Source organism: Vulpes lagopus, chromosome 1, assembly GCF_018345385.1.
Source record: "Vulpes lagopus strain Blue_001 chromosome 1, ASM1834538v1, whole genome shotgun sequence".
NCBI classification, from domain to species: domain Eukaryota; kingdom Metazoa; phylum Chordata; class Mammalia; order Carnivora; family Canidae; genus Vulpes; species Vulpes lagopus.
Genome location: NC_054824.1, coordinates 60,548,375 through 60,690,353, shown reverse-complemented (window position 1 = coordinate 60,690,353; position 141,979 = coordinate 60,548,375). Strand labels below are relative to the sequence as shown.

General features: G+C 51.0%; 2 protein-coding genes across 5 annotated transcripts; one reads left to right on the top strand and one right to left on the bottom strand.

Moving 5' to 3' along the window:
* Positions 1-93,714: 93,714 nt before the first annotated feature.
* MRPL14 (mitochondrial ribosomal protein L14) lies at positions 93,715-106,582 on the bottom strand. 2 transcript variants are annotated; one of them, XM_041746199.1, is made up of 3 exons: positions 106,453-106,582; positions 96,146-96,224; positions 93,715-94,183 (listed from the first exon to the last, which is right to left on the bottom strand). In XM_041746199.1, the coding sequence occupies exons 2-3, from the start codon at positions 96,214-96,216 to the stop codon at positions 93,817-93,819; spliced, it is 438 nt and encodes a 145-aa protein (XP_041602133.1). In that variant the 5' UTR covers positions 96,217-96,224; positions 106,453-106,582; the 3' UTR covers positions 93,715-93,816. The 2 variants fall into 2 exon arrangements, with proteins under 2 accessions (XP_041602133.1, XP_041602143.1); XM_041746209.1 differs by lacking the exon at positions 106,453-106,582 and adding an exon at positions 106,341-106,415.
* Positions 105,438-131,395, top strand: TMEM63B (transmembrane protein 63B). Of its 3 annotated transcripts, XM_041746178.1 has the most exons (25): positions 105,438-105,595; positions 105,902-106,033; positions 113,286-113,468; positions 113,753-113,832; positions 114,084-114,125; positions 115,081-115,171; positions 116,606-116,643; positions 117,562-117,704; positions 117,814-117,865; positions 118,318-118,426; positions 119,311-119,381; positions 122,696-122,776; positions 123,234-123,357; positions 123,920-124,053; positions 124,200-124,337; positions 124,445-124,598; positions 125,764-125,870; positions 126,117-126,203; positions 126,404-126,469; positions 127,684-127,846; positions 128,418-128,523; positions 129,509-129,676; positions 129,961-130,076; positions 130,258-130,338; positions 130,597-131,395. In XM_041746178.1, exons 3-25 carry the CDS (start codon positions 113,310-113,312, stop codon positions 130,786-130,788), a joined length of 2,502 nt encoding a protein of 833 aa, XP_041602112.1. In that variant the 5' UTR covers positions 105,438-105,595; positions 105,902-106,033; positions 113,286-113,309; the 3' UTR covers positions 130,789-131,395. The 3 variants fall into 3 exon arrangements, with proteins under 3 accessions (XP_041602112.1, XP_041602105.1, XP_041602119.1); XM_041746171.1 differs by lacking the exons at positions 105,438-105,595; positions 105,902-106,033 and adding an exon at positions 106,655-106,794; XM_041746185.1 differs by lacking the exons at positions 105,438-105,595; positions 105,902-106,033; positions 114,084-114,125 and adding an exon at positions 106,655-106,794.
* The last annotated feature ends 10,584 nt before the right edge of the window (positions 131,396-141,979 follow it).

The following is a 141,979-nucleotide window of genomic DNA, read 5'->3' as shown; positions in this document are numbered from 1 at the left end:
ATTCAGTTTTGTCTAACATGCTGCTAAACCTATCTTTTGAATTCTTAGTGTCAAGTATTTTAATTTTTCAATTCTAGAGTTTCCACTTAGAAAAAAAATAGTTTTAATCCTCTACCAAAATTCTGAATCATGTCTTTTATCTCCTGGGTCATGTGAAGCATTGTAATTTTTTAAAGAATTTAAATCTGTATTCATAACTTCAACATCTAGAGAGGATATTATATGTTTTTTTTTTCAAATATACTTACTCATGTGTCCTATCTCATCATATGTCTGATTTTTCTATTTTAGTTCTGTTTTTAAGGGTTTTGGGTTTTGTGGGGTTTTGTTTTTTTATGGATATGCCCAGGACACTGGAGTTGCAAAATCGTTTGAAGAAATGATCTAACACCAGGATGATATCTTCTTCCGGAGAGGATTTACAATAGCCTGAAGGCACTAGCAACACTGGATCACCTTAATCCAATTTCAGGAATTGAGATGAGTCAAAGCAGAGCTTACAGCCCCTGTGAGAACCTGCCTACTTCTGGTTCATCCTAACTCCTCAGGTGCGGTCCTTTGGGGTCCCAGCCCAAAGCAAAAGAGTTCAGCAAACACTCCTCTTGATAGGCCTTGTCTCTTATCCCCAGGAGACCCTCAGAAGTCCTGATCATTCTTTGCACTTCTCAATTGCTTTCCCTATTCCCAAAGGAAAGGTACTTCCAAAGCCAGGCTCACCTCCCTAGTCTCAGTCCCCTCCATATCCTAGCCCAACGATTCCCCACTACCTTATTTATATTATCAGCACTCAGATGTTTCAAACAGTTTGTTATTTTGTTTTCATTTTTGTTTTTTAATACATATCTCTTCTAGCTGCTATCAGAAGGAAAGTTAATCCATATTACCTGGTCAGCTGTTTCTGAAAGCAAGCATAATGATGTGTGGGGAGTTTCTAAGACATTTGCAACAGTGTTAAAAAGGTGGGGTTTTTTATAAGCCAACAGTTTATTCAAACAGACTAACATGTTATGGATTGTCATAACAGAGCTTATTTTTCTGAGTAAAAAAAAAAATCCAAGATTTATATAATTTATTGGCTTTAATACCAAAAAGGGTTGCTCAAGAACAAAGTTAAATGATGAGCTGGTTTCATGTTTTGGAAATAAAATTAGATTCTGTGTTCATTTTTAAAGAGCCATGACCAGGGAAACGGCAGGGCTGGTAGATGGGTGGAAATTTATACAAAGGGACAAAGAGTCAAAAGCTAGATCTGGGGTGTTAGGCTGGGGAGGCAGCAGCTAGATTTGGGAAGAGCATAATGAGTTCAGCACTGAAGGGCCTTCCTTCAGCGTGCTGAAAAGAGCCTAGTAGAAAAGGCTAGTCAGTCAGTGGCAAGAAGTGGGATTGTAGCTGGGTGATCCGATAGATCGGAGAAATGGACTTGGGAGCTGCTTGTGTGCGACTGGACCTGGAATCAGGGGAGCTAAATGACCCTGGAGAGTGAGTGTACAGATAGAGGCAGATGCCAGCACAGCACTGACCTTTGTGGACAGGGGGAGGCAGAATGAGTTCCGGGTGGTGGGGAAGTAACCCTGTGGGTCCCAAAGGCCCTGGGAAGAGACTCTCTTGAAGCCTGGGGGTTTAGAGGGCTAATTTTCCCTGAAAAGATGAGGCTGAGATGTGGGGGAGGCCTCTGCTGACTTTGAGAGCAGTTTGCATAGAGTGTCAGGAACCCAGAGGCTACTGGGAAGGGGTTAGGGAGCGAGTGGGAGGCCAGGAAGCAGAGGCAGTGTGTATAAACTTCTTTTTTAGAATGTGTGCAGCTTTGAAGGAAGGAATTGTGATAGCGATTGAGGGAAGAGCCAGTGGAAACTACTGGAGGAAGTCTGTGGGCAGAAGGGAAGGAGCGAGGGCAGATGGAGGATCAAAGAATCCCCAGAGCAGAATTGGGGGAGTCCACACCCCCCAGCAAGCCCTGAACTCCACCAATAGGTCTCATTCTTCCCATTTTTCAGATGCGGAAAGTGAGCCAGAGAAGTTGACTTGCCCACATGACTGCTAGAGAGGGAGATAGGCCTGAGGCGGGCCCAGTGTGCCAGGTTCCTAAGCCCACCCCTCAGCCCACCTCACCCCACCCCATCATGATTTCAGAGCACCCATGACCATGACCACCCCCGTCACCACCATACTGCCACCGTCATCACGCCCACCACAGCCTCCACCAACATGACCACCACCGTCACTGTCCACCCCACCACAATAATTATGCTCACCCAACAAGATTTCCTGTGCCGGACACATACAGTTTCTGTCTTTGGGGTCTCTAATTCTGAGAACATGCAAACAACAAAATAAACTAGCCAAGAAAGTCAGTCAAAGCCTTTTGATCGTATGGCCAGTCAGGGCTATACCAGTCCTATAATCAGACAGCCTGCATTCATAGCTTCTTCCTGGGGGTGACGGCATGTCAAAAACTGGTTTTCCATTTGTTCATCGTTTCCCAGGGCAAGCTCCACAAGCCTCCCCCATCACCCATACTCACCCTACCCCCAAATCCTCCATTCGTTGTCTCTGAGCTGGGAAAATTAAACAGATTTTTCTAAGGAAAAATCCTTAGAGAAGGGAGTATGTGGAGAGGGATTAGGGCTGGGCTGAGGCCCAGTTATTCTTGGTCCTCCTCCGAGACTCTTGGCTTCCTGCAGGGACATGCTCCCCACTTAGCAGGGCTCCCTTCCTTCCCCTAACTCACCCTACCCATCTTTGGTACAACCAGGGATGGGAAGTCCAGGGCTTCCATGGACCACGTGTCCATGGGTCCCAGACCCTCCCAGGCCTGCCCACAGTCTCTCTTCTCCAGGCCCCTGGGCCCCAGGCCTGGAAAAATGGAGGCTGGGGATATGAAGGGAGACAAGGTGGGGAGGAGGCAGGCCTGGGGATGCTCAGAGAAAGTTTCCATGCTGAATAGCTTGTTCTGAGCTTTTCTGCCAATTCCCCCTCCTCTCTAATCCCAGGATTAGAGCAAGTAGAGTCCGGGAATACAGAAGCCAGAGTCTGGGAATGGGGTGCAGTGTGGTGAAGGGAAGCAGGCAGGCTTGCGTTGGAATTCTTGCTCAGCTTCTCATATGCACACACTGTGTGGTCTGGGCAGGCCATTGACCTCCCTAAGCTCCACTTCTCTATTTGTCAAATGAGGATCATCAAACCTGACCATGATTAGAGAGGATGTGTGTAACATGTGGTGTTCGGTAAGCAGTGGCTAACTGCCTACCGCCATTGCTATTATGGGCTCTGAGTGCCAGCAAGAGTGAGGAAGATTGGGTGTTTCTTGCCCCTGACTCTTGAGCCCTGGAAGGGCGAAAGTTTCAGTGGAGAGAACATGGCATTAGAATGAGTTAAGCTCCACTGTGTGAGCAGCAATGACTCATCCTCACAGGGCTGCCACTTCCACATTGATACACAAGACACCTTTCAGTCCTGCTTCAAGGACTGAGTGAGATTTAACACAGGTGTGGGTCTAGCACAGGTCTGTTGTGTCTGCCCTGTTTCCCTTTTGCCTCTGTCTGAATCCAGTGAGTCCAGGCCCCTGGTTCCATCGTCTGCCCTCCTCAGAGGGACAGATAAAGGGTCCCAACCATCCCAGTCTCACCTGATTCTTCCTCTTCTTCTCCAAAACCACATTCACTTGTCACTTCCCTTGCTCAAGAGCCTACCATAGCTCCCTATTACAAACCACATGTGAACCTCTCAGCCTGGCATTTGAGGCCCCTACACCCTATCTTCTCTCCCCTATGTCACCAGACACCCCTGGCCCTGTGCTTACTTGGCCCTGGCTGATCTCCAATTCCCCAACCTGTCCCCACAGCACTCATCTCCTGCTGTCTCCCTCTCCTCTCCCCCCTAGACTTCTGAGCCAGACCCTGCCTCATCCATCTCTGAACTTCAGCGGATATAACAAGTCACAGAAAAACCAAATTTCAAGCAGCAGCCAAGAAGAAGCCTACCAATAATGGGCCATAACACAGTTATAGGGCTGATCAGCTTTGGAAAGAAGCAGGTAATCGAATCTTCCTCTGTTTGCCATCTGTCTCCATCACCCCTGCCTCGCCCACGTGATGCCTGCCCCAGACAAGTGGGTCCTGAGCCGTAATACAATTCCATTAAAGAGAGCTCAGATTCTTTAGGGACAAGGAGAAGCTTTTCAGATGGACAAGAAGACAAAGCCAGAGTCGGAGGGGACAAGTATGAGAACAGCGCCCATCCCAAGACTGATCTGGAAAAGGCAGTATGGGAAAAGCCTGTCATCTTAAATATTCTTGTCTCTTTTCTATTTTTATCCATATTTTTTTCCTTTCAAATTCCTGGAACAGCAGCTTTCCACATAGAGGTGCTTGGATACATTACTCCCACACAATAGGGCAGAGGGCCTCAGCCCCAGATGACATTTTCACACTGTCCCTGTCCAGGTGTGTGACCTGGGGGTGGCTATTTAACCTCTTTGTGTCTAGCTTGGCCCCTCTGTGAAATGCAGGTGGTCGTAATAGTACTCAGCTCACAGTTGACTCTGAGGACTAAGTGAATCGATACAGGTAAACCCTTAGAGCAGCGCCTGCCCTGTGAGATACCTCCTGTCACGTTAACTCTTATGGTTACTAAGCCACACAAAGTGAAATGGCTGATCCTCGGGGTTGCCTCCAGCGGCCACCCAAACCCTGCCTGTTTGTAGAACATTTAGGTCATTGTAGTGGTTAGGATTGTATTAGGCTGCAAGTATCAGAAACCTGACTTCACACGTTTAACCAAGGAGGGCTTATTTTCTTCTCATGATGAGAAGCGCTGCAGTAGCAGCAGCCAAGACTGATGTTGCGCATCCATGCTGCCCTCCATACCCCAGGCTCCCTTCCTTTCCCACAGTCTGAGCATGTGACTTTCCTCTCACGGTCAGAAGATGGCTGCTGGACCTCTAGGCATCACATCCACATTCCAGACAGGAAAAGGGGAAAGGGAAGGGTAGCAAATTGCTAAAATCTCCCTCCCTTTAATCAGGAAAACCACCCAATCTCCACTTATATCTCATCTATCACAACCATGTCACAGGCCTACCCACACTAGTTGTGAAGAAGCCTGGAGAGCCTAGCTTTTGCTGGACACACTGATGCCCTGAAGAGAACCAGAATTGTACAGGAAGGGGGGAGGACAGATGTTTGGTAGGCACCTAGCACTGTCTGCCATCTGGCTTACTAACCTAACAAACTGCATAGGTGTCTGAATGCCTCTCTCAGGAAGCAGCAAGGGCCTTAGCCCTGTAGATATTCCAACAGAGGTTAAATGTGTACTTGGCTAAAACATCACAGAGGGAATTCAAACAACAGACAGAAATCGAGAGATCCCTAGCTCTCTCTAGCCTTAGGGCTTAGGGGGTGAGTCCCATATCCTTAATTAGGTTATTGTGTAAATTTGATTTAATGCAAAAAATATTGTGAATCAAAAGTCCTAGATTCAGGGGCACCTGGGTGGCTCAGTGGCTGAGCATCTGCCTTTGGTTCAGGGCATGATCCCAGGGTCCTGGGATCGAATCCTGAATCAGGCTCCCTGCAAGGAGTCTGCTTCTCCCTCTGTCTATGTCTCTGCCTCTTTCTGTGTGTCTCTCATGAATAAATAAGTGAAATCTTAAAAAAAAAAAAAAAAAAGGCCTTAATTCAAACCTCACTCTTCCCCTTACCATGTAACCTTAAGCAAAAAGAAAAAGAAAAATGCCGAATTCAGGTATTCATCCAACAAACATTTATCTAATGCCTACTGTTCTCAGGACTTCCTTAGGGGATACATCTGTGAACCACACAAAGTTTCCCACCCTCAAAGAGTTTGAATTTTAACAGGAGACAATAAACAAAATGAGTTTTTATCTTTCTATATATTTGATAGATGGTAATGGGAGCTATGGGGAAAAGTAAAGTGGAAATGGAGAGTGTCAAAGTGGCTAGGGGTTGTCATTTTACATGGCGGGTGCAGGGAGTGATCAGAAGCCTTCACTGAGAATTTGACTTAAGACCTGGAGGCAATGAAGCTCGCCATGTGGAAAGCTGCGGGAGGTCTTCCAGGCAAAGGGTCAGCGGGAGCCATGGCTCACGATGGGGGCTTGCCTACAATGTTTGAGAAACAGCCAGAAGGCTCAAGTGGCCAGAACAGACTGAGGAGGCAAAGTGGGGAGGGGAGATCAGAGAAGCAATGGCGGGGGTCAGTTAAGGTTTGGCGAGCCACTATAAGGATGTTGGCTTTTGCTGAGGGAGAGGGGACCCACCAGAGGGTTCTGAGCAGAGTGGTGATGTGGTCTGGTCTATGTTTTAACAGGATCACCGTGGCTGCTGTTGAGAACAGAATAAGCTATGGGGGAGGCAGAGAGACTGGTTAGAAGACAAAGACCCAGCTGAGACAAGATGGCAGCTTGGAAGCAGTGGTGAAGGTGGAGCTGGTGAGGAGTGATGGGATTATGGCTGTATTCTGAAGTTAGAGCTCATAGGATTTCTCAAGGACTGCACAAAGTTTCAATAGAAAGAGAGACATCAAGGATGACTACCAGGTTCTTCAGTCTGAAGACCTTGGGAGAGGAAGGAGTTGTCACTGACTAGAATGGGGCAGACTGGGGAAGGCAGGTTTGAGAGCCAAAATCAGGGGGGCCCAGTTTAGGACACACCGATTTTGTTATTCCCATTGGACTTCCAGATGGAGATATTGGGCAGGAAATTTGACCCCACAAGTCCAGAGTGCAGGGGAAGGCATGGGCCTAAAGTATAGATGAAAGAGTCATCATCAGCATACATGTAGTATTTACCAAGAGAATAAGCACAGGTTAAAAAGAGAATATGAGCCAAGACTGGGTCTGGGGGCTCTCCTCTGATTAGAAATCAGGGAGGTAAGAAAGAACCAGCCAACAAGACAGAAGGCATAGCCAGAGAGGTGGGGGGAGAACCAGTGGAGTGAGGTGTCCTGAGAGCCAAGGGAATAAAACATGGATGACTTATCTGGAAATATGCATAAAAGCTTCCAAAAAGTGAATGCCCTTTAACTAAAAATTGCACTTCAAGAATATTTACTTGTAAGCAAATACTCTTGATTCTGTACAAGATGCATAGCCAAGGATATACTTGACAGTGTGGGTTTACAAAAGTAAAAAACAGGAAACAACCTAAATGTTGAACAACAGAGAGCTGGCTAAATAAATTATGACATATCTGTATGATGAGCTAGCATGCACACAGCCATGGAAACCCAGGTTTTTAAAAAATATTTTAAAAATATTGAGTGACCTATAGACATATTTATCTTCATGATCTATTATTAGGTTAAAAAAAAAAGCAGGTTATAAATTGTTAGGATCAGCAAGCTCGCTATATCAGTCAGCTAGAAAACATGGAAACCACTCTAAGTATTTCAAGCAGAAAGAGACTTAGTGCAGAGAATTTGGTGTTTACAAAGCTGTGGAAGCGCTGGCTATTAAGTTCATTGCTAGCTTTTAGGACATCAGGAAGTTGCTGAAACTACAGGACACCTGAACTTCCAGCACCAAAGTGGAGAAAATGCCTGAAGATTATTCCAAAATCTATCTGGTGAGGCCCACACACCTGCCCACGGCTGCCAGAAGAACAATGCTGTGATTTATGCTTCCCTTCCACCTGCCAGATCTCATGGAAGTGCGTCTCCCTGACTGGCAGGGATTCTAGTTTCCTGGCTCCCAGCCCCTCCTGGGCAGAGGAAAGCCTAGATGGAGAGGAAGGAAATGATATTGAGTTGCCAGCAACTTCTGGTCTCTCTAAGCTGCTAACACCAGGTGGTGTCTGCCCAAACTAGAAGGCTTTTCTGAGGAAATTGCATTGTTACTCCAAAAAGCAGTCCTGTCACTACCTCGGCTCTACCTCACACAACACATCTGTGACGGGTTTACTAGCAGCTCCCACCCCCACCCCAGCCCAGGGTCTGGGCCTGGTGCAGAAATTGAGAAGACTGCAAATGAGTAAGACTCATGCCCGGGGAACTTACCAGGACCTTCCAGTGGTACCTACTTTTCCACAGGAAGCCACAACAGTCAAGAATCTATCATGATTTTGCAAGATGATCCTAAGAAAAGCCCTTTTGTATTGTGGCTGGTAGTGGCCAATTTAAATGCCGTAAACGCCCTCCATTTTGCCTGCACTCCGCCTTGTTCTGGAAGCCCACATCCAAATTCCAAGGTCCATCTTGCCTCTCTCTCTGTCCAAGCCCACTGCTTCAAGTGCCCACAGGGGTCCTGACTCCCCTCAAGCCTAGGGTCTGACTTACTCTTGCCATCTTGCCAGAAGCTGGATTTCCATCCTGAGCTCCAATCTGATGGCAGGAGCCGTTTTCTGCTGACCAGCCTCCCTTGGCTGAGAAATGGGGTTAGCTGTAGTGGGATGCACCAAATAGAACCCTTTAATCCTCACAGTTATCATCAGCCTCCAGTCATTGCACTCAATCCGCTGCTTCTGGGCTGGGTGCCCACCATTCACTCTTGCAGGCCTCCTGTCAATGGCTAGCCATGCTCTTCCTCACTTTGCTTGCAACTCAATTGACTCCCACACCTGTCTGTTTGCTCTTGATCTTCTCTCATGAGAAAAGAGTGGGGATGTGTCTATACCCACCCAGGTAATACAAGCTCAGCTTCCTTGCCTCTTAAATGACTGGGCTAATTAAGGGCCAGAGGAAGTTCATGGGTCTGGAAGATGTGGAGATTCTGGATCAAAGATTCCTTTTTGTGCCCCTAAAGCTGACCGTCATAGTAGGGAGAAGGAGGCCAGCTCAGAGAAGACATTGGCAGGGCCCTTTTGTCTCTTTCAGGCTACCTGACTTCAGCCCACCATCCACCTAAGTGCCTTCAGTCATCCTAATGGCCCACACTGGAAAGTCCCCTTTCTCTCTACTGCCCCAACCCTGGGCATCGTCACCCAATGGTGACGATGAAGTCAGCCAGGTTCCTGATAAAGGTTCATGGCCAGAGGACCTCACAACTGCATCAGGAAATGGAGGGACAGCAGAAGAAGGTTATATGTTTAGGACAAAAGAACAGCCCTTGGGACCATGCCGGAGATGTGTGGAGGGGATAAGTGGTTATTGCTCTCAGAAGCAGCAGAGTTAAGTCCAAATGTTGAGAAGTGGCCAAACTAACTGGACATTTTCCTTTATCTCTTAACAGCTTCAGAGGACTCATCCAGCCTGCCTCACCTCCCCTAGCACGGAAATGTCCACCCATACCTATATTCCATGAACCTGAGAAGCCCAACATTCAGAACCATGTCTCCCCCCAAAGACGAGGGCTTAAGATAGCCCTGAGGGTAACAGAGGGGCAAGAAATCTTTGGGGAGAAGCAGAAGGGTATCTGGTTTTCTTCCAAAGCCCCCTGCTCCCTGCTCCTTAGTCCTCAGTAGCCTTCCTCCCTTCCCCGGCCCTCCTCACCCTCTTGCTCAGCTGTTTCCTCTCTCAGTCAGGGGTTTGCAGTACCTCTTGTGGATCCTCATTCCCTTGAGGACAGGAGGCTGAGAGCTCACATCCCGAGCTTCAGCTCTTTCCTGTAGCCACACTCCCATCTCACCTTCACCCTGTTTTTGTGCCTCTACTTCCAAGGGGGGGAATGATCTCCAAGGGAGGAAGTTCCGAGCTAAGGAGGGATGTCTGGATTAAAATTATGTTGGGTGCCTGGCTGGATCAATTGGAAGGGTGTGTACCTCTTGATCTCAGGGTCATAAGCCCTACTTTGGGTGTAAAAATTACTTAAAGAAATAAAACTTTAAAAAAGAGAGAGAAAGTTGAGTAAATAAAAGCAGAATACATTAAGACTAAGTGTAGTTCCTTCCAGAAAAGCAAGATGTCCGAGTCATGGGAAACTCAACATAACCCACCATCTTAATATGTAAAATAGAGAGATTCAGTTTTCTCCAACATGTTGAATGGAGAGATTCTAGAAATAGTTCCCTATTAAAGACAGATGTCAGCTGTCACCATAAACTATTACCACTACTGTTTGACACTGTTCTGGAATCACTTGACAATGCAATTAGATAAAAGAATAAAATAAGAGATATAAATATTACAAGAAGAAACTATAATTATTATCACTGGTTGATATTATTCTATACATGGATATTCTAAGAAAATCAGCTAAATAATTTTTAGTAATAATCAGAAAATTTAGCAAGATGGCTAGTTTAAAAACAAGATCTACAAGAAATAACAGATGTTGGCAAGGATGTAGAGAAAGGGGAACACTCTTGCACTGTTGGTGGGAATCCAAACTGGTGCAGCCACTGTGGAAAACAATATGGAGTTTCCTCAAAAAATTAAAAATGAAAATAAAATAAAATAAAATAAAATTAAAATGGAGCTACCCTATGATCCAGCAGTTGCACTATTAGGTATTTACCCAAAGAATACAAAAATGTTAATTCAAAGGTATACATGCACTCCTATGTTTATGGCAGCATTATTTACCAAGATATGGAAGCATCCCAAGTGTCCACTGACTGGTGAATGGATAAAGATGTGGTGTATACAGTGGAATATTACTCAGCCATAAAAAAGAATGAAATCTTGCCATTTGCAACAACACCGATGGAGCTAGAGAGTATAATGCTAAGCAAAATAAGTCAGTCAGAAAAAGACAAATACCATATGATTTCACTCATGTGTGGAATTTAACAAAACAAATGAGCAAAGGGGGAAAACATGAGAGGAAGACAAACCAAGAAACAGAGTCTTGACTATAGAGAGCAAACTTATGGTTACCAGAGGGGAGGTTGGGGGGGCGGGTAGGGGATGGGAGTAGCAGGTGATGGGCACTTGGCTGATATATAGAAGAGTTTAATCACTATATTGTATACCAGAAAATAATATAATACTATATGTTGACCAACTGGGATTAAAATAAAAACCTAAAAAACTAAATAATAATAATAATAAAGTCATTAAAAGTAAAATAAAAAATAAACAAGTTCTAAACAGAAGAAATAGGGTCCCATCCATGAAAGCTACAAAATCATAACATGAAACATAAGAAAAATTGTGCGGGTGTCCATGAAAAGAATTACAAAACCCAAATAAATATAGACTTGAACAAATGGAGAAAGAGATACCCTGCTTTTGAATAAAAAGTTAATAATACTGTAAGCACATCAGTATCACCATAGGGAATCTATGCATTCAGTGGAATTTTTTTTTTTAAATAACTTGACAAAATGGTTATAAATTCATCTGGAAAAATAATAGGGAAGAATATCCAGAAATTTCCTAGCGGAAGTAACAAGGGAGTGGTAGCCCTATAAAACACTTCTTAAAATATTATACAACTACAAGGGCCCCTGGGTGGCAGTCAGTTGAGTGCCCGGCTCTTTGTTTTGGCTCAAGTCATGATCTCAGGTCCTGAGATGGAGCCCTACACTGGGCTCCTTGTTCAGTGCAGAATCTGCTTGAGTTTCTTTCTCTCTCCCTTTCCCCCAAGCTCGTTTTCTCTCTCATTCTAAAATAAACAAGTAAATCTTTTTTAAAAAATATATTATACAGCTGCAATAATTAAAATAGTATGGGACTGGTGAAGACAGATCAGTAGTAAAGAATGCAGAAATTTGAAATTGACCCAAATAAACATGAGAATTCAATTCAATAAGTTGAAACACTAGCCACACATTCAAGACAAAAATAAATACATCTGCATTCCCTACCTCACTCCTAACACTGAAATAAATTGTGACTGGATCAAAGATTTAACAACAACAACAACAACAAAAAGAAACATTTGAAAAATAAAGCCTTAGAGTGCCAGAAGAAAATACATCTAAATGTTTTTATGACCCCGGGGTAGCAAAGGCTTTTCTAATCATGGAATAAAACAGAAGTCATAACAGAGATTAACAGATGTATCCACATAGAAAGAAAATAAAAAAACAGTTTTAAAAGGAAAAACTTTATAAATGAAATCAAAGGACAAAAGAAGAGAACAAGGCTTGCTAGATGTGTGATAAAAATGCTCTGTTCCCTAATTTTGAAAAAAGACATATTTTACAAAACAACAAGAAAAAGACAACAACCCAGTGGGAAATATAGGCAAAGAACATAAACAGGCTATTCACAAAATTGCAACTGGCTAATAAAATATAAATGTTCCATCTCACAATTTCAAGTGCAAATGAAAACAAGATATAATTTTTTACTTATCAGATTGGCAGTGCTAAGAAGAGTCATAACAGTGTTGTGGAAGGTACGATTACACAGGCCGCCTCATACAATGCCAATGGAAGGAAAATTAGTACATTCTGGAGAGCAATTAGGCATATCTACCAAATTTTAAATGTTCATACTCTTTGATCTGGCAGTTTAACTTCCAGGATTTTATCCTGCAAAAGTATTTATGCAAGAGCCCAAAGGAAAATGGACAAAGATGTTCCTCACAACACTATTTATATGTATTTTTTTAGGTTGGGGGCAATAACCCAGCGGTTCATTTACAGGGGGCTGCTTAAATAAATTATAGTATGTCCATAGAGCGAAATACTATGCAGCTATTAAAAAGAATAAGGAAGGGGCACCTGGGTGGCTTAGTTGGTTAAGCATCTGCTTTCAGCTCAGGTCGTGGTCCCCGGGGTCCTAGGATCGAGCTCATCAGGGAATCTGCTTCTCCCTCTGCCCCTCCCCTGCTCATGCTCTCACTCTCTCTCAAATAAATAAGTAAATAAAATCTTATTAAAAATATATATATACTTTTTTAAAATAAGAATAAGGAAACTTTCAGGGGCTCCTGGCTGGCTCAGCTGGTAGAGCATGTGACTCTTGATCTCAGGGTTGTGAGTTCGAGCTCTATGCTTTTTTACTAAAAAAAAAAAAAAATAGTTTTTACTAAAAAAAAAACATATATGGAAGCTTTCTGTACATACTATTACACAAAGATATCTAAGATGATAAGTGAAAAAACTAGTTGCTAAACTTACATACCATATAACCTACATTTGTAAAATGACATTTAAAATAATCTGCTTTAATCATGCCTTGGCCTAGTCACTCTTCCTCCTTCAGAGGTCCCTAAGGAAGCTAAATGCCTAAGAACAGTGGTAAAGGAAAGAAAATATTTTATTACCAGCTGGGGCCCTGGCATCAAGCCTGAACTCCAGTAAGTGGGACAGAGGCCCCCCCGTTCCTTGCACATAACAAAGGACCCAGAGGTTCACAAGGCTGTGTTTCTCTACTTTTGCACCTGTCACTTGACCTGAGGCTACAGTTCTGATCCTGAGTACCTCTCAGTTGTACCTGCACACATAGAAGCATCCACTTTGCTCCGAAGACTTCACCCTCTAGTGGCCCTGGCATCTCTCCCCTGTGGGGATGAGGGCAGAGGGAGATGATCAGAGGAGAGACAGGGAAAGGGGTTGACCCACCTTCTGGGGTCAGAGGTGATAAGCCCTCCCGGATGCAGGGGGTGGACCAGGGCCAGGAATTGCGACAGCTGGTGGCTGGGGCTGTGGGTGAGTGGGCAGGCGGCCTGCTGTGGTAAGGAGGGGAAGGGTTTGTGGGAAACGTGGTTGGCAGAAATAGCCAGGATGGTGTGCACCAGCAGCCTCGGGGAGGGGACCCTCGCCCTCAGTCAACTCCCCCAGGGTTTGTCCTGGGGCACCACAAGCCACCTGTCTGCCCTATAGGCCTTGAGTCACTTCCTGTGTTTTCCCTTTGCCCCAGGTAGGCTCCTGACTCACAGCACGCCCTTTCCTTCCTGTCCCTGTGTGACATGAGGGCAAGGACAAGACTCACCCAAAAGCCAGGAGAAAGAGGACCACAGGTCCGTATAATTGCCCCTCTGACCTCCATACCTCTTGCACCCTGGCCTCCCCATTCCTGACAGAGTTGACCCCAGCACCACAGGAAGCCCAGTTCAAAGGCACCTCAGTCAGTCCCCTGTGTGCAACCCAGCATGAACAGGTCCTCATAAACCCCATCTCTCAGAAAGAAGGGTTAGAGTAGCTCTGATCTCCAGTTTCAGCATACTCAGCCTTCTTTTCTCAGCCTGGCTAGGCCCTCTCTCTCCTCTCCTGAATTACAACAGAACCCCTCAAGGGTGAAACTGTATCTCATTCCCTCAACAAATGTTTTCTAATTTAATCAGAATCAAGCTAAGTCTCCCGGACAGGAGCCACAGGCCCATCTGGTTGAGAAACACAGAGGAACTGTGAAGTCAGTGGAGGAACTTTCTCCGCCTGCATGATAGACACTGTGGGTTGTGCACTCAACTTCTGTCCCCAGACCCCTTTGCTCCTTTAAAACCCAACCCACCCCGCCACAGGGTCCTATGCCTTGCCACCCAGCAAAGCCTCATTCTCCCACCGGAAGTTAACAAAAGAATCAGCATGTGCTCTAACCTTGGCCCATGAGAGCTGAGGGTAAGTTTGCTAGGGTCACTTCAGGGAAAAGTGTTCTGGATCTTAAAAGGAGACCTACAGAAAGAGATAGCTTCTCTTCAACCTCCAGACATACCATGTCTGGATGTGATGTCTGGAACTTCAACAGCCATCTTGCAATCACGAGGGAAGCAAGCCAACACTGGAGGAGGGCAAAGCAGAAAGAATCTGAGCGCTTGATGATGTGGTAAAGCCCCTCACTTAACCACCCTGGGGCCACCCTCCCTCGGGAATTTCTTTTTCTTATGAAACAAAAACTTCCCGTATTGTCTAAACCCTTTTGGTGGGGTGTTCTGTTACTTGCAAGTCAAAGGGTCCCTATGATACAGCTGGGTGTTTGGGAAGCCTGCTTAAAGAAACCAAATGAGTCGTTGTGAGAAAGATGGGTGTGTGGCCTGAGGAGGAAGGAGATCACATTTTCCAAACTTCTGGCTCATGTTTAGCCCCATGACATGGGACCCAGCCAGCTGGGGGCTGAGAAACAGGAGGAATGCAGACCATGTGTGGATAAAGACGTGAGAAATGGGAGGTGGAGTGAGGGGCCTCCGGGAATCAGCAGCTCGGATGTGGTGAAAGAGAGGTATGGAGATGCTCCTTGCCACATTAATGCTAATTCTAAAAAAAAGTGGAAACACCCCAGGGGTTCATTTATGGAGAATTGGTTAAGTAAATCATAGCTATCCCTAGAGGGGGAGCAGTGTTTCAACAGAGCCCCAAAAGGGGCCCCTGGATGGGGCCATGCGATTCCCCCATCGTGGATCACTGAGGGAAACCAGGTCCTTCCCCAGCCCTACCTGAAAGGAGGAGCCTGAGATTGGTTCCTGGTCAGCTCCTATGACATATTCCTTTATATTATGCATTCCACCCCCGACCCCCAGCATCACTCTCCCTTCTTGAGGGCAGAACCCTACTGTTCTGTGTCTAGGGGCTGCCCCGGGCCCAGCACAGCATTTGGGGACTGACTACCTAGGGCCCAGGAGGAAGGGAGCATTTGGGGAAGGTGAGGGGAGAGGACGGATGTCCAGGAAAAAAGAAACAGGGAAGTAGAAGGGTCAATGTCTCTCGAGCAGTATCACTGCCCTGAAAACAGGAGAGGCCAGTGGGGGAGACAAAGAAATAGAGTCCAGAGGGAGGAAACAAGGATGTCCGGTGGTAGTAGTAGCAGCAGAGAGCAGATTTTGTCCATTCAGCACTGTGGGGAGGGGCAGTGGCCACAGCCCAGTCACACCTCCCACTTCCCAAACCGGTACCAGCACACATATGAGCGCATACACCTGAAATAAATGTTCACAGAATCATGCTTCCTCTACCACACTCTATTCTCCATTCTGTTCTAGTTCGTGTTTTTAAAACACCGGTCCCAACCTACTGAATTAATTTCCAACCCAACTAACAGGTCATGACCTGCAGCTTGAAAATTCTGCTCTAGAGCAGGTGACACTCAAGGAGGGATCCACCCACCAGGCCCCTCCACAGCTGGCTGCTTACCACCAGCCTGGGGCAGGATTGGTAGGGAGGCCAAGGGCAAGCATTTAGATTCCTTAACAGCAACAGGACAGCAATTTTTTTTTAAAGATTTTATTTATTTATTCATGACAGACACACACACACACACACACACACACACACACACACACAGAGGCAGAGACACAGGCAGAGGGAGAAGCAGGCTCCATGGAGGGAGCCCGACACGGGACTCCATCCCGGGCCTCCAGGATCACGCCCTGGGCTGAAGGCAGCGCTAAACCGCTGGGCCACCAGGGCTGCCCTAGGACAGCAATTTTATGTCTATTGAGTCCAACAATAAAATATTAGGACTTGTATTTTGAATGTCTTATTTTATTTTTCTAATAATTTCTTTGTATTTTATCTTATAATATTACTGATCTATGAGAAATCAGAATTTAAAAAATAACCACCAGGACGCCTAGGTGGCTCAGCGGTTGGGCATCTGCTTTTGGCTCAGGGCGTGATCCTGGAATCCCGGGATCGAGTCCCACATTAGGCTTCCTGCAGGGAGCCTGCTTCTCCCTCTGTCTGTGTCCCTGCCCCTGTGTGTGTGTGTGTGTGTGTCTCAAATAAATAAATAAATAGATAGATATAGATAGATAGATAGATCTTTAAATAAATAACCACCACCAAAAAAAAAAAAAAAAAAACCTTGGTCCTTCGCCCAGGCTGTCTTGAGAAGCACTGCTTCAGAGGATACAGGTCCTCCCCAGAGGCCCACAGTCCAGGACAGAAAGTTCCTCTGACCCTCCACACTGCAGAGTGGTCTCGAAGCCCTCCCCTCCACCGGAGCAGTACATACATGCCCCCTTCTCTGCCCACCACAGCCCTTGGAAGCTCAGTCCCATGCATCCCTGCAGGACCAATACCAAGATGGCACCCACCGGCATTCACTGTTTCTTCTCAAGCTCCCACAATGTTTTGCCCAGGCTCCTGTTTCATTGGTTCATGGTTTTGTCTAGTTGGCTGTTGATGGACCCACTTACCATGGAATCAGGCCCTGGGTCCGACAGGAGCACAGTGCTTTGCATACAGTGTGTGCCCTGGAGGTAAGAGAGTGTGAAGAGAGAAAGAGAAACAGAGACACGGTAGGAAAAGGAGGGCTGGGCTTCGGGTATAGTTACAGTGATGAAGAATTTGAATTCAGGCCCTTCTCAGAGCCAGAGAAGGGACCTAGATGGAGACCCCAAGTGAATCGTAGCCAAGGTAGTCTGGGATGGGAGCAGGACTAGAGGAGCAGGCGAGGGGACCCGCTGGAGCAGAGAGCAAACAGGCTGCTTCGAGCCAGGAACCTCAGGGCCAGCCCTGAGGGAGGGAGCCAGAGGTGGGATCCAGGGTGAACTGGGAAGGGCCTGGAAGCTGCCAAGTGTTTGCCCTCATGGGAGGGCAGGGAGAGAGAGCTGAGCCCTCTGGGGGTGGTGCTGGGAGGTTTCACAGGAAGAGCAAAGAGAGCAGACTGTACCCAGGTAAGCACTCAAGGGATCATTTAATCCATCCTCTTGCCTCCATCCCAAACTCTGGTAGCAACACCTAAACTTTCCAGTAGCTGAGATGCACTGACTCCTGGGGTGGAGGGGAGCTGCTTCCCTCTACACTGGAAGCCCCTGCCATTCCTGTCATTTTGAGAGTGTCTTATTTTGGGGGGTGTTGCTGTGTGACCTCGGGTAAATTGGTTAATCTCTCAGAGCCTCAGTTTTCTCATCTGTCAAATGGGAATACTGAACTCTACCTGAAAGAGCTGCTGTGTGAGGGAAGGGAACCAATGCACAGGAAGTGCCTGGCAGATGCTGAGTGGTGGTCAGCACCTTTCTCCCATGCCCCCTTTTCCCAGGCTGTTCCCTGGACCAGCACTCAGCCTGGAAACTTGGATCTCAATCATGCAGTGTGCCTGCTGTGGGTCCACTAATCTGGCAGGGCCTGGGAGGAATCGGCTGAGATGCAAAGGGGACAATCAAAGAAGGCCTCCCAGAAGAGGTGAGTGGCAGCCAGGAACTGAAGGAAGACTGAGCTGCCCATACAGGAGACCCAACCTCTGCAAAGACTTGTGGAAAAGAACAACCAGGAGAAGGGGATATAGGTCTGACCAGCCTAGCCAGCATCCAGAATGCACAAAGGTGTGCAGGGTAAAGGAGAGGTATGGTCGCCATTCCCGAGGGTCAGCAAACCCAGCATGCATGCCCCTTTCCCAGAGTGGCCCTTGTCCCTGCCTCCCACTGGTGACAAGAGATCATCAAGGAAGGAACCCCCACCAAACCAGATGGGCAGTCCTGGCCTCAGAGAGTGAGGCTGCCAGCTAGCCACCAGGAACTGGCAGCAAGCCAGCAGGCACAGGGGCAAAGGCCCGGAGGGTGGGCTCTTGGCTCTTGTCATTTCTCTAGAATGAGTAGGGACCCAGATGCCTAAAAAGCCTGACTCTTCCCAGGGGGACAGCAGCCCAGCCCCAGCCCCCAGCCCCTCTACCTTTAGCCAGACCCTCTAGAGCCTGCCCCACCTTGACTCACCCAGCAGCCCCCTTTCTCTCTCTCTCTCTCTCTCTCTCTCTCTCACACACACACACACACACACACAGGCAGACAGGGGTCCCCCAGTGCCCTGTGGGAGGAACTGCTTCTAGAGAAAGGGGGGTTCTCCTTGTACCAGATAACACAAAGAGGCCAAAGGATAGGGGGCTGGAGAGATACATAGAAAGACAGGAGAACCTTAAAGAAGAGTCAGTGACTCAAAGACAAGAGGATAAGAGAAAGGAGAAAGAGGGACTCCTGGATTGCTCAGTGGTTGAATGTCTGCTTTCCACTCAGGGCATGATCCTGGGATCAAGTCCCACATTGGGCTCCCCACAAGGGGCTGCCTATGTCTCTGCCTCTCGATGTGTGTCTCTCATGAATAAATAAATAAAGTCTGAAGAAGAAGAAGAAGAAGAAGAAGAAGAAGAAGAAGAAGAAGAAGAAGAAGAAGCAGGAGGAGGAGGAGAAAGGGACAGAGACAGAGAGGGTGGGTGGGGAGACAGAGACAGTGAGGCATGACCCTCAGACATGGAACAGGACACTGCCCCGTGGAGCTCCAGTGGCGGGCAGGAGGTGTCTTCCATCACCCACTGCACAGGAGGGGTCCCACCTTCTCTACCCCAGTGCCTTCAGTCACCCATGCTGGCCCATCACAAGGAACATTCCTAACGCTCCTCCTGCTAGGTGCAGAACGCAAGGCCCCCCCACATCTGTCCACCGCTCATTCTGAACAGGCCTCCTGTGAGGCCCGGGTGCATCAGACCCCAGCAGCACCAAGCAGCAGGCCCTAAATGCATTACCACCCATTTGCAGAAAACACCCCCCACTCCCACCCTCTGGGTGTGTATCTGAAACTCAGGCCATCTTAGAGCTGAAGATAGACGTGTAGCCTGAGGCCAAGGAAGAAGCTACCTCCCAGCAACCAACAGGAGCCCCCGGGGGGCCTAGGACCACACCTAGGGCAGGTCAGGGACCTAGGGAAGGCCCCTGCCAGGGCCCAGCATGGCCCATCTCCACCACACACACACACACACACACCAGGACGCAGCAGGAAAGACCATGATTAGACAACAGGAAGAACTCAGGGCAGGCCAATGGGAGGAGTCCATGAAGAGGGAGCTTGTGGTCCTCCTCCTGGAAGGCCCTGCAGCCCAGCCTTTTCCCACCTCTCTCCACCCCCAGCGATGAGTCAGGGATTCCACAAATTTTAAATTCCTGTCTTCCTTTGGGCAAGATACTTGACACTCTCCTGGGCTGTCTCTCCTGCCACAGCAGTGAAATCAACCATTTCCAGGGCCCCCTTTCTCCATGGCTCTGGGGCAGACCCTGCTTTCCCCGTGAGTCACAGCAACTGCAATGGCCCTCGCTGCCCTGGCCCAGGGCTCACTCCTGGTCACACAGGGGCTCCTGGCTTTTCAGGAACTGCCCCTTCTGCCCAGAAGCTCCTTCCCCAAAGCAGCTTCTTCTCCTCTACACATAGCAGGCTCCCCCTGAGCGACTGTGCATCAATGAATGGCAGAAGATCCTGTAAGGGAGAGACCTTGCGAGCTACTCTCAGGGGCCCCCAGTAAGCAGAGCTGTGGAACTTCGAAAAAGGAAGCTCTGTGTGGGTCCTGCGGTCAGGTTCCCTCTGAGCCTCAGAGCAGGGCCTAGTACACGCTTGCTATGATGGAGGGACTCAGTAAATATTTGTAAGAGGGAGGGAAGATGGGAGAAAGGGGGAAGGAAGGAATCTCTAGGCCCTTGGCTTCCCTTTGAGGGATGCTCTCTGGTTGAGGAGCTTCCTGGTGACTAGGACTACCTGGGCCTTGTCCATCCTTTGCCCCCCAGCACCAGGCACAGGAAAGTACAGAGTAGCTCCTCCTGACAAAGTTGAAAAGTCTGAATTGAACCTGAGGACCCTGAGTACCAAGAAGCCAGATCCCAGGCTCAGGGAAAAAGTGGCCTCAGACTCCAGACCCACAGTGAGTGTAACAAGAGTGGGGTGGGGTCAAAGGCTGCCATGGGGCCAGGCGGAGGCCGAGGGCAGTGTGGGACACCAGCCCGGGGCTCATGGCTGGCCGAGGCTCCATGTGCCCCTTGAGGGAGAGAGGTGCAGGGCAGACCAGGCAAGGCTGAGGTCTGTCCCTCCAGTGGGATCAAAGCCTGGGGAGGAAGGAGAAGCTCAGGGAAGGGAGGCCCAGAGGACAGAGAGGCTCCCCACCACCCCTGCAAGGTGGAGCACAGCCACCCAATATTGCCCCAGCTCAGCAGGAGCAGCTGGGAATGGATGAGGATCCCTGTCTCAGGAAGGCAGGTGAGTTGCCATGAGTAAATCTTTTCTAGCGTCAAACCAAAACTTGTATCTCGAGCCCAGCAAGCAAAGCTGCCCACTTTCTCCCTCCAGAACAGCAAAAACCTAAAAGGCACTGTGGACAGACCCACCACATGACATCCTTTTCTCCTTCAGTCAGCCTTCAGGGGCTGGTTGCTGTGGCCGAAGAGCAGTGGTGAGGCAGGTCGGGGTGAGAGAGACTTTCTTCTGAGCCCCCATTGAACTCCGTGTTCGACTGTGACATTCTTGCCCAAGAAGATGAAGTGCCAGGGTCAGGGCTCAAAGGTGGGGTGGGATTCAACCCTGAAGAAGGAGACAGAAGTCAGAGAGACCCCCACACGTCCATGCAGGGTAATAGTTAATTGCCAGGGCTTGAGTAAATGCTGTGGCAGGAAGCCCCAACCAATCCCCGCTGCTCCCATGGTTTCAAAGCCTAGCGGGGTCAGGGACAGTCAGAAGTCACAAGGCCAGTTCAGGGAGGACATTTTCCCTTCAGGATGAGAAGGTTCTCTCGGGAATGGGTCCCAGGCCTAGAGCTGGAGAGAGCTGCTGATGTAATTGCTCCCTCTTGTGGGGCAGGGGGTGGAGCTGGCCGGGGCCCAGGGGGTGTGCCTGCCATGACAGGGGACTGGCCAATGGCAGGGCCAGGGAGGAAAGGAACCTCTCCCGGATATTTCTATTATCTTGAGGAGAAAGGGAGGCGGGAAGAAAATTTGGCCGAAAAGCAAACTGAACTTGCAACTTGGTTTAATAACCAAATCCCAGTTCTCTGTGGGCCAGAGCTCCCTCTCTCCGTCCCCTCCCGGGAAATTCAGGTCAGGCTTGGGGCTGGGAACTGGAAAGCCGAGCCTCTCAAGGCCCGCCCCCAAACAGCCTAGAGCCCCAGAAGTGAGATCCCTCTGCCCTGGAATTCTGGCCAGGTGGGGAAAATGCAGGGTCCCTCCCCAGTCCTAGAGAAGACAGGGGCTCCCAGAGATGGGGGCTGCATTTTCCACCCCCTGACTGGTGGGGCGGGGGGTGAATGGTTTAAAGAAAGGCTGCCCTGACTGAAGGCTTCCCCACCACTTACCCATGCGCTCACACACATTCATATACACATTCACACGCCCATGGACACACATGCTCGCCAACACACACATAACATACTCACTCATCTGCCATCACACACACTCACATGCTCATATACGTACGCCCACACATACACACACACTGAGACACCTACACACACACTCGCCCCTGGGGGTTAGGACCAGGCTGGGTAGGAGAGGGCCCTTCTGGGAGAATGGCATGGCTAGTAGCTGCCAAGGGGAGGGTGGGCAGAAGCCTGGGACTGGGCAGGGAGCCCAAGAGTCCGGGGGTGGTGCTGAGAGCCACCATGCTGTGACAGGGGCAGGGACGTGAATGGAGTGGACATTGCTCCTGCCCCCTTCCAGGGCCTGCCTCTGGCCAGGCCAGCCTCCATTCCCGGCATTGTCTCGGGTGCCTTGGGCAGGGTTCCCAGGCCTGGCTGCACTGAGGGATTGGCCAAACAGCCGTCCTGTGCCCTCCAATTCCCCTCTCCCCTTGGAAGGGAGGGTTGTATGGGGAAGTAGAGAAGAAGGAAGGTTCCTGAATCACTGTATCCCATCCCCCAGCCCACACAGGTGGCCTGCAAAGGAGCTCAGCGGGGGAGGATAGCCCCAGAGGCCCAGACTCCTCAAACCCCCATCCTTCCCAGGCCAGAAAGCCTTAGAAGTCCAGCTCACCTCTACCCATCCCCTTGACCATGACATTCACTCTTGCCCTCATCCCTGGGGTTCCATTGGCTGTTTTCACAAGCTGGGCTTAGTCTGGGGTTCTCCTTCCCCACATCCTGTCTCCCAAGCAATGGGATCTTAGCTCTGATCCACGGGAACCACATGGTTTTACTCTTAAAGACCAAATTAATCACCTAGGGGGAGGGGGATGCAAGTACTAATGGATTAATGCAAAGCAGCTCCTTCTCTGACACCTGGCTCTTCCCTGCCTCATCCAAGAGGTTTCCCCGCCTGCTTCTGGCAGCCTTTGCCCAGAATGGGGCTCCTCATCTCTCCCTGATGGTGCCAGATAGTTCAGCCGCCATCACAAGTGGGTGCACCTCAGCCAGAGGAAGGGACCCCATGAACAAGAAGACCAGCTATTGCCTGGGAACCCACGAGGCCTCCCTTATGGGCCTCAGGCAACACTCCCCAGTGGGCCCTATAGAATAACAAGAAGGCCACCATCCTGCCTTCGCTTGTGTCCAGGAGGCACTCCTCCCTGCCCTGGAGCTGAACCTGGTACAGGAATTCCCTCTGACACCCTCCAATGTGATCACCACCTGAGCCAAAGCAATTTTTCCAAAACACAAACCAAATTCCATCCAGCCTGTCCAGCCTGTCAAAAATTTCCCAGTGCCCTCCACACAAGTCCTTAATGTAGCACAACATATGGGACCTGGCCCCTGCTGCCACTATACGTCACCTCCACTGCCTACCAGATGCCACCATCTTCCCCCACTGAGATGACACCCCCTGCCATTCCAGGACACCTCCTCTCCTTCCAGGCTTTTCCTCCCAGCTCACTCATCAGCCTGGAGGTCTCTGCCCCCCACCCCCACCCCCACCCCACTGGGGTCTAAAGCAGAAGCCCTCCTCTCTGTTTTCATGGGGCCCCAACTCTTCCCTCCTGACACTAATCAGCGTGTTGGGGTGGCCTGTTTGCTCATCAGCCTTCCCATATAAACCAGGAGCTCCAGGAGGGAAGAGATACATCTGTCCTGCTCAGCATTAAGCCCTCAGCCCCAAGCATAGCTCCTGGCACAGAAGAGGTACTAGGTAAACGCAAATGAACAATAAATGAGTGAGAGAGTAAACAGCCCCTAACTGCCCAGCCTTTAGGGTCGAGATGCACAGGTCTTCCAGGGCTGGAGGGGGCAAGTATGCCCACACCCCTCCGCTCTTCCGCCTCAACCCACTGCTGCATGCAACTCAGGAAAGTCAGTTCCCCGCCCTCTGGGAGGAATCATCTAGATAGTCCCTTCCCTCTCCAAGCTCCACACCTTTTAAGGCTCAGCTCCAATCAGGGATCCCACTTCAGGGAGCCACCCAACTACCTCCACTCTTGCTCCAAGACCTCACCTGCTCCAAACAGATGCTACCTAGGCTGTGCCAAGAGGTGCACCCTGGGCTGGATCCCCCGGAAGGGTGGATAAGCCTGGTCTAGTCTTGGGGGTGGGGGGGCGCGGGGAGGCAGGGTTCAGAAAGCCAGGGCTCTATCATTTCCCTCCTCACTCCCTAGGCTCTGCTGGGGAACTCCAGAACCTGGAAAATGACTTCAGAGGAGAAAGGCCTCAGTGTGGAAGGAGAGGAGGTGTCAGCCAAGCAGGTGGGATCCTAAGAGAGGAAAGATCTAAGATCAGACATCAGAAGCCAGACTCACAGCCCTGTGGCAGGAACCCAGAGAAGACGGGGAAGAGCCCGGCAGGAGAAGAAAGCAATGGAGGCTTCTACTCATCTTCTTCCGCTGCTGCTTAGCTGGGGCTTCTAGGGCAGTGAGGGGCTTATTGTAAGGGCAGAGCTATGTGTGCACCCATCCTACCCCCTGGAGCCCTGCCTGCCCTCATCCCACATCTCCTGGCAGTGGCTTGGTGGCCCTACACTCAGTCACCAATGTTCTCAGTACCTAGCTGCAGGGTTGGTTTTATTTTATTTATTTATTCATGAGAGACACAGAGAGAGGCAGAGACATAGACAAGGGAGAAGCAGGCTCCCCGTGGGGAGCCCGATCCCAAGACCCCGGGATCACGACCTGAGCCAAAGGCAGATGCTCAACCACTGAGCCAGCCAGGTGCTCCTCTTATTACAATTCTTTTTGCAGATACTATTCATCTAAGGAAATGAAGCCTGCTGTCTCAATTAAATATAGTAGCTTCATCTCCCCTGCAAGATCCCCTCGCCCAACAACTCTCTGAGGCCCCCTTTGCCTATAGGATAAATATCCACATTCTCCACTTTCCAATTTTATCTCCCTTATGCTGGTCTTCTCAGAGTTCCCCCAACACAGTGTTTGTCTACCTGCCTCCATGCTCCTTGGCTTCTGCTCTTCTCTCCCTATGGAGTGCCCTCCCCCTAGTGCTACCTTTGTAGTTAGTTCTATCCTTCCAGACCAAACCATGGTACTAACTCCCGCGTGAGGCCTCCCTCCTCGGCCAAGCCAGAACTGATCTCTCTCCTTCCCTGTAAGGGATTTGGTTTACACCAAATGCCATGACAATTCCTGGCACGGAGTTGGAGTTCGTGAAATAAAAGTTGTAATAACCACACCCTGAGCTCTAAGCGCTCTGTATTCCCTGACTCATTGAATACTGACTTGTTGTTGTGCTACTTTACTATTCCCATCTTCCAGATGGATAAACCAAGGCATATGCCAAGTATCTTGCCCAAGTCAGCATCAGACCAGGGTCTGAACCAGGAACCTGATGTAGGAGCCCACATCCATGCCTCTAAACACCACGAGGAATGGAGCCACATCCACCTATTCACCTATGTCAACCCCACCCCACTCCCTGCCCAGCCCAGGACCTAGTTTAGGAAATATTTGATGGTCATGACACTCACACACCTCCAGCCTCCTGAACACACTCAGCTCACTGTGCTGGGAGTTCCTCTAGAGTGAACCCCACAGGCTGGCTCAGGGTCCCAGGAAACATGGCCCAACAGCCTCACGGGGCTGGATCCACACACACCATCCTCAGGCAACAGAGTGCCAAACGAGGGCTGGGAAAAAAATGGGGCAGCAGCCCTTTGGCCACAGCACAAGGCTGCCTGGTGGTATGCTTGCTGATTGCATTGGCTGCTGGCCGAGGTTGTGATTAATGCATCCATTGTTGGTATGACAGAGTGTGGGGAGAGCCCAGGGTGGAGTATGAAAGGAAGCAGGCAGGAGCATCAAAGTCCAGGCACAAGGGACTCTAGGGACCATGTAACACAATTGTTCAGTTCCATTTAACAGATGAGAAAATTGAGGCCCCAGAGCTGGAACGACTTGCCTGAAGCTGAAGAGCACAGCAAAGCCTTGCAAAAAAGCACCAGCACTTCTGAGCCTTTTCTCCTCAGCCTGCCTCCGGGCCTGGGCCCCATCTCTCCCCCTGAAGAGGTTTATAATTAGCCCTGCGCAGCCCAGTAACCAAGAGGCCCAAACTCTTCCGTGATCCCAGCAGAGGAAGGGGTGCCCTCAGACAGCTCCACCAGGCTGCCATGCCCAGCCAGCAGCAGGCCCTACAACCAGAACCAGGAGAGAAGTTGGGAGAAGGCCAGCCGCTAATTGTGGAAAATAAATCAAGGACATCTAAACCACGCAGTTGAAGAAAGGCCAGTTGCACGTAGACATGTTTCCTTTTGTGCCCTTGCTCACCCAGTTTAATTGTTAATTGAAAGCCATGAGTTATATAAGTTATGTGGATACCAAAGAAGGAGTTGAATGAGCTCTTGAGAATAAACTGAGTGGTTTTCAGGATGAGGAGAGGTCTTAGAAAAGTAGGTGGTTGAGGAAGGCAACTGACCCTAAGAGGGCAACCAAGACAAAACTGTCCCCTAGTGACAGCAGTCTGGATCTGCAGATACATCGCTCAGATTTTTAGAGCCCAAGGATATGTATTCAAGTTGCTGATTCTTCACAAAATCTCAAAGAAAGTCAAGAGTTGTGCCACCATATTGATTTCTTAGTTTAATAAGGAGACAAAACCTCTCTCATCTCTGACCCTGAACTAACTGAGGACAGGGCTGTGTTGTCTCCCTGTCAGACTGGGGTCTCTGAAGTTAGGACTGGGGCTCCCCTCAGACTGGGGCTCCCCGAGGACAGGGCTGTGCCTCCCCTCAGACTGGGGCTCCCTGAGGGCAGGGCTGTGTCTCCCCCCTCAGACTGGGGCTCCCTGAGGGCAGGGCTGTGTCTCCCCTCAGACTGGGGCCCACTGAGGGGCAGGGCTGTGCCTCCCCTCAGACTGGGGGTCCCTGAAGGCAGGGCTGTGTCTCCCCCTCAAACTAGGTCTGATCTGCATTTTCCCTAAAAGACTAAGGACTCTCTGAAAACAGGAGCTATGTTGTTTCATTCCCTTCCCTGAGGCAGGGGCAGGGTCTCTCCACTAAATCAAGCCCACCTTACTCCAACCAACCTGAGTTGAGGAACCAGGAACCTAGAGCCACCTGTCACTGCAGGAAAATCTCAGGACACACCCTGGTGAGGGGAATGGGAAGGGTTAAAAAGTTACAGCTACAGGGACACCTTTCTCATTAGCTGCCCTCCCCCTGCTGTCTGCTGCCAGGGCTCGGTTGGGCCTCTGATGGGTTCCAGCTGACAGCTGGGCCTCCTCCATTCTGACCCTCGGGTGGCGGTGTCCTGTAATGACCCCACCACCGGTACCCTTCGTCACCCAAGCCAGGGAGGGCTGGCATCAAGATGCAGTGGGATGCAGGGAGGAAGGGGCAGCCCTGCCTTCGGAGAGGGGGAGTGCAGAGTACAAGTGTTCTGGGGGCTTGGGGTTCTATTAACTCTCTCGGAGGCCCAGAGTGGAGTGACAGGAGCCACCCTGCCCACAAGGGATAGTTTCTTCCACTGCCACCACCTCTGGGGGAGAGGCCCTCACATAGCCTCCAGCCTGGGCAGAGGCCCATGGCTCCCCCAGCTCCTCCTTGACCGTGAGTCATTCCCAGCAGCCTTTGAGAGCAGAAGCAGCAAATGCCATCCCACTGTCTGAGGAGAGCAGGGACAAACTATAGTACTGGCCAGACATAGGTGCCCAACACAGGAACACTGACCTGGTCTGGATGCGGAGGCTCAGACTTGCCCCTAAGAAATCTCCGGTTTGGTTTCCCAAACATGGTCCCCTGCCCCACATCCCTTCATGCCCAGCTCTCTAACATTCTAGTGTCTTTCTCATTTACGCCCTTGTCCCTTACCCACGCCTCCTCTTAGCATCCTCGGGCCTTTCAGGACTCATCTCAAATGTCACCTCTCCTGGGAAGCTCCCCTGCTTTCCTGGATCTCTCCCCCTTTGCACAGCCTCAGTGCCACGGGCATCCTTTTATCTGCTCTCCATGTCTGTTCTCTGACTAGAAAAGGGCAGCAGGGACTGTATTCCATTCCTCTCTGTATTCCCAACACCCAGCACAGTGCCTAGCACATACTAGGAGCTCATGGTAGCATTTCCAAACACAGATCCAGCCAGAAGTTAAATAAAATCACTCAGACCCTAATAACCAATATTTACTGGTCCCAGCTGCTTCCAAAATCCCACCAACTATTCCTGGACAGGCCTAGGAGTTTTCTCATCTGATGTAATGACCTTGTGCCAAGACTCCCCCAGGACCACCCACAAAGGGCATGGTGGATGTGCCTGAGCCCTCGAGGTGCCAAAGCTGCTAGTGGTCTGTGGTAAGAGGGGGGGAATGCATCACCCTCTCCATTCTCCTGCGAAAGAATCCAAAAACAGAGCTTCCTGTGCTTGGCTTCAGAAGTTTAGGAGACAGTGTACAGTGGATATGACGGACTAGATCTCAATCCATTCCATCCTCTGCTAGGTGCTCTCCTAGACTGCAGAAACAAGAAAAGTAAAAACAAAACAAAACAAAATAAAATAAAACACTACATTTGTCAGTATCTCTTGCTGTCAGGATTCAGAATGTAATTCAGAGTTAGCTAATCAGATGTACTTGCATAAGATTTAAAAGGCTGAGCTTCTACAGCTCCTGCTGCTTTCTGGGAAAGGTGCAGGGGTGTTTTTTTTTCTTCTTGTTCTTGTTGTTTTGCTGCAGTGCTGGCAGAAAGGGTCAAGAAGGCGAGGTCCATACCTTAAGAAGGCAGAAAAAATCTCAAATAAACAACCTAACTTTGCATATAAAGGAGCTAGAGAAAGAAGAACAAACAAAATCCAAAATCAGAAGAAAGGAGGAACTAATAAAGATTAGAGTAGAAATAAATGAGATAGAAACAACAGCAAAAACACTAGAACAGATCAATGAAACCAGGAACTGGTTCTTGGAAAAGATCAACAAAATTAATAAACCTCGAGCCAGACCCACAAAACAAAAACAGAGAGAGAGACAGAGGACTCAAATAAACAAAATCAGAAATGAAAGAGGAGAAATAACAACCGACACCACGGAAATACAAAAGATTGTAGGAGAATATTATGAAAAATGATATGCCAACAAACTGGACAACCTGGAAGAAATGGATAAATTCCTAGAAACATAAAACCTCCCAAACTGAAGCAGGAAGAAATAGAAAATTTGACCAGACTGATTACCAGCAATGAAACTGAATCAGTAATCAAAACACTCCCAACAAAAATAGTTTAGAACCAGACAGCATCACAGGTGAATTCTGTGAAACACTTAAAGAAGAGTTAATACCCATTCCCAAACTTTTTCATCCTATGATTACCTTGATACCTAAACCACATAAAGATATCACAAAAAAAGAGAATTACAGGTCAATATCTCTGATGAACATGGATGCAAAAATACTCAACAAAATATTAGCAAACCAAATCCAACAATACATTAAAAAAAACCATTCACCATGATTTATTGTGGGATTTATTCCTGGGATGCTAGAGTGGTTTGATGTTTGCAAATCAATCAATGTGATACATCACATCAATAAGATAAAGGATAAAAAATAATTTCAATAGATGAAAAGAAAAGCATTTGACAACATCTATTCATGATTAAAGTAAAACATCCATTCATGATAAAAAGCCCTCAACAAAGTAGGTCAGGAACGAGACAAGGATGCCAACTCTCATCACTTTTACTCAACATAGTATTGGAAGTTCTAGCCACAGCAATCAGACAAGAAGAAGGGAAAAAAAGCATCCAAATTAGTAAGGAAGGAAGAAATAAAACTTTCACTATTTTCAGATGACACAATAACATATATCAACAAAGTAGGTATAGAGGGAACATACCTAAACATACTGAGGGCCATCTACAAAAATCCCACAGCTAACATCATCCTTAATGGGGAAAAACTGAGAGCTTTTCTCCTTAGGTCAGGAACCAAGACAAGAATGTTAAATCTTGTCACTTTTATCCAACACAGTACTGGAAGTCCTAGCCACAGCAATCAGACAAGAAAAAGAAAAAAAAAAAAAAAGGCATCCAAATTGGTAAGGAAGAAATAAAACTCTCACTATTTGCAGATGACATAATAATATATATAGAAACCCCTAGAGGCCCCTGAGTGGCCTTCAGCTCAGGTCATGATCCCAGAATCCTGGAATGAAGCCCCAGATTGGGCTCCCTGCTAGTCAGGGAGTCTGCTTCTCTCTCTGCCCCTCACCCCACTCATGCTCTCTCTCACTCGCTTGTTCTATCTCTCAAATAAACAAAATCTTTCAAAAAAGAAAACCCTAACAACTCTGCAAAAAAAAACTCCTAGAACTGATAAATGAATTCAGTAAGGTCACAGGATACAAAATCAATATACAAAAATCCACTGCATTTCTATATACTAATAATGAAGCAGCAGAAAGAGAAATTAAGAAAACAATCCCATTTACAATTGCACCAAAAATAATAAAATACCTAGGAACAAATTTAAACAAGGCGTGGAAGGCCTATACTTGGGTACCTATAAAACATTGATGAAAGAAATTGAAGATGAGCACTTGGGTAGCTTAGCCAGTTAAGCATCTGACTCTTTGATTATGGCTCAGGTAATAATCTCAGGGTTGTGAGACTGAGCCTTGAGCTATGTACAGAGCCTGCCTGAGATTCTCTTTCTCTCCCTCTGCACACACCCCCAACTCTCCAAAGAAAGAAAAGAAAGAGAAATTGAAGACAACACAAACAAATGGAAAGACATTCCATGCTTATGGAGTAGAAGAACAAATATTGTTAAAATGTCCATACTACGGTGCCTGGATGGCTCAGTGGTTGAACATCTGCCTTTGGCTCAGGTCATGATCCCACGGTCCTGGGATCAAGTCCCACATCAGTCTCCCTGGAGGGAGCCTGCTTCTCACCCTACCTGTGTCTCTACCTCTCTCTGTGTCTCTCATGAATAAATAAATAAAGTCTTTAAAAAATAAATAAATAAAATAAAATGCCCATACCACCCAAAGCAATCTAAAGGCTTAACGCAATCCCTATCAAAATACCAGCTTCATTGTTCACAGAACTAGCATAAACAATCCTAAAATTTGTATGGAACCACGAAAGACCCCAAAGAGCCAAAGCAATCTTTTTTTTTTTTTAAGATTTTATTTATTGGGACACCTGAGTGGTTCAGTGGTTGAGCATCTGCCTTCAGCTCAGGGCATGGATCCCGGGGTCCTGGGATCAAATCCCATACCGGGCTCCTCACAGGGAGCCTGCTTCTCCCTCTGTCTGTGTCTCTGCCTCTCTCTCTCTGTGTCTCTCATGAGTAAAAAAATAAAATATTTTTTAAAAGATTTTATTTATTTATTTATTTATTTATTTATTTATTTATTTGAGAGAGAGGGATAGAGCTCTCATGCATGAGTAGGAGGAGGGGCAGAGGGAGAGGGATAAGCATACTCCCCACTGAGCAGGGAGTCCAAGGGGGGGCTCAATCCCAGGACCCCAGGATATTGACCTGAGCCAAAGGTAGAGATCTAACCAACTGAGCCACCTAAGTGCCCCTAGCCAAAGCAATCTTGAAAAAGAAAAACAAAGCTGAAGGATTCACAATTCAAAATTTCAAGTTATATTACAAAGCTATAGTGATCAAAGCTGTGTGGTACTGGCACAAAAATAGGCACATAGATCAGTGCAACAGAATATAAAGCTAGAAATAAACCCACAATTCTATAGTTAGTTAGTATTCAACAAAACAGAAAAGAATATCCAATGGGAAAACGTCTCTTCAACAAATGGTGCTGGGAAAATTGGACATGCAAAAGAATGAAACTGGACCACTTTCTTGCACCATACACAATAATAAACTCAAAATGGATTAAGGACATAAATGTGAGACCTGAAACCATAAAAATCCTAGAAGAGAGCACAGGCAATAATTTCTCTGACGTTGGCTATAACAACATCTTTTTATTTGTGTCTCCTGAGGCAAGGGAAGCAAAAGCAAAAAACAAACTATTGGGACTATATCAAAACAAAAAACTGGGATCCCTGGATGGCGCAGTGGTTTAGCACCTGCCTTTGGCCCAGGGCGCGATCCTCGAGACCCGGGATCGAGTCCCATGTTGGGATCCCGGTGCATGGAGCCTGCTTCTCCCTCTGCCTGTGTCTCTCCTCTCTCTCTGTGTGTGACTATCATAAATTAAAAAAAAAAAACTTCTGCACAACAAAGGAAACAAACAACAAACTAAAAGACAACATACAGAATAAGTGAAGAAATTTGCCAATGACATATCCAACAAAGAGTTAGTATCCAAAATATTTAAAGAACTTCTACAACTCAACACCAAAAAAATCAAATAATCCAACTAAAAATGGGTAGAAGACATGAAGAGATTCTTCTCCAAAGAAGACATCCAGATGGCCAAAGGATGAAAGATGTGCAACATCATTCATCATCAGGAAAATACAAATCAAAACTACAATGAATGACATATCACCTCACACCTGTCAGAATTGCTAAAACCAACAACACTGGAAACAACAGGTGTTGGTGAGGATGTGGAGGAAGGGGAACCCTCTTGTACTGCTGGTGGGAATACAAACTTGTGCAGCCACTGTGGAAAACAGTATGGAGGTCTTTCAAAACATTAAAAATAGAATCACCGTATGATCTAGAAATCACACGACAGAGTATTTACCCAAAGAATAGAAAGACACTAATTTGAAGAGATATATGCACCGCTATGTTTATTGCAGCATTATTTACAATAGCCAAATTATGGAAGTAACCCAAGTGTCCATCAACTGATGAATGGATAAATAAGATGTGGTGTAGATACACAATGGAATGCTATTGAGCCATTAAAAAAGAATGAAATCCTGCCATTTGCAATGACCTGGATGGAGCTAGAGGATATAATGCTAAGCGAAACAAGCCAGTCAGAGAAAGACAAATGACATATTATTTCACTCATATGTGGAACTTAAGAAATAAAGCAAACAGACAAAGGGAAAAGAAAGAGAGACAAACTGAAAAAAAAAAAAGACAACTATAGAGAACAAACAGATGGTTGTCAGTGGGGAGATAGGTGGCGGAATGGGTGAAATAGGTGAAGGATATAAGAGTACACTATGTTGGGATGCCTGGGTGGCTCAGTGGTTGAGTGCCTGCCTTTGTGGAGTGCCAGGATCGAGTCCCGCATTGGACTACCTGAATGGAGCCTGCTTCTCTCTCTGCCTATGTCTCTGCCTCTCTCTCTCTCTCTCTCTCTGTGTGTGTGTGTGTGTGTGTGTGTGTATGTGTGTCTCATGAATAAATAAAATATTTTTTTTAAAAAAGAGTGCACTTATCTTGATTGAGTACTGAGTAGAATATGGAAATGCTGAATCACTATATTATACACCTGAAACTAATATAACATTGTATGTTAACTACACTGGGATTAAAATAAAATTTTAAAAAAGAAGGAGGAGGAGGAAAAGGAGAAGAAGGATCCTAGCAGGTACAGCGTGGAGTTGGCAATGGGAGCAGCTTCCTGATCATGGCATTCCATGTGGTTCTGGAGTTGGTGACCTCACGATCACTAAAGACACAGCAGCCCCTTTGGTGGCCCAGTGCAGTGTGGCATTAAGAACTGTTCTTGAGGGATCCCTGGGTGGCGCAGCGGTTTAGCGCCTGCCTTTGGCCCAGGGCGCGATCCTGGAGACCCGGGATCGAATCCCACGACGGGCTCCCGGTGCATGGAGCCTGCTTCTCCCTCTGCCTGGGTCTCTGTCTCTCATTCTCTCTGTGTGTGACTATCATAAATAAAAAAAAAAATTAAAAAAAAAAAAGAACTGTTCTTGAAAACTCAGTCTTGAGTCCCTGTCTTTGGCTTTCTAGTAGTTCTGCAGAGTTTCATACTCTGTAATAAATCCCTTCCATTTAAACCCATTAGAGTGGTCTCTGTTCCCTGCAGAGTCCTGGTGCACCGGGCTTTGTATTCTACTCCCAGCTCCCTCTCCTGCTGTTTCTCAGACTCAGATTCAGGTCTACTAGAGAGCCAGACCAGGGCAAATCCTGTGACAACTGCCTGCCCTGCTTAGAGCTGCCCTTACTTGCCTTTTGACCATGAAGCACAGTCACTCAGCCAAGATTGCTCCCAGCTGTCTCTTCTCTTTGGAGGGTTTTCTTCTAGGAGTTTCCGTAGAACCCTTGTGCATGTCTGAATCCCAGTCTAGAATGGTAGGTAGATATTCATTTCATATCAGTTCTGAGCCATTGGTGAAGTGATGATCTGAACCGGTAAGTGGTAAAGTGTGAGACTGCTTCTGGACTTGGAAGGAGAGACAGCTCTGACCGGCTAGTATGCCTGCCATGGTGCAGAAGTGGAAACCAACAGTATACAGGCTGTGTGACTGCTACCATGTTTGAAGAAGTGGATTGAAGGTCCTTCCTGCTTAGGACATTCAGCCATATGCTCCCCAGGCAGCTACCCAGCTCGAATGCCACCCCGCAGCTTTCTGATACTACCTGCCCATTTTCCCACCTAAACATTTGTTCATTGACCTACTGCACCAACTATTCTCGATGCTTCCTGATTCCTGGCTCCAACTTACATCCCCAACCCATTGCTCCAATATTCCCATTAGCTCATGTTCACCAGGGTGCTGACCTGGAGCTGAAATGGGCTAATCCCTAAGTCCACACCTCCTCCAGGAAGAGCATTGACCTCTAGGCTCCCCAAAGGCCCTTCTTCACACGTCTCCGTGCCCAGTCAGCACTGAGCACTTGGGAAGTGCTCGATAAACCCATGGATCAATGAAAGGATACACAGATTGCTGGGGAATGATCTCACCAACCTCTGGTTTCCTTTTCCCATTCTTGCCTCCTGCCCATTCCTGCACTCAAATACCTTTGTTGACACTGGTGTCTGACCTCCCAAATCTCCAGGAAGCTTGCACACAGTGGGGCCCTCTGCATCCCATCTGAGTCACCGTTGACCCCAAATATAGCCTGCTGCGGGAAGCCAGCTGTGGTGGGACAGAGATGGGGTCTTTTGGGGGCCCCCAGGATCTCTTTTGAGGGAGAAGGGCCAACCTCTGGGAATAGTAGAGTTGGGGGCAGGAGGAGTTGTAAGTCATTTTCCCGGGATGAAAACAATCCCTGAGCCCACCCCACAGCATCCTCACTCTGGGCTCTTGCTCACCAGCCACACTGTTTCCACTTAAAGGGAAACAGATGGTGTGGTCAACTGGGGTGTCCTAGTGGGCTCTGGCCCTCATTAAGGCCAATGGTGGGGACAATGAGTGATTTACTGGGTTGTAAACAGCAGCTCAAGGGGGGCCAGTGCCCTCTCGCCCACAGCCCCTGAGGACTGACGGAGCAGTGGACAGTGGCCACTGGTCTTAGGCCATGGGGTCAGGTTGGAGTTCAGATGGGAGTCTCCTCACCTCTCCCAATCACTGGATCTGAGCCAAGGCAGTCTGGAGCAGCCCGAGTCCAGCGACAGCTCCTGGGGGGTCCAGATGCTAACAGCTGGAGAAAGTGAATACTGACCTAGGAGTAGGGGAGAGGAAGAGTGGGGTGGAGGCAGCAATCACAGAGCAGCAGGGACACCAGGGTAGGATGGGCAGGAGTTGCTGGAGCCTGGGAGACCTCAGAGGTATAACTGGAGCCTGCATCTTTGCACCACAGCACACAGAGCTCTGTGCAGACAGCCCAGCCCCAGAACCTTCCACAGAGGCACATGAAGGAAAGGCAAATTCATCCCTCTCCCCAAGGAGCCCTGTGCCAGAGAGAAGAAGTAGTTAAGAGCCAAGCTGCATGGGTTCAAGCTCCAGACCTGCCCATCACTGGCCTGTGTAACCCCTCTGTGCCTTGACTTCCCCATCTGTAAAATGGAACATTTCCTCATGAGAATTGCCTCCTTAGTGGACTCCGAACAGTCCCTGGCACATAGTGCTATGTGTTTGGTTTAGGTGATTATTTTTAAGGTTAGAGTCCCTGTGTTGGTAAACTGAGGGGGGGAATTTTCACCCTTCCCTATTGCCAGCAGCAGCAGCAGCCTCTGAGGGGCTTCTCCTTGCACATTCATTATTCCCAACCTCTGAGTCTCCTCTCTCACCCCACCATGATCCCCAAATGGTGAAAGGGACAAGGGGCCCCAACTCTAACCAGAAAGTGAATGAGCCAGCCAAATCCCAAAGACAGCCTGGCTGAACACAGAGAGTGAACACTGTTTACAGGGCACCTGCTATGCGCCAGACTTGAACCTGGTGCTTATCTGCACTCCGCCACTTAGTTCAAGGTAGGTATTGCTGTCCCATTCCACAGACATGAAGCCACGTCCTTGAGAATAAATGTCTGAGGGACACCTGGGTGGCTCAGTGGTTGAGTGTCTGCCTTTGGCTCAGGGTGTGATCCCTGGTCTGGGGATTGAGTCCCACATTGGGCTTCCCACAGGGAGCCTGCTTCTCCCTCTCCTTCTGTCTCTGCCTCTCTGTGTGTGTCTCTCATGAATAAATAAATAAAATCTTAAAAAAAGAAAAAAAAAGAATAAATGTCTGAAATCACCCAGAGAGCAAGAGGAGGAGCTACGGTCAGAACTCAAGACTTCCTGCCTCCAGAATCTCTTTCCTCAAAAGCAGAGTGTGATCCCCAGCCATCAGTCACAAGCACTGAGGGACTTTTTTATTGTGTTTTTTTTTTTTTTTTTTTTTTTTTTTTGAGAGAGAGAGAGAGAGAAAGGGAGAGTGCTTGTGTGAGGGGGCAGAGGGAGAGGGAGAAAGAGAATCTTAACCAGGTTCCACACCCAACACAGAGCCCAATTCCATGACCCTGAGATCATGACCTGAGCCGAAATCAAGAATCAGAGGCTTGATTGACTAAGGCACCCATTGGAGAACTAAGATTCTTCTAGACCCAAAAAATTCCAGTATCTGTAAATAGGACCAAGAGCCTATATTTAAATATAATACCTGTCCCCAGGTTTGGACTCCTGCCCACCCAGTGCAGCCCCCATCTCAGATGACAGGCCCACAAGCTGCAGAAGGAAAAGGGAGACAGAGCCCAATTGACCTGCACTGGTTATTTCTGGGGGATGGAAGCACCCCTGCCTCTGTGCCCCCTTTCATCCTCAGGATTCCTCACTCTCTCTCCTAGAACCAGGGCCTGAACAGGCAGAAAAGAGGCAAGAAAAAAGGGCAAGAAACATGTCTCCAACATGTTTTAAATTCTTTTTTTTTTTTTAAGATTTTATTTATTCGGGGATCCCTGGGTGGCTCAGCGTTTTGGCACCTGCCTTTGGCCTGGGGCGTGGTCCTGGAGTCCCGAGATCGAATGCCACATCGGGGTCCCTGCGTGGAACCTGCTTCTCCCTCTGCCTGTGTCTCTGTCCACCCCCATCTTTTTTTAAAAGATTTTATTTATTTATTCATGAGAGACACAGAGAGGGAGAGGCAGAGACACAGGCAGAGGGAGAAGCAGGCTCCATGCAGGGAGCCCAATGTGGGACTCAATGCCGGGACCCCAGGGTCACGCCCTAAGCCGAAGGCAGATGCTCAACTGCTGAGCCACCCAGGCGTCCCTCCAACATGTTTTAGAGGTGGGAGTTCCAGAGCACAGGGATGAGAGGAGCAACAGGGTCAGTGGGGCCACCTCCTCCATCCATTACGAGGGTTCAAGTAGAACACAGAAAGGACTCACACGCCCGACAGCACCAGGGCCCCATCAGCTGGGGTGGAAGCCCAGCTCTGCCGTGGGGAGCTCCTTTTAGACTGGCCCCCCTTCTCATGGCACAAGGGGATCCCTCTGCCCACTGTGACATCTCCCCCAAACACTCCCGGACACGATGGGAGAGCCGCCCCAGGCTCCTTGTGCTGCGGGGCAGCAGACGCTGGTCTTCAGTAAGGAGTGGAAAAGGATCAGCACACATCACATCACGCTTGGCACGGCCCCCATTGGCGGGCAGTGTGCCATTGTGTCAGCCAGCCATCTCCCTGCAGAACCTTTGTCAGAGGAGGAGGGGCTGCCAGGGGAATCAGCCCCCACTAGGAGCAGCCCAGACTCAAGAAGCCCCCCTGACTGCCACTCCTGCCCCCAGGCCCTGTCTTCTCTGGGTCCACTTGGTGATTCCTGTTTGTTTGTGTGACTATTTGCTTTCAGTTTCTCCTTCTCCAGGCTCTGTGAGAGCAGGGCTGAGTCTATGGGGGTCACCAGCACATCCTGAGCACCTGGCACATTTGTGGAATGATGGATGACTTGAATGAAAGTGCCACATCCCAGTCCACACCCCTGCCCTTAGCACAGAACTTACAGGTGTTCAGGGTTCTGATTCAGCAGGATGGTCAAGTTTAAAGAAGCCCATCTTGGCAGAGCTGGTAACTCAAGGTCAAACCCCAGAGCAATGGCAAAGCAGTTAATCAAGGAAGACTTCCTGGTGGAGATGGGTAGGGAGTAGAGGCGGCTAGTCTCACATCTGTTTTTCCTGGTCGGCACCTGTTTCCGGCGGGAACTCCCAGAGGGCAGAGGTCATGTCTGGGTCTCAGGGCCATCCCCAGCATAACCCCACTGCGCATGCCTGCCTCACTGTCAACTGCCAGCTGTGACTCATGGCTCATGAGCTTTTCCTCTTGACTAGAGATCAGGGAGCAGTTATTACAGTAACATTACTAACCACATGTCGTGGCTGTGGCCACGCTTACGCTCAGTGCTCCTCCCCCAACCCCGGGCCAGAGCAATTGTCTCACCCTTGGGGTCAGCAAGCAAGGACAAGACTATCCCCTAGAGGGAGGGGAATGGGGTTGATGGCTCTGGTCTGCCTGAGAAGCCCAGAATCTGAACCTTTCCCTCCGAGCTGCTGGCACACCCTCTCCCATCACCCCAAAGCAGCCTCCTGGGGTAGGAGTTAGACCTCTGCTGCCTTCTCTTCCAGGATGGGCAGGAGGAAGAAAGGGAAAATGGTAGGGGCTTCCCTATCTCTGCCCTTCCTCGCCACTGGGTCTAGGATGCTCACAGTCTGGGGAAAGCTGCATCCAGCGATGTGGCCGTAGTGGCCAACTCCTGGCATCAGCAGAAATCCCCACACCTGTCAACAGACCCTGTTCAGACACGTTCCCTGACCATGCCATTGAGTAAGTGTTGAGGAGACACCTGTGGATGGAGGTCACACCCCTGCCTGTCCTCTCCTCCCAGACAGGCCCCTCCTGGGGCCCAGACCATTCCAGTTCCTCCTGTCAGACCATGAAAGGGCACAGGGCATTCACTCCTACAGGGGACACTCAACGGGAAAGAAAGGAACACACAGGAACTAGCCTGGGCACTCTTAGGGAAGTTACCCAACTTCTCTGGGCCTCAATTTCTTCAACTGTAAAATGGTACTTAAGGCCTGCTCCTGTCATGAAAATAAATGAGCACACTGGCCTGGATCTGCCATGGAGACAGACTGTGTGTGAACAACAGCCAGTGGCAACCTGTCTTGGCACTGCATGCTGCCATTAACAGTTTGGGGTGGTTAATACAGCAGTCCCCCCTTAGGTGGGGGATACTTCAAAGACCCTCAGTAGATGCCTGCAACCACAGACAGAACCAAACTCTATGTATATATACCATGTTGTTCCTAGACACACATACCATCAGAGTTTGTCAGTTAAGCACAGTAAGAGATTGACAATAATAACTAATAATAAAATAAAACAATTATAACAATACAATGCAATAAAAGTTATGTGAGTGTGGTCTCTCTCTCTCAAAATATCTTACTGTACCACACTCTTCCTTCTGTGATGATGAGAGATGATAACATGCCCACGTGATGACATGCAGTGAGGAAAATAATGAAGGCATCAGAATGCAGAGTAAGGCTACCATTGACCTTCTGACCCTATATCAGAAGGAAAATCATCTGTTTCCAAATTGCAGTTGACCGCACATAACTCAAACCTCAAAAAGTGAAATCGCAGAGGGGCGCCTGGGTGGCTCGGTCAGTTAAGCATCTGCCTTGGGCTCAGGTCATGATCCCAGCCTGGGATAGAGCCTCATCTTTGCTCAACAGGGAGCCTGCTTCTCCCTCTCCCTCTGCTGCTCCCCCTGCTTGTGGTCTCTCTCTCTGTCAAATAAAAAAAATTAAAAAAATTAAAAAACAGTGGATAAGGCATGGGACTGCTATACTAAGTATCAAGAAGAACTGAGGCTTCAGAGTTGCTTGAAGAAGGGATTTGGGAAGGCCCTACCTCCTCTCTGCCAACTGCAGACTAAAGAGAACAAGGGCCTGTGACAGACACTCCCCCAACATCCATTGTTCCCTGCTCTCCCCTAGTTTTCAGCCAGAACCCCATGACGGAGAGGCTCTACTGCTCAGCCTCCCTTGCAGCTAGATGTGGCTGGGTGACCATGTCTGGCCAGTGGGATGCAAGCAGCGTGTGTACAATGTCCAGGAAGTGTCCAGGGAAGGGGTATGTGCTGTTTCAAGCCTTTCTTCCTCCCTTCTACTGGCTAGAGGTCCAGCAACCATCTTGAGCAATGAAGTGACCTTGGAAATGAAAACTATACCCAGCAGATCAGTAAGAGAGAAGGAGCTGAGTCCCTGACAGTCTGTAATCTTCTAATCAGCCCAGGGATGTTTACCTACAGACTTAAGTACAGGAGCAAAAAATTCATCTCTATCTTATATAGATGGAACTTAACTCTGATACAGGCCCCTCCTCTGGTAGAATCACCTCCAGCCCCATGTGAGGGTAGGTGGTGTAAAGAAGAGTTGTCCAGGATGGGACATCCCCACAAGGAGCGTTCCCTCCTGCATGCCCTGCAAGGTCAGGAGCAGTTTTGTTGGGAGGATCTGAGCTCCAGGAGGAACTAGGGATGGATGAATGGTGAAGGTAGAAAAGAAAGGAAGGGAGGAAGAGAAGGAGGGAGGAGTCAGGCAAGCGGGTGAAATGAGGAAAGATACCCAGAAGGAAGGAAATATCCCCAAGGCAAATGCTTCAGGTGACCGCCAGTCAGGCTTCATGGTATGGGAAGAGCAGCATGGTCAACCTGACCCACTGCCCATGTCCAATTGTTTTCCCATCTGTACTTTGGGAACAGGCCTTACTTACTATCTCACTATTCAAGGCAAGGGTGAAGCAATTTTTTTTTTAAACCCCCACCAAATCAGTGTGGCATCATGTCAATACAGCCCCCAGCCGGGCCCCTCACTCTGGTGCTCCTGGGATTCCTCACCTGTATAGTAGGGATGACAGTAGAATTCCCTGCAGCTAATTGCCGTGAGGATTTGGAGGGGCAGGCAATTCCTGCAGTGTGCTTCCCATTGCATCTGCTCCCGGGCAAGTGCACAGGGAACTGACAGCTCTCATTCTTGCTGCTGTTGAAATCCTGCCCAGGTGTAAGGAACAAAGAATTGCCGTGAGGTGAGCCTAGGGAAAGAGACCGAGGCTCCTCACTCCAGAACAACAGCCAGCCCTGAGGGACTCTAAATATCAGGGAACGTGAATGCTGTGGGAAAGCCATATCTTACCCACCCCTCCCCCACCCCCCCCAGTAGGATCCTGCCTTGTCCTGCCTAGAAAAGCACAAGGCTGCCTTCAATGCTTTGGTGGTTAGACAAGACAATGCACAAGGGATGCCCTTCCCCAAACTCCCCAGTAAAAAAACAGGGGTTACTCTAGGAGCACAACCGCTATTAAGGAAAAGAAGGGACTTTACAGGGGGAACTAAGTGCTGTCATGTCTCCTTGGAGCAGCAACCGAGAAAAAAAAAGAACCTTACATGAAAGTCACTGTGATTCTGGGTGGCCTAAGGAGAATTCTGACTGCCCACAAGATGAACTCTGAAGTGCAGGGAGCTGCAGAAAGAGTCAGGAATGAAAGCGTTTTGCAATTCTAAGAGCAACCTCCAACCAGCAGCTGAACCTCTGAGCCTGGGCTCCCACCTCCACAGAGCCGGACAAGGTCATGATTTGGGACGTGTGTTTAGGAATCATACAGCAATGAGTTTGAAGCTGCATTGGAGGACGTTACTAAATTGCGCACCTCTGTTTCTTCTTGTTTAAAACAAAACCAAGCCAAAAACAAAATTGAGCTGGGCTCAGAGAGCCACCAGCATTAATTCAGTGAATGCCAGCTGAGAGCCTGGCACCCAGGACAAGCTCCGTAAATATTCTCTAGTAGGTTGCTATTTTTCTCCTGTCTGGGCAGGAATCAGACTGAAAAGATCTCTTCGAGTTCTTTTCAAGTCTAGAATTCCTTGATTCCACAATCCTGTGGTCTTCTGATTCTGATTCTGGGATCTGAGGATTGGATATGATATGACTAGATGGTTCTGCAGTGCGCAGCCCTGGCCCAGCACCCGGCGGTCCAGCCTGCAGCCCACATCATTTTGCTTTTGTGAGTGGGTTTCACCCTGCCCATCATGTGCCCCGCAGCCCTGTGGCAGCCCCATGGCCACAGGTGGCCCTGCCAGCTAGCTCTGACCCCTGCAGCATACCTTCACCTACAGTCAGGGCAGCACAAGCCCCTCTGGCTGACTTCCTCACACCTACAGTCCCCTGACAATGTCACATGCTGTGGAAGTTGGCAGGCCCAGAGGGGCCACAGAATGCCAACACAAACATCATTCCTGCAGAGAGAGAAGAGCTCATGGGGGTTATTTTTAACCTGTTGATCAGAGGGCATATCTCCAGGAGGCCTTGGGCTGGAGGCTCTGAGGGGAAAGTGGATCGTCAGGCCTCACCTCAATGATTCCCAAGGGCACTGGGCTGCAGGCAGGTACCCTCAGCCTCACCCCACTTTGACAGAGAAGGGAAAAGGAAGACAGATCAGGACATGCCCCATATTGTCTCCACTAGTCTCAACTGGGGTTGAGCTCAACCAAGAAGAAACAAGGATGCCATGAATCACAGAACATCGAACCCTTCATTGTACAGCTTAGGAAACTGAGATGTGAGAGAGGAGGCCCAGTCATGCCGCCAGTTAGCACCAGCACCCTTTTCCCTTGTCCATCCACAAAACTGACACTTCAATGACTCTCCAAGGCTACATCCAGGGAGTCACCTTGCCCTACCACCTGCCCAGTAAACCACCTTTCCTCTGCCCTCTTCCTAGTCTGTCCCATCCTGGTGGACCCAGCCCCCAACAACCCCAAGACCAGGTCTCCTAACCCTGCCTCACCCTGCAAGGTCTTCCCAGGTGCCCAAGCAGTGCCCCCTGGAGGCCAGCAGGGGCAGGAGCCAGCGCAGCGGACAGTACCATGGTGGCTGGAGGCCCAGGCGAGGACGTGCAGGCCAGGGCGTGCCTGCGTGGGGGGAGCAGGACGGAGCTTCTGCCAAGAGCCCGCTGCCGGCTGCTGCTGAGCCTGTGCTCGCCAGAGGAGGGGAGGCCAGACAATGGACCCCACAGCCCAGCTTCCCGGCCTTGGCCCCTTGAGCTGGGCAGGCAGCTGCCGCCTCCACTGGGCCCTCACGTAGCCCACGTCCTGCCTGCTGGGTGGCCCTTATCACCGGGTACGTGCCAGAAGCCCACATGCCTACACTCTGCAGTGGGGAGGGGACCAGAGGCCAGGGATGGAGGGTACCAGTGGGAAGTAAGGCTTCCTGAGCCCCAACACCTCCTGCTATCCCCAGGAAGGGCCTGAGCAGGCCCTGAGTACTCCTTGGGGTTTATGCCAACCCGAGAGAGACTTAGCCCCATCTTGCCAAGTCCTGACTCTTACCTGCTCTTCTCCTCTTGGACTGTGAGGGTTGGGGTAGGGAACAAAAAATGGGCCAAAAGCTTCAGATGGGTACTCTGGGTCACCAGCTCACAAATACCAAGTATACCTGAATATAATAAATACCAAAGGACACCCGGGTGGCTCAGCAGTTGAGCATCTGACTTTGGCTCTGGGCATGATGCTGGAGTCCCCGGATCAAGTCCCACATTGGGCTCCCTGCATGGAGCCTGCTTCTCCCTCTGCCTGTGTCTCTGCCTCTCTCTGTGTCTCTCATGAATAAATAAGTAAAATCTTTTAAAAAAAAGATACATACATACATACCATTACATTATACCCATTTCATACATGGGGAAACAGAGGCACAGAGAAGTTGAGTAACCTACCATAACCACACAGCAAGTAGAGACAGAGTCAGAATTCCAACCCAGGTAGGTTGAGTCAAAAGCCAAACCATCCTTCAACAGAATGCAGCAGGAGGAGAGATGGGACTGAGCAATGTTCAGCCTCCTACCCCCATGGGAGTGATGGCTTTGGGGACTGACAGACATGGACTCAAGCTGGGAACTGTGTGCTCTAGGCCAAGAGAAGCTCCTCTCCGGGCCCATGTTTCTTCAGCTATATAATGCTCACAGTGATGGAGTGAGGGTGCACTGTTACAGCGTGCGCCTCACACATGGCAGGTGCCACTCCCCTCCCCTTCACCTAGCAGAGCTCAGTGTCCTTCCATAGAGTGATTAGAACATCTCCTGGCTGGTTGAAGGCCACCATACCAGCCTGCACTCCCTCAGGCAAACCCACAGAGCAGCTCCATTCCCCGGCACTCAGGCTCTGCTGCAAGCCACCAGCATGCTCAGCCACATAGCCCCTGTCACAGCCCAAGCACTGTCATTTAACCATGGGCACCAGGGTCTCTCCCTAGGGAGACTGTGAGCACCTGCAGTAGAGCTGAGGGGGACGGGCTGAGGACAGGTGATGTGTCTCCCCCATCAGATTAGCAGGTCTAAAGGAAGACAAGAAAGGTGCTCCCTTAGACACAGACTCTCCAAGCTGCGGCTCCCTGAGAGCAGAGGCTAAGTAAGCCATGTTATCCAAGCTACCTGGCTGAGCACACATGCAGAGTCAGGCTTTCCTCCCATTTCCGGTCAGCCACCCAGGAGCTGTGTGCCCTTGAGTGGGTCCCTCAGCCTTTCTGAGCCCATTTCCTCATTTGTCAAATAGAGATCGCATCCCTACTGACATCCCAGGCTTGTGAAGACAAAATGAAGCTTCATGTGTGACACACTCCCTCCTCATGATCTCTGCTAGTAGACTGGGATGATGGGGGTGGTAGGGAGGGAGCTGTCCTGACTGAGAGGAGGGAGACAGGCATAGACGTCAGAGAAGGAGGGAAATGGAGGGGTTTCCCCACCGTGATGTGAGGCCTAAGGCTGGTCAGGCAGAGGAAGAAGGTCTGAGGGGGCTGAGTCACCAGCCATGCTGAAGATGCTGGGAATCTGCTGGGAGATTCCTAGCCACTGGGAGTGAAGTGACCACAGGAGGGACCACAGGAGACATAGGGAAGCCTCAGGAAATGAGGGGATGACTGAACAACACAAAGAAGGGAACTGTGACAAACCATAGTTCCAGGGACTCTGGAGAAAGTTGCTTTGGGGCAAGACTTAGCCCTGCCCTCACAGGGATCTCAGACTAATGGGGAGACCTAACCCTGTCCTCAGGGAGCCCCAGTCTGAGGGGAGACATAGCCCTGCCCCCAGGGAGCCCCTAGCCTGACTGGCAAAGAAAGGAGGTGTACCTTCAGAGAATTTCAGTCTGATGAGGAAGTTGTACTGACATCTGCCTAAGGGAAATGACAGTATGATCGGGGAGCCAGCCTCTGCTCTCAGGCAGCCCGAGCTTGGGTATCCACATCTGCAGGAACGCCTGCTAGAGGGAGTGCTTTGCATTTGTGTGCTAGTACATTCCCTGTCTTCCTTCAGCCCCTCTAATCCGACGGAGAAGACTTGGCCTCTGCCCTTGGAAGAGCTCTGAGGCATTTGTGCCAGTGAGCACTCAAGCTTACGTGAAGGGGGATGGGGTACCTGTGACTGTGTGGAGGCCCTGTTCTTACCCACTTGGGGATGCCTTCCTGAGCGGGAAGAACAACTCCTCACAGTAGGGAGGGAATCTTTGCTTGGGCCCAGGGTGGAGGATCTTCCCCAGAAACACTCTGAGAGCCTGGAAGATAGAGGGTGGAGAGAGACAGAAGTGCTGCCACATCTGGTCTGGGGGTGGCTAGGCTCGCTGCCCCAAACAGCTGGGCCACATCTGGCTCCCAGACATCCACTTCTTACTCCGTGATTCACTCCAGCCTCACATGTCTGCCGAGATGCAAAGGACACGGGGCTGCAAGCTGCACATGCTCTCCAGCACGCATGCGCGGCCCCAGCACTGACAGGAGAGAGAAGAAGGGGCTAGGAGTCAGCAGGCGCCCTTTCTTTTCCTACCCCTGGCTCTCATGCCACCTTTCATACGACTGCTGCTGTCATGGGGATGGGGGTTCAATTCACCCTTGAGTCACCATGACTCAGTCTCCCGCCTGGAACCCTCACACTCAGGTTTCACAGGGGTGGTGAGCAGGCTTGGAGTCAGCAGGAAGGAGGGGGCCGAGCCAGACAGGAGCTTCTGATGCCCCCCACCCAATCTTTCCTAGGGAAGGAAACCTCCATGAGAGTAGAGGATGGGGCTAGGGAGAGAAAATAATGTCAAGGAGGGAAGAAGTAAGGAGAACACTGCATTTCCCCATCAAGCAAGGGCTCCCTGAGGACAGGGCTATGTCTCCCCTCAGACTGGGACTCCCTGAGGGCAGGGGCAGGGCTGTGTCTCCCCCTCAGACTGGGGCTACCTGGGGGCAGGGCTGTGTCTCCCCTCAGACTGGGGCTCCCTGGGGGCAGGGCTGTGTCTCCCCTCAGACTGGGCTCCCTGGGAACAGGCTGTCTCCCCTCAGACTGGGGGTCCTTGAGGGCAGGGCTGTGTCTCCCCTCACACTGGGGCTCCCTGAGGGCAGGGCTGTGTCTCCCCTCAGACTGGGGCTCCCTGAGGTCAGGGCTGTGTCTCCTCTCAGACTGGGGGTCCTTGAGGGCAGGGCTGTGTCTCCCCTCAGACTGGGGCTCCCTGAGGTCAGGGCTGTGTCTCCTCTCAGACTGGGGGTCCTTGAGGGCAGGGCTGTGTCTCCCCCCTCAGACTGGGGCTCCCTGGGGGCAGGGCTGTGTCTCCCCTCAGACTGGGGCTCCCTGAGGGCAGGGCTGTGTCTCCCCTCAGACTGGGGCTCCCTGAGGGCAGGGGCAGGGCTGTGTCTCCCCCTCAGACTGGGGCTACCTGGGGGCAGGGCTGTGTCTCCCCTCAGACTGGGCTCCCTGGGAACAGGCTGTCTCCCCTCAGACTGGGGGTCCTTGAGGGCAGGGCTGTGTCTCCCCTCAGACTGGGGCTCCCTGAGGGCAGGGCTGTGTCTCCTCTCAGACTGGGGGTCCCTTGAGGGCAGGGCTGTGTCTCCCTCAGACTGGGGGCTCCTGAGGTCAGGGCTGTGTCTCCTCTCAGACTGGGGCTCCCTGAGGTCAGGGCTGTGTCTCCTCTCAGACTGGGGGTCCTTGAGGGCAGGGCTGTGTCTCCCCCCCTCAGACTGGGGCTCCCTGGGGGCAGGGCTGTGTCTCCCTTCAGACTGGGGCTCCCTGAGGGCAGGGCTGTGTCTCCCCTCAGACTGGGCTCCCTGGGAACAGGCTGTCTCCCCTCAGACTGGGGGTCCTTGAGGGCAGGGCTGCGTCTCCCCTCAGACTGGGGCTCCCTGAGGCAGGGCTGTGTCTCCCCTCAGACTGGGGCTCCCTGAGTGCAGGGCTCTGTCTCCCCCTCAGACTGGGGCTCCCTGAGGGCAGGGCTGTGTCTCCCCTCAGACTGGGGCTCCCTGAGGCAGGGCTGTGTCTCCCCTCAGACTGGGGCTCCCTGGGGACAGGGCTGTGTCTCCCCTCAGACTGGGGCTCCCTGGGGGCAGGGCTGTGTCTCCCCTCAGACTGGACTCCCTGGGGGCAGGACTGTGTCTCCCCTCAGACTGGGGCTCCCTGAGGACAGGGCTGCGTCTCCCCTCAGACTGGGGTTCCCTGAGGACAGGGCTGTGTCTCCCCTCAGACTGGGGCTCCCTGAGGACAGGGCTGTGTCTCCCCTCACACTGGGGCTCCTAAGGCAGGGCTGTATCTACCCTCAGCTGTGGTTTCCATGAAGGCAGAGGCTTGTCTTTCCCATCAAACTAGACCTGAACTGGATCTCCTTTAGCTTTAGGGCAGGTGACTCATCCACCATCTAAATCATTTGGGCTTTTCAGACTGGTTGGGGGTAGAGGGGATCAACTCTGGAAGTACAAGTATACTCACTGACAAGGATTCCCTCAGTGAGTAACCTGCTCCCAGTTTAGCCACTCACCCCCCTGGGTGGTCCCTCCGGCAGTCTAGCCCTAGTATCTCATGCTAAATCGTCTGCTGGGTAGGACGGCCCCACAGGACGTGGTGCAGGACCCAATGGAAAGTGGGAGTCTAGCTGAAAGAGCTGGCATTCCTGGCATCATCATCTCAGATCTGGCTGTCCTCAGCTGCAGCGGTGCAGTCCAGTTCCCCCTAGATCCAAAGCTAAGCGTGAGGAGGCGCAGACAAGCCTGGGCATCTGCGGCCTGGAAGGTCAGGCTAGGCAGGCTCCAACTTCTATGAGTCCAAATCAGCACAGGAAGTGGGTTCCAACCCTCTTGGTTAGTCCTTTTCCAGCATGCTGCCCCTGGATGAGACAAGAGGAGAGGCCTCCTACCCCAGTGGGTCACTGCAAGAGGGCAGCCCCATCTTAGACTGGATACACCTGGTAGTGAAGGAAGCTGGAAACAGGATGGACAGGCATGGAATCCCTCCGCATATCCTTAGTCTCCCATACAAGTAGCAAGGCTCTCCCCAGTCTTTGACCCCACTCCTTCCTGTCTCCTCCTCACCTTCCGCACCTCTTTCAGGGAAATGAACCACAAGGCCATGCAGTGGTAGGATTGGCATGGTCCAGAGCAAGCAATGACTTCTGGCCTTCCTTGTTGCACTGACAACCTCCCTCCAAGCTGGTGGGATCAGAGAGTCTCCTAGCATTGAGGATTGGGCATGGCCATGACGGAGAGTGCCCTGAGGTACCAACCCCACTGTACAGACCCCCTGTGACCTTCACAGACCCAGGTAGATCCAGCCCTGGAGTGAGTTGGACAGGCTTATGGTGGGTACCCACTCTGCTTGAGTTAGGTCAGACTGTAAGCATCTTGAGGTCAGGGTCTACTCTCCAGCTCCCTGAAAGGAGCTGGCTAAATGTGGGCTGGCCCTGGGATAGGGGTGGGAGACTCAGGCAGGAAGTCTCCTGACACATTGGTGTCTCTTGCCCTAATCCTAGAGAATGCACAGAAGCTCATAAGATTCTCCAAATCCTCTCCCCTTTCCTTTCACTTTGCACTGCCCCCCCTCAATCTGACCAGGCTGGCCAGAAGGCCTCCTTATCTCTGGGCCCCTCTCTGTCCACAAGCTCCCATTCTCAGTCTCTGGCAGCCCCAGATTCCTGGTGCTTGGGGAGGGAGGGTCGAGGGTATATAGGCAGACTGCCAGAATGGGCCATCTCTGAAGTTCCAGAGCCTGATGCAGGAGCCCTGCCCCTCAAGCTGGCAAGAGGGCCAGAATAAGCCTACATGCCATCCTCTGCCTCTGGGCCCCAGCCAGTTGGCTGTGCTAGACCCAGCTTGGCCAGTGCCCCCTCCTCTCCCACCCTCTCCCCTAGCAATATCCCTCTTTCAAGTCCAGGCCTTGCTCCAGCCAGATGTCTGAGCACAGACTTGTCCCCAAGAAACCCATGCCCTGCTCTGCCAGTTGCTGCACATCCTGCCCTCCTTCCCTCCTCTCCTGCTACAAGCCATCTCCTTCTGGACCACTGGGCTCACCACACTCTTTGCAGAGCACTGACCCATGTGGAGAGCCAGCCATGGGCCCCACCCTGGAGACAACAGAAGGGTCTCAGCAGAGACAGAAGGAAAGGAGCGATGCCCACTACCTAGCATGCCGCTCTGTCTTCCACCCAACCCACTCTCCTATCTGTACTTATCGGCAGCCCATGCCTTTTCGCGAGGCAGCAAGTTCGTTAGGTCTACTTCCTATTGTGTGGGCGAGGATATGGTCTCTCTCTTATCGAATGCCAAGACTTGCTGCAACCCAGGCTTTGCAGCAGAAAGATTTGTCATCAAGCCCAATCCTCAAATTCACACTGTAATCAAGAGGGAGGCTCTCACTGAACCTTCTGGCTTCAATCACTATCCCTACTTTATACATCTTTTTTGGATTGGGTAGCTTTTTTTTTTTTTTTTACATTTTTTAAATTGTGGTAAAATACACAGAATTTAAAATTCACCACCTTAACCGTTTTTAAGTGCACAGCTCAGTGGCATTAAGTGATTCACAATGTTGTGCAACCATTACCGCCATTCTTCCCTAGAGGTCTTTTTATCTTCCCCAACCGAAACTCTACCCATTAAAACTTCGCATTCTCTCCCCATAGCCCCTGCAACCACCATTCTACTTTCTGTTTCTGTGATTTTAGTACCTCATTAAAGTGGAGTCATACGGTATTTGTCCTCTTGTGGTTGGCTGATTTCACTTAGCATAACGTCCTCAACGTTTGTTCACAATGAAGCAGGGGTCAGAATTTCCTTCCTTTTAAAGGCTGAATAATATTCTGTTGTGTGTATAGACTACATTTTGTGCCTCCATTTGGGAGCAATAGCTTGCTTCTTAACTACTTTTTTAAAGAAAATCAAGGCAATATATTCTCAGGAGAAAATGTCTGAGAGTCTTAAGAGCAGAAAAAATGAAAAGTGAGAGTTCACCTCAAACTGCTCAGAGTGAATCCCTGAAATTTTTGAAGCAGAGGGTAGATAGATTTATATCCATTTTTTACACAAATAATGACATACTCCTCTCTAATACTTCTCAAACATGAGCACGCATCAGAATCACCTGGAGGGCACGCTAAAAGACTCCGGGGTCTCAGCCTCAGGGTTCCTGACCCAGTTGTTCTGAGGTCACCCAACATTTGGGGTCTGTAATGGGCTTTGCGGGATGCCGACAGGCCTAAAGGGGTACCCTTTGCTGACTACCATCTAAGCGATGTCCTGCCACTTGCTTTTACATCTAGTGAATATCAACACTTAAAGCTTGACCTCATTCTTTATTTTTTTTAGAGACTTTATTTTGGGGAGTGGCTGGGTGGTTCAGTGGTTGAGCGTCTGCCTTCAGCTCAGGTCATGATCCCAGGGTCCTGGGATCGAATCCCCACATCAGGGTCCCCTGAGGGGGAGCCTGCTTCTCCCTCTGCCCATGTCTCTGCCTCTCTCTGTATGTCTCTCATGAATAAATAGAAAGTTTTTTAAAGAGACTTTAGTTTTAAGTTATCTTTACACCCAACATATGAGCTTGCATTTATGAGCCTGAGATCAAAAGTCACATGCTCTACCAACTGAGCCTGTCAGGCACCCCTTGCACCTCATTTTAACCACTGTGTATTACTCTCATGTTTGAATGCCCCATAACATAGCTAATTAGTGCCTTTCTGATGGGCTTGGCATTGCCTCCAGTTTTTTAGATCTGGAAATAATATTGCAATGAATATTGCACTGTATACAGTTACACGTATACTTTGAACACTAGTGACTTTTGTGACAGTGTATCTGATAAATTCTTAGCTATGGAACCTTGAGCCAATTGGTTTTTAATTAATCCTTCTATGTATTGCAATTCCCTTCACAGATGCTATTATTGCCTTCCCACTGACTTGGAGAATGTTTGTGTCAACAGTAACATTGGGAAAAAGAGAATCTTACTGCTTCTTAGTGATCTCTTGTATTTTTGTACCGAGGGTGGGCATTTTCATCTATTGATTGGCCATTAGTCTTCCCTTTTCTTTCCATGTGCTTTGTCAATTTTTCTATTTGCTTTTCTTTTCCTTAATGATTGTATGAACTCATCTGTCATATATATTGAAAATATTTTTTCTGGTTTACCTTCCTTTAGACTTGAAGATATTACATTTTTATGGAGCCATTTTTTAAAGTCTTCCCCTTTGTGACTCCTATATTTTGTGTTATACTTCCCTCAATCCAAAAATATATATTTTTTAATTGTGTCAAATATTTTCTTCTATGATTTTATGATTTGCTTTTTTGCATTTAAATATTTGGTCCATCTGGGACTTATTTCAGAATAATGAAAAAAGTAGAGAACTGGATTTTTTTCCTAAACAGCTAGCCAGTTGTCCAATTTGATTATAATTCATCTTTTTTTCCTCTGATCTAAAATGTTCCTTTATCATATATTCAATTTCCACTTGTTCACGGGTGTGTGTCTGGACTCTATTCTGTTCCTTTGATCAGCCTGTCTGTTCTCATGCCAGTACCCAACTGTTTTATTACTGGAGCTTTATACAACACTTTAGTAATACTACTCGCCCCTTATAATGTCTCTTTTTCAGAATTTTCCAAGCTCCTTTTGCATGTTTACTTTTCCAGATGAATTTTAATATAATTTGTCAAGTTCAAAAGATTGTGTTGTTTTTCTCATCTCCTAACAGATGTGCTTTCTGATTTCTCAGCCGAGAGCAGAAAAGAAACAAGTTAAGAATGAGGTGGGGTGATGGTCTGCAGGCAAAGTAATGGTAGTAGAAGTAGTGGACAGCTAATAGGAAGAGAGCTGATGAAGTGACAAATAATTCTAAAAAGTAGACACAAGAACTATGAAAAGTAGCCATTATGGAAAGGGCCTTTCGTGTGAGGCCTTGGATTTTCACTGTATTACAACCAGCATAGTGATGGACACTTATAACCACAACTCTGAGTCATAAAGACTCACATGTTCTGTAACCTCTGATTAAGAAGGCAGGAAAGTGTGTAATACCCACTAGTGATTTCCATCCAAAATATCTTTTTAAGGTCTCAGATACTAGTGTTTGGAAAACTAATGTGAAATGGTTCATTCTTGGATGATGACAGAAGCATGACATATTACTGGCTCCATTATAGTTTTCTGAAAATCTACCTCTAAATTCCAAGGAGCTGCCAGCTCTGGGATTTGAATTCACTCCATCCATGGAAATGCAGCTGAGGGAAATGTCCCCAGCCTTTTAGCCAATTTACACACAATTAAAAAAAAGAAAGAAAGAAAGATTTAGCTCTTACTGAACATCTGTCTCCAAGACGTGAGGAATGTTAGATGCAGACTAGATTTTAATCCTCAACAGCCCCACTAGATGAATGCTGTATTCCCATTAGACAGGAAATGGTGTGGCCCAGAGAGATCAAACTGGGCAAGTTCAAGTTAACATGTGTAACAAAGAACCCTCAGCCACCTTCACCCCTACATGCCACTAACCAGTCCCCTTCTACTCATTCCCACTACCTCTATAGGAGGTCCAAAAGGGAACCAATCCTATTCAGACACCCCTTCAAAAGATCTTGCACCTGCCTTGCCCAAAGCTTGCACAGCCTAGAGAGGCCTCACCCTATGCCTCACAGTGGCAGGGAGGGTGGGGTGAGGATACTAAGCAAGGGAAGGGCAGCCTCCAGGCCACCCACTTACCAGCCCCTTAAGATCAGGTGCCCCTGGGACTCAGCAGATACTTCCAAGATGAGTACTGCCTGCCACAGCCTGGCATGGCCTCCCTGCACTCACAGGTAATGTCAGGACACAGACTGTGTTCACCATACCACACCTTTGCCAAGCAGTGTGGGCTGCACACAGTCCCATCCTGGACACCCCAGAGAGTGGGAGTTGTGCAGGTGACATACAGTGGGAGGAGGTGACAGAGAAAGGCACACCCTTGGGAGTTCCCCATCTCAGAAAAATAGAGGTCAAAGCATTCACTTGTTTTTCCTTGACAGCCGTTTCTGAAGGCCCTCTAGAGGCCTTCCGGACCTGCCCTGGATTCAGGTACGGAGAAGTGGGAGGGTGAGGGCCTCCAGGCCGAAAGCTACTGGGGCAAAGGTGGGGCTGTAGGCTCCTGAATCTAGTCCCCCAAGGACCCAGAGTTCTCAGCCCTCTAAGATGCGCCCCCGCCCCCCACCCCCACCCCCACCCCCGGCCCAGGACCCAGCTGACTGTAGAGCAATGACCCAGAGGATGAGGAGGGGGAACAATTCAATTCATTGCAGCACCCGGTCATCATGAAGCGCCTACTACGCGCAAAGGACCGTGCTATTGGGGTGGAAGATAAAAAGGGGCCTGGGTAGAGGTGGGGTTCGCTGCACGGCGGACACAGTGCCCCGAGAGGGCCGGGAGCCGCGGGGCCCCACCCTCGAGCATCTCTAACCTCGGCGGCGGAGGAGCCGCGCGCTCCGGGGCTCCGCGCGCGCGCTCAGGACGGCGCCGCACGCGCACGCGCGCTCGCAGCCGCTCCCCCGCCCGCGCGGCTCCGGCGCCCGCGCGCGCGCACTTGAGGCCTCCCTTATGCTGCTCCACCATTCGGTACGTGCAGAAAGGATCGTCAGCAGCAGCTGCAGCGCCGGGTGGGAGGGGGAGGAGGAGGAGGGGAGGGGGAGGCGGCGCCCAGGTCTGGAGGAGGGGCCGCGGCGGGCCGGGCTGGGGAGAGCCTGGGGAGAGGGGCTTGGGGGGATCCCGGGTGGGCGCCACGCTCCCCCCTCCACCTCCCCACTTCGCCGTCGCTCGTTCCTGCCAGACCATTATGGCCATCCCCCGTTCCCTGCCCGGGCTGGGACCTAGCCGGTCTGTTGTCCTCCTCCCTGAACCCCAAACCCAAGAACCACTCCTGGTGTCCTGTTTCCCTTTCTCCCTTTCCAGCCACATTCCCAGGCTTTTGTGTGTAGTGACTCGACAGCAAGCCTTTCCCCGCTCCACCTTCCGTGGTGTGAGGTCCCTAAAAGACACTGTAGCCCCACTCCCCTTCTCCTATTATGTCCCTGAAGGAAACGGAATGGTCAGCATGGACACAGAGCCCATTTCCCAGCATTCGCAAAAGGGAAGGCCAGCATCTCACCATGCACTCCCCGACGGGATGGCCGAAAGGTCTGCCGGCCTGGGAGAGCAGGCTGCTGCCCAGGACCCTCGGGCCACATCCACAGGAATGAGTGCCAGGAGGGCCCCCTCCGAGACTGGCATGAATTCACCCGTATTACCAGTTTGTGCCCTGTACACCTGTTTGTAAAGAACTCCCCAGGGATGGAATGGTGAGAGGACAGCAAGGGGTGGATCCCATGTCCCCGGAGGATCCCAAAATGACCAGCTCCCCATCCTGCCTGGAATCCAAAAGTGGCCCAGATATCCACAGCAGCCCTTCCCACAAGGTGGGACAACTGCTATTTTCTGCAGCTCCTCCCAACCCTTCTCCCATGGTGAGAAGAGGAAAGCTGGCCATCCCCAATGCCCCTTCCCCATTAGGGCTGCTGGGAAGGGGCAGCTCCCTCATCCTCTCCTTCCTGCCTGAGGCCACCTGGGTTCATCTCCAAGGCGGCCACTGGGTTCTACCTGTAGTCTAACCTCTAGCACTGTGCTGACAGGTGAAGTCTAGGTCCCAGGAAGGAAGGCATCCTAGGTCAGTTTCATTTTACACAAACCTACCTATGAGCCTGGACTTTGCACAGTGTCTGGATCCAGGAAAGCTGATTGTTCCTTCGCTGGTGCCTCCCTCTTTTGGGGGCGCCCTCTGCTGGCCACTGGGAAGTGCAGGAAAGAACAGAGTCCAGATGCACTCCTGGAGGCTCTGGAGAAGGGCAAGAGTCACAGAAACAAGTGAAAACCAGGAGCCAGTTGAGAGTGGCATACTGGCCACAAATAAGGGAGGCATGATGAAGCCTTTATGGATTTGGGGAGTTTTGAGCCAGCTTTCAGGAGACAGAGGAGAGGAAGTCAAACTGGCAGATGGGAGCTCAGGACACACCAGAAGCAGCCTTTTCTGTGTATGGAGCCCTGCCTCTGCCCTGAATGGCTCACACATCCACCGACTCTGATGGCTGCAGGGCCCTGCCAGGGCTGGCAGAGGTGACTCCAGAAAGAAGTCTGCAATTGACAAATCTCTGCCTCCATTCCCCCCACCCCACCCCTACACAAGGATGGCCCAAGCCCAGATCCGTGGCATGGTGGGGCTCAAGGTGGGGTAGGGGCCTGAGTCACAGCCTGGTGTGGTACTGCCTGTCTCAGGGAAGGCCAGCTCCATGAGAGGTGAGACTCAGGTCAACAACCCATCTCTCTCTTCTGTCTGCCAGGCATCCTCCCCATCACGTCTCACACGTGGGGCAAGGGGGTTGTCAGGGCAGTGTCAGGGTGGTGCAAGCCATGCTAGTGCTGGGGCCTGTGCTTCTGGGCCACAAATGGGCCTGAGGAAAAGAATGAAGTTGTAGTCACAGCTGTAAGCCAGAGAAGACGGGGCTGGAGAGAGAAGAGACTAGATGGACCCCTGGGCATTTGGAGTCTCTCCAGGTGTGTTGGGTGAGGAAGGCAACAGGTGCCACCAAGAACTGGCAGCCCCTAGAACCTGCCCCTGAGGTTGCTTTTCTCTGAGGAGTGTTACCCTCAGGGCCTGAGCATCTGCACAGGCCCTTCGCTCAGGTCTTCCCTCCAAAGATGGCCCTTGCTCCCCATCTTCCCAGGCCCCACACGGGCCTCCATCCCCTGACCCCAAGGAAAGCAGAGGACCTGGCTGCCTGGACCACTCCCAAAAAGTAAATGGTTCTGTGGGCTTCCTCTCCTCCCCTCCCTTCCCCTGCTCCACTGCTTCCACCTTAATGGCCAGGCCCCCTTCCAGACCCAGCCAGGGTGAAGAGGACTCCCAGGGGCGGGGATTGAGGCCCAGGAGGGAACAGAGAGCATGGTGCTTTAATTGGAGGTAATTAGTTAATTTACTCTGAAAGCAGTGGGGGAGAGGATGGGTCTGTGGCCTAATAGGGCTCAAACTCTCAAACTCTGCTGAATCTCTTTCTGAATAGAGCTGACCACCCACCCAGGAGACCCGCTCTCCTGCCCCGGGTCAGAGCAGGGCCCAGAGCAGACTTGAGGCGGCATTGCAGGAAAAAAAAACAAAAAACCAAAAAAAGCAGGTGCCCTGGAGTGGTGGCAACAGGCCCTTTGAGGCTAGGCAGGTGGGAACTGACAGGAGGACTTCTGGAACTGGGAGGTGCCTCTTCTCCCACCCACACTTCTCGCCCTCCCCAGTGAGGGGCGTCCCCCCCTCCCGGGGTCAGTGGCCTCCCGGGGCTGCCCATCTTAAGGGAAGCAGGGCCTGCAAGCTAACTTCGCCGGCTCCTGCTTCAGGAAACCATTCCAAGAGCGGGGAAAGGGGCGCCAGGGGAGAGAGCCCCTGCCGGGCCCCAGGGGGCGTGTCGCCGGCCCGACGCGTCGCCGGCGGCCGGCGTGGCGGGGACTCTGGCCCACAGCCTCCCGCGCCGGCCTGAAGCAGCTGACCCGCTGGTGGCGGGCCAGGTCGCGGCGGGGCCGGAGGCAGCAACGTGCGGCGCGGCATGTCGCGGCCCAGCGGCAGGGAACGTGGGGGCGGGCCGGCGCGCCGCCACCCCCACCCCACGCAGGCCCATTCATAAAACCCGCAGGCGCTGCCCGGGCCTGGCAGCCTCCTCTCCTAATTGCAAACTCATTAAGGCGTTTGCATCTCATTTGCATGGAAATAATTTCCTGGCCCTAAACAGAGAAACTCCCCCTTCTTTCAGCCCCCTCTGCCCTGCTCTACCCATCCAGTAAGAGGAGAGGGGGCCCATCTCTGCCCCCAGCCCCCTCCCTCGCCTCCCTCCCTCCCTCCCCACCCCGTCCTCCGTCCTCCAGGCGAGGAGCCGGGGAGGGGTGTTGGCAGAGCACCCACCTAGCCGGGAGTCCTGCCTGTGCCCTAGGTGAGCCCGCCCTGCACCAGTGGGTCCAAGCGAGGGGAGGTACCCGCCAAGTCATTTGCCCCCCGGCTTGGCCGTGCCCAGGGAAGGGAGGAGGCGGACGGCGGGCAGCCGCAGTAGCTGGTTGTACCTGGCAGGAGTACGGTTGGTAGGTGAGGCTGTTCGTGCCCAGCCTCACGTACGTGCCCCCACCCCCACACCCCTCACCCCGCAGAACAAGCGCCCAGTGACTGCAGAAGCAGACACCCAGCCACTGCTCACAGAGGCACCCACACCAGGCCAGGCGTAATGGCTGCCCTCCTGGCAGCCACCCTTGGGGGCAGACGGATGCCTTCACAGGTCTTTTGGTCCTTCTCCTGCACCAGGCTTGGGGGGAAGGGGCTTCTCTTAAGACCTCTCTGAGTAAGGACCCCTGGGTGGTGCAGCGGTTTGGCGCCTGCCTTTGGCCCAGGGCGCGATCCTAGAGACCTGGGATCGAATCCCACATCAGGCTCTCGGTGCATGGAGCCTGCTTCTCCCTCTGCCTGTGTCTCTGCCTCTCTCTCTCTCTCTCTCTCTCTCTCTCTCATCATAAATAAATAAAAATTTTAAAAAAAGACTTCTCTGAGTAAGGGGGCCTCATCCACAGGTTCCCTTCTGTACCCCCAAATGCAGCCTCTTGTCTCTCTTCTGCAACAGATTAATGGAGGTCCCCAAGTTGTTGGGCCCTGCATGAGGATCTGTCTCCCCAGGCAAGGGGGACACATGGGCCTTGCACCCCAGGCAGGGGCAATGGAGGATGAAGCCCCAGAGAAAGCAGCCCCTAAGTGCCTCCCTAGATGGGCTCTCTCCTCCCCGGTCCCAAGTGTGTGCAGTAGGTGAAATGCTCCCCAATCTCCGGGAAGCGGGGGTGGCCTGGTTCTGGCTGTTGGAAATGGAACAGAACTACCTAAAGTACGCAAAATCAGACACTACCTGGGACACTGTGTCCTGGCTCCGTATGTCCTGGGGACAGTGTAAAAAGCAATACAAAATTTTCAGTATCAGGATTTAAAATAAAAACCTGCCCCTTGCCTGGATTATCTGGATCCCTCCCCAGATGTGGCTTCCTGTCTGCCCACACTCCCACCTGCCATCCCTAAAGTTTCTCCCGGCCATTGCTAGGGCATGAAGGGGTGGGCAAGGATGTTCTGGAACACTGACCACACACTCATATTGAGCGGGCTTGGGCTAACTCTACCCTCTCATCTCCTGGAACAGTTGCGTTTTCTATAGTGCTGTGTGTGTACGGAGGTACTGGAGGAAAATAATAGGACATCTATTTCTTAAAATCTCATCTTTTCATTTAGTGTGAGGGTGGTTTATTAGGTAAACAATATAAAACTGTGCTTATATTACCAGTGCATACTCAATATATATATTTTTTTTTATTGTGAGGGAGCATGATCAAAAACTCTTTAGAGACCATTGGTATAAGCTTAGGCTAATTTTTTAAACTTTATTTTTATTAAGAAACTTTTAATTGAATAAATCTGACGTGTAACATTGTGTAGGTTTAAGATATGCAGCGTGTTACTCCAGTACACATAAGTTCTGTGAGCTTGCTGGGGCCGCCATACCTTACAGCAAGGCATAAGATTAGTGCATTATTACACTCTGTGTGTTGTGCTGTGCATTAGATCTCTCTGGCTTATTTACTACTTATTGTAAGTTTGTGCCCTTAAATATTTTTTACTTTTAATGTTATTAATAAATTAGTACAAATTAAAAAAAAAAAAGATAGCTAATCTTGTCCCTCTTAGTATCTACCCTGAAAAGTGATCAGTACGGAGCCCAGCAGGGGGCAGGAGGAAGGGACAGGGTGTTGAATGAACGAAGTGTGCCCCTAGAATTTACAGGTAAGAAAACTGAAATAGGGGCACCTGGGTGGCTCAGTCAGTTAAGTGTCCAACTCTTGGTTTCCACTCAGGTCATGATTTTGTGTTTGTGGGCTGGAGCCCCTTGTGGGGTTCCAAGCTCAGTAGGGGGTCAGCTTCAGATTCTTTCTCCTTCTCCCTCCCTGCCCCTCCCCCCAGCTAAGGCTTGCACAGTCTCTCTCCCTCGCTCTCCCTTAAATAAATAAATAAATAAATAAATAAATAAATAAATAAATAACATCTTTTAAAAAGAAAACTGAAATAACTCTGGGGTGGGGGTTTGCTCTGAGAAGCACTTGGGCAGATAGAGTATGTCTCATTGCTGTTATGTCTGCAGCCTGCCCATGCCCAACACCCAGAACAAATCAGGACCCCACTTTCAGCCAGCATGGCTCCTTCCTCTGCCTGCTGGCAGCATGGCCTGTCTGAGCTCCTCACCAGCTCCTGATTAGCAGAGCCAGACAGCAGGGCCACCTACCACATCCTCTCCCAACCCTATAGGAGGCCTGCTGCAAGTTTCCTATCCTAGAACTCTCTGGAAGTTAACCTGGTATAAGAGAAAGAATTTCAGCTCCAGATAGACCTCAATCCTTGTCCAACTGTGTGATCTTGGGCCCAACACATAACCAGTATGTGCCTCAGTTTCCTCATCTGTAACATAGGACTAATGATCATACTAACTATAAGGGTTGTTGTGAATACTGAATGGCCAACTGTATGTACAGAGGTAGCACATAGTAGGTGCTCAGTAAAATTCTGATTCTGTGTTGCAGCAGGTCGCCCATTAAGAACCTGTTGAATTAAGATTTGCTGTCAGCATGGGAAGGAGAATTCTGAGGGCAGACTAATGAGCCTTTACACAACACCCTTCTGCAGAAATTAACAGCCATCCCACCATCCCAGGCCCTCTCCAAGCTCACCCACTCCCTGAGGTGTGTGTGGAGGGGTGTCCTCCTTCCATTCTCCACCCAGTTCCTTTTCCTCTTTCTGTGCTGCCTTCACTTCAAGCATGAGCGGAGGGTGACACCTGGCGGCCATTCCTATAGCTGCAGGCCCCTAACCAGTGACCCCTCCAATAGGAAAAGCAGAGGTCTGGTGGCTGAGGGAGCCCTCTTTCCAGCACTTCCCTCCACCCCACACCTCCTTTTCAGGGCCCAGGGAACCTCTAGACAGTCACTACCCCCTCCACCTGAGAGAGCTCTGACACCTGTACCTGCCTGAGGGGCAGGATGATCAAGGAGGCTTCTGCCCAGGCCCTGCCCTGGCTGCGGGCAGAAGGCAGGAGGCTGACGGTTACTCTTCCCTCAAGTGCTGCTGGGGCCTTATAGGCAGCATCTCAATTCTTATCGCTAGGGCCTATTATCACAGCAGAGAAAGCAGGCACAGCAAAGTTAAGCAACTTGCTCAGGGTCACACAGCTCCTAAGGACCTAAATGATGAAATAAATGAATGGCACATCCGTAAGCCTCCAGGTGACAGAGGAGGCCAAGAGGAAGTGGCCTCCCAGAAGGTTAGAAATGCCAAGTTCCAGCCCAGCCTTGCCCAACTAGTGGAGTGACCTCCCTCAAGGGCCTTCTGCTCACTCCAGGGCAGTGGCATGTTGGATAGAGCAGTGATTCTCAAACTGGCTCCACAAGAGAATCACCTGATGAGAATTTTTTTTTTTTAAAGTTTTTTTTTTTTAATTTATTTATGATAGTCACAGAGAGAGAGAGAGGCAGAGACACAGGCGGAGGGAGAAGCAGGCTCCATGCACCGGGAGCCCGATGTGGGATTCGATCCCGGGTCTCCAGGATCGCGCCCTGGGCCAAAGGCAGGCGCCAAACCGCTGCGCCACCCAGGGATCCCTGATGAGAATTTTTTAAATATCAATGCTTGCTCCAGCCCTAGCTGATGAAGCAAATATCACTGGAGTGGGGCTGAGGTATAGGTATTTAAAAAAAAAAAATCTTTCTCAGTGACTCTAAACAAAGCCAGGGTTCAGAATGGGGCCTCTGAGAGTTTCCCATCTTCAGACTTCCCTGCCCTCCAGAGGTTAGCCCTACCCCCCTCCCTGTCCTGAGGGCTCTCCAGAGAAGCCACGCCTTCGTTCCCTAGCATTCTCTGAACGTCTTAACTTACCCACCCAGACCCCCAGGACCAGCCCCACACTCACCCTCTGTGGCCCCCAAGGAGCATACTGGCCATCAGCTCTTCCCAGAGGGGGCCCAGCAGGCTTGAGCCTCCTGAATCTCTGACCCCAGGCCTGGCCTCTTCGGTGGGGGCAGTGAAGGCCACTGGGAGCTTAACCCCAACAGGATGAAGGCGCCATAATTAGGGTCAGGCGGTTGGCTCAGCCTGCGGAAATCCCCAGCTTAGTAGGGATAGGGGGGCTTCAGGCTGGGAGGGGTGGGTCAGGGCAGAAGTGAGGGGGCAGGGGAGCCCAGGCACATGGAGACCCCAGGATCTAGCCCCTAGCCACCTCCTGGGAAGGCCCACTAGAAACTCAACCTGGTTCACTCCCAACCTGGGTTGCTGACCCCCAGGGAGGGAGGAAAAGACTGACCAGCCCTCTAACCCCAGATGGCCCACTACTCCTCAGGCCGCCATGTGCCAGGATCAACCCCCAACCCCAGCCTTTGGTGGGGGGAGGAGGGTACCGGTGGGAAAAGGCTACGTGAGTGTTCCCAGGGCAACACAGGCTTCTCTCTGGCCCATAATCCTCAGGCCTTGAGTGAAGGATCACTTTTCTCTGTGGAATGTAACACTGAGGGGACAGAATGAGGCAGAATGATAGGGGGGTGGAGGGGGCAGATACCAGGGAATGAACTCTGCTGGGGGTACTTCCCAGCCCCCAAAGGGCCCTCCAGGAGGTGGCAGTTACAAAGAGAAGTCTCCCCCACCCCAGCTCACTCCAGGGCACACGGTCTTGTGTGCTACCTCCAGGTAGCTCCCCACAGACCCCCACCGAGTCCCAGGGGGACTGGGTGATCACCTTTGCTAACCACGCATTTGCAGGGGAGGAAATGGGGTCTAAGAGATTAGAATGGGCCAAGTCACGTAGCGTCAGAACCACACCTAGAAGCTCCAGCTTCCCAAGAGACTACCCAAGTGAGCCAGCCAGAACTGAAACCTGCTCCCACGCTCACCTGGGCCAGAGTCCCTCTGCCCCCACAGCTGGGCACTCCTCCCTCCTGCCCTCCAGGGCCATGGGCTGGGCATGGCTGGGCAAGCAGGGGGCAGGTGCATACCAGTCTACAAGCCAGTCTACAAGCCAGTGATGGCTGGGACCAGGGGCCAGCCTATTGGCTCCCACACTGAGATTTGAAACTGACTCCTCCAAGAAGCCTTCCAGGCTGCTCCACAAAGGGCTTATAGTGCCAACACACACACCCAGCCATGACCTCCAAAAGGATATTCTCTCTTCTGTCTCTCTGCTGACCCATTACAGAGGACCTACACCTCTGTTCTGCTAGCTATAGGCTCTCCCAAGAGCTCCTGAGAGCAGGAGTACATGGACACAAGGTACTGTGCCCAGCCCAGTACCAGCCACTGGGAGGCTTGGGGGCAAGTCTCTTAGAAAGGGTACAAACTCAGTTCCGTGTCACAGTACCTGAAAAGTCGCTTCAAAAGTCATCTGGTCCAGGCAGCCTAGGTGGCTCAGTGGTTTAGCACTGCCTTCAGCCCAGGGCGTGATCCTGGAGTCCCAGGATCGAGTCCCATACGGGGCTCCCTGCGTGGAAGCTGCTTCTCTCTGCCTGTGTCTCTGCCTTTCTCTCTCTCTCCCTGTCTCTCATGAATAAATAAATAAAATCTTTAAAAAAAAAGAATTCATCTGGTCCAGTCCCCCATGACCTTGCAGTTGTGGGGTAGTCTCGTCTCAACACCTGTAGAGAAGGATGTGCTTTCATGTATTCATTCACTCATTCATTCACCCACTGCTCCTCACCCAACTATCTTCCGCAGCTCAGGGGCTAAGAGGCAACCCAAACTATTTTCAAGGAAATGGGCTAAATCCTTGAAAAATAGAGTTGTGTGGGGACAAAGAGGGGTTGTCTGTCAATCACCCTTCCCGGGCCTACCACAGTGCTAAGTGGAAGTGAAAGATCCCCACCAGCGACACCACCCCACATTTATGTTGCGCTGCGGCACTTAGAGTTTACACACCCCAGTATTCATCTCAGATGCCGAGCAACCATCCCAGGTGGTGTTGGCCCTGCTCATTGGTGGCGGCTGAAGCTCAGAGGGGGAATGCCTTTGCATCTAGGAGAGAGGTGGCTTTGGGACACAGCCTGGGTAGTGGTGCTTCCAGCACAGCACCCACTTCACGCACCCACTCCCAGCTTTCCACCAGCTGGGGTTCAAATGTGGGAGACAGGCTTTGCCCAGGGGAGAAGAAAATGTGATTTAGGCTCCTAGCTATAAAAATAATAGTGCAGATGAGTCAGAGGCCTGCTGGGTTCCAGACACTATGCTGAATTTGTTAGATGCAGAGGAGTCAAGTGTTGAACCCAGAACTCCCACCACCCCTCCTCAGGGGCCAGGCCTGGCAATGGGGACTACCACAGCCAGTACGTGCGTGTGCACACTCACACACACTCCCAGGTGGCATGAGTCCCTGCACGTCCTAGGAGACGGGGTGTCCCAGCTCATTCACTCCCCTCTGATAACCCAGCAGCTTCCAGCAGGACAAGCACGTACCTTCAGGCTGGCCACCTCGGGCACATGCCAGGCCAGCTGCCAGGATCCAGATCTCCACCCCTGCTAGGCCCTAGAGCGTGACCTCCTCCATGGCTCACCCTGTTCAACCTCAGGAAAGTGAGTGACCCTAAGTGACATGAGGCCTAGAGGCCCACCTTAGCCCCTCTTCAGGGCTAGCATATGCTGCAGGGCTGGGGCCTAATGAGGAGCCTCAGGGATCCCTCTGGCACCAGTGCAGGCACCCATTCCTGGGTGCACTCCAGGGAGATATAGAGTAACAACAAGAGGCCTGGAAGTGCTAACAAGGCTCTAGCAGGAAAGGGGGCAAAGGGGGAGGGATAGCATAGGGGAAAGGAGGAGTGGATCTGGGGAAGGTAGAAGTGTCTGTGTGAGGTCAAGGTTTGGAATCAAGGAGAAGTATAGAGAGGGCTAGGTCAGGGAATGTTAACAGAGCAGCTGGAATTTAGGAAAGGGAGGAACCGTAGGGGCATAGGCAGAGGAAATGGACCCTGGAACAAGCAGAGCTGGGTTGGAATCCTTGTCCTGCCACTTATAAGCTAGGTGACCTTGAGAAGGTGGGTTACTCTCTCTGAGCCCCTTGCTATAACAGTACCCCCCACACAGACTTGTGAAAAGTAAATGAAGTAAAACAGCAAGCCTACAGCCTAACACATGGGACTTGCTCAACTCATGGGAGCTGTTGCAAGGAAAATCCAAGAGGGTCTGAGAGCAAACCCTGAAAAAGAAGTCAAGCCTGCCCTGGGTCTGGTAGAAAGGGGGCTTCCAAAGGAGAGAAGGACCCATGGCCATGGACCCAGGGCAGCCTCCCCTCAATGCCTTGTCCCCTGAAGGCTATAGGGGGTGAAGAAGAAGGTAAGACAGACACTGCTGCCATGCTGGCATTATTCCAGGGATTCTGAAGGGTCCTGGGAGAGTTTCTCTCTACCCCAGGTCCTCATCATCCACATGAGGAGGCCTAGGTCCAGAGAGGAAAAGGAACTTACCCAAGGTCAGTCCAAGAAGACAGATCTGCTAATCCCCAAGGCAGCCTCCTTTCCCTTGTGAGTCATCCTGGCCGCTGTTCAGAAGAAGCTAGGGACAAAGATCCCCTCAACTCTATGAAAGGGAAAGACCTAGAAATCATATTCCCTGGAAATAAAGGTGAAAAGCTCCACTCCCATTCCCACTAAGGGCTTTAACTAAGACCTTAATGAGCCCTGGAGAATGCCCATGCTCCTCTGAAGCTCAGACCAAAGGTACCTCCTATAGGAAGCCCTCCCTGACCAGCTATGGCAGCAGTCCAAGTTGGGTTCTGGAGTGTTCTCTCTCAGGCTTCCACGAGCCACCTCCATGGCCAATAGGTGTGTTTTTTCCCCTCTACTAAACTGAAGTTTTTGAGGCCAGGGAGGGGGCAGGGTCTTAATCAAGTTGGAGGACCCAGAACCCATATCATGCTCCAGCCTAGCCTAGTGCTGATGTGTGTGAATGAAGGAACTGGTTGGACCCAGACTTGCCAGGGGCAAGGGCATCCGAGAAGCAGGGACAGGGAGCTGAGGCAGCTGCTGTCCCGCCCTGGCCAGTTCCTCCCTCCCCCGGGCCTGAGCCCTGTGCTAAGAGCAAGCTCCTGGTGCAGGATGTACCCTGTCCCGGATGCCTGGCATTTACCAAAAGGGCAGAGACAGTGAGAAGGGCCTCACCTGTGCCATCCACTCAGAAAGGAGCCGGGCGGCCGGCAGGAGGGAGAGGAGTTAGGTTTCAAAGTGCCCGAAGATGACAGAGTGATGGCGGATGCTGGCCATGTCAGAACCCGCAAAGGATTAGACAAGACGACACGGGGAGCATCTGCAGAGCAACAAGAGGACAGCAACCCTACCCCCAAAATGGGCAAGAGGCATGAACGGGCAGTGAAAGGAGACAAGACCCCAAAAGCAAACACACATGAAAAGAGGTACTGAAAATCACCAGACATCGTTTACCTCCAATGGATAGGCAAAAATGAGAAAGCTGGATAAAGCCCAGCACTGGTGGGGATGTGGGGACACGGGAGCCCTTTGCACAGTGCGTGCAGGCTAGGCGGCACCCGATGGACTCTGGTTGGCCGAACTTAGTCAAATGAAATACAAGGTGCCCTGTGACCCGGTCATGCCACTCATGACTTCATCCCAGGCATCTCAGCCAGGTCCCCACAAGCCAGGCAGGGAGAGCCCCACAGCTCGTCCCCATGAGGAGGGTGGGCAGAAAATTGCCGGGCTGTACATCATGAAACATAAAACAGCAGTTTGGAGCCACAAGGTTAGATCTTTAAAACGGTGCTAGGTTGGGGCGCCTGGGCCGCTTAGCTGGTTAAGCATCTGTCTTCAGCTTAGGTCATGATCTCGGAGTCCTGGGATGGAGCCCCGCATTGGGTTCCCTGCTCAGTGGGGAGGCCCCTCCCCACCACTCATGTGCACGCACTCTCTCAAATAAATATAAATAAATAAATAAATAAATAAATAAATAAATAAATAAATAAAATCTTTAAAAGAAATATAGTCCTGAGTGAAGATTATAACACAATGAACACAATGACAGTCACCAAAGTTAAAAATAATTTATTTTTCTTTCCTTTTTTTTTTAATTTTTTTTTTCAAAGTAGCAGTGCCCACTTGCAGGAAACTTACAAATGGAAAGATCCACATCCAACACTATGAGGGGTTGTAAGGTATAAACACACAAAACAAGACAAGCCAGTGATGCCCACTAAGTGCCCTTGGGGGCCACAAAGAGGGCGGTCCCAAAGTCCTCAACTCAGGCCGCAGGTGGAGCCAGGACTCCATCCATGCAGGTGCGTCAGAGCCTGGCTGCCCACAGAGGTGGCCCCTGCCCTCTGCTGGCAGAAAATCAACCCACTGCACACTCAGAGCCCACCTGCATCTTCTGTTCCCTGGAAATGGAAGCAGAAGGAACCTCAAATCTAAAGCAATGCCTCCCCCCCCCCCCCCAGCTGGATACAAGGAGGAAATGAGAAGCGAGTCCTTTCCTTCACAAAAGTCTCCATAATTAAGGGGGTTTTGTCCTTTTCTTGAAAAAGAGTCTTTCTCTTTGGATGAACATGCAGAAAAAAATCTGTGAAATGGTATGCATGCAGCCTGAGGTGTGCTTCCAAATCACCTAAGAGAGGGGCAGGAGAGAGTGGAGTTGATGAAACCAGACAGGTTATGAACCGATAGCTGCTGAGTCTGGGGATGGGTGTTAGGGGAGTTGATCATGCTCTATTCTCTACTTTTTTGTAGGTTTGCGAGCTTCTCTAACAGCAACTTTAAAAAAGATAACATTCCCAGTAAGAGAGTTTATCATTTGAGGAGACCAGCCCCTGACCTCAGGGAGTCCCCCCAGTCTGATAGGTGAGACACAGCCCCCTCCCTACCCTCTGAGTGGTCAAGGCCTTCCTATATCTTCTCAGCCTATCTAGCCAGGGGCCACATGTGGACAGAGGCACGGTCCTGGCACCAAGGGCTGAGCCCTGGAACCTAGACCTCATCACTGAGGCCCAGCGGTCAGGGACTGGTACCACATCTAAGCAGACTTGGCTCTGGTTCTGGCTGTATCTGCTTGTGGCCTAGGTGCCTCACCTTAACAGCGTCTGCCTGGAACAGAGGAAATGCCCCGTGAGTCCAGTTATCATTGGGGGCGGGGGGAGAAGCCTCTGCTAGCCCAGTGCCTCCCTGATCAAGTCCCTTTGTTCAAATTGTGGTTACTCACCTCTTGCTGCCTCTGCCTCCACACCTGTATGATAAGGATCAGAATCACCAGTGAGTTTGAGGATTAAATGAGGCAATGTTTCTTAAACAGACATAATGGGCAGCCCTGGTGGCTCAGTGGTTTAGCGCTGCCTTTGGCCCAGGGCGTGATCCTGGAGACCGGGGATCGAGTCCCATGTCGGGCTCCCTGCATGGAGCCTGCTTCTCCTTCTGCCTGTGTCTCTGCCTCTCTCTCTCTCTCTCTCATGAATAAATAAATAAAATCTTTAAAAAAATAGTCATACTGTCACCAGGACCAGGGGAAGGAGCTGGCCGGCTGCGCACTCACTGACTATGAGGCCTGTAGGCTAATAAGAGTGCCCTTGTCCAGAGTTAGGGTGGTGTCCCTGGGACCATCTCTTTCAGACCCCAGCCCCACTGCTAGGGCCTCTGACTCAGAGAATCACCAGGAACCCGCATGGGTAAGATGCAAGCCAGAGAGGAGAGGGCTGGAGACAGAAGGAGGTAGGAGGCTTTCTCCTCCTGCCCCCCACCCTCAGGAACACAGAGGGGACGAGGGAAGGCTGCTTAGGAGAGCATGTCCAGATTCAGGGGCTTTATCAGGGGCTGCCGGGTGATCAGGAATCTTAGCCAGGCCTGGACACTCCTCTTGTGACAGTAGCAATAGCAGCCAACACTTGTATAGTTCCTGCTGCGTACAGGCAGAGTTCTACCTGCCTTATGATATATTATCTCAATTAATTCTCACAACAATCCTAAGGGGCCAGTGCAATCATTGTCCCCACTTTACAGATGGGAAAACTGAGCTATCAAGTGATTAAGTAACTCTCCCAAAGTCACTCAGCTTGTAAACAGCAGAGCTAGGATTTGATCCCACACAATTTGCCTTGAGCCTATGCTCACCCCAGGACACTCTCCAAAGCAGCAGCCTGGCTTCTCCTGAGACAGTACTTCTGATTTCCCAAGGGTCTGGTGGTTATTGACAGCAGTGGAGAGGGGAGCCCTCTATCACAAAGGGGCCTGGGCCAAGGGCCATACCTCCTTCCTCCATGAAAGCCTGAGGCACTGCTCCTGGGGGCTTAGATGGTACAGAGACAGGCACAGCAGCAGCTGGCACCCTGTTTATACCACCACCCATGGGATGGGGTCTTCACCCAGGGCAGCCTGCGCTGCCACAGGGTGGGGCCTCCACTCATCTCTTGCTCTGGAAAGCAGAGTGGAAGGTAAATGAGCAGGGAGCGACTGTATCAGAGAGGTGGGCTTGAATTTACTTTTTTTTCTTCTTTTCTTTTTTTTTTTAAAGATTTTTAAAATGTATTTATTCGTGAGAGACACACACACACACATAGAGGCAGAGACACAGGCAGAGGGAGAAGCAAGCTCCATGCAGGGAGTCCGATGTGGGATTTGATCCCAGGTCTCCAGGATCACACCTTGGGCTGAAGGTGGCACTAAACCGCTGAGCCACCGGGCTACCCTTTTTTTTTTCTTCTTAATTAAAATCAGTCACAAGGGACACCTGGGCGGCTCAGTGGTTGAGCACGCCCTTTGGCTAAGGGCGTGATCCCAGGGTCCAGGGATCGAGTCCCAGAGTCCCACGTAGAGCTCTTCACAGGGAGCCTGGTTCTCCCTCTGCCTGTGTCTGTGTCTTCCATGAATAAATAAATAAAATCTTTTTAAAAGTAAAATAAAATAAAATAAGTCACAGAAAGTTAACCAAGATCAGTAACAAATTACTTGTGAAGGATCCTGATGACCAGTCACAGCGCAGCCCTGCAGAAGCTCTGTCCTCTGCTGAATGGGAGCAGCTGGCACATCCCCTCCCCCTGAAGCTTGGCCCTCTACAAAGAAAGGACACATAGTGCAGTGGTCAGTCAGGAGCATGGGCTTTTAGGGGCCAACACGCTGGGGCTCTGGGTGAGCACTGCCACTTCTAAGCTGTGCGATGCCAGACCATATTAGTTACATGAGAAACTCTGGGCCTGGGTTTTCTCATCTGTAAGGTGGTGCTGACAATACCATCCCCTGACAGAGGGTTACAGGGTTTGGTTCTTTGGGGTTTTTTTTAAGATTTTATTTATTTAAAGAGAGACAATGTGTGTGTACAAGGAAGAGGAGGGGAAGAGAGAGAAGAGAGAGAATCCCAAGCAGACTCTCTGCTAAATGCAGAGCCTGGTGCAGGGCTTGAACTCACAACCCTGAGATCAAGACCTGAGCTGAAACCAAGAGTGGGACACTTAATGGACAGAGCCACACAGGTGCCCCAACAGGGTTTTAATGAAGTAAGGTACATAAAGCAGGGGCTGCCTGGGTGGCTCAGTCAGTTAAGCATCTGCCTTTGGCTCAGGTTTTGATTCCGGGGTCCTGGGATTGAGTCCTGCATTGGGTTCTCTGCTCAGTGGGGTGTCTGCTTCTCCCTTTGCCCTTCCCCCTGCTCAGGCTCTCTCTCGCTCTCTCTCAAATAAATAAATAAAATCTTAAAAACAAAACAAAAAAAAGTACATAAAGCAGTCAGCCTGATGCCTGGCACACAGTAGGTGTGCAACTTGGGCCATTAACTTTACTACTGCTATCAGGACTAGCCCTGTGAGCTCCTTGGGGGAAGGAACCACACTTAGTTTATCACCGTCTATCTCAGCATTTTGCAGGGGCTTGGTACACAGGTGCTCCAGGTTTTGGGTCAAGATAGGTCAAGATGGGAAGTCCTAGCTCAGTGATTTCTTAAGGCAATGCTCCTGGGGGACACTGAAGAGGGACTGACTGGGGGGAGCAGAAGGGCCAACGAGGGTGCAGAGTCTGGCTTCAGCCTGTCCTGTGGGGTACTCTGGAGTGCACCTTACACCTCAGGGTTCTCCCCATGCCAGGCAAGGGAGTTGAGCCCTCTCTCACCTGTACCCCAGTGGTTGGCTAAGGGCCACTTTTTTTTTTCATTTAAAATTTATTATCTATGCTTTTTGGTCTGTATTAAGGGCCACTTTTGGGGGGAGGGTGCAAACTTCCAGGCATTTCCACTACACTGCAGTAGCTGAGTGTAGTCTGGAGAGAGAGAGCCCACAGAAGAGAAAGCACACAGAGGGCAGGGAGCATACACAGAAATGGAAAAGGGGCCTCAGGGAATCTGCTACATTCCAGAAATATCTTCTTGGTTGATGGGAAACCAGTCCCAGCCCAGCCTCTGAAGGGTCACGCATCCGTGTGGAGAACAGGGTGGTGGAGGCAGAGAGGTGCAGACTGCCGAGCAGAGGGCAACAGCTCTAACCTACCCTGCAGAGTCACAGCTGGTCAGAGCCAGGAGGGTCCCTCAAGCAGCAGCCTCTCCCCTAGCTGAGCACAGCTGGGTCTGGAGCTGCCTGACATGATCTGGACCTGGCACAGGTTCTAAGTTCTTTGCAGAAGTCATTCATTTCACCCTCACACCAACCCTTGATGATATCCCAACATGGACACATGGAAACTGAGGCACGCAGGGGGCACGGGACCTGCAGGAGGGCGCCCCCAAAGAGGTAAAGGCAAAGATGATTAATGTCATTAGTCATTAGGAAAACACGATCCAAAACCACAATGAGATACCATTTCACACCCACTAGGATGGCTATAAAAAGGAAAATAAAGCAATGTTGGCAAGGAGGTGGGGAAATTGGAATCCTCACACCCTGCTGCCGAGAGCAGAGAACGATGCAGCTGCTGTGGAAACAGTCTGGCGGTCCCTCAGTAAGTTAAACATAGAATCGCCATATGATCCCAACAATTCCACTCCTCGTATGTACCAAAAGAATCAAGAACAGGTGTCCAGAAGAAACTTGCACAGGAATGTCGTAGCAGCACAATTCACAATAGCTAAAAGGTACAAACACCCTAAATGTCCATCGAGTGACAGAGGAGGAAACAAAATATGGTATATCCATACGATGGAGTACTATTCAGCCATAATCAGGAACAATGTGATGCTGCGTGCTACAATGTGGACGAACCCTGCAAACATTATGCTGAGTCCAAGAAGTCAGTCTCAGGAGGCCACGTGTTGCAAGATGCCATTTGTATGAAATGTCCACGATGAGCAAATTCATAGAGACGAAGAGTAAATGGGCAGTTGCCAGGGGTTGGGGGAGGAGGAATGGGGAGGGGCCATCCAATGGGTACAGAAACTACATAGCAGTGGTGTTGCAGAACCTTGTGAACATACCAAATGCAACTGAATTCGGCACACTTCGGTGTACGGAAATTAAAAAAAAAAATCTTTAAAAAATGTTACTTAAGGGTAGGGCCTGGCCAGATTACTAGTTGACCCTTCCCTCCACAGGCCTGGGGCTGGCCCACACTGGGTTAGCTCCAGTGTTTTGAGACAGAAAGAACAGATAAAACACATGTATTTTTATTTTATTTTATTTTATTTTATTTTATTTTATTTTATTTTATTTTATTTTATTTATTCACGAGAGACACAGAGAGAGGCAGAGACACAGGCAGAGGGAGAAGCAGACTCCATGCAGGGAGCCTGAGGTGAGACTTGATCCCAGGATCCCAAGATCACACCCTGAGCCGAAGGCAGACACTCAACCACTGAGCCACTCAGGCGTCCCTAAAACACATATCTGTCAGATACTATGCTGACAAATTTGGGACCCAAATTGTTTTTAAACATTTCTGTGCCTCAGTCCACTGGAGAGGTAAAAGCTTGGGCCTTGAGTTCAGAGAGACCTGGATATAAATGCTGACTCCACCATTGGCTATGTGACCTTGGATATCCACTGTGCCTTTCTGGGCCTCAGTTTTCTCATCTGGAAAATGGGGATAAGAAGGAGCAGCTCTCAGGGTGCCTGGGTGGCTCAGTCGGTTGAGCATCCAACTCTTGGTTTCAGCTCAGGTCATGATCTCGGGGTTGTGGGATTGAATCCTGCATCAGGCTCTGTGCTGGGGTGTGGAGCCTGCTGGGGATTCCCTCTCCCTCTGTTCCTCCCCCACCTTTCTATAAAATAAATAAGTCTTTTAAAAATAGTAATAATAGATTTTACCTGTCCACAGCCCAAAATGTCAGTGTAAGAATGCCTACAAACCTTTCTAGGGAAAGAGTATACTTTCTCTCTTTTTTTTTGTATTAAAATACTCATTTTTTTAAAGATTTTTTTTATTTGAAAAACTGGAGGGATGCCTGGGTGGCTCAGCAGTTGAGTGTCTGCCTTTGGCTCAGGGCATGATCCCAGGGTCCAGGGATCGAGTCCCACATCGGGCTTTTTGCATGGGGCCTGCTTCTCCCCCTACCTGTGTCTCAGACTCTCTCTCTCTCTCTGTCATGAATAAATGAAGAAAATCTTTTTTTTTTAAAGTCTGAAGGAGTGGTAGGAGCAAAGGGAGAAAGACAAGCATATTCCATGCCCAGTTCAGAGCCTGACACAGGGCTCAATCCCCCAACTCTGAGGTCACGACCTGGGCAGAAGCCAAGAGTCAGACACTTAATGGACTAAGCTACCCACATGCCCCAATGTTCATTTTTTAGGATACAATAATAAGAAATTAATATTTAAAATTATCCTATCTCCTTATTTGACAAAATGAGATGCCAGCAACTCTTATGTCAGCTCTCAAAATGACTTTTTAAAATTTATTGGTACATCCTCAAATCTGAGGAGCATAGTCCTACCTCACCTGTCCCCTCAAGTCCCCCTCTTTTGGAAGAAGGTGAATCCTGACTCACTTGCTCAGGGGGTGGGAGGACACTGGGGCCCCTGGGGTCCATCTCTACCCAGGTGGCTCTCTCCAGCACCTTGTCCCCACAACAGCAGACTGATTCCAGACTGTCACAGAGGCCAGGGCTCTGAGACCGCTTCCTGCATCCTGGCACCAGGGGCCTGTCTTCCGGCAGTGAAGAGGGTGACATGGAGCCATGGCACTCCCCCATTTACCAGAACTCTAGTTTGGCTTAAGAAGGGACAAGCCGGGGGTAGCTGGGTGGCTCAGTGAGAGCGTCTGCCTTTGGCTCAGGGTGTGATCTCGGGGTCCTGGGATCGAGTCCCACATCAGCCTCCCTGCTGGGAGCCTGCTTCTCCCTCTGCTTGTGTCTCTGCCTCTCTCTCTCTCTCCCTGTGTCTCTCATGAATAAATAAATAAAATCTTTAAAAAAAAAAAAAGGAAGGAAGGAAGGAAGGAAGAAAGAAAGAACAAGTATAGGCGGACAGATAGCAAACACGGACTAAGGGCCTACTCTGGGCCAGGCCTGGTGCTCTGTGCTAAGAATGCAATCATCAAAGAGCCAGACTCCCTGCCCTGCATGGCTCCCCCGACGACGAGCAGATGAAGAGCAAAGCCAGGGCTAACACTTACAGAGTCTGGTCATCTCCCACAATCCCACAATCCCAGAGACAAAAGCTTCATCCTCAGAAGCTCGAGAGCTGATAACCAAGCCAAAAAAGTAGGAAAATTCTAAACTGGGGTAAGCCCTGGAAGAAAATAAACAGAAGGAGGGACAAAGCAGAGTGGAGCCGGCGACTCAGGGGGTGGTTGCAGAGGGCCTCTCTGAGGAGGCAACATTGGAAATGAGGCGGAGGAGAAGGAAAAGCATTCCAGGCAGAGAACAGCAGGTACGGAGGCCTGGAGGTAAGAAAGGACTTAGGGTGTTCAAGAATGAAGAGTGTGTGGGGCTGCTGTGGCTGGAGCGTGGTGAGCTACCGGGACGGGGGCCAGAGATGGGTCAGGCAGGGCCTTGCACACCGGGATGAGGAACTTGGGTTGTGTAATAAGAGCTTCACCTGCATTTAGCAGATAAGAAAACTAAGTCTCAGAGAGGTAAGCTACCTTGCCCACCGTCACACAGCTAGTGAGTGGCCAAGCGAGATGTCACACGGTCTGTTGTCAGAACCCATATTTCTTTTCTCTACCTACTGAACAGACACTGGGCTGGCTATTCCTAAATGCAGCAACTAGGGGGATGCCTGGGTGGTTCAGCGGTTTAGAGCTGCCTTCAGCCCAGGGAGTCATCCTGGAGCCCCGGGGTCGAGTCCCACATCGGGCTCCCCACATGGAGCCTGCTTCTCCCTCTGCCTGTGTCTCTGTCTCTCTTTCTCTCTGTGTGTCTCATGAATAAATAAATAAAATCTTTTTTACAAATGCAGTAACTAGAAAGGGATTAATGATAACTGATTGAATGACAAGAACATGAGAGTGGCCACTTCACCAGGAAGTCTTTGTGGAGGTGGTAACAACCACCTTTAAGGGGCCTTTAAGGATGAAGAGGACTTTACCAGGCAGAGGAGTGGGAAGGAAGAGTATTCAAAACAGCCTGAGCTTGAGCAGAGGCTGGGGACTGGGAACACATGGTCTATTTGGGGGATGAAAAGCAATGGAGGAGGCAGGTTGGGCCAGATTATAAGGGACTGGAGTGCCTATCAAGGATGGCTGAACTGGGGGCAACTGGGTAGTTCAGTGGTTGACCATTTGCTTTTGGTTCAGGTCATGATCCCAGGATCCTGGGATCGAATCCTGCATCAGGCTGCCCATGGAGGACCTGCTTCTTCCTCTGCCTATGTCTCTGCCTCTCTCTGTGTGTCTCTCACAAATCAATCAATCCCTCAATCTTTAAAAAAAAAAAAAAAAAAAAAGGATGTCTGAATTGACTCACAAGCAATGAGAAGCCATGGAAGGCTCTTGAATAGGTTAAGCTGTTCTGTGCTTTAGGAAGATAACTCTGGTACAGAGGCAGGAGAGGCTGAGATCGGGGGAAGGGACAGCTAACATAAATGAGGGGACAGAGACTGATGGAGAAGAGAGGAAGCACAAGGAAGGGAGGGTGAGTCGTGAACTGCAGGGGGAGGTGGAGCAGGGTAGGGCCTCTCAAACCCCCGAGAGCACTGCCATTGCTGGTAACCACCCCTCCCCGCTGCTTCCCAGCCAGGGGCATAATTATCCTGATCACACATGACCTCCACAGCCTGGCTGGTGGGTATTTGGGAGAGCAGAGGAGCTCAGGCGGTGGATAAGGAGGGATTTTTGCGGGCCCTCACATTAGGATGCACCCTGCTTCACTCCACCCACCTCAGGCCTGGCCAGAGTCCATGGTCCATTCCGAGCCAATGGCCCCAGGCCCTGCTGCCAGGGGTGCCATCAACCCAAAACTCTGTACTCACACTCACAGACCCTAGGCCAATGGGCACATCTTCCCTCTGCTTTCATGATGACCCCACCTGATGATTCTGCCAGGATTGAGGTATGCATGCCAAGATTTGGCATCTGGGCCTCAGCCTCTGCCCCTGCCTGCCACAGTGGGTGGTGAGGAGCTCAGCCTGTCTGAAGCTGCCCCCACCCCTACATCAGTGCAGAGCCCCCCACCTCCGACCTGCCCACAGCAAACCTCAGCCAGCCTGTCTGCTGAGGGGCCCACCAGGCAACCTCTGGCTTCCTGGATCCTCTGGGACCAGGGAGCTGGGAGCCTGGTGCCCACTAGATGTCGTGATGCGCACAGAAATGTAGGTTCGACCAGCCGGCCTCCCTCCTCACCCGCCCAGGGGACTGAATTTTCACTGCACACCCTTTGTCTTTATCTAGCTTTTCTTCCCACTCCTCACCCCCACCCGCAGCCAACCATTTGTATGTGTTCTTGCAGAACACGTGTATGTATTTTTTAAATTTGGTGCTTAGTACGTCATATATGTCTTACTTTGTTCTCTCAGCACCATATTTTTAAAACCCGACCATGTTGCTAGTCCCACTGTCACCCCTGGGCCTGCTCTGCCCACCTTTACTGAGCGCTCACCAAGGCCATGCTGGTGAGCATGCCTTCCAGAATCTTCCTGGTAACAAGGCCTATTTTCTCCCTCTTCCCCTCCCAGAGATCTGCCTTCCAGAATCTTCCTGGTAACAAGGCCTATTTTCTCCCTCTTCCCCTCTCAGAGATCTGCCTCAGTTTCCTGCATTTTTCCAAGCTCTTTCTCTTCCTCAGCTCATCCCTTCTGTGTGATCTGCTCTGCGCTTCATGGCTGTGTCTATAGGCAACTTATTTAGGCTCTCCAAGTATCCTGGTCTGCAGCGTGACATTAGGGATATCATTACTAATAATGGGCACACAGGCATGATCCCTCCTCACCTCTGCACACAGCCCTCTCTGACTCACTGCTGTCTTCCTTCCCACACTTAGTCGGGTAGCTTGATCTCCTCCTTCAGGAAGTCATCTCTGATTGAATCAGATATGGTCCCAAAGCCATGTCGCCTGTCCCCGAGTAAGAGCTCAAATATTTTGAGGGCTGGGATTTGAAGTAATAATAATGACTATGATTTATTGAGCACTTACTAGTGCTGGGAGTGCTGTGTTCCACTTCACTCTCACAAGAGCCCTGGAAGGCAGATATTATTATCCACATTTCACAGACGAGAAAGCTGAGGCTCAGAAAGTGCCCAAGGTCACTGATAGGTAACTGTCCAGGTCAGGACTGGAACACAAGATTGTCTAACATGAAAGCTTTCTGTGACCCCATACCACCTCCTTCAGAACCCCTCTTCCTTCCTGTTTTCCCCCATATACCCAGTATGTGTGCTGAATTTTATTTTATTTTTTTAATTTATTTATTCATAGAGAGAGAGAGAGAGAGGCAGAGACACAGACAGAGGGAGAAGCAGGCTCCATGCAGGGAGCCCAACGTGGACCTCGATCCAGCATCTCCAGGATCACACCCCGGGCTGCAGGCGGCGCTGAACCACTATGCCACTGGGGCTACCCGTGTGCTGCATTTTAAAATTAGTTTTAAGGGGCACCTGTGTGGCTCAGTGGTTGAGCGTCTGTCTGCCTTTGGCTCAGGTCATGATCCCAGGGTCCCAGAATTGAGTGTTACATCAGGCTCCCTGCATGGAGACTGCTTCTCCCAATACCTATGTCTCTGCCTCTCTCTCTGGGCTCTCATGAATAAATGAATAAAATCTTTTAAAAATATATAAATAAATAAAATAAAATTAGTTTAAAGTATACAAATAATACAGGGGTATATTCTCAAAAAAATTAAAGCACTATAGGTAGGGCTGTGTCATATTTGACCAGGACTTCCTACCTTCCCCAAAGTACCCCTACTACCCACTACTAACACTATACTGGAGGGACACCTGAGTAGCTCAAGGGTTGAGCGTTTGCCTTCAGCTCAGGGTGTGATCCCGGGGACCCACCAAGTCCCGTGCCTGTGTCTCTGCCTCTCTCTCTCTGTGTCTCTCATGAATAAATAAATAAAATCTTTTTTTAAAAAATACAATATACTGGATATCCTGGATATGATCTCAATCCTTTTTCTGTGCATTCAACACACATTTTTCCACATGTGCAGAAATAAATAATATTGTTGAGTGCTTTTATTTTACATAAATGATGCGTGTGTGTATGTCATTCTTCAACATGCTTTCCCCTACTCAACAGTATGTCTTGGAGAGCCACGTCTATTTATACTTATGCCATCCTTTCTTGGGATCATTGTGTCTGGATAGGCTTTACTGACCAAATCAGCCCCTCCTAATGACTGTTCAAATTATTCCCAATTTTCATTACTAAAAACAGGGCTGAGATGAACATCTTTGTACAGACCCCCTTGAGCACAGTGGCCTGTACAGGGCAGGGACACCACCTCTTCTTGTCTGTCACACCACTTACAAACACATCTAAGGGGAGGTCTCAACCTGGGAGCCACTGGAGGTCTTGGGGGGCCTTGAACCCCTGAAATCATACCCCAGTTTATCCATGCATGCCTCTGTGTGTATGGACTATTCTGGGGAGAGGGGCCAATAACCCTCACAGGTTTTCTGGTTTTCAGAGGGCCTCAAAAGCTAAGAAGCAGTGACTTGTGTGAATGTTTGTGCCTTTGCAAAATACCATGCTACATGCTCAAAAAAGACAAGGTGGGTGCCATGAAGCCTCTTCCTTCCCAGCAGTTTTTACTGCTGAGATGACCTCTGGAGGCAGACCTAGCCAAAATCCTGGCTCTACCCCTCTCTGCAAGCACTTAATTAGCTGAGCCTCAGTTTCCACTTTACAAAGTGAAGTCATCCCTGCCTCAAAAGATTGCTGTGAAAAGAATGAAATCACCGGTGCCAAGTGGTAGGCGCTGCTCTGTGTCCCTGCCCTTGGCCTCCTTCCTTCCGGCCAAGATCCTTAGGCAACTGGGACCCTCTCAAGGGCAGAGACCAAGGCTCACCCAAAGCCTGCAAAACCCCCTGGGCTTGGAGCCTAAATCTGCCGTGGACAAATGAGAACACCGTGAGCAGAGTCCCTGCCTTGCCTCTGTGGGCCACACTGGAGCAATGCCATAGCACAGGCCCTGGGCCTGAAGGGGTTCTGCTCGAGAGACGGGGCAGGGGCCAGCTCTAAGTAGTGAATACATGTGTGTGATTCATGGGAGAGTGAGTTCTTGCATACGAACATGGATGTGTGTATGTTAGTGTGCCCACATGTGTTGGAGAGGCAGAGACAGCAGCAGGGGGCCAGGGTTTCCTGAGAGACAGAAGCCTCGGCCTCTGCCCTTGAGGAGTTTCCCGGCTGATTGAACAAAAATATGCAATCACCCTGTGTGCCAAACTCTGCTCCTGTCTTTGAGGAGCTCCCGGGGGGACAAAAGCAAAACAGCTGGGCTCAGGCAGTATTTCCAGGAGACAGCACTGTCCCCAACCCCTGGAGTCAGACTCGTAATTCCACAGGCACAACTCCATGTGTGGCACCCAGGAACAGAAGCGTGTTCAAGACCTAGAGTAGAAGAGGGTGGAGTCAGCTGTGTCCTGAGGCCACGGACCCACAGGGAGAGGGGGCGCCCTGCAGACCCTGACCCAGGATGTCTCCTGCCACATTCTCTCCTCCCTTCCCTCCCTCCCCAATGTGGCCACTGAGCCCTCCTGGGCAACCCCCTCTACTGCACAGGCAGGGGCCTAGGGCCCTAGTACACTGACAACCCTTTCTCCATCCTCAGCCCTTTCCCTCCTTCTGGGCAGCTGATTCCCACCTTTCCCACCCCGGTCCCACTCTCAGGGGACAGCCTCCCACTCCCAAGGCCTTCAGGAGTGAACCCTTCAAAGTCCTTACTGAGTACACCTATATGCAAACTGGGTCCTCATCCCTGAGGACCCAGAACACTCCTTTGCGTGTTCCGGCTCCCCTGCTTCCCCCTCTGTTGGGGCCTCCACCTCCAGCAGCCACTGCAGAGGCTCAGCACCCCCAAGCCCTAGGACCCATGACAATTACTCTACCAATCAGAGCTTCAGTCCCCACCTCTTCAGAATGGGGAAGCCGAACAGAACCTTTGCCTCCTAAGGCTTTGGGAAGACAAGAAGTATCAGCACACCAGATGCTTGGAAGAGGTCTGGCAAGCAGGAGGGGTTCACCAAATGTGATCACAATTGCCTTAACCCCTAAGTAACACCCACATGTCTGGAAGGCCGAAAAGGCACCATCCAGAGATTATTAGGTGCTCAGGAATGCAGCATCCCTGCATGGGATGGCACCAACAGCTGTTCACTTGTCCCATTACACTGTCTTCCGGTCTAAGCCAGAGGGATGGACCCCCAAATCCATCCCTCCTGGGGCCTCAACCCACCTCTGTTGAGGACTCCGGCTCTCCATCAGGCAACTTTGTTCTGCTTTGCTCCAGGGGGTCACCTTCCTCGGGTCCGGGTGTCACCAGGGGGGGCCTTCAGATTGAAATCTAGACTGTGCTAATGGGTCTTCTCCTCAAAAGCTATCAAAGTTCCAAAAGAACAGAAGCAAAAGCAGTGCATCACCCAAGGAGTCATTAATAAAAGTTTATTGTGCACACACCAAAAAGACAGTTTGCAAACCCGCACTTAGCACTCAAACCAAAACATGGAATGAGGCTCAGGTATATTGTTTTAAAGGAATTTATGTAATGAGAAAGCAGTGACTGGTTATAATATTAGTTTTCTTAAATGACAGGGAATTAATCAATATTACCTCCTATCAACTTCAGGAAACAGTTCCAGTTTTGCTTGTAATTTCCAGAGGCATAAGCAAGAAATGACCCGGGTCAGGTTAGTTGTGCAAAATAAGCTAAAGTAAGCATGGCTCGTACAACTAACCCGGTTTTGTCCGCTCAGGGACTTTTCAAGTCTGGCCTCTGTTTCCTTGTGATTTTTACCTATGCTAGCATCTTCTTACGAAAGACCCCCTCAAAGAAAGGAGGACCCACCGGTCTACAAACTGCTCAAATCTCTCCCAGCCTAGAGCATTCCTCACGCTGCCCTCTCCTGGTCCTCTCTTGTCAGACAAGCTTCTTGAAGAAAGTCCTCCATGATAGTCCGCTTTTCCCCATTCTTCCTCGCCCCACTGCAGGCTGCCTCTGACCTACCTCTCCGCCAGTGACAGTCATGTGGACACTTGACCCATCCTTCTGCGGACCTCACTTCTAAGGGTCTCTGCTCCATGAACTGGGGTGACCATTTCCTCCTCACACCTCACCTCTGCGCCTCTGGGACTCCACTTCCCAGCTCTCCTCCCTCCCTTCCTCCTATTTCTTCTTGATCTGCCCAGCTTCCTCCTCCAGGCAGCTGTCTCTTAAGCACCAGAGTTCTCCAGGGCTGTGCCCTGACTGCGTGCTCCTCTCTGCCCCTCCTCGCTCTCTGGGTGACCACATGTGTCCTGATGCCTCTGAAAACTTCCACTCTGTTCTCTCCCCAACCTTGTGTTTTGTCTCCCCCAAACACTTGCAACTCAGCAACCAGAACAGAGCTCCTCCTCCTTCTCTCCTTTCCTCTCTCAAGGTCCCACCAGCCCCCCACCAAGCTGCAGATCTAGAAGGCACCCTTACTTCCTTCTACTTCCAAACATTCACCAGATCCTGCCCATTCCACCTTTGGGGCAGTTCAATAGTTGGGTGACCTAGCAGGTTGAAGACTCAAGGATACATAGATGTACTTTACTTCAAGAAAGTGGTTCAGGGACACCTGGGTGGCTCAGCCTTAGGCTCAAGGAGTGGTCCTAGGATCCAGGATTGAGCCCCACATCGGGCTCCCTGCAGCCTGCAGGGAGCCTGCTTCTCCCTCTGCCTATGTCTCTGCCTCTCTCTGTCTTTCATGAATAAATAAATCTAAAAAAAAAGAAAGAAGAAAGAAAGAAAGAAAGAAAGAAAGAAAGAAAGAAAGAAAGAAAGAAAGAAAGAAAGAAGAAAGAAAGAAAGAAGAAAGAAAGAAAGAAGAAAGAAAGAAAGAAGAAAGAAAGAAAGAAAGAAAGAAAGAAAGAAAGAAAGAAAGGAAGGAAGGAAGGAAGGAAGGAAGGAAGGGGAAGGGGAAGGGGAAGGGGAAGGGGAAGGGGAAGGGAAGGAAGGAAGGAAGGAAGGAAGGAAGGAAGGAAGGAAGGAAGGAAGGAAAAGAAAGAAAGTGGCTCAGAGGGCAACTAGCAAGCCCCATGTCCCCAGTCACAGGCTGTCAAACCTGGTCTCCAGCAGGCCCCAGCCCCCCAGCCATATCAGGGATGCTGCGGGCATCTTCCCCTCCCTGCCTTGGCCCTGCCAGTCACCCCCTGAACAGGCCACACTCCCCTTCACTCCCCCTCCTTAGGCACAGCCTGCAGCTTGCCCCACGCTAGGCTCCTCCCCTCCCCACCCACTCTCCTTCACTGTTTCCCACCCCACAGTTCCTCTTAAGGCAAAGCTCTGCCCTCAAATAACCTATCCCCATATAACCTGGTTGTGCTATCTTGAATTTCTGGACCCCTGCCCTATCTCCCAACATGACTCCTCTATGCCAAACTGTCTCAAACTGCTAAATACCAATTTTCCCCCAAATATGTCCTAACTCTCAACCTTCATCCCTGCCTGCCCTACCCAAGTGCTCTTACCTGCCTGCTTGCCCTCACGCCGCCAAGTAGAGGGGTCCTCCGCACAACAGCCCTGTCAATCCTGACAGATGCAATTTGGGATGAGGAGCCTCTGGGCATTTAAAGCCAGGTTGTGAGGTCTGGGTCTCAGGCCTGGTGCAGCCTCACTGGCCTCTAGGGCCCCCAAACTGTTAGTGGGTCGCAGTCCATCCCACTCAATGTAATCTCTGGCTTTGGCTAGGATGAAAGGCACTCCCACTTTAGGATGTCGCTTGGCCAGCTAATTTTCTGGCTTCCAGGAATCTCCTTGGGGAGTCTTTCTAGGTCTCCCAGGCTAATGGCTGCTGAGGGAGACACTTCCTGACACTTCCTGTAGAATGAACTGGACCCATAACCTCTCAGGAGCTTCTCCAGGGCAGGGATCATCGTTTGCCATCTGGGTTCACATGGCCCATGCTTGAATCTGGCAGGGTCTCAGCAGGTCACAGGTGGGCCACTCCACCAGCATCACTGAAGAGGGTGTAACAAAGGTGTGGGCAGCACAGTGGGCTCCGGAGTGCCCCATGGGCACAGCTCTGAGAGAAGTGTAGCAGATATACTATAAGAGGGGACTGAGGCCACCCCTGCAGGGGTAGAGGACAGCAACAAGTACCCCATGCCCTCTCTTTCGGCCTGCCCTATGAGCTCCTGCTGGGACCTCCTGCTGGCCAAACCCAGTTAGAGACCATGGGAGCCCCTGGTTGCAGTCCAGAAAAGGGCAAGAGGAACACTGATGGAAAACTTAAGATGTCCAGCCCTGGGCTTAATGAATGTCAGCTGATGAGAATTCAATTGATGAGCCATCTGAGAAGGGGTCCATAGGATGACAGACTGTGTCTCCAGGAGAAAAGGACACTCCAAGCCAAACAGGTGCAAAGGCATAGCTGTGGGTTCACAAGGCTCCCCTGCCCATAAAGGCAGCAGGCAAGTGGGAGCGCTTGGAGAAACAGAGCTGTTTAACCAGCTTATACGGGACTTCCTTGGCCTGGTTTCTCCAGATGGAGAGGCAGAGACAACCTTTTGGGGGAGCAGGCAAAGATCCGCACTCTTCATTTTGTTTTGTTTTTAAAGATTTTATTTATTTATTCATGAGAGACACAGAGAGAGAGAGAGGCAGAGACACAGGCAGAGTCGGAGAAGCAGGCTCCATGCAGGGATCCCGACATGGGACTCGATCCCAGGTCTCCAGATCACACCTTGAGCCAAAGGTGGCATTAAACCGCTGAGCCACTCGGGCTGCCCCTGCACTCTTCATTTTGATCAATCACTCAACAAACACTGAGCACCCACTTGGTCCTGGGTGCTGAGAGCTGGGTGCAGGGAGCCCAGTCAGCTGGGCACAGAGTGCACAGGGTGGCCCACTTCCTTGGCCAAAGTCAAAGCTCAAGTTTCAAGGGACAGGAAACAGTACTGATAAATAAGGCAGGGAGCAGGCCTCCAGAGGGAAGCGCTGCCCTTGGCTGGCTGGAAGGAACTGACCTCAGAGAAAACTGGAAGCAACTTGTGGGTATCTGCAGTGGCCATCCAACTGATGCTTCCAGGAGACTTTAACAGCTGAGGGAGGGCACATTACCAAGAAAGATTTCCACCACAGACCAGTGTAGCAGAAGGAGCAGAAGCTATGAAGTCAGACAGACATGACTTCAAATCCTGGCCTGCCACCAGCCTGGTTTGCTCACTCAGATATTAGGCCCAACGGTCACACAGTGTCATCACAAGGACTACTTGGAACAGAATGTGTAAAGTGCCTGGCACAAACCTGGCCCAGAACCAGCTTTCATATCCCAAGCTGAAAGAGATGTGATGTCTACACTGAAAGCTGTCTCTGGTGGGCAGCTGGATTGTCACAGTGACCCCGCAGCAGAGAGCAATGGGCTGGCAGCATGTTGGGCCCCAGGTTGGAGGAAGGGTGCTACTCTACCGTAAGAAAATGGGCAGCACTCTATGAAAACTAATAATGGGACAGGAAAAGCAGGGTAAACCCAATGGGACTCCAAAGTTGTAAGATTTATAAGGTAAGAAGGCTGCTAGTGACACCACAAAGACAGTTGTGGAGAATGGGGGCAGGGGCAGAAGCCAAAGCTCTGAGAAAAGTGACTAGCCTCAGTGACCCAAGCCATGAGCAATAGCTGTGCCCAACCTACAGCTCTTATGTGGTCTGAGACCCTCCATCCACAGTCTGTGAGCCCAGTGCCTAGTCTTCTGATGGCCTTGACTCTGCTGGTATATTTCTCAACCTTTTGGGAAGCTGCAGCCCTTCTAAATTCCCCCATTACCTGCTGCTCTACCTTTATGGCTCAAGCAAGGGCAATGGCAGCTAAACAGTGGCCAAGTACAGTGTTTCATGGATTTCAGTGTTAGAGGGTTTCACTCCTCTAATTCAACACCATTATTTAGGGACCAATGGTGGACTGTGACTCTCAGATGTCCTCTGTCCCCTTACACACTAGCCTTACTCCAGTATTTTTCTTTTTTTCTTTTTTTAATTTATTCATGAGAGACAGAAAGAGAGAGAGAGGTAGAGACATAGGCAGAGGGAGAGGCAGGCTCCATGCAGGGAGCCCGATGTGGGACTCGGTCCCAGGTCCCGGGGATCATACCCTGGGCTGAAGGCACCGCTAAACCGCTGAGCCACTGGGCTGCCCCAGGGTTTCTCTCTTATCTTTGGCATTATCAACATTTGGGGCCGGATGGTTCTTTGTTACGGAGGCTGTCCTGTTCATCGTGGCATGTCAGCACTGACCCTGGTCCCTATCTGCTAGATGCTACCCACAGGTGTGACAACCACCAACGCCTCCAGATATTGACAAATGTCCCTAGTTGAGCATGACTGCCTTATCCCTTGCATAGTTTTATTTTCTCCTAATCATGGTAAAGATTTAAAAATTCAACTTTAGTAAGATGCTTGTTATTCCAATATCTTTCTGGGTGGGGTCGGTGGAGGAAACAAGATGGCAGAGGTGGAAAAGCTTTGTCAACAAGAAGCGACTGACAGCCTGGCACTCAGGGCTGAAGCCAACTTGTGGTGGCACAATGATACTCTTCACATGGATCTCTTCCTCTTTCTTTTCCACTCTTTCTGTCCCCAGCCGGAGCCTGAGGACTGCTGACTGCTTCCAAAGACATCATTTAAACCCACTGAACTTGCACCAAGGGTTGAGCCATTTATCTTCATCTCACTCCATCTATCCTACAGATATTCACCCAGCCTGAAGGGATTGCTGCCCTCTGAATCCCTGTACAAACAACTGCCTCATAAGCCACCTTGTAACTCTTTTTTATTGTTGCCTAAACATTTGAAGGTACTAAAATTTTCATATGAATGAAGCCAAGTTTAGGAAGGGGAATAGTATTTTATTGTTTGGAAAAGAAAGTTCCAGTAAAGGGCTCCTTTCTCATCCTGGCTAGTCCTGGCAGAGATATCAAAGGTATGGCCAAAAGCCTCACTCATCATGGGTTCTCTCCCAGAAACCACATATTGACACTTTGGACATGAATATGAACTCTGGTTTCACAAGATTAACAGTCTAGACTCTGCAGGGGCAGGAATCCTATGAGCAGGGAACACTGGGCATTTGACCTGTATGGGTGAAGTCCACAGGTAAGGATTTGCACAGAGATATGCAACCCTGTCCAGCACCAGTCCTTGGAAATACTCTGTAATGTCTTAATTTTTGCCCACTCCTATACTAAACATCTAAACACAGGCTCCTAAATTAACAATCCAAATTTGGGGGCACCTGGGTGGCTCAGTCAGCTAAGCGTCTGAGTCGTGATTGTGGCTTGGGTCATGATCTCAGGGCCCTGGGATCGAGCCCCATGTCAGGCTTCACAGAGCTAAGTCTGATGGAGATTCTCTCTACCTTTGCCCCTTCCTCTCCACTTGCTGTCTTTCCCTCTGAACAAACAAAATCGTAAAATGAAAAAAAAAAAAAAAAAAGAATCCGAATTTTAACCTTTGAGCTGTCGATATGTTTTGTGTACCTACCAAGCCAGGGAGACAGCAGAGGACAGACACTCCTGAATGCATGGGCCCTGCCCAATTACAATGTGGTATAAAAAGTACCATGCTAAGGATGGGTACAAAGCACAGCAGAGGCGCCAAAGAGCATAAAAAGAACACTGGGCCCAACTCCACTGCATACTCACTCATTTTTACTATCTATGAAATAAAGACATTAACCACCCAGAGTTGTCAAAAGGGCTGCAGTCACAGAATTCAAGACTGGAAGACACCTTAGTAGTAGGCATGAGGTAAGACCACAAACATGAGAACACTCTGCAAAGTGAAAGTCTGAAGAGGCAGAGGTTTACTAGTGGTCGTGTGCACAACTCAGGCAGACCCCCAGGAGGAAGCGCCCTGCTACTCAGATGAAGGAAGAGACAGCAGTGAAGTGGGCTCTGAAGCCCTGGGACTCAGTGGCAGAAGCAGGATCCAGAGGAGGCTTCAGCCCACCACAGCACAAGCTTCCTTCCTCCTTCCCAACCAGCCCCACAGCACCCCTACCCGCCCCAGCCCAGGCACACAGAATTCACTCAGCTCTTCACACCAATGTTTCTTTCTGCCTCGACAGGCTGAGTAGGTGTGACACCTTCCAAAAGTGGTTTTCAGAAAATTCAAGATATTTCTAAGCTCAGTAGCAAAAGGAAATGCTCAGTGATGCTGAGGTGCAGTGAAAAGAACTGGACTGGGAACCAGAAAATCCGAGTTCTCATCTTGAATCTGCTTCTTTCATCTGTGAAATTTGGGGAGCTCCTCAGCCCCCAAGTCTACATGGTCATAGTGAAAGGTGCAATCCGTACCAGTTCTGTTTTAAAATAAACTCAAGCCAAAAAAAAAATAAAAATAAAAATAAAATAAAATAAACTCAAGCCACAGGTGGGTTACATCTGACATGCCCCGTGAGAAAAGCACCCTACATTCCCAGCCATGTGTCACAAAAAGGAAAACTCAAAGTACGTACCAAAGAACAGCAATTATTTAGGAAGCACAAAGTTCTTTCCTTTAAACACTCACCATGAACTTAAATAGAAGTAGTTTATTAATTCAACACTTACTGCATTTCTACTCTGTGCCAGATGTTAGAACAGAGTTAGAAACACTATTGCCACATTCCTGGAAGAAGAAAAGGAGACAAACCAAGCCCAGGCCACGAGGACAGGGGAGGGGCAGTGCGAAAGGCCCAGCCAGAAGCTGGAGCGTGGGCAGCAGCAAGTGGACTACACAGCTCCAGCTCTTGCCATCTGAACTGTCCGGTCCCCATCAGCCAGTACCAAGCCACAGGCTCAGAGGCCCAGGCTAGGCACCGACCACTGAGAACACATTTCGAATACAGGCTTGGTTTTATCCTCCAAATTAAAAAAAAAAAAAAAAAAAAAAGATATGCGACAATTCCTTTTTATTTCTTTTATCCCTATCATTATTTTGGAAATGTCAAACCGAAAATAAATGAAAAGAGGGGCCCCTAAGTGGCTTAGTCGGTTAAGGATCTGCCTTCAGCTCAGGTCATGATCCCAGAGTACTGGGATCAAGTCCCACATCAGGCTCCCTGCTCAGCAAGGAGCCTACTTCTCCCTCTCCCTTTCCATCTATGCTCTCTTGCTCTCTCTCAAATAGATAATTTTTTTAAAAAATAAAATAATAGTACAATTGCCATATACTCATTTAGATTCATCAACTGATCATTTTTTGCAGGTATCAAGACACTTCACTAAGTACTTTGGCATCAAGCTTTTTAAACATAAATACATGCTCTTATAAAGAGAGTAGTCAGACTAAAATTAACTTTTATATGGACAAAAGAGAAAAAAAGACACATACATACACCATCTCTGCAGGAAGTTGCCTACTGAAAAGCAATTTAGTTAAGTACAAAGGGAAGACTGTAGGACAGGAGATTTGTGGCAAAGTCTGATGACTGTGTAACTAATTCTCAACCGTTCACATATTTGGGGGACAAGCCTAGAAACACAAAATCCACAGGTAACCCTAAAACCTCATTTCAGGCAAGGGTTTCATTCTCCTTTACCAGCAAACCTTTAACCAGCGCTGGCAGCAAATCAGTGCGTCTCTGTAATTATGGATGGGGCCAATGAGGAACTGGAAGGGTACTGGGTCAGCCCGTAGGTATGGGTGGGCAGAGACCACTGCCAGCCCGGGAAATCCCCCACAGACCCAGGCCTGGAGCAGCATCTGAAAAGGACTGGCATGCAGGAGAGGTCTCTGTTGCCCTCTTCCTGTACTCAGTGCTGGGCCCTCCTGCCTTTAGAATCCCAGAGCAGGAACCAGGAGCAAGGAGGATGGCTGTGATTCCACGCTGGATCATCAGTCCTGGCTGACCAAGAGTTGCCTCTATTTGGCAAGCAAACATTTGCCCTAAGATCAATTGCCAATCAAGGTTTCATAATATCCAAGGGTATCTCAATTATTCAAGAACTCTTGTGAAATTCCCAAAATGTTTAAGGTCACTCACACTTAAAAAAAAATCTTGTGCTGTATCTTATGAGATAGCCTGTCACAATACCAAACAAATGACAACAGGCATCACTGTTCCTGAATCTGGCTGGAAACTACTGGCTTTAAAAAATCATAAAGACATTGGCTTGATACCAAAAACTGAGAAGCAAACTCATGACCACTGTGAACCTGGGAAGTCCAATAATTTGGCACATGACTAACATTTGGGAAAACAATTCAGCAAATGTCCAAAATGCTGAGAGGAACTGAACTGTGATCTGTACCCATCCTCCAGGTGAAAGAGAATAAAACAGAGTCCCAAAACTTTTTGTTAAAGATTGAATTACAAAATCAGAGGGAAGAAAGAAATGCAGCTGCCCAGACAGATATGAATTTCAGTTAATCATTTGATTCCAGTATCACGCAATTTTCATCAAAAACAAGAATTCTCAGCAGCTGAGAAAGAACATGAGAGAGCATGAAAAGAGGCCAAGGAAGGCAAGGAGGGGATGAAGGAGGGAAGCCAAAGAGGATGTACCCAAGAGAGGACAGAGCCTGTGGGCCCCAGAGGAGGTGCACCCTGGGGCTAGATCCCCTGCTGAGGAAGGAGCTCCTCCCCTCAGACGCAGGAGGCAGGCCTCAGATGAATTCAGCCTCATGATGGACTCTCTTCCACTGCCCATTTGCGCTATAGCAAGGCTGGGCTCAAGTCTCAGGAGGGAACTATCTATCACCCAGGAAAAGGCCACCCTGCCACAAGTGCTTGGCTTCTGTTTCCCAGGAGCACTGGTGGTGACAAGACGATCTCTGCACATTATTTGGCCGGGTCCCCACCTGCAGCCAAGGGCACGCCCTTCAAAGTGGCTGGGGCAGGGGTGGCAGCCAGAAGCATGTCCAACTACTCCAGAAGCACCCCCATCAGCTGGGTCCCCTGAGCACTCATCTCTTGTGCAACTGCCCTGAGGCTTGGCTTGCCCAACACAACTAGGTAGCAGCACAAGCCCAACAGGAGCCCAGATCTCCCAACCACAACAACAGGCCTACAGCCCCTTCCACATTTCTTCGCAGTGCTATAGCAAGCAAAGGGAGTAAAACTGTGGGGAGAACCAGACCCCTCAGGAGACACAGCAATGAAGCCTATAAACCAAGAGACATGAGGCTCTTTGTCCTGTCAGGGGTAGCTTCTTAAGGGTGCAGAAGGGAAAAAAACAAAAGCCAGCCTAGACTCATAGGGAAACATAATCTGTGATTATAAATATTTCATGAGCAAAGAAAGTGGTATTGGTTGAGACACTGGGGTGGGGAGGGTGGACAGCAAATTAGATCCCAGTTTGCAAAGTGATAGGGCAGCTGGAAAAACTGCAAAGCTGAGGCTATTCTGGGCTGGGCTCTGGAAAGGCCTGCGTCACAGACAGAGAGCAGGCTCCGGCCACTCGGCTTTGTAGAAACCACAGCCTTCCAGTGGTCAGCACAGATCACCTTGGGAGGAGTGTTTAAACCCATGGAAGACCAGAGGAGGGGACAGCAAGGACAATCATTTGAATGACCTGGGTAGCCTCAGTGGCAGCAGGTAACTAACTGAAAGAATGCGGCAGAGCTGCAGAACCCTGCACACTCGTGAAAGGATCCATGCACTCTCCACTGACCAAGGGCACAGGAAGGAGTGAGTCTGACTCCAGAAAGCAGGGAACCTGTGAAGCAAGAGGGCAGCTCAGGAAAGAGCAAAGGCCCAGCCTCTGAGCTGGTGGTGCCTGCCTGAGAATCACAATTCTGTCTTCCTTTCCAGGAGGGTTCTCCCCACCACTACCCCTCTCCTGCGAACCTTCAGGAACAGCCTGGAGAACACAGAAGTGACAAGCTAACTGAGTACTAGCCACTGCAGCTGCAGAGACACTCACCACTGACAAAGCAGGTCCTGGTCTGTGTGTGAGTCCTCCTCCTCCGCCACGGCCATCCACTGCAGCAAAGCATGCCAGCCACAGACTCTAGCGGCCCTTTCAGAGGGCCAGATGGAAAGGAACCTTGGGTACCCATGGGTACCTTGAATCAGAGTCAGTCAGAGGAACCCTGGGGAGGGGGGGCGGTGCCCATCTCAACTAGGAAGACAGAAAACTACTAGCCCTCCCTTCCTTGCAGTCGGGCCTTAGCAGGCAACAGGATCCAGGGTATACCCAGTGACTTCAGAAAACTCAAATTCTCCTCTAGGATCATAGCTAGAGATCAACTCAAGGTGGAAAGGTCTCATCAAACACAAAAGTCAGACCCCATAATGTGAGAAGACCCCTCAGGTAAAGTCCCAGGATCTAAGCTCAAGACCAGTTTTTCCCACCTATTAGTTTTAAGACCCTGTGAAATTATCTAGGAAACTCAGCGTCCTCATCTAAAACATCATTAAAAACATCTAAAGGACCAGTGCCTGCCAAACCTAGGGACTGGGAGGGACCCAAGAATAGACATATACGTAAATACTTTCAAAACAGATACTAAGTGCCATTCCAATTTAAGAGATCATTTGCATCCAGCTACCTACTTGATTCCTCTTGGATGTCTCAAAGGCACCCTTATCCAGATGCCCCCAACAGCTCCCACCCACCCCCCCAGACCTCTTCTAAGGCCCTCCCCCCTCACTGCTGATAGGACTAACCATCCAGGCATGGCAGCCAGAAACCTGGAACCCATTCCTCTTCTCCACCGTCTTAATGTACCACCAAGCCCAGTCAACTGCACCTCCTAAAGACTTCTACTTCCCTCTCTCATCACCATCCCTCTCCAACTCATGGTCATCTTCATAGGGTCTGCTGCAAAGCCTATGCTAGCCATTCTGGCCTCCCTCAGCCTGTCCATAGAGCAAATCTAGGCCAGTATCTCCCACCACCCCTACTCCACATGCTAAATTTCCCACAACAGTACACCAATGCCCTCAGGACAAGGAAAGCTGCCTAGGGCTTATGAAGCCCTGCACAGCCTGGCCCTGGCCCTCCCTTCATCCTACACCACACCCTGACTCACTCTCCAGCCACACTGGCTTTTTCACTGCTGCCACAGGGGTTTTGCACATGCTCTTCCCTTTGCCTGGAACATTTCCCCCTCCTTTCTTGACTACCTAATGCCTAACCATTCATTTTTGCTAAGGTATAAAGTACACAGAGTACACTACTATGTACAGGTCAATAATTATTTACAGATGTATACATTCCCATAACTCTCATCTAGATCTAGATTGAGAACACTTCCAATATCCTTAAGTTCCCCTCATCCCCAGCCCCTAGGTAACCATTATTCTGACTTCTATCATTTCTATTCATTCCTCAGAAAGCTGCTGATGCAACCCTTTCTCAGAGAAGCTGCCTCTAATCCCTCAGAAAAAGTCTAACCCTGCTAGCACAGGCACTTTCACACTTGAGGATTTGCATTTGAGTAATTATGTGACCTGTGTGGATTTTCCCCAGGAACACTGTAAGCTCCATGAGGGCAAGGACCTCATCTACTTGTACTCACCGCTGTTTCTCAAGGCAGGCATGCAGAGTAATAACAACAGAAATTAGCTAATACCTCTCAAGTACTTATTATTGCCAGGCACTTATAGGCATTATCTCACTGAATTCTCCCATCAATCCTACCAAATAGGTGCCATTATTATATCCCCGTTTTACAGGTGAGGATACTGAGAGACAGAGAAATTAAATAACTTGCCCAAAATCATTAAGTGGTAAGTAGTGGAGTCAGGATTCAAACCCAGGTAGTCTGGCTACAGAGCCTGTGTTATTAATCATTATGTTACTCTGACCCTCAGAGGCCACTGGAATATATAATGAATGTGTGCCGAGAATATTTTGAGTGAATAAATGAATGTTATAAATGAGTTGATGAGATTTCATTAAAGGAACCAAGGGAGCCACCAAATCTCCCCCAGATGAACAAATAAATGGACTCACCTACACAAACCCAAGATTAGGTCATCTGCAAAACAAAAGGTCTAGTCCATTTCCCTAGCCGTTAAGGGAAGCAGCTTTCTACTACAGAACACAGAGGAGTGTCTTGGCCCCTAGCACAGGGTATTCCATAGTAAAGAAAGGATCACTGTCTGGGCTCTAGTGAAGCCTGAAGGCAATGTTCCACTAGATGAATCAAGTGCCTCTGTTGTTATTCATGCTAACCTATAATCTTCAGGGGGCAGCCTGGGTGGCTCAGCGGTTTAGCACCGCTTTCAGCCCAGGGCATGATCCTGGAGACCTGGGATCGAGTCCCGTGTCAGGCTCCCTGCGTGGAGCCTGCTTCTCCCTCGGTGTCTCTGCCTCTCTTTCTCTCTCTCTCTCTCCCTCTCTGTGTGTGTCTCTCATGAATAAATAAAATCTTTTTTAAAAAAAACTATAATCTTCATAACCATCTAGTATCTTGAGCCCTCTGACACAGAAAGAGGATACTCTGAGTGGCAAAAAAATTAAAATAAAAAATTAAAAAGCCTGCCTGATTAGAAAATGAGAGAGTCCAACTGTACATTTATGAACTGGAATTTGGTCTGTACCTCCGTTTTCCAGAGCTTGATAATCCTGGATGAGCTCAAACCTCATGCCATCTGTGTGGCCAGACAAGGGTTGGCCACCTTTTAACTGCTTCGGTGCCATTCACCTCATGACTACATCCCAGAAAGCTCAGGAAGAAACATACATGAAAAGGTTTATTTTTTCATAGGACACTGTTCCCCAGCCAAGGGGGCCCAGAGTGCCCTCCCCTGAATTCCCCTGCAGTCAGCGGCCTGAGCCCCACTCACACAAAGTTCTGAGCAATGGCCAGCACCTTGGAAAATTCGCCTTCCCTCTGGCGAAGACTGGTAGGGATGGGTGTCTTAATTCGAGTGCCCACAGGGTTACCATTGTCCTCAATGAGGACCACATTGTTGGAGTCGAACCTGGGGGTCATCTGGGGGCCAGGCATGCGATGCCCCACAATGAGCGCCTTTTTCTTCTGTCCCTTGATGGCCAGCAGTATCCGGTCACCCACCTTGCCCACCCCACTCTTGTTATAAACATGGATGCAACGAGGAGGGCGATGGTATGGAGTATTCCCCAGGGCGCTGTTGTCCACCACACGGACCCGCGTCATCTTCTGAATTGCACTGAAGCTCCCAGTGGTGCTGGGGAAAGAGAAAAAAAGTCTTAGGTCTGTGTCTCTCCCGGTCAGTGTGCAGAGGCCCCTGAGGCCAAGGCCTAGGAGAGATCCACGTTAGCAATGACATGCTGAACAGAGCAAAACCCAAGGCCCTGACAGAAAATCAGGTGCTTGTGAAGACTTTTCTGTGCCCAAGACAGCTTCCTCACAATCAAAAGCTTCTGCTGCTGGGTCAACATTCCAATTTGGAAGGATTTTAAAGACAGCCCAACTTTCTGTTACAACGAACTTCATGGCAGCCTAACTGAAAGCCTTTGGTATCCAAAAAAACTCTGAGGATTAAGGGAATATTTTATGGGCCAGGCCACACCTATTGCCTAGCCTGTAAAACCTGCTCCCCCAGAATAAACTGATTCCCAAACTTCCCATCTATGTGTTGCTGGGAACCAGGTGATAGGAGTAAGTAGGTTGGCTAAGGGAGTCCCCTGACATGATAGAAGAAACCAGAAATAAGTCAAGGTTTCAATGCATTTTCCCCCATTAGAATGGAACTTTTTTTTTTAAGCAGTACCTATTAAAGGCAGAGACACTATTGTTAAGCAATCTGATAACAGTGGGATTTCAATTTTCCCAAAGCCAGCACTTCAAATGCTAGCATTCTCCAGGATAATCCTAGGCTCTCCCCTCATATCCCACATGCCTACTCTGGGGAAGTTTTATTTATTCGCTTTGCTTCCAACTAGTAAATCCCATCTCCAGCCTTACTCCTCGCCTATATTCTGGCCCTACATTTCCACTCTCAGCTCCCAACATGTCCCAGTGATACTGTAGACTCACTAGGTCCCACGCTGACCTCAACATCTCCCCTTGCAAACCTCCCCATGCTGCTACATTTCTGATCTACATAATGGTTTCTCTAGCCTCCAAGCCATAAATCTCTCTCTCCATCAACACTCTGGCTGCCAAGTCCTAATGATACTACCTGTGAAGCTCTTCTGTCCTTTCCCTCCACCTCCACCAATACTTCTCAGTTTGGCAGCTTTCTCTCTTACACCAAGACTGTTACATTAGTGTCTTGTGTTGCCAGCCAAGAGCTCTTTTAGGACATAAAACTGAGACCACTCCCCCTTAGAACTGCTGAATGGTCCACCATTGTCTACACTATTGACCTGGCCCCACTTACCTGCCCTCTGAGGACCATAGAGTACCTTGTGCCCTCCAGGCACGCCAAACCTCTCAGCCCTCCCTGGAGGCCTGGAGCCCTTCCTGGAGGACTGGACAGGGCCTGCTCCCACTTCCCTTCTGGGAAGGCTGCCTCTGCTCTCCTTTCCTCCTCCTTCATTAGCAGCTCGGGTCTCAAGCTATCCAAAGTACCGTACAAACCTCTATTATTATACTGGTCACATTTCCTCAGACTTGTTTCCAAGTTTGCTCCTGTGGCCAACTGTGAAGACTCTTTCAGCACAGGAAGCAATTCTTATTCATCTATGACCAACCCTAGGCACAGTGCTCAGTAAATGCCAGGGAGTAAGTGCACAAATGGGGCCAGGAGGCATGTTTGCCAACAAGAACGAACCCCATGCTCTGTGTCCTAGCTTAGCATCTAAAAGGAGGGGAGGCTGTCACACTTCTATCATGCCAGAGTCTTGGTAATAAGCATATAACATTTTAAAAAGAGCTTCTGTTTTTAAAAGAGGGTTTTCAAGCATGGGGGGAATGACAGGGTTGAGATATGTTGGGGTCACTATAAATCTGGCAAGGACTGAAGTTTCATCTACTGTAGGCCATTCCCTCTCCAATAGCAAAGCCACCTCCTTACCAATCCTCTTACCCAACTTGACCAAACCCCAGCTGCTCTGGCCCCTTTAGTTTTCCCAGATGCCAAGCCTACCTCTCTTCATTCCCACTCCCTTTCTAGTCACATAATACCCATCCCTGATGGGAGGTTTACCAAGACACAGCTCTAAGAACTGAATGGGAAAGTTACCTGAAACTGCGCTGGCTGAATGCTCTGCTTGCATGAGTGAAGGGGCCCCAGAGCCCAGCAAAAAAAGCCATGGCAAATCCTGCAGGAAAAGAGGGGGAAAGGATTTATTTCTAAATCAGTGTCCTTCCTTATTCAGAGCCAGCCTGCCAAGGACTCATGTGGGAGATGGTACTTCTAGCGTAAGATCATTAGTCACTAAATATAAATCTTAGTGGTTAAAAGATACGCAGATGATTAGATCGAACTCCAGCTACAGTTTTGCTGATTCATATTCTAACTGGGGTCAGAGAGTTGGAACGGCCCACAGCAGTTCTTGCTATAATACAATAGCACAGAGGATGCCTTCCTGGTTACATCACTTCCACAGACAGGAAGAAAGCAGGAATCCTCTGGTATACACCCAACTAGTGACCCCTCCCCAAGTCCTCCAGAGGCCTGCATACTAGTGCCACCATTGACACTCAGGTGCCTCCTGAAGTCTGAACTTTACTCCCTAAAGGTAAACTGCCCGAGTAGCGGCTGTATTGTCTTGTCACCACATTACCTTTCCCCAAATATAAAAGCCAGAACACCTGGGTAGCTCAGGGCTAGCCAAGTAGAGCCAAAGGATGTCCTTGCCAAGTCAATCACCAAAGCCGCTATCTGGGTCAGTATCCCAAACAACAATATAACACGGAAAAACTACTTGCCCCACACTACAGCTGAAAGTAGAGTTTGGGAGAACAAGTCTGAGATAAAAGGACAAACCCCAACCCAACACCAATGCCTCCAACTTGGAGAACCCCAACCCTGTGGCTCCCTAGCACCAACAAATAGGGCAACCCCAGCTGCCCGCCAACACTTGGGCATCAGTTAGGGTCATGTGTAAGAAAATCCTACAGCCAGCTGCAAAACATGCCTGTTCTATCCAAACGTTTGGCTGAGATGGCCTCATTGAGAACTCTGCTGAGAAAGACCTCTACCACACACAGCCTTCCCTCACCTAAGTTCAAAGCACCTCAGATAAGATTTTATTTAATAAGGGTGGGAGAGGGAGCCACTATTTACTTCCAAAGAAATATCCAGACACTCCAGAAATGTTCATTAACTACAATTTAGCCTCAAATCACAAGCTTAGTCACCAGTGTTTTCCATAAGGTAACTCAGGAAGCACTGGCCAAAATGTAACTATGATCAGAAAAGTAATTGCAAAAGGCAGCAGTGACCTTATAGAACTATCAACATCTGACACATTGAATCAAAGACTAGCAGACGAGGCCAGCTTTACCTTTAAAGCTAGGTGACCTGGGACAGGAACTCTTGAGCTTTGACTTCCCCATCTGCAATAACTACTCACAGCTGGTCATGGGATAAGCTGTATGAAGCACGGAGCACAGTCCCTGACACTCAGCACCTACTGGCGGTCTCTGTTGCATCGTCATGGCCCATCCAACTACATCTCGTCTTATAGATGAGGAAACAGAGATACAGAGAGACTACAGAGTGATGAAGTGACTTGTGTGAAGACTCACAGCTAGCCACAGGCAAACCCAGAACCAGGCCTAGCCTCAGTCCAAGGGTCTTCCCCAACACCTTATAGCTTCACCCAGCCATATAATGCTCACTTCTTGCAGGCGAGTTCAGGGTGAGCAGCAGATTTAAGGGTCATCTGGTCTGCTTATGTTTTCTTCTTTCTTTCTTTCTTTTTTTTTTTTTTAAGATTTTATTTATTTATTCATGAGAGAGAGAAAGGCAGAGACACAGGTAGAGGGAGAAGCAGACTCCTCACAGGAGCCCAATGTGGGACTCGATCCTGGAACTCCAGGATCACGCCCTGAGTCAAAAGCAGACACTCAACCACTGAGCCACCCAGGCATCCGTTTTCTTTCTTTTTGAAAATTTAGCCAATAGTTATAACACACCAGGCACTAGACTGAGGGCTTTACGTTATCCTCTCATTTAAGCTTCACAAAAACTCTATGGAACAGGCATTAGTATTAGCCTCATTTCACACATGAGGAAATAAGGCACGTTGAGGTTAGAGAATTTGCCCAAGGTCACACAGCCAGGAGTGACAAAGGTGAAATCTGAACCCCAGTAGTTGGGCTTCCCAAACCCAAGCTCTTACTCAACAGCTAACATGCATGGTTTAACTTTAAATATTAATATTTTTCCAACTGTGAATTCATCTTTGTTCCATCACTGGTATCACAGGCACATTTTTCTCTTGCCCAACTCAACGCTTGCTGAATCAACTGAAATGTATAAACACCAGGTGAAAATTACTCACTTTAATCCGATTTAAGTTTTGAAGACAATGTGTAGTGTAGGTGGCAAGAATAGCTCCAGACTGAACAATAACTAAAAACCAGCCTTAAAAAAAATTTTTTTAAAGGCTCTGAAAAGCAGTCCGTCTGGTCCAGGCTACAGGGACCTCTGATGTCAGCCAAGCTTTCCCATCTGACTCTAGCAGGCCCTTGTTCTCACTCCCAGGAAGAGGCTCCTCAGCTCCTCCACAGAACCCTCAAGATTAGCCCAGCACCACCCACCCACATTCCCTCTCCTGAGAACTGCAACACCCTCCCTCTCCACACTGCACCTCTTCCTCAATAACACTTATGTTAATCCAAGGACTGCCAAAGTGCTGGGGGCTTCCCAGAACTTTCCCAACTTGGGTCCAACAAACCCACGATTCAAGGCACCTCTCTCCAATCTGTTGGGCAGCCTGGGCACAGACCCAAACCCAGACCTCTTCTCCATGCCTTGCTCATAAGCCACCCCCACAACCTATGCCCATCTCTGCCCAGCTAAATCTGACCCAGCGCCAAATGCATCTCCTCCAGGAAGCTTCGTGTAAAATTGCAGCATCACTTGCTACCCCTCTTGCACATTGAGGACACTGGGGGATCCCGTGCCAGAGGAACTCTCATAGCTCCAATGTTCGCTATCCAAACTCAGTCACTGCATAAATTTAGATACTTTTTTTGAGATAAGGCTGATAACTCTTAACATTCTAGTTCTTGCTACTCATTTTCCAAAATTCAGGAACCAGAGATCTTGGTAACATGGCATCTGAACTCACACAAGAATTCACAGATCATATAGACTCAGATCATAAGGATTATGTGTAGTTCCCTCAGACACAGGAGCAACACACTCATATCTCCAGGGGGTGCTTCCATTTTCACAAGGTCCAATTCAAAGACTTTTCACTAGCTCTTTAGTGGATTTGATAGTGACTGCCGCCACACCCAAAGGACTTAAGACATCCAGTGAACAGCAGTAAGCATTCTCATGAACAAGAAAGCACAGAAGAACCAAATATGTTCACTTACTGTATACATGTCCCTTGTTTCTTTAAAATAACAAAAACAAAAACCTATGGTCCCCTCCACTCCCACTCCAGCAAAAGACCCCAGCAAGTCTTGATAGAATAGGAACACAATGAATATTTGTTGAATAAAATAAATGAGGTAGCCAACAGAAAAACAGAATCCCTTCACCTGTGGCTCCACACAGAAGGAAAGCCAGACCCTGTAGAGCTCTTACCTGTGTATCAGGAACCGGGACATCACATGCAAGCATACTTTAGGAGAACCACAGCACCAGTCATGGGAGGATTAGCCCATGCCATGTTTACAAGCCCCTAGAATCATCTTCTGGGCCTGGTGCCTACAATGCCCACTGGTCTTTCTTGTGTCCTTCATTCAGGCTCCCAGTGACTTGGGGGAAGCCTCCCTGCCAAAGGAAAAACACCTCATCCCACCACTAAATAACTGGTTTGGATCAGACAAGAGTAATGGAGGCAGCAATATACTTCAAAGCAACTCTGACTGACCTTGATGTTATTTCCCAGCATAAATCCATCAGCAGACACAGGCCCTGATTCACTTCAGAGCAGTCTATATATAATGCTTTGTTTCACAAGCAATGTCATTCTGAGTCTTGTATTTGCACAGGAAAAAAAAACCCAATGACATTTCCTCCTCCACGACACTCTCACTCAGAGGTCAACTATTCAGGAGACTCCAGTGCCAGAGATGGCTTTTCATGCCACTTCCTGGTCAGCATCAAGTATTGCCCTCCAGGTTTAGAGTGTGAATCACAACTTCTCCGGAGAGAGGGAAGGAGGGTGGGGGGAGCAAGAGAAGGAAGGAAGAAAGAAAGGAGGGAGGGAGGGAATGAAAGAGAGATTACTTCATACAATCCAAGAATTGTGTTCATTTTCCATCCTGGTTTAGCTTTAAGATCTCCCTTCCATTTTGAAGACCAGGGAGGGCTCTAAGTTTCAGGGACACACAGATGAATATTTTACTTGGCAACACCTTATAGGTCCCATTGGAAATACACTCAGTGAGAGCAGGGACCAGGTCTGCACTGCTCAGTGCTACACACTAGAGGACTCAGTGTAATTGCACACAAATGGAATTTACTAAGTATCTATTAAATGAATACAATCCAATCTGCAATTGCAATTCATGCTCCAGTTCCAGAGAGGTTCCATAATGGAGGGGTTGGTGGTCTTTCTTGTGTCCTTCACTCAGGCTCCCAGTGACTTGGGGAAGCCTCCTAGACAAGGGGAACTCATGTTTAGTGAATTTTAACACACAGAGACTGAGCTGGAAAAGCAGACAGAAAGAGCCTATACCTCTGGTGCTTTCAGGAAAGCAAGAATGTACCACTTGAGCAAGGATCAGCAAAATGGTATACTTAGTATCAGAGATATATACATGCATACAGGGGATCCCTGGGTGGCTCAGTGGTTTAGTGCCTGCCTTCAGCCCAGGCCGTGATCCTGGAGTCCGCGGATCGAGTCCCACATCAGAGTCCTTGCATGGAGCCTGCTGCTCACTCTGCCTGTGCCTCTAGCGCGCGCGCTCTCCCTCTCTCTGTGTCTATCTTGAATAAATAAATAACATCTTAAAAAAATAGGAGAGAGATATACATGCATACATATATATTGTCTCCACGTGAACAATTTCCATCTTTAAGTGCCTGAACATGTTAAGTACATTTTAAAGGACTCTCAAGATGAATAGACTCTAAAAATAGAGACCAAAAAAAAAAAAAAAAGTTCAGCACAATCACAAAGGTGTGTTCAAAGGACAGTAACTGAAAAGAAACACTACACAAATGCAAGGTCTAGCCACAAAAAGGAAAAACACTTAGTGTAAAGATAGAAGCATCCCTCTTAATTAAAGCAGGGCAAGGCAGAAGCCTACCCATTTCCAAGAATTAAAAAAAAAATCTATCTCCTGCAGGTGTCACCCCAATTTTTCTGTACCAAAAAGTACTCTTATTTGTTGCTTAAAAACTCATTATTTGGGACGCCTGGGTGGCTCAGCAGTTGAGCGTCTGCCTTCGGCTCAGGGTGTGGCCCCAGTTCGGGGATCGAGTCCCATGTCAGGCTCCTACAGGGACCCTGCTTCTCCCTCTGCCTGTGTCTCTGCCTCTCTCTGTGTCTCTCATGAATAAATAGTAAAATGTTTTAAAAAAACAAAACAAAAAAACCCCATTATTGTTTTGTTGTCCAATTAGTCCCTTTTAGGAAGTTTTGTGCATTTTTTTTTCAAACCTCATCCAAGTAGAATATATTACAATTCTCGAAGTACTTTCATAGACCACTTTGTTGGATGATTCCCTTTTTTTTTTAAGATTTTATTTTATTTTTTAAGATTTTATTTATTTGTGTCTCATGAGAGACACAGAGAGAGAGAGAGGCAGAGACACAGGCAGAGGGAGAAGCAGGCTCGATGCAGGGAGCCCGACATGGGATTCGATCCTTGGACTCCAGGATCATGCCCTGAACCAAAGGCAGATGCTAAACCGCTGAGCCACCCAGGCGTCCCAAGATTTTATTTTTAAGTAATCTCTACATCCAACATGGGGCTCGAACTCACTTACTCTACTGACTGAGCCAATGGATGATTCCCTTGATGAGCACCCAACAGAAACCTATAGACAAGTAACAAAAAGGAACAGTCTGCAATGGGCTGAATCTGCTAAGGGTTTTTGAATAGTTCTGAGGGCTCAATAAAGTACCATTTGCAGATGAAGAAATGAAGTCCAAAATACTAAGCAACTTGCTGACTGTCCAAGGTCAGAAGTCTGTATCTATTTTACCCTACACAACTAAGATGGCTGCTCTAATCACTAATAAACTTCACAGAAACACACCTCACAGAGGGCAAGCATTCTTTCTCTTCTGCCAAATCTTTTAAAATTCAGGTATTAAAAAGCTTTTTCATTAAATTAAATTTTACTTAGTTAACATACAATGCAGTATAGGTTTCTGGAGTAGAATTAGCACTGATTTATCACTTATATACAACACCCAGTGTTTAATACCACCTATCTAGCCAATCCCCCACCTACCTAAAAAGCACTTTTTTTAAAAAAAAGATTTATTTACTTTAAAGAGAGAGCATGCATGCACAAGTGAGGGGAGGGGCAGAGGGAGAGAATCTCAAGCAGACTCCCCACCGAGTGCACAGCCCCATGCAGACTCAATCCCATGACCTTGAGATCATGACCTGAGCCAAAACCGAGAATTGGATGCTTAACTGACAGAGCCACCCAGGCACCCCCTGTCTTTTCAATAAATATCTACACTACACCCAGCCCAGGACCAAAGCTGAAACTGATCTGATTCTCCTACCAAGGTGTCAGTTTTCACAGCATCACTATCAATAAGCAAAGCATCCCTCCATGGTACAGTGGGCTGTTTCTACCAAGCTACCAGTGAGGACCCCATTTCTCAATTTCATTCACAAAGATAAAATGTTTCCAGGGTTCTTGTCCCATGCTTATTTATTTACTTTATGTTCCACCTGGTTAAAAAAGTACTTAAAATAGTGGTTTTTTAATATACATCATAATTCTCAATTATTCAAGTTGGTTTTTCAGTGTGTGGATTTTATCTATTCTAGTCTTGCTGCGCGCGCGCGCGCACGCGCGCACACACACACACACACACACACACACACCATCCCTACCTCGCCAGTGTCCCAGAAATAAGTCTGTAACAATCTTGGTATGGTCAAAGTCAGAAAAACTGTACAAGGCAAAATTAAGTTCTACTTAATCACATACACTAATCCTTCCCATTAGTACCTCTACTGGGCCAGTGGCAAGGAGCCGGGTTTATGGAGATGTCAGTTGGGCAGGCAGGCAGTAGAGAAAAGGAAAAGCCTAGAGGAGCCCCTGGACTCAAAGACAGGATGCTGCTAATGGAAAGCACATCTCTTTGACTTCCATCCTCTGGGGCCTCAGAAACTCTGTCAATTAGGAGTCCTAGGGAAGAGCAATGAAGCATGCAGATAAAAATGCTTTGGCTTCCTTCAAGAAAGGGGTCATCCTCAAGTGAGGAATCCCTCTCTGAATTAACCAGTAGGGACTAGGTCTGCAGCATAAGCAGTCTGTTCCCATGGATGCTGACCAGGGAGAAGAGCTTCACTCTCTAGTTCTCAGGGAGGCACCATGGGTGTGTCTTAAGATTCTTCACTCCTAAAAGTGTTTTTCAGCTAAAGTAGACATGACAAAGTGCTTCTTCCCTTTTCTAAAGACATAAATGATTTTTAGAAAGTTTTAGATGGGGACTTTCTCACTCTGACTTGTTTTTCACTAATAAAGAATAAGCTACCTAGTGCCTTTCTTAACAAGAGAGTGGATCATCTGAGCCAGAGCAACATTGCTGGACTCTGAATCAGTCCTCTCTTACAAACTGGTTGTCACTGCTAATACACATGTACAATTGCACAAGGGTGAGCTACAATCCAAAACAAATCAGCCTCTAAAATGAAAGCTAACTTATAACTAGTCCCCCCATAGTCCCAAGTCCCCCCATAACCATAAGAACTACCCAAGTAACAAAAACAATAGGAAAATCCATTTTATGTGGATCCCCCAACACAAAAATGGGGCAAGGCAGGTTTTAAAGGACTCATATCATCTAAGATTCTAAATGCTGAGGAGAGTCTAAATAATCATGTTCAGTGCCCAACAGAGTGCCACCTGAAAAATGAATTCCATGCCAAGGTGTTTACCCCTGATATTCAGGAGCAACAATAAACTATTTCGGCCACTGTTTCTTCATGGATTCCACAGTGCATGTGATTCAATTATCATTTCAGGGTTTTTGAAAAGTTCCCTCTTCTCTCTGTCTGTTAATATGTGGTAATCTTAATCAGGCACAGACAGAAATAGACCAAGAATCCCCCACATGTTCAGATTAAAAAATAGTGATACATAAGAAATACCCTGCAATGATCCTCAGAGATCCACTTCCATTACAAGTGCTATTGGCAATGGATCACACCAGCTTTACAACCACAAAATCAACACAATAAGCAAGAAGCTCCATAGGAAATATACCTCCAAGAAGCTCCAAGGCTTGAATGGACAATTCCATCCAAGAAAAACAAAAACAAAAACAAAAAAACAGAGTAGATTCCTTGTCATCTAAACTGCTTGCTCCTACTCAAAACAACTCGCAGAATCCAAACCTACAATGACCCTTCCCACCAGGAAGTCTACCAAAGACGGTTTCACCCCACACTCCTTTCTATCCTTCCCAAGTAAGCCAACCCACCTCCTATCTTGACAAAATGATTGTTCTTAAATTGCATTAACTTCCATGAATAGGGATCCCTGGGTGGCGCAGCGGTTTAGCGCCTGCCTTTGGCCCGGGGCGTGATCCTGGAGACCCGGGATCGAATCCCACGTCAGGCTCCCGGTGCATGGAGCCTGCTTCTCCCTCTGCCTGTGTCTCTGCCTCTCTCTCTCTCTCTCTCTCTGTGTGTGACTATCATAAATAAATAAAAATTAAAAAAAAAAATCTTTAACTTCCATGAATGAAGAGTAAACAGTCTTTCTTCCTGGGCAGTTATCTCCCTAAAAAAAAAAAAAAGAAAAAGAAAAGAAAAGAAAAAAAGAAACACACTCTGTTCTTTACGGTATGTTCCCAGGGTGCTGCATCCTCCTGTACAGTTTCAATGACTGAACATTCAGACCGAGGAAGGCAAGAAAGCAAACAGGAGGATACAGAAGACCAATACATTTTGAAGTTTTCCGTGACACACAAAAAGCACACAGGGTAGAACACCTAACACATTCACATCCGTATGTGCACCTGAAGCAAGCATCAAGAAATAATACTTGGTCTAGGTACAATGCACAGTGATCTCTTCTTCTTTTTCTTCCCCTTTTTTTTTTCTTTTTTTTCTTTTTTAATGATGGCCATGATCCACTAAACTGGATCCCAGCTAACCAATGGGACCTAGTTTGAATGGGAGTTCAGTTTGAACTGCAACAAGTCCCACCTCCCAGGGGCATTCCACAAGCTACTAATGAACCCTTCAAAGAGCCGGCGGCCAGCAGAGAAAAACGACCAATCACAAGGACCAGACACAGCCGGGTGGGCAATGCCCTTCCTCCTCCGTCCAGCGGCCCAGCCAGCAGCCCAGCCGGGGTGTGAGTAGCTCCTAATCCCCCAGCTTTTCCCAAGTCCCCAACGGGGCTCCATCACAGGCCCTTCTGTTACCCTGCTTGTAAGTTCAGTCCAGTCTCCCAGGACGGCACGGTTCGCTTCGGCCCACTCCGGAAAGCAAGACTTCCTTTTTGTCCCCAGACCGGCCCCCTCCACGCCCGAAGGAAAAGAGCCTTCCCCGGATTCGGTGAACAGGCTGGTGCTCTGCAGGCCTCTGCGGTCTGTGTGGGCGCCACAGGCACGCGCAAGCCTGTCCCTCCCTCTCCCTTCCCCTCGCTCCATCTCTCCAGGCTCAGTCCCTGGCTGAGGCAGCCTCTGCTGAAATGAGAAACCAGGGAAGCCCCTGGAGCCGGCGGAGCCACGCATCCGCACGACGGTGAAGGCAGCGGACTCGCTCCCCACACCACAGAAGCGCCCCGCAGGCGAGTCCCAAAGTCGCCGGAGGACAGGCTGGGGGAGGAAGGGGAGCGGAGAAGCAGACAAACTCGAGGGGCCGCGGCGCGGCGACCGGCTGAGGCCGCCCGTCAAGGGCTGCAGCGCGGCACGGCCCCCACCCCCAGGAGGCAGGCGAGCGCAGGCGGGGGCGGCCGGCCGCAGGGACCCCGGCGAGCCCCGCGGGGTCGGGTCGGGGTCGGGGTCGGGGTCGGGGTCGGGGTCAGGCCGGGTCACGCGGCGCCCCGGCTCAGCGCGACGCCTCCCCTGCCCTCCGCCCCCGAGGGGCCCACTGACCTCCCACCCAGCCCCGGGGGAGACGGGGCGCGCCTTCCCCGCTGCGGGGAGGAAAGAGAGCGGACGAGAAGTCGGAGCTTAATGCCCACTCCCCACCGCCACCCCGCCGTACCGCTCTCGCCGCCCCGGAACGGCCCGCCGCGGGCCTCCCTGGCCCAGCGCCGCCTTCTCCCCCCGCGGCGCGGCCGCGACACTGCGCCTGCGCGCCCGACCCGGCCCGGCGAGCGGCGTCTGAGCGTGCGCGCGCGCCGTGCGTGTGCTGGCGTGGGGGGCGGGGCGTCCGCGGCCCCGCCCCCTCCCCCCCTCCCTCCTCCCGTTCCCCCTCCCCCAGACACTGCCGCGGCCGCCGCAGGAGCCCGGAGCTCGAGCCGCCCAGCGACTCCCCCTCCCCCTCCCCCAGCCCCGCCCCGCCCCAACCCGGGGCTCCGAGCCGGAGCCGAGTCTGCGCCTGGGGGTAAGTACGCGACCCTTCCCCAACCCCTTCTCTTTTCTTTGAGGATCCTACCACCACCCAAAGAGAACCCCGGACTCAGCTGCGTGTCCCCTCCCTTCAGCCTCCTTGCGGGACCCAGAGGTGCCCGGGCCCGCGGGACCCAGTGGTGCCGCGCGCCGCCCCCAACCCGCGCCATCCTGAGCCAAACACGAGTCCTCCGAGCCCTGCCGAGGGTCCAGATGTGCGCCGCCGTCTGTCCCCAGCCCTGGGGAGATCCCGAGGGGTGGGACCCCCGCCCCCGCCCCCGGCCCCGGCCCCGGCCCCCGCCCCCTAGCGCCGCTCTCTCCCACCTGCCCAGTCCAGGTGCGCGTCCCCCGCGCGCCCCTCCGGGGTTCCAGCTGCGCCCCCATCAGCCCGCTGCCGCTGTGGGGAACCTGCCGCCCCCGCCCCCGAGTTTTGGATTCCAGGGTCGCCAAGTCCAGTGCCCTCGGTCTCTTTTATCTTCTCTCCTGTTCCTGGGGCTGAGCACCCCAGAAGCCGGCCCGGGGCAGCGGTTCGGCTCGTGCAAGGGCAGGGTCTGCGGGTGCTGGCCCGAGGCCGGCCGCTCGCTGCCCCCAGCCCGCCTGGGGACTGGTCGCGGGCTGGGGAGGCGACTGGCCCCGTGAGCGTGAGCGTGAGCGTGAGCGTGTCCTCTCCTTGCGCCCCACACAGTGCAGTTCATTCATGAGCCGCCCGGGCCTGCGTTGGAGGGTGCGGTGGGGAAAGGATTCGGACGCGGAACCAGGAGTGGGGCAAAGGCCCTGTTGGGGGGAGGGGGCGCGCTTTGTCCCTCCTGGCCTTCTTGACCGCCTAGGGAGGGCAGCCCCAAGGATTTGGTGCCTTGTTCTTCAGAAGAGAAGGACACTTGGGAAGTGGAGAGGAGAGGTCAGAGGGGCTGCCTGCCCTTGGGGCTCTGTGCCTGCCACCTGCCAGGGTCCCCTGGGGGGAGGTCTGTTGGCTCAGCACTCCACTTCCCTGGGGGGCAGGAGAGCCCTGGCTTCTCTACCCAGTACCATCCTCTAGCCTTTCCCTGGGTCTGCCCAGGAAGAATGAGGTTGTGCACGGCCCCTCTTGAGTTCGGACCCTCAGTCTTGCCTCCCAGGTGCATGTGAGGAGAGGAGTGGGAGTGTCTACCAGGCTTCCAGCCCTGATGCGCTGGCAGCATGACTGTCCTCCAGGGCACCAGAGGGTCCAGGCCCTGGCTTGCTCCAGGTGGCACATGCTGGGGCCTGCTGCTGGCTCACCTCACCCAACTCAGGCTTGACCTGTGAGTGGGTGGGTAGGGATGTAGCAAGGCAGAAGGCCGGTGGTGGGTGGCTAAAGGTAGCTAGGGTAGCTGACCCCCTTTTGGACATCCTACAAGTTCTCTCCAATTGTAACAGAGTCTTAGAGACCTCAGTTCAAATTCCAGCTCTGCCATTCTTTAGCTGTGTGACCTTGACAAGTTACTTAACCTGTCTGAACCTTAGTTTTAATATAAAAGTGTGTTTACTACCATCTCCTTACATGATTTGTCATGGGGATCAACTAGATAACACAGGTAAAGAGTCTGGCACCCTGCCTGGTTGTTGATCAATAACAGGTTCTCTTCTCTGAACTTCTGACCCATCCTAGCATAGCATCACCCTCCTATGCTCCCCCAACCTTTCCAACCTGCTACAGACGGATTGGGTATGTTTGAAGAGTTTGGAAACACACCCTGCCACTTAGTGGCTGGGTCTCAAATGCCATATGAGCCCCTGGGTCTAAACAAGAAACCCATCCTGAGTGAGAGGCTCTATTATATTAAAGTCTGTTTTCCTTTATTTTGATTTTGACCAATTTTTCTCCACTAAACCAACCCTTTAAAGCCACACTTTATTAATAACAGTAGCTAATTTTTTAAGAATCCATCACGTGACTTGAATTGTATTAAGAGTTTTACATAAATCATCTTATTTAGTTCTCAAAACAACCACACTACTGAATTATTCCCATTTTTCAGATGAAAGAACTGAGGCCCAGGGTGGTGAAGTAAATTTGCCCAGGTCAGTAGCCAGATCTGTCTCATCCTAGAGACTGAACTCTTTTTTTTTTTTTTTTTTTTTTTATTATTTATTTATGATAGTCACAGAGAGAGAGAGAGAGAGGCAGAGACATAGGCAGAGGGAGAAGCAGGCTCTATGCACGGGGAGCCCGATGTGGGATTCGATCCCGGGTCTCCAGGATCGCACCCAGGGCCAAAGGCAGGCGCCGAACTGCTGCACCACCCAGGGATCCCGAGACTGAACTCTTAACCACCAGGCCCTGTTGCCTGTCATCTGCCCCTCTCTCGAAACCTGAAATCACAACCACAGGGTCTGTGCCTGGCAGCTACAGGCAAGGAGGAAGACAAACAGAAATAGGGTGTGGCATTTCTCCAGAGCCGTAGCTGACAGCCCCCAGGCCCCTGGTGGAAGCAGCTACTCTGTTGGCGGGGCAGCAAAATGCAGTGGTCAAGAGCATATACTTAAACCAAGTTACCTGAGTCTATATCTGGATCTCCGACAGACAGGCTGTGTGATGTTGGGCAAGTTATATACCCTCTCTGTACCTCAGTTTCTTCTCAGGATCCTGATGGCGAGGAAATGAGTTGACATGTGTAAAGCGCTTAGAACTGTGCCTGGCACAAAATCAGAGTAAAACAAGTATTTGATAAATGCATTCTTTTCCTACTATATTTATTCTCACTTGTGGATACTTTTTAAATGCATTCTTTTCCTACTACCTTTATTCTCATTTGTGGATACTTTTTTGCCAGGCCAGTGAAGTTGGGAGGGGTGGAGCAAGGATATTAATACTTCTTTGCTACAGTTTGGAAGACTGAGGCCCAGGTTACATAGTAGCAGAGCTGGCCTCCATCATCACCTCCTCCCTTCAGACCTCACTGCCTTCCTATGAGCCCAGGCCCTAAATGAAATCTCCCCCCACCCTCACCACACACACACTTCTTAATGGTAAAATAACAACCTTTAGATAGCTGGAAATAAAGTCCTCTGCCACCCTCCACACACTGCTAGCTAAAGCCTCAGTGTCAGACTAGAGAAATTCCAGGATACAGCTGGCTGAGTGGATGAACTGCCCCCACCCCAACACCTCCCTGCAAATATTCTGCCTCAGTCTCTTCCCTACTCCCAGCTGCTCTCACTGAAAAACTTTGAACAGCTGCCCTAGGTGAAGTTCAGCCCAGCAACCCCACCCTCACAATTTGGAGCTCAGAGTAACCCAGTCAGCCTGAAGAGCCACCAGCCCTGGCTCCACCCTTTACCTGCCCTGTGACCTCTCAGTGAGTTGCTTCTCCTCCCTGGGTCCCTACTTCCTCCCCTGTAAAGTGGGGGCAGTGATCTGATCCTGCAAGTGTGCCCTGCCTTCCTGGGTTATTGGTGTAGAGGGGCCGGGGTTGGGGAGAAAAAGATCAATGCACTTGTGGAGGGAAGAGTGTTTTGTGACTGTGAAGAGGGAGGCAGCAGATGGGCACAATAATTTCAGTTACTAAGCATCTACCTGGACCTTCACCCATCCTATGGGGTCTCCTTAATATAGAAGCTCCCAGAATGTTCCACCTTCCTTTGGTGTGGAGAGGACTGGGAGGGGGACGCTTCAGGGGTTAATACCCATTGCATTCTCATCAGGTGGAGCCTTGGAATTAGGAAGACGGGCAAAAAGTAGGAATGGACTGTCTTTATTGCTGGAGTATACTGGAGTTGGGAGTTGACGAGGGAGGCGCTAATGCAGAGGGTCCCCAAATACCAGAGACCCTAGCTACCTATACGTACCTTTAACTCTGGTGCCCCAGGGTTCTATGCACCTTATGTTTACATACCCAGCCTCCCAGGCACACACACACACACACCACACACCTCAACTTAGAGACCTGTATCCTGCCTCCCCGCAACACACACACAAATAGACACATCAGCACACATCTACACACCTAAATATACACATTCCCACAGTGCTCTGGTGTTTTCTAGCCAGGGAACATTTAATGAGCTTTTATGAAGGTTTCATGTTTTACAGAGTACTGTTCTAGGCACATGAGAAAAGCATGGTGAACTGTGTTCTAGCTTTAAAAAGAGGTTGACCTAGGTTTGAACACCATCATTTTATTAGCAGTGTGACTTAAGGAAAGTTACTTAACCTCTCTGAGCCCCTGTACCCTCATCTTAAAATGGCAATAATATCCAACTCAAGACTGTTTAAGGATTAAGTGAAATTATGTATGTGTTATTCTTGGAACAGTGGGCTCTCAATAAATGGTGCCTGTTGCAATCACTAAATTAATGGGGGTTTTGGTTTTGGAATTTTTTTTTAAGATTTTGTTTATTTGAGAGACGCCTGGGTGGCTCCATGGTTAAGCATCTGTCTTCGGCTCAGGGCATAATCCTGGAGTCCTGGGATCAAGTCCCATGTCGGGCTCCTCGCATGGAGCCTGCTTCTCCCTCTGCCTGTGTCTCTGCCTCTCTCTGTGTGTATCTCTCATGAATAAATAAAATCTTAAAAAAAAAAAGCGGGGGGGGATCCCTGGGTGGCGCAGCGGTTTGACGCCTGCCTTTGGCCCAGGGCGTGATCCTGGAGACCCGGGATCGAATCCCACATCAGGCTCCCGGTGCATGGAGCCTGCTTCTCCCTCCGCCTGTGTCTCTGCCTCTCTCTCTCTGTGACTATCATAAATAAATAAAAATTAAAAAATTTAAAAAAAAAAGATTTTGTTTGAGAGAGTACAGGTGAGCACACAGAAGGAGAGGAGGAAGCAGGCTCCCCACTGAGCAGAGAGCCAGGACCCTGGGATTGTGACTTGAGCTGAAGGCAGATGCCTAACTGACTGACCCACCCAGGCGCCCCTGGGATTTTTTTTTTTAAGGCAATGTGGCCTGGAAGAGAGGAGGCAGGCATAACACACCGGGTAGTTACTACCTTAGCCTTCCTAACACAGGTTTTTCTGAGACTCCTTGGGACCAAGTGAAACATAACCAGAGCTTCCCCCATCCATCTGAGAGCTGGTGTCTCTTGCCCTGTAATTGAAGTGTTAGGAAGAGGCTGGGGAAAAGCAGGCATCGGGTGGGCAGGAGAAACCCTCTGAGTCTCCCCAGGGGGCTGGAGGTTGCTTGCTTCCAGAGTTACAGTCACCTATTCTAGGTTTGTTGTTCTCTCTCTTTGTCTGGTTTCCTCTCTTCCCTGGGGAACCCCCGCCTCAAGGCAGAGTTTCAGTGTAGTCGGCAGAAGGGGCCCCCAGGGGCCCCCCCAGTAGGACGCGGGTGGGGCAGCAGCGCCTCAGCCATGTGTCTCCTCCACCCTGGGGCCTCCCCAGAGCCCTGCTAGGCTTTGTCCCCAGGCACTTCCAGAATCCAGGTATCTGGGCTGGCTGCCCCTTACCTCCTCCTCCTCCCCGCCCCAGCCACTCAGACTGTAGGGCTGGACCGCCTGGGCAGCGCTGGGGTCGGGGCAGGAGGCTACTACCCTGGCAGTCCAGGGCTGGGGCAGGCTAAGAGGCCCCCGCCTACTCCCTCTTCTTTTGCCAATGGAAAAGCTCTCTGGAGGGCATGGCATTCCCAGCCTGCCCTGCTCCGGAGGCAGGAGCAGGGCACTCTGGGAGTTGTAGTCCTCATGCCACTCAGGTGACCCCTGTGCTGAGATAATTGGAGAGGTGAGGAAGCTGGAGGGGGGAGGAGGGTGTAGCTGCTTCCAAGGCAGAAGAAAAGCAATGAGAGTAGGCAGGAGTAGCTGAGACCAGGCAGGTAACAAACCCAGAAGTGTACTTTTTAACTGACTTCCCATTCTGACCCCTCTGTGCTCAGGTCCTTACTCTGAGCACAGAGGGCCAGCTCTGAAGCTGAATCTCTTTTTTTCTTCTTCTTCTTTTTTTTTTTTTTTTAGAAGCTAATTGTATTGAGAAAGTGATTAACAGAGTTGAAAACTAAGCAAATGAAAGCATGCCATTTTTCTAATAGAGGTAGGAAGAGAAGATCAGGATGAGCTAGCTGGCTCCTGACTCATCCTCCCCTGGCCTCTAGACCCCACCTCTTAGCCTTGAATCCTTAGGCCTAAGACCTCTCCCCATCTTCCCTCATACTCAATTGCCAGAGACAGGGACACAGAGAGAGAGGAAGAGAAAGAGAAAGCAAGCATGAAAGTGTGTGTGTGTGTGTGGTATGGAGGTGGTGGGAGGTAGACATTAGAGACTCACAACTTCCAGCTTAGAAAAACCAGTCTCCCCAGTCCAGATCTGGGCTGAGTTCCCCAGACCCAGGGTGGGGTCTCAGCCTTACAGCCAATGAAGGTAAATCCATGTGACTCACCCCTCCCCTCCCCAGGCCCTTATCTCTAGAAGCCAGTGCTTCCACCCACCCAGGCTTGCCGGGTGATCTGCCCTCACTCCCTCGCCTCATGCTCATGATGGGAGCCATGAAGGGAAGAGGGGACCAGCCCAGCTGACCACTGTGCTCTCTGCCCAGGAGGACCATGCGGCAGTAGCAGCCATGCTGCCCTTCCTTCTGGCCACTCTGGGCACCACGGCCCTCAACAACAGTAACCCCAAGGACTACTGCTACAGTGCCCGAATCCGCAGCACCGTCCTGCAGGGCCTGCCCTTCGGGGGCGTCCCCACCGTGCTGGCTCTTGACTTCATGTGCTTCCTTGTGAGTGCCCACACACCATCACCCCCCACTTAGCATCTGCACCCTCTACGCAGCTAGCTAACACCTGCAGCTCTAACCACTCTTCCACCTGACCCTCACTCCCTGGGGCTTAACTGCAGGAGGGGTCCGTATCACCCATACCAAAAAGCCTGACCTCTGATCATTCACCCAAGCCAGGGTCATCCCTTTGTAAGACAAGATCCTAGCCCCTCTACCACTGCCCTCCTGGCTAGTCTGCTGGGGGGACGGTCTGTCTACCTGCCAACCATTCTCTCTGCCCTCAGGCACTGCTGTTCCTGTTCTCCATCCTCCGGAAAGTGGCTTGGGACTATGGGCGGCTGGCCTTGGTGACAGATGCTGACAGGTAAGACTTTGGGACTCTCCCTTAGCCCTACACACTCATTCACTCACATACACCCTCACACACACACTCATTCCTCGGGGATAGGAAAGAACCAGCCCTCTCTCATCCCCCTTTATTGGGGGGATGAAGAGGGACCAGTCCCAGAGCAGACATGAGGGAACATGAGGGCCTACTGTTGGGCCTCTTGTCATTTGCCAATCTGCAGGGACCCTCCCCCACCCCTGTTAACCCTGTCTGTTCTCTGTCCCCAGGCGTCGGCGGCAGCAGGAGAGGGAGCGAGTGGAACAAGAATAGTATGTGGGGCACCTGCCCCCTCATCCCCACTAAACCAGCTTTCCCTTTTCTTCTCTCATGCTTCTCTTCTCTTCCTGCCAAGTTACTGGTTTCTCTTTGCAGTTTTCTCCTCTGCAGGCTCATGTTTCGGATTAACGCAGGCGGTGTGCTTCGCAGAGCAGGGGCTCCCCAACTTGTCTCTGCCTCACTCCCCCATCTCTCTCTCTGGCTTTAAGCCTGGTAGAAGCCCCTCCTCACATACCCTGCTCTCTGGGTAGCTGGGCAAGAGGGACTGTCCTCCTGGACACTTACAGAACACTCACTTGTTGGTCACAGAGACAAGATTGGGTGTCACCAGTGGCTTGCCATCCCCTAACAACTAGTTCTTCGTATTTCAGGGTTCCCTGTTCACCCCTTCTGGAGGCCTGGGAGGGGGGCTTCCCAAGGAGCCCTGAGTCTGGCCTTCTGTGTCACATCATGGTCTCTTGTCTCTAGGACTGGCGCTGGAGTTGCAGCAGCTGCTGGGGTCAGGGCAGAGGGAGGGTAGGGACTCCCCTGAGAGACATCACCCAGCCCCCAATACCCACAAGCCCTACCAGGGGTCTCCTAATCCATCCTTTACTTCAGCACCCCATTGCCCTGTGCTTATAATATTGGCTCTCTTGCCCTCCTCTCCCGTCCCCTGCTGGTCAGCTCCAGAACTGCAGGCCCTGCTCCTATTCTTAGTTCAACCTCCAGGGGGTGATGATGAAGACACCCTCCTCCCCTCACTCTCTGACCTGCACTGGTTCCCCCCAGGTCCCCTGAAGGAAAGAGGCAGGGAGAAGGCCATCATTCCTCCCCGCTTCAGCCTCTGCGCTTTCTGTGCCTTGTCTAGCCCCTGGAGCTCTGGAGTGGGAGCCCCTCACTTCAGACCTGCTCCCCAAGAGCTCAGACTCACCAGGCTCTCTGATTTCTCACCTCCCCCACCTCCAGTGTGGCTTCAGCTATGCACGGGGACAGTCATGACCGGTATGAGCGTCTCACGTCTGTCTCCAGCTCCGTCGACTTTGACCAAAGAGACAATGTGAGTGCCCTCCTGCCCCCTGCAGACTTGTTACCCACCCACTCCTCCTCCAGGGCAGGAGGCTCAGCAGCCTTAGCCTCCAGTGATACAGAGTCAGGACCTATGGAATGTGACCTCCTCAGCAAAGGGCAATGCTTGTCTAAGAACCACAAGATGACCACCCAAACTTGGATGGTCTGTATTCCATTCTAACCTCCAAGCTAGCACCAACCTAACGTCATGAAACCCAAACTCTGTCCCATGTGGAACTCTGTGCCTGTCTCCACAGTTAATCCCAAGGACCCTCTTTCCCTTAGACAGGGTTTTAGAAGTACTAACAGGCCTTTCTGGCCCAAGTAGCAAAACCTAGAATTCGTTTTGTTGCTCAGAGATTGCAAGCTGGTAGTCCTAGCTGGGTGGGGCCAGTTGTAGAAGGGAGCTGAGTGCTAGAGGCCCCTGTAGACAAGGCATGTACTTGGTGGTTCACAGCAGTGCCCAGACCCTCATTCATGTCAGACCCAGTACTCTGGCATTACCTGCCTGGCCCCTGTCATCCTGCCAGGATCAGGGTCCTGGACAGAACTCTAATCTTTAGGCCCTGAGATGGCCCCAGTCAGTCCAACTTGGGCTGGGGGCCCTGGGGACAGCAGTTCTTATAGGAGCCATAGTTGAAGAAGCCTGTCAGCTTCCTGAGTTGGACTCATACTGGTAAGTAGCAAAGCAAAGGTATCACTTCTGCCCACCAGTGGTGTCCAGATGGTTCCCCAGACTCAGGTGATGTTGGCAACAGGTAGCAGTCCTGCATCTTACCTGGAAAGCACCTCTCTCCCCAATTCTGTGTTAAGCCTGGACCTTTTCCTGGAAGGAAGGTGGAGGAGGATTCTCTCTGCCTACCCCTCCCCCATATATTTCCACCTTGCTCTCAGTGGGGTCTCTGTCTGAAGTCAGGCCTGGGGTCTTGAGGGTAGGAGATTGCAGCTCAAGGGGACTGGGGGTCTGGTCCCTCTGGTGTGTACTAGAAGAAAGGTGTCAGGAACTCAGGCAGCTTGGTCTGCTCTCTGCTGTTGGCAAATTCTTCTTGTTAGCTACAGGTCTGGAGGTCCCCACTGCCCGTCCTAGAAACCTGAATCCCACCCATCCTTACCCTGACCCACACAGCTTCAAGCTTTCCTCTGGTTTCACTGTCCCATTGGCTCTTTGCAGGAACCTGCAGCTCTGAGCATGAGCATCCACAGATAGGCCAGTTTGGCCTTAGTCCTTTTCTCCTTTGAGGGCTAGCACTTTCCCTCTACCCCTCTGGAATGAGCTACTTTCTTTGGGGGGTTGTGGAAGTTATGCCAAGATGGGCCCCAACCTGGAGGTGATCGTGAGGAGGGGGTGGGTGGGATTCAAGTGGGGAGGAAGATTTGGGTTGGTGGGGTAAGAACTTCACCTGATAGCCCTCTGTCCCTCCAGGGTTTCTGTTCCTGGCTGACAGCCATCTTCAGGATAAAGTAAGTGAACAGTCTTCAGACTCTAAGGAAAGAGAAAACAGAGAAACTTCAGAACCTGTCATTTCCCTACAAAATCCAGAGGCCAGCAGCTATGAAGGCCTTAGCGCTCCTAGCCAGCCCAGCACCCTCCTCCCTCCTCCAAGAGGCCAGGCCCTGGAGTCCTGGCCTCTGTTTCCCCACCACCCCCCCAGCTGGCCTCACTTTACCCCACAGTCTCCTGTGTTGCTGCGCCCTGCCTGGCGGGCCCGCTCTGCCCTCGGCTCTCCACGCCCCTGCCACCCCATGAGGGCAGAGGCTGGAGCCCCCCACCTCAGAGCCTGGGTGCAGCCAGCGGGTGGGGGCAGCAGGCAAGCTGGGAGCAGCCAGCCAGCCACAGGCAGGAGCCAGTATCCAGCAGGCAGAAGTCAGGAGATCGAGCCAGAGTGCGGCAGGCAGGCAGTGAGCGCTGAGAGAGGCAGGAAGCCCGGACAGGTCAGCACTGCCACTGCCCTCACTCCAGCCCCTGGGGCCCCTGCCCAGGTGCACCATGTATGCGCTTCTGCAGCACCCATAAGGCACCACTGCGTCCCCAACCACGGTCCTCCCTCCCCCATCAACCTGCCTTTCTTCCTCTTCACCCTTCTTTTCCATATCCTCTCTTCTCAACCTTTCTCACACTTTCTTCATCTCTCTGCAGTCTTCCCTTTTGCCCCTGTTCCCTTCCTCTCTCTCTCCCTTCTCCTTTCCCTCGCCTTCCCTCTCCCTTTCTCATCCCTCCCCTCCCAGAAAGGGGGCCCAGAGACCCACTGTACCCCCATACTGCTGCCAGACTGGCAGGGGCTAGGGTGGCTATGGGGTGGGGGCGGGCAAGGCAGGCAAACCCTGGTCCCTCTGCTGCCCGGGTCCTCAGCTGGCTTCTCTGCCGCCTCGTGCCTGCAGGGACGATGAGATCCGGGACAAATGTGGGGGCGATGCTGTGCACTACCTGTCCTTCCAGCGTCACATCATCGGGCTGCTGGTCGTTGTGGGTGTCCTCTCTGTGGGCATCGTGCTGCCTGTCAACTTCTCAGGGGACTTGCTGGGTCAGTAAGGGCCAGGATGGGGAGGGCGGGGCAGGGGAGAAGGGGCAGGAGGACACGTGCCCTGACCCCAGTGTCGTCCTCTCCCTCCCCTTGTTCCTGCCCTCCCCAGAGAACAATGCCTACAGCTTCGGGAGAACCACCATTGCCAACCTGAAATCAGGGTAAGGTTGGGAAGCTGATTGGTGAGGTCAGGGTCTGCGCCATAGTCCAGCCATAATACAGATGCAAGGGGAGTGCTGGGGGAGAGGTGGCTGAGGTTGCAGAGGTGACTGTGGGGCCCTGAGGGCTTGGATTAGAGACAGAGGAGGTGGATGTCTGCTGGGTGTGCCTGGGGATGCCCAGATAAAGAAGCAGCCGTGTGACCACAGGCCAGGGAAAGATGACAGGATAACTGGGGGGCAGTGTAGCCTGTAGGCAGGGCAGGAAGAGGTGACCTCCTGGGGACATTTCAACTGCAGCCAAATAATCTTGGGGCCTCGACTATACAGAGTATGGGCCCTGCCCTGTAAGGGGGTCAGTCCCAGAAGACAGGTGGCAGGAGAGGGGTTGAATTCACACTGGGAGGTTGCAGTTTGTCTGAGGGTGGCTCCATGTACTCCTCTGCCACACCCAGGAACAACCTGCTATGGCTGCACACCTCCTTCGCCTTCCTGTACCTGCTGCTCACCGTCTACAGCATGCGTAGACACACCTCCAAGATGCGCTACAAGGAGGACGACCTGGTGAGTGGAATAGGGGGGCCAGTCTAGCCCGTCCCCAGCCTCCTCCCTTCCCGCCGGGCCTTGCTTGCCTCAGCCTCTAGGGGTGTCAGCACGGGGCAGGGGGGCACCTGGGTTCCAGGCCTGGCTCGGCAGCTCAAGAACCCCTATGCTGTTGGGTAGCCTGGGTGGCTCAGTGGTTTAGCGCCACCTTCGGTCCAGGGCGTGATCCTGGAGACCCGGGATCGAGTCCCACGTTGGTTCTCAGCATGGCGCCTGCTTCTCCCTCTGCCTGTCTCTCTGCCTCTCTCTCTCTCTCTCTCTCTCTCTCTCTCTCGAATAAATAAAATCTTTAAAAAAAAAAAAAATGCTATGCTGCACGTTAAGTTGCCTCCCCAAGCCTTGGCTTCCTCATCTTTAAAATGAGACAATAGAACCTTCCTAAGGTCAGTGGGAAGCACCCATGCTGTGCCTGGCCTTCAGGAAACAGCTGTGATGATGCTATGGCAGTGACGTGCCCTGTCTGCATTCATCTCCCGACCCGGCACAGAGCACTCGCTCCATGCCAGCCACTGTGCCCAGTCCTCATGGCCCAAGGATCAGAGAGTTGTTCCCCCTTCCCTGTTCCTCAATGACCCTCTTGGGATCAAGGGGCCAAATGGCTCTTTGATTAAGCTTGCTGCCTGATTTCATTTAGATCTACTCTCCCTGCTTGCTTGCTTGCTTGCTTGCTTGCTTTTGCTTTTATTCTGGTTTTGTTTTTTGTTTTTTCCTCTCCCTGCTTTCTCTGGCACCTGGCTTACTCCTAAGGCCTCCTCCCACCCATTGAACTCACTGTGCCCCACACTCTCCTAGCATTCTCAAGCCTCCTCCTCTGGAAGGCAGACCCACTCCCCTCTCACCCCCAGGTGAAGCGGACCCTCTTCATCAATGGAATCTCCAAATATGCAGAGTCAGAAAAGATCAAGAAGCATTTTGAGTGAGTGGCCACTCCTACCCCAAGCCCAGGTTCCAAGGGCCCTCCTTTGCTATCCAGCCCCTCAGACTTCTCACGCCTTCCTACCAAGGTCTGGGGCTGCAGTGGGGGTGGAGGTGAGAACACAGAAGAATAACATGAGTCCAGGGCATTCTGGCACTTGGGCTGGGTGTTAGGCCTCTGCAAGAACAGGGGAAATACAAGAAATACTTGCAAAGTGAGAAAAGTGTGTGTGATATCCACCCCCTCCCATGCCCATCTCCCCTCCTGGCTTGAACTGGGTCATGGGTTGTTGACCAGGGACAATAGGCCCCTTGAGATGTGTGGCTTCAAACTTTTATGTGACATGCTGGGGTTTGTGTGCAGACTGGCAGAGGGGAGCTCCTTGGCTTTCACTGGGTCCTGAGGGAGCCCTGAAAACCTGAGCTACATGTTCCCTGAGGCTCTTTTCACCTCTGGAGTTGTTTTGTGGAGAGGGGAGTATACATCTCCAGGAGTGCCAGGTGGTTGGAACAGTGCATGTACAGGATTAGGGATCCTGTCATACATTCATCTGTACACTCAGCAGACTTTTTCAAACAATATTAGGGCTAAGTCACTGTGGTGAGCCTTGGGACCCTAGAAATAAATGAAAGATCATTGAGCACTCACGGGATTCACATGGTGGTGGTTAGCATTAGGAGCTGATGCAAGGTCTGATCAGAGTTTGGTCTGAGGTCGGTCTGTGACCAGAATTAGGAGTTGGCCAGTGGCCCTGATAAGGGACATTGGTGGTCAGGATCAAGGACTCAGTGAGGTCTAGATCCACTGTCAGTTGGCCTGGATCAGAACAGGATCGAGAGTCAGTTTCTGGTCAGGTTCAGATCACAGACCCCTTTGTTGCAGGTAAATGAGTGGTTTGTGATCCGCAATAGTGAACAGATATTCATTTGTTCCACATGCATTTATTGTCACCTTCTATACCCCAAGCATTAACAAATTAGAAACAGGCCAGACCCTCATAGAAGTTAAAGAAAAGAAATCAAATTTAGATCATCCTCGGTCAGTAGGAGAATGACTTGGGATCCTATCTGGAGTCCAAGCTGTGATCGGCATTAGGGGGCAGTCTGGGTCAGGATTAAGGACAGTGTGTGCTCAGAATTAGGCGACATCTTAATATGACCGTCCTGTTGGGATCAGCTGTCAGCTTGTACTGGTAAGCCTTTAATAACAAATACTTACTGAGTACTTGGCGTGTGCCTACACCGGAGTAGGAGCTGGGGTTACAGCAGTAAACAAAAAAAGAAAAAGCTTCTGCCCTCATCGGCTCACATTCTGGTGGGCGAGGCAGATAAGAAACAAATGAATGAGTAATAGACACCATGTCAAGCAGGGGCAGGTGCCAAGAAGAAAACCAAAGCAGTGAGAGAAGCAGAGTAGAGTCAGGAAGAGGTGTGTTTCCACTGGGGAAACATTGGGGTGGGCAGGGGGTCTCTGACAGGGCCCTGCATGCCATGAGGAAGTGAACCCTGCTAACCAAGCATCCATTCAGCACACATTTGTCATACACCTACTTCATACCAGACCTGATGGGTACCTGTGGGGAGTTCGTGGTTGAGGCTTTCTGTTTCAAGGGTCAGTCTGTGGTTTCGTTTAGGAAGCAAACTGTGATTAAAATTAGTGATCAGCCTTTGAACAGGAGTGGGGGAGACTATAGTCCTAATTGGAGCTTGGAGAATATCCCCAAGGAGTTGAGTATCAGGGAGCAATCATCTCATTGATCCATTTGTTCCGCACATATTTATTGAGCACCTACTGTGTCTAAGCTGTTGGCCCAGGCTTGATGTATGGTGATGGATGAGTAGGGTTTGTGATCCAAGTCTGGGGGTCTGTCTGGATTGGAAGGCTGCCCCAGAAGAACTAGGGAAGATCCTGTATGCAAAATCAGAAAGCCTGCATGGTGGGGATTAGGGGGTTAGCGGATTAGTTGGGTGAGAATGAGGGCTCAGCCTGCCACAGGGCTGAAGGTCCTTCTGAAGAAGAACCCTAAAATAGTTGGAACAACACAGCAACAGGGGAAAGGTCTACAGTGCATTTCAAGGACCCCATCCCAGATTGAAGTTTCCAAATTCTCATGGATTTGCATGGTCCATATTGTTACTTTAGAACTAGATCTTATACCTCTGTGACACTTGGTGGTTCTTTATTAAAAAGGTTCTTTTTTTTTTAAGATTTTATTTATTCATTTGGGGGGATGGGGAACAAAGAAGGGGGAGAAAGGAAGGGGAAGCAGACTCCCCACAACACAAGCCAGGGAGCCCAACATGAGGCTCAATCCCAGGACCCTGACATCATGTCCTGAACCAAAGGCAGATGCTTAACCAACTGAGCCACCCACGTGCCCCTAAAAAGTTTTTTTTTACAGACAAGGCTCAGGGACAACTGGGTGGCTCAGTGGTTGAGGATCTGCCTTTAGCTCAGGTCTTAATCCCAGGGTCCTGGGATCAAGTCCTGCATTAAGCTCCCTGCAGAGGCCTGCTTCTCCCTCTGCCTATGTCTCTGCCTCTCTGTGTCTCTCATGAATAAATAAATAAAATCTTAAGAAAAAAAAAAAAAGATGTGGCTCAGTCTAGATTAGAGAGCAGGGAGGGAGCAGTGTGTAATGAAAAGTAAGAAGGAACTGCTCCTTCCATCAACAAGCACCTCTCGAGTCCTGCCAGGTACCAGTACTGAGAGTCACAGTTTCCCTCTGCTCAGTTTCAAGGCAAGATTAAGGTCAATTTCAGGTCAGGGTTAGAAGGTCAGTCTTGGGCCTAGGTTATGGGTGATTTGGATCCAGGTAAAGGGTCAGTTTCAGGTCAGGGTTCAGGATTAGTCTTTGGTCAGTGTTGGGGCAGGAGTCATTCTGTAGACTGGGCTATGGGTGAGTTGTAGTCAGTTCATGGTCAAGGCTGTGTTGGTCTGTAACCAGGTATTCTGGAAACAGGGTTAAGAGAACAACCCATGAGTAGAAACAGTTTCTCTCAACTGGAAGTTTAGAGCTTGGACACGGAATCAGCCCCCAGCCGTGGCCTCCCTACCACCACGCAGGTATACAGTCATCCCAGGTCATTAAGGTGTGTGCAAAGTCCCCATGCCCTCCTATTTCCTCCCGCTACTCACATAAACATGGGAAGGAATTTCAAAGGTTTATTCATATGGAACTCCCATTTTTGTAGACCAGAGAGAGGGAGCTTGAATTGAGGATGTCTTAAAGGTGATGAGGTGACGGCTGCAAGTCGGGAGGGGGCGCTGTTGGGCAGAGTCCCTGCAGAAGATGATGGTGGACTGTGTTTCAGGGAGGCCTATCCCAACTGCACGGTTCTTGAAGCTCGCCCGTGTTACAATGTGGCTCGCCTTATGTTCCTCGATGCAGAGAGGTAATGGGGGGATGATGCTGGAGGGACCCCTGCCTATTGTGGAGGGCATCCTGGCTGCCACAGGAACCTGGCTCCCCTTCCAGGTTTTTCCCAGGGCATGTGATTTTAATTCGACCCCTGGAGTGCCTGTCAATTCAGCTCTGGAAAGAGCAAGCCCTGGAGATTCGAGTTTGTTGCAAGAGGCAAGGTGTCCACCATCCCCACCTCATCTGAGGACATCCCCTTCTCTAGCTACAGTATAAGAAATTTAGGTCAAACCATAGGAAGAATTTTTGGCCCTCAAGGGATGGGTGGGAAGACTCTTGAATGGGGACATATCTGAACCATGCATTCCAAGCTCACCCCCCTGTCCTTAGGGAGTGGACCTAGATGACCCCTGAGCCAAGCTCCGACCCTTCCTTCCAGTCATTCGCAGTCCCAGCTGGGCGGTGGGTGACTGGGCGCCTGGTTCTCACAGGAAGAAGGCCGAGCGGGGAAAGCTTTACTTCACAAACCTCCAGAGCAAGGAGAATGTCCCCACCATGATCAACCCCAAGCCCTGTGGCCACCTCTGCTGTTGTGTGGTGCGAGGCTGTGAACAGGTATGAGGTGATCTCAGGCTGCCAGAGCTCCTGCTGGGTATAGGGAGGAGTCGGACAGATCCTGGGAAGACCGGTCACAGTAGAGGCAGACACTCCAGGTGTATGTCCCACGACCCCCAGGAACACACACAAACGGCCCTTGCAGATAAACAACCAAAAGTAAACAGAATCCCAGAGCAGGCAAGGCCATGCCAGGATGAGGGGCGGCCAGGACTGAGAGCAGAGTGCAGCACCTCCCTCAGCAGATCCCCAGCTGTTCCTACAGCCCTTGAAGCCCCAGTTCCCCCATTGGGTTTGTCCCTATCCCAACAGTGGCCAAGTTTTCAAGCCCCAAATCAGAAGAGGTCAGTCAAGAGAACAGTGTTGTGCTGTATTTGCCAGTTCTGTGGCTTTAGGCGAGTGTCTTGACTGCTCCGTGCCTCAGTTTCTTCCTAAGACAGGGCTAATTGTACCTTCCTTGGGATTGTCAGGAGGGTTAACACATAGAAAGCTGAAAGCGGTGTAGTACCGGGGACCAGACTGGCTCTCTGCCCAGAGCCCTTGCCTCGCTTGCCCTTGACAGGTGGAGGCCATTGAGTACTATACAAAGCTGGAACAGAAACTGAAGGAGGACTACAAGCGGGAGAAGGAGAAGGTGAACGAGAAGCCTCTTGGCATGGCCTTTGTCACCTTCCACAATGAGACCATCACCGCCATGTGAGCCCCTGCCCTGCCTGCCCATCCCAGTCCTTGCCCCCCAGTGACCAGCCAGCCGGGGCTCCTGGGTCCTTGCGCTCATGGCCAGCTATTGGCAGGGGGGCCCCCAGCGGCTGGTGCCACAGTAACCAGTGCCCATCCCCCAGCATCCTGAAGGACTTCAATGTGTGTAAGTGCCAGGGGTGCACCTGCCGCGGGGAGCCACGCTCCTCATCCTGCAGCGAGTCCCTGCACATCTCCAACTGGACCGTATCTTATGCCCCCGACCCCCAGAACATCTACTGGTGAGCACAACAGGGTGGCAGGGGCAGGCTTCATGGGGCCTGCTGGCTCCAGCGGGTACAGGGAGGAGAGGGGGGGTCCAAGGTGTCCCTCTCCCCTGCCTTCCCAGGGAACACCTCTCCATCCGAGGCTTCATCTGGTGGCTGCGCTGCCTGGTCATCAATGTTGTCCTCTTCATCCTCCTCTTCTTCCTCACCACCCCGGCCATCATCATCACCACTATGGACAAGTTCAACGTCACCAAGCCCGTGGAGTACCTCAATGTGAGGCCCATGCCCACCCCGCCCCACCCCACCCCACCCCTCCATGCTGGCTCACGAGATACAGATGCCAGGCCTCGAATCCCTCTTTAGGGGGAAACCAGAATGCCCTCCTGCCCAGCCCAGCCCCACCCAGAATTCCCGCACAACCATGGGCTGTGGAGCCCCCTATGAACATCCCTTGAGCTCCGTGCTGCCTTCCCTCTAGCAAGACCACCTGTGGGTTTGCAAACACCTAGAGAGACACCTGGGAAGAGAGAGAGCCCAGGGCCGGTTTTAACTGACCATGTGACCTCAGACAAGCCCCTTCTCCTCATCCCCCCACCCCGTCTCCCTGACAGAAGAATGGAGGTTCAGACTCCATTATTGGCTTCCCAACTTAGATTCTGATGCCTTTATTGAACGGACTCTTTTTTTTTTTTTAAAGATTTTATTTATTCATGAGAGACACAGAGAGAGGGGCAGAGACACAGGCAGAGAGAGAAGCAGGCTCCATGCAGGGAGCCCAATGCAGGACTCGATTCTGCAACCCCAGGATCACGCCCTGGGCCAAAGAGAGGCACTCAACCGCTGAGTCACCCAGGCGTCCCTATTGAATAGACTTTTACATGAAACCCAGTGTGGAAAAGCAAGTCTGCTTAGATGGCAGTAGAGTGAGGGTCACTTACACCAGCTCTTCCCTCACCCCTCCTGCCATGCACATGGCATACCTCCTTAGGGCCTCAAGGTCCAAAGTCAGACGGTTTGAAAATTACTGAGTGATAAGAGCAAAATATATCAGACCCAGTCTGCCCAGGTTCACATCCCCACCCCACTGCTTATGAGCCGGGTAACCTACTGAATCTCTTTTTGCCTTAGTTCGCTCATCTGTAAAGGAGGGTAATAGCATTGTTGTGACATCCACACATGTAAAGCCCAGGATCTGTGCCTGGCACTTAGGAGGTACTCAGGAAATGCTAACCACTAGTGTTACTCACCCTGCAGTGGTCCTCATGACCCCGGCTCCCACCTTCGCCTCGGTCCTGCACGGGTTCTGGACTTCTGCCACGGGGCCCTGGGAGCCATGGGGCCTGGGCTTAGCAGGGGAGGGGGCAGGTAAGCAGAGCCAGTCAGACTGGGGCCCACTAGACGGCCCCCACCTGATAGGTCCCCTTGTGCCCCTCTGCAGAATCCCATCATCACTCAGTTCTTCCCCACCCTGCTGCTGTGGTGCTTCTCGGCCCTGCTCCCCACCATTGTCTACTACTCAGCCTTCTTCGAAGCTCACTGGACACGGTGAGTGGCCTCACACGCCCTGCACGCTGGCCCTCCTAGGTGTGTGATCATCCCTACTGGGCAGCCCTTGCCCCTTTGGCTTCCCTGCCCTAGGGAGTCCCAGAGCTGTCAGGGAAGGGAGGCTGGCCAGCATGCTCCCACCAGGAGGCCCCCATCCCAGCAGAGCAGCCTGGGACACCATACTGGCTGGCGGAACAGGCAGGGGGGCTGGCTCACCTGACCTGAGCCCTGTGCCCCCTGCCCCAGCTCCGGGGAGAACAGGACCACCATGCACAAGTGCTACACCTTCCTCATCTTCATGGTGCTGCTTCTGCCCTCGCTGGGACTGAGCAGGTGGGTTGCAGAGGATGGGATGGGAGCTGGGGTTGGGGGGTGGATAGATGGGCAAGGGGAGCTCCCACTTCCCTTACAGAGCTGGGGGACCCACGTCTGCGGGGGCATCCCCAGAGGCTCATGGACTAGACGACTCCTCCCCTGGTGTTCTGGGCCATTCCAGGCCCTCACACATATATCTCTCCGCTCCTCCTCTCTAGCCTGGACCTCTTCTTCCGCTGGCTCTTTGACAAGAAATTCTTGGCTGAGGCAGCTATTCGGTTTGAGTGAGTGACCTGGGCCCCAGGGAAAGAGACCAGAAGACGGGTGGGCATGCCTGAGACACACCGCCTTCCCCCATGGGAGGGTGCTGCAAAGCTTCCCACCCTGCTGCAGGGAGGGGGGTACTCACATGGTGTGGTGAGGTCATCCCAAAGATTACATCACAGTGCTCGGTTGTGGACATGGAAGTGTCCCTGGGGTCTGTGTTGGGGCTCATTCTCTGGGAACCCCTCCAGAGGTCACCTTCAGGGTACACTGAGGGCTTTGGGACCCACACTGGGGGATTTCTGTGAGAGCCTATAGAGCTTGTACTCTGGGACTCACTCTAGGAGTCAAGTTTCACCCAAGAGGTTTGAAAAGGTGTCTGTAATAGGATCTTGGTCATACTTTGGGAGTGACTTGGGGGTTATCCCTGAAGGTCCCTGGAGCCCATGGATATCCATGGATACCTTTCAGTATCTATGGATCTCTTGGGCTTACAACTCTGGAGTATTTACAGGGGACTCTGGGGCTCATACTTGGGGTATTTATGGGGTACCTATAAACAGCCCAGTGAGGCTGTTTGGGGTCAGGAGGATGGAGGGCCACTTACCATGGCTATATATGTGGGCACAAGCTCTAGGGGTCTTGCTTTAGGCCATCTATGATAATTTCACGTTTGGGGTGTCACAGGCATTGACAAAGGTTCTTGGGCTCCCCACCTTGAAGATCTTTGAAGAAGGGTCTGTGGGGCTTATGTTCTGGAGGTGTCTGAGGCTCACATTCTGGAGGGTAACTGTGAATGAATTTAAGGTCGAAGGGAGTACTTTCTGGGTATTCCTAGGGCTCACACCCTTAGGGGTCTTTGAGGGTCTCATGGGGGTTGTCTGTGGGGATCTCAGGCAGTCATACCCTGAACGCTGGTGGCCTTGGGGATCTGGAGCACTCTCCATGGGTCTTCCTAGGGTACAAGTTCTAGGAGACCCCTCCTGGGCTCACACTCTCAGGTTGTATCTGCTCACACTGAGGGCATTGAAGGTGTCTGTTGACACTCTGACATCTGCTCCTGGGGCTCACACCCTGGGGGGACTGGGACACGGGCGCTTAAGAGCTGAGCTGGGGTGTCCCCACGAAGGAAGGCGCGTCGAGGGTGAAGGTGTGGTGTGCTGCTGTGCTGGCAGTGGGTAGGCAGCCACTGGGTCACCCAAGGGTGCAGTGCTGGAGCACTTGGTGCCTGCAGGTGCGTGTTCCTGCCCGACAACGGCGCTTTCTTCGTGAACTACGTCATTGCCTCAGCCTTTATCGGCAACGCCATGGACCTGCTGCGCATCCCAGGCCTGCTCATGTACATGATCCGGCTCTGCCTGGCGCGCTCTGCCGCGGAGAGGCGCAACGTGAAGCGGGTATGGCCGCCTGGGGCCGCCGCGGCCCGCGCAGCGCCCCCTGGTGGGCCCAACCAGGAACAGCGGCAGCCGTGCTAGGGTGTGGGGACTCAGGGGTGCTGGAACTTGGGGGACCGGGTTCCGTCGCCCTGCGCTAGCCCCTTCCTATCTGGAGCCTCAGCCTTCCCGTATGGGCAGTGATGGATCAATATAGACAACCCTGAAGGCCCCTGCCAGTCCTGACAGTCTAGTGTTCTGATGGGAGTTGGGGGAGGTCCGGGTCCCTAGACCTAGGGTCTGTGCGCCCTAACCCCGTACAAGGGCTCTCGGCATCCCATCCCCAGGCCTACCCACCTGCCAGCCCCCGATCTCTCAAAGGTTCCCCTCACCCGTGACCCGTCACTGTACCCACCCTAACCCCATCTCAGCCACAGCCCCTCTTTCCATCTCCTTTCCCCTGCCCCACCCTAGATATCGGGTTCCTTTCCCCCGTGGCTTCACTCGTAGCTCCCCACCCCCTCCCACCTGCCCTGCGCCCTTCCAGTCTGTCCCTCCCCTCCCTGAGCCACCCTCCTGCCCATCTCCCCCCCAGCATCAGGCCTACGAGTTCCAGTTTGGCGCAGCCTACGCCTGGATGATGTGCGTCTTCACGGTGGTCATGACCTACAGTATCACCTGCCCCATCATCGTGCCCTTCGGTAGGCACCGCCGCGCCGGGACCTGGGCCCTGCTCGGGGGGACCCAGGACCTCACCTGCCTCACTCTAGTAAGGAAGGCCACCCTGAGTGGACAGGGCCCCGGCTGGGAGACCGGCCCCTCGGGCCTCCCGCCCGGTCCCTGCCTCAGTCTGGGGCCTGGCCTGGGGGGAGGAGGGGGAAAGCCATTTCAGCTCAGGTTGGCCCCAGCTGTTGTGCTGGACCCCTGGGCAAAGTCACCCCAACATGGCCATACTCATCCACACCAAGTGCCTTCACTCAACTGATATACTTGGATACAGATCACATACCCACAGAGGTGTTCGCGCACGCCCACACACACTCACACCTACACAAGGTCTGCGGGTACACTTGGACACAATACCATATGCTCAGGAAAGACCTTTGGATTCCAGGGTGGGGTTGGGCTCTTGCCACTCATGGAGATACCCCACTGTAGCTAAGCTGTGCGTCTTGAACAAGCCCTTCTTCCTTCTGAAATTTAGCAAAGTTTCCCTGCACCTGTCACCCCACTGGTGCCCCTCTGCTTTCCCCCTCATAACATCCTAACCCCTTAACCACCCTCCCTGGTTGCTGAAGGCTCCAAACTCCCAAACTAACCTCGTCCTCATTCAGAAGCTCCCATTCCCTAAGCCTCCAGGAAAACAGAACTTACCACCTAATTTATACCCATCTGTTAAGGGACAGGGTAGAGAAAAAAACAAGGGTTTCAAGGAGAAGCTTGTTGACTCATATGAATAGACTCTAATAGGGTTTTCACTGAGGGGCCGCGGAACGAAGTGGGGAAGCTGAGGAAACTGACATTGTGTGATCCTGTGACAGGCTGGGGCTCTGTCCTGTTTGGGGGCTGGGGCAAGAGGAGGGAAGCCAGCCCCCAGCCGTCTTGGAAGGACTAGGATGAGCCATGACAGGCACACAGGTCCGGTGTCACAGGTTCCGAGGTCAGGGCCCATGTGGCTTCCCCCAGGGCTCATGTACATGCTGCTGAAGCACCTGGTAGACAGGTACAATCTCTACTACGCCTACCTGCCGGCCAAGCTGGACAAGAAGATCCACTCAGGGGCTGTGAACCAGGTGGTGGCCGCACCCATCCTCTGCCTTTTCTGGCTGCTCTTCTTCTCCACCATGCGCACGGGTGAGGGCCACCTCCCCTCCCCCCCCATCCACACACACCTCCTGGAGCACCAGGGACGGGCGGGGGGAGGGGGGCTCCGTCCAGAGTCAAGGCAGAGCAAGCCAGGGGAGGGGCCGTGATGGCCCAAGGATCACAGGCGAGGAGCCCAGGAGAAGCCAGGTCAGGCCACAGCACAGAGGAATGCAAGAGTACTTTCAGAAGGCGGGAGACGTGGGGTGGTGGGCCCCTGGAGGGGGTGCCCAGAGGAGAGGTAGCAGCCCCATCCTTTCCCCCCCCCACCCCAGGGTTCCTAGCCCCCACGTCCATGTTCACATTCGTGGTCCTGGTCATCACCATCGTCATCTGTCTCTGCCACGTCTGCTTCGGACACTTCAAATACCTCAGTGCCCACAACTACAAGGTGTGGGGCGAGGGGGGCAGGGGAGGGCTGCGGGCAGCAGCTCAAGGGGGTGCAGGGGAGCAGGGGGATGGGTGGGAGCTGAGGGCAGGGGCAGCGAGGGTGTCAGGAAGGCACGGGGTCCTGCTCGTGGCTGAGGGTGAGGACATCTCCCCACTCCCTGACTCATTCTGGGCACCCCAAGATTGAACACACAGAGACAGATGCTGTGGACCCCAGAAGCAACGGTCGGCCCCCCACTGCTGCCGCTGTCCCGAAATCTGCGGTGAGTACACTGGCTGGTGGCCTGGTGGGGAGGAGCCTGCCAGCGAAGCTCAACCCAAAGCCAGGGGTCCCATCAGTCCTCCAGAAAGTCAAGCCTGTTCCAGCCCCCAGGGGGCCAGGGAAAGATCTGGCTTCATTGAGGGGGCTGCCCACCCCTCCTGGGGCGGGGGGGATCACTATCCTGCTCCCTGGAGGCCCTGAGAACCCCCCCATGAGGAGCAGCTGTCCCTCCTCACCCTCTATCCCTTTTGCCCTCCAGAAATACATCGCTCAGGTGCTGCAGGACTCCGAGGTGGACGGGGATGGGGATGGGGCTCCCGGGAGCTCGGGGGATGAGCCCCCGTTGTCCTCGTCCCAAGATGAGGAGCTGCTGATGCCTCCTGATGGCCTCACGGACACAGACTTCCAGTCTTATGAGGACAGCCTCATAGAGAATGAGATTCACCAGTAAGGGGAGGGAGGGGCCCTGGAGGCCACGCCCTGCCCCCCACCCCACCCGCCCCCCACGGACACTAAAAAAAAAAAAAAACGCTAATAATTTATTAGATCTAAAGCCCCTTCCTCCCCCATCCCTGCTTTCATTAAGGTATTTAAACCTGGGGATTTCACCACTCTCCCCCACCATGGAGGGAGGGAGGGACCTCCCCCAACCTCAGTGAGGAGAGCCCCGAGCCGGACCCGGGGCAAAGAGGGGTGCGGACAGGGTTCCCCAGATCAGTGCCCCCCACGCGAGTAGTGTGGTCAGGAGAGGGTTATTGAGAGCCAAGAGGGGTACCTGGTGCCATGGCTGGAGACCTGGGCGGGGCAGGCAGACCAGGGGCTGCCCTCCTAGTTCTTCCCTCCTCCCAAGCCCCCTGGGTCCTGGCACTCCAGAGAAGTGGAGCCTCCAGCCCTGTGGGTTGCATGAGAGGGGAGGGGCTGCAGAGTGGAGGGGGGAAGAGTCAGGCCCCCAGCCAGGGACGTGACCTAGGGGTGGGGGGTGGGCATGGCTGACACTGGAAAATGGGTTTTTGCACTGTTTTTTTTTTTTTTCCTTTAAAATAAAAATGAAAAGAAAAGCTCTGAGGCAGGTGTCCGATTTGTGCTGCTGCCCTGGAGGGTCCTCTATATCTGTAGGACCTGTTCGGTGTCTGGACAAGAGACTTATGGTGTCAGACCTCAGTTTCTCCAGGGAGAGAATGGGCACAGGAGACCTTGGGGGAGTCTCAGGCAGGAGGGGCTGCTGTGTTCACTTCGGAGTTGGTCAGCTCCCAGCCCCCGCCGTGAGGAAACTGGGATGGGACACAGATCCACATTCTGAATCCTCGAGGGCCACACAGATAGGTGGGACAGAGATTCAGGGAGAAAGGCCGTGCAAAACCACAGGTTCCCCACTGGCCCAGGAAGAAGGCTTCCTGAAGGAGGAAGATCCCAGGAGGGTTGCTTCTAAAAGACTCAGCAGGTGGTTCTGGAGGGGAAGAGGCAAGGAAGTGGGGCCACAGCAGCCCACCAAATAATATCCTTATTTGTTGTCATTGTTGCTACAGCTTCTTGAGCAGTTATTATGTGCCTGGAATTAGGCTAAGTGACTGTATTATGTGTTTTAAGGCATTTACTCCCCAGAGAGTCTGCTCCAGGTCAGGCATGGGTTTGCTGTGAGTCTTCCATAAGATGGGATATGCCAAGTGCCCCCTTGGCCCAGCACCTGGCCCAGGGAAAACACCCAATAAATGCCAACTATAATTAATGCTGTAGCCATTAATAGTACTCCAAAGCAGTGTGGTTTTCTCTTCAGAAAATGGTTTTTCCACAGAGGCTCAGTGAGGCTCTAGGGGTTTGTCTGAGGTTACTGGCCTGGGAGGAGTCTGGGAAAAGCCTTTCTGAGGATCTCAGTCAGCCCAGGCCCCCAACCAACCTGTCCCTTTCCCCTCAGGAGTGCCTGAGGGCCTCCCCAAAAAGCCTCCTTCCAGACAAGTCTCCTGCCCAGTCAAATCTTACCAATCCCCAGGCTCTACTGTAATCTACCTTTTTTTTTTTTTTTAAGATTTTGTTTATTTATTAGAGAACATGAGCAGGGGAAAGAGCAGAGGGAGAGGCGGACTCCTCGCCGAGCAGGGAGCCCGACTCTGGGCTCAATCCAACCCAAAGGGAGATACCTAACTGACTGAGTCACCCAGGCACCCCTGTAATCTACCTTCTGTAAGAAATTTCCTGTGGCCACTTTAGCCCACTCCCCAGAGGCCCACTCAGCCACATGGTCACATGCAGTGTATGCTGCATGTGCAATGGGATCTGTCTCTGTGTGTGAGGTTCACCCACCCCCAAGCTACAGAGAGATGCCCCCTACTTGATTAACATAGTTTGGAAGGACAGTGGCCCTGGTGGCCAGCTGTGGGCAGCTTGGTCCAGGCCTTAGCCTTCACATGTATGACAGATCCACGGCCTTATGAAATGTGGACCTCCGAGTGGAGTCCCCAGAGTCTTAGAGCTGGAGAGCAGAGTGCCAGCCAGTGGGTGGGCAGAAACTGGCTGTAAATTTGGAGCAGGGAACACACACAGCAGGCCCCAGAGGCTGCAAACTGCAGTCTGGCCCTTGATCCCTCCATGAAACCCTTCTGAGCACCTCCTGTGCTCCAGGCCCTGAGCTGGGGTCCAGGGACACAGCAGCAAGACTGATCCTAGGTACCTGTGGCCCAGTGGGCAAGCCAGAGACAGATCTGAACTCCCACTAGGTCCAGCACCCTTCTTACCACCCTCTATGAGTTGACTGAGTCCTCATAGAAGCCCTATCCCAAATTTCGAGATGAGGAACCCAGGACACACAGAGGTGATATCCCTTGCTCCACAGTTTGGATTTAGGGGTGCTAGGACAAGGATGAGAAAAATCTTAGGATGATATGGAAGCCTCAAATCAAGACATATTGCCCATTCAAACTTTTTACTATTCAGCCAAAAAAGTTGACATCCAAAGAGGAGGAATGAAAGAACTCACAATTATTAAGTCCAAAATGGTCAGCGTGGTACCAAATGCCTTCCCTAGAGTCATTGGATTAAATCAGAAACACTCCCATCAACTGCTCTGAGGCTGGGAATGGGGAGTGGGCAGTGAGGGGACCATTAGGTCAGACAGAAAAGTCCAAAAGGCCAAATAAGGCTGGGGACCTGGGTTAAGGGGCAGCAAAGTGGTGGGAGGCCCAGGTAAGAACCAGCTGGCATTGTCTGCAGGGGCTGTAGGCAACCAGGGAAACATCCTGGGGTTGGCCTCTGAAGGTCCCAGGGGCTCCGATCAGTTCTTGGGAACATAGGCCGAGGAAGAAAGAAACCAGATGTGTTTTGGGTCATTTGGGAGTGACCAGTGGTATTGATTCAGAGTAGGTCCTAGAGGGGGTGCTTTCAGCAGCCAAGAAAGGTCTTGAACCAAGCACCCTGGTTCATGAAGGCACCTCAGCACCCCCAAAGCCTGTTTTCTGTATGAGTGGGCAGACACAGCACCACTTTGCCTGGCAAGCCGCATTGTCTGCACAGCATGGCCTGGACAGACCTCAGCCTAGACCCCTGAATTCCTCACCTGCCTGGCACGCCTCCGCCTCTCTTGGGGCAAGGTCTCCCCTAATCCCACCTCATAGGGTCTTCTCCCCTAACCTCCTCATGAAGCACAAAGTCAGGTTCAAGTGTTTCCAGATGTGAAACTCCAGATAATGCCCAAACAGCAGACAGAACACAGGTGCTGGGACGAGCACAGCCCCAAGGAGGGAGGCTAGAATAGAGGAGGGCACCCACACCCACCCAGACCCTGCGCCTGGTGCCTCCTCACAGGCGGAACCCAGGTCAGAAAGAAGGAATTACAATCTGCTCATCTGACGAACATTTCCTGAACCAGGATTGGGTGTCCAGCTCCACGCAGAGTGCTGGAAAGGATTGCAAGGTGTCACAGTGGAATCCCAGAAGGAGGAGGGAGGCCACAGGGAGACCCAGAGTCCATTTCTCTTCCTCCCTTTACAGCCAACAGAAGATCATGGACAAGAATTGAGGATTTAGGTTCAAATCCCAGCTCAGCTACATACCGGCTGGGTGATGTTGGGCCAGCTGTATCACACCTCTTTTTTTTTTTTTTAATTTATTTATTCATGAGAGACATAGAGAGAGAGGCAGAGACACAGGCAGAGGGAGAAGCAGGCTCCATGCAGGGAGCCCGACGTGGGACTAGATCCAGGGTCTCCAGGATCCTGCCCTGGGCCGAAGGCGGCGCTAAGCCGCTGAGCCACTGGGGCTGCCCTGTATCACACCTCTTGAACAGGAAACCTGTTGTCCTTATACACAAAACAGTCTGACACCAAATGAGGGAAAGGAGGCTTTCTCCACACCAACCATTTCTCCGGTTCTCCAGGCACCACCTGGGTGCACTTCGATTCCATTCAGTTCTGACGCTGTTTACCTAAAGTTAGCGTCAGAACCCCCAGGCGCTCCATCCCACAAACTGCCCCCACTTCAGACGCCTGTCACAAGTCCCACGTTGTCACCTGTGCTCCTGACCAACCAGCTCTCAGTCAGGGATCCCATGAGCCCCTCCATCAGGTTTTACGATTTGCTACAACTCAGAGAACTCAGGGAAACGTTTACTTACATTCATCTGTTTCTTGCAAAAGGATGTGCTAAAGGATACCGATGAATAGCTGGATGAGGAAGGACATAGGGTGAAATCAGGAAGGTCCCAAGCGTACAAGCTTCTGTCCCTGTGGAGTTGGGGTGCACCACCCTCTCAGCCCATAAACGGGTTCACCAACCCAGAAACTCTCTAAACCCCCCATTGGGCAGCCCGGGTGGCTCAGCGGTTTAGCGCGCCTTCAGCCCAGGGCCTGATCCTGGAGTCCCGGGAAGCAGTCCCGCATCGGGCTCCCTGCACGGAGCCTGCTTCTCCCTCTGCCTGTGTCTCTGTCTCTCTTTCTGTCTCTCTCTCTCTCTCTGCCTCTCATGAATAAATAAATTAAATATCTTAAAAAATAAATAATAAAAAAATAACACCCCCCCCCCTTTAGGAGTGTTTAAGGAGAGCCCACCCACCCACCCAGGAGTATGATTAATTATTAACTCAATCTCCAGCCCCTGTTCTCTCCTTGGGTTAAAAGTTCTAGGCTTTTAGTCATGGCTTGGTCTTCCTGGCCACCAGCCCCCATCCTGAGGCTATCCAGAAGTCCTCCAGGAATGGCCTCACTAGAACAAAAGATGCCATTATCACTCAAAAAATTCCAAGGAGCCAGGAGAAGAGACCAACTATATATTTCTTGTCACCTCTGGCCCTCATCTTTCTCCTCTATTACATGAGGATAATGATACCGTGTCCTTGAGCTGTTTTAAGACTTAAACAAGTGTAAAGTCCTTAGTCCAGTGTTTGGCACATAATAAGAACTTAATTAACTATAAGTAATGTTCTTATAGATGAGGAAGTTGAGACCCAGAAAAGGGGTTGGGGAGGACTTGTCCAAAGTTGGCTTGGAACAAGACTCTTGATTCCACTCAGTGGCCTGAGCATCTGTTCTGTGGCTAACACTCCAGCAGGCTGGGCAGACGGACACCCCAATGACCCCAACGGTCCCCATCCTCGATGGCCATACACAACACTATAGGGTGAGTTTCTCAAGTCAAAGAGTTCACGGTTGCCCCTGGATAGACATGACAGCCAGGCCAGTGGCCTAAGCATGCCAAGCAGAATGTTGGGTTGTGTCCCCTTGAGAGAGATGTTGAAATCCTAATCCCCAGGACTTCAGCATGTGACCTTATTTGGAAATACAGTCACTGCAGGAGTAAATAGTTAAGATGAAGTCATGCTGGAATTAGGTGAGTCCCTAATCCAATACAACTGGCGTCTGTATGAGAAGAGGAGAGACACAGAGAACGCCATGGGAAGGCACAGAGACATACAGGAGGAGTGCCATGTCGGCGGGAAGGAGCCTCTTGGAAATGAGGGGGCTTTCAAGATAAAAAGGTCAAGTTGGGGTGTCAGGGACAACCCCTTCCTGGAAGCTGTGGGCTGAAGGGGAGAGACTCAGACTCATCCTGATTGGACAGTACAATGAGAACAGCCAAGTCTGGTAGAGGTGCCCTTGGGTAGGGGTGCTGGAACTCCTGCCCCCTGCACGGAGATGGCCCTTGGGCTGGTGGGTGGGGACCAGGAAGATCAAAAGCGACCAGGTTACAGACTGTGCCAGCGTGTGTGGGAAGTGGGAAAGAGGACAGAAGAGGAAGGCAGGTATTAAAATGTGCCACTGGGACGCCTGGGTGGCTCAGTGGTTTAGTGCCTGCCTTTGACCCAGGGCATGATCCTGGGGTCCCAGGATCAAGTCCCGCATCAGGCTCCCTGAATGGAGCCTGCTCCTCCCTCTGCCTATGTCTCTGCCTCTCTCTCTCTCTCTCTCTCTCTCTCTCTCTGTGTCTCTCATAAATAAATAAATAAAATCCTTTTAAAAAAAATCGTGCCACTGCCTTAGGACTCCTGCTGTAATTGGAGAGTTCTGGGTGGGGGTGGGGGTTCTCCTCCCCCTCCCTGCCAGAACCTTCAACTGTCAAGCACCACGCTAGCCACCAACATGCTGTACTCCCCAGGTAGGCGCAGATGGGCCTTATACTACTGTACCTCTGCAGACCAGGGCCTCCCCTCAGGGAAGGGGCTGTGCCCCCTGGAGGGTGACTCCTCCATCAGACTGGATGCCCCCTAGGAGCAGATGGGCCTCTTCCTCAGATGGTCCGCTGATGGCCAGACTCACAGGAGCCCTTCCCCCTGTCTCCACTGAGACGTTGGAGTCGGGGAGAGGAGAGGGACCAGTCACCCCACTATCACAGCTGCCTGGGAGAAAGGCTTGTGTGAAGCCAGAGCGGCCACTAGAGAAATAAAACTCAGGGAACAGAGGGAATCTCTCTCCAGCCCAGAAAAGCCAGCCTGTTGGTCAGACCCTAAGAGACCAGACCCTAAGAGGGCCACAGGAATGGGACTCTGTATGCAGGCCTGGGACCTGACCTCCAGGCCTGAGAGAGACAGCACTGGGAGATGGGTGTTCTGTGGAGTGGGAGCTAAGTAGAGGGGAGCAGCAAGTCCCAGCCAGCAGAAGGCCTCAGCCCTGCACCTCTCACCCAGCCTAGGAGGGCAGCTGGCTTCAGCTATAAGGGGCACCCCCGATCCTGGTTTCTCGGGCCCTCACCATCTGCCTGGGCCCTGGAAGTGTAGGCCTAGGCCTAAGAGAGGACTAAACCCAGTCCTGGCTCTTCAGAAGTTCCCTGAGAAGTCCAGGCAAGTCTTTGTCTCCTGCCAGCCTTGGAAACTCAGCTGTCCACAAATCTATAGGCCTCCATCTGGGGGGGAGCTGCAGCCCCTGCCCTCAGGGATGACTCCCCATCTGTAGAGGAGACCAGATACACACCTGGGCCAGAGAGCTTCCTAGCCCTTCGTGCCTCATTTTACTGTGTTGTCTGGCCACCTGCCTGTCCTTGCCACAGCCAGCCTTGTCTGTCTCAGCTTGCCTTTGCCTATAGCCCACCTGACAGGCTCGGGTCTGTCACCTGCTCTGGAGATTCTTTTGGTGATGGCTGTGGTGGAGTGTGTGTGTGTGTGTGTGTGTGTGTGTGTGTGTATGTGTGTGTGTGTGTGAAGTCCCCCTGCCAACCAGCTGAGTAATTTGCTCAGACTTCGCAGGCTGGGTGTGCAAGATGTCAGGCAGGGTTTGGAGGCAGGACAGTAAGAAGTGACTCCTCAGGCTGGGTGGTGGCCAGGGGACGGCGGGCTGCAAGAGGGCTAAGGACATTTAACCTTCACAGCCTCGGTCTGCCCTCTGATGTTCTGCAGCTTTCTTGGACACGGCCCCCTCCTGTGGTCCTTCCAGACCCCCAGGGGAGGCCGGCAGAGTCACTCCCAGAGGCAGCCAAATCAGAGGCTTCCCTAAGGTGACCCCGTGGTGGGAGGGCATAGAGCGATTGGCCTCACTTTGTGGGTGCTCCTGGGCCCCTCACTTACCGCAGGTATCTCTCAACTTGGACACTTGACATTCGGGGTGGACGGACTGTTTGTCATGGGGCTGTCTCGAGCACCCTAGGATATTTAGCAGCATCACTGGCCTCTACCCACTGGATGCCAGCAGCCTCCCCATGTTCCCCAGTTACAACAACCCAAAATGTCTCTAGACACTGCCCATTGTTCCCTGGAGACGTGATCTCCCACATTGAGGATCCCTAACACTAGCACCTCTGGGTGGGACCTGGGGCAGGCCTAGGTCACTTGGGACAGGCATTCCTGCCCTTCTGGTGACACAGAGTAAGGACCAAGTGGTGAAACAAGACCAGTTCTGATTCTCACCCCTCCTTGGAGATGTTCTGCTGCCTGCCTCTCTGGACACTCCTCACCTGAAGGGGGCTCCAAGGTTTGCCCCCACAGGCCTCCCTCCAAGTCTTTCCCCTGCCCTTTGAGCAAACAGATAACCCACTTATTCCCCTGCTGCCCAGACACACCCCTTTATTCATTTTCCCCTGACCTGAGAGAGTGGGAAGGAGCTCCTCTATCATCTCCAAGAGAAAGCCAGGGAGCTTGGGTGGGAAGAGAGAGGGTGGGGGGAGAGGGAGAGGAAGGGAAAGAATCCCCAGATTCCAGCGGCACACACCATCCTCCCTGCCCCCAACCCTGACTATTCCAGAACCAGGAACTCCTGGGTGCACCCTATCCTCCTGAGAGTGGAGTGAGCTCCGAGGCGGAAAAAGGAGGCAGTCACCTCCCCTACACCCCCACAAGAACCTCCCAATTATCCCACCCAGTCTGGGTGGCCTCCTTCCCTGGGCCCTTCCCCCTGCCTCTGTGGCCCATGAAGCTAAACCCGAAGAGGGATAGTCTGGGGAGGGTCTTGTCAGGGCTCCCTGCAGACAGTGTTCACCTCTGAATAAATGCTCCACAAAGGTGGCTGAGATGAGTTACAGTTTGCTCTAAGGAGCTCAGACCCAGATAGGCACACAGATGATCCCAACATGTTGCTGCATCCTTATGATCACTGGGTCCCAAGAAGAGGACTGCTATGTGATTCTAGTAGGAACTCCATACACAACTAGTTACCCAGCCAGGTAGGAGGGGAAAAGATAACCAAGATTTCCTGAGCACCGACTGGATGCCAATTCATGTATGTTGCATCACTTAATCTGGAAAAGGGGGAGATAGCAGCCTCTTTATACAGATGAGGAAGCCAAGGCTTAGCGACACAAAGCCACCTGCCCATGGTTAGACAGCTACCCACCCTGGTTCGGTGCTGCAGCCCAGGGCGCCAGCTCTGCTAAGGAGGAATCTGCTGCCTTCCCGACCTCTCTTCCAACACCTTCTCCATCCTCACTTCCCCTCACCTGGGTGAGGGGACTTAACAAAGACCACCTGGAGGCTGTAGCAAAACGGAGGAAGGGCTGGACCATTCATCTTTTCCAGCAGGGCCTCTCCCATGCACTGTGGGTCCCTCCTAACAAAGCGGGAAGTGATGGGTAGGAGCCTGGACCAGCCTGCCCAGGTGTGACCCTGCCTGACTCTGCTGCCCACCAGGTGTGCAGCCTTGAAGCCCAACCTCTCTGGGCCTTGGTTCTTCCCTCTGTAGCCGGGAGACGTAACAATAATAAACCTAGTCGATAGTGTTGTTGCTGTAAGGATTCCCTGAGTTAATGCATATAATACACTTAGAGCCAGGCACGTACTGAGTCCTCAAACACTGTTAACTAGTACTTTTATAACTGCTCTGTAAGTGCGAGTCCCTTTTACCACTGGGAGAGATTCCTTATATCTTCTCATCACAAACAATAGGCTCCGTGGAAGAAGCAAAAGGACAGGATCCCAAGTCTGTCCAGCAAACTCACCTTAATCCTTAAGGCCGATGAACTTCTCTCAGCAGGGGCCAGGAGGCTTTAAGTCCCAGAAACCCTAAGGGGACACCAGAGAAGCCTTTATGCGGTGGCCCCAAGGCCTTTGCTTGTGGCCTGCACCAACGCTTGGGCGTCCCTGGGTTGAGGCGAGCTCTTTCTGGTCCCCAGCCCAGGCATGGCCTATGGGCAGTGCTGGGTTGGAATCTGCACATCCCACCATTTACCAGACACCTGCTCTGCTCTAGAGTGGGCCCTCCAGGGAGACTCTCCTAAGTGGAATGGAGGGTCCCAGAGATGAGCCACATGCCCATCCATCCCTTCATGGGGATAAACTAAGATGCATGACCCTTTTCCCTTCTAGGAGCACTGGGGAACTTCATTCAAAACATCTATTGTGCACCTACTATATGCTCAATGCAGCAGAAAACAAAACCCCTGCCTTCACTAGGTTTCATTCTGGTAAGGGAGACAAATAATAAGTAAAACATATATAGTCCATCGGGGCCCAGAGTGGGACAGGGAGTTGAGGGGCAGGGCAGGAGAGAAAAAACATAGATTTGCAAACATAGATGAGGAATCACTACAGTGCAATGCAAGGCATCCCACCCAACCCTTCATTCATTTATCCATCCACTGAAAGCATTTCTGAGCCGCTGCTGGGGCCAGATGCCATTTGAGACAGGGAACCCAGAGGTGGACAGAGGATCCCCCATCTCCACCCTTGGGAGCTCACAGGCAAGCCAACTCAGACCCAGCAGGCAGTGATGGGTGTCCCAACAAAAGAAAGTGCTGGACACGAAGGTGGCCTCAAACTCTGCAAGGACACATTAGGGAAGGGCTTCACCAAGGAGGTGGCATTGAGCAAGGCCTGCAAGGCTGAGCAGGACTTGCCCAGTGAACAAGGTAGGTGCGTGAGAGCAGGAGTGATTCCAGATAGAGGCACAGAGGCAGAAGCAGTCTGGGGCAGCTGAGAAAGCTGCCTGTGCTCAAAGGCGCTGGGCCTCTTGGTGGTAGCCTAGTTTGGGTTTGTCAGGCTAATAAGGGGAGATCACAGGGGCGTTACTGGATCTAGGGAAGTCCCAAGGGGACTCTGATGTGAGACCAAAGAGTAGGTTCCTTTGGTTGGGGTAGTGGGAGGAGTCAAGGGGCATCAGAGAAGTTTAGCCACAAATGGCCCATGATCCCCTTTAGTTGATGAAGATGGGAAGATGGCCCTAGTTGCACAGGACTTCCTGCTGAGAAGAGGCACCTTCCTCAGAAGGGAGTGTCAGGGAAAGGTCACAGGCCTTGTCTGAGGCTGCAGTCAGACTGTCCCATGCCCAATCCTCACTCTGTAACCTTGGGCATGCTCCTTGACCTCCAAGTCCCTGCTTCCTCTTCCAGTAATTGAGGATATTGCTGGGATCTTTCTGGAGGTTGGTGTGCCTGGCACAGAGCAGACACTCAACAAGACTCTTAGCTTTGCTATTGTAAATCTCCTGGTCTGTCAACTGGAGGTATGACGATTTCCTGGGCCACCCACCCTGCTCTTGCCTCTGCTGAACTTAGCCCTCTGTGGGCTCAATCTGGTTCCCCCCTGTAGGCAGCCTAGAACTCTCCTGCCCCTCCCTGTAGCTGCCCCTTCTTTTCCTCACTCTGGATTCCTCCCACACCGCACCACCAACTGGGCTCTGTTTAACTCAGACCACATCCTTCTACTACTCTCTGTCTCTATATAGACTGGCCTATTTGGGGCATTTTATATAAATGGAATCATGCAATATGTGGTCCTTTGTGACTGCCTTCTGTCACCC

Coding starts and splice junctions, on each gene's coding strand:
- MRPL14 (XM_041746199.1), bottom strand. CDS start 96,216: ATGGCTTTTTTTGCTGGGCTCTGGGGCCCCTTCACTCATGCAAGCAGA. Junction 94,184..96,145: donor TTCAGCCAGCGCAGTTTCAG/GTAACTTTCCCA, acceptor CTCTTTCCCCAG/CACCACTGGGAGCTTCAGTG.
- TMEM63B (XM_041746178.1), top strand. CDS start 113,310: ATGCTGCCCTTCCTTCTGGCCACTCTGGGCACCACGGCCCTCAACAAC. Junction 124,054..124,199: donor AATGAGACCATCACCGCCAT/GTGAGCCCCTGC, acceptor CCCATCCCCCAG/CATCCTGAAGGACTTCAATG. Junction 128,524..129,508: donor CCCCATCATCGTGCCCTTCG/GTAGGCACCGCC, acceptor GGCTTCCCCCAG/GGCTCATGTACATGCTGCTG.